Genomic DNA, 144,179 nt, shown 5'->3' with positions numbered 1-144,179 from the left:
GAAGGGCAGGGGGCAGGAAGCCATTGGCCAGCCAGGAGGTGAACAGAGGTGTGTGTGCCAGAAGGGGCTTGGCTCGGTAGGATGGATGAGGAGGAGGCTAAGACTGGCTTTCGCAAAGCTAAGTGCAAGGATCTGAGACATGACTGGTCGTACATATGTTGGCATGCTCGCGGGCGGAGTTGTTTGAAATGGAGCGTTGGTTCACAGGCTGCAAGGCCAGGCCTCCGTGGTGAGATTCTGCTCTTGGCCTCCCAGCAACAAGCCCCGACCCTACATCCAGGAATGCCTGGTGAGCCACCAGTATAGATCCCTCCTGAGATCTGATCCTCTTTCCCCACTTCCACTCATCACACTGCACACCCAGAATCACAGGCCTTCCACCTGGAGGTGCCAAGGCCGTTCTAATAAGGAGGCCTGTGGGATGCAGACCACTTGGTCTGTTAATGTCCCGTTCACAGCGATGTCTTTAGGGCTTTCAGTGCCCTAAAGCAGTGGAGGGCAAATCTCCTTCCTCCCTGCTGCAGCAACCTGAACAGCTCTGTAGTCGCTCTCATCACAGCTCCCGGAGTGGGCCTTGCTTCCTTTCCCTGGGCTACCAGTATTCTTCAAACAATTCACCTTGCCTCAGTGCAGGGGCCAGGCCTAGATGACTTACTGAGGTTCCTTCCAGTCCTACATTTCTACAATTCTCTTCCTCCACTGAAGCATGAGGGCCTCTGTAGCCCAGTATTGCTCTACCGCTCGCCTTGGTTCAGGGTGGGGTCTGTAGACCCTATCACAGAGAGGGAGGCTGATCTTGTAGCTAAAGAACTGGGCTGAGCTTTAGGAGCTGAGTTCAATCCTCAGCTCTGCCACAGACTCACTCTGTGCCTTGGAGGGTGGATGCTGCCCATGGGTCTCTCAGTGAAAGCCGGCCTGTGTTTAGGTACCTAAACAGGTACTGAGCTGGTTTATGGCAGGGTCTGAGCCTTTGGAAGTCAAGCCCCTGATCACTCTGGGCCTCAGTGCCTCATCTGTAAAATGGGGATAAGAATCCTTCTGTTTCCCACTTCTTCTCTCTTTGGCTGGTGGGCACTGGGGGGGGGGCAGGGACTGTCTCTCACTCTGGGGTTGTCCAGTGCAGTACGGCCCCGACCTCTGTTAACGCTGGTAGGTGCTACGGCAATGAAAGGCGCGGGCTGGAAAATCTCAGGGAGGCCTGTGCATGGTGATAAGACATGAACATCTGCAGGCCAAGGGAGAGGTTTTTAGAGTGAGCAACTGGCGATTGGGGCTGAGACTGGAAGTGGCCCCTCGCCCAGAGCACCAGGTGGTGTCAGTCTGTCACACGCCCACTGCTTGAAGTAAAACCCCTCTGCTACTGCCCCTGGAAACCCAGCTTGCTCCTCCCCTGCATCTGAAGGGAACCAGAGATGCCCCGTGTTCAATAGGGAGAACTGCGCACCCCTGGAAAGGGAGCGGACAAGAGAGCCCTTGCAGCCACGCGGGCAAATCTGCTCCTGGCAGAAGTGGGGATGATGCTAAACCAAATGGCAGGAACAGTCTGAAAGCTCCCCCTGCTGGGCGCATTAGGGAACTTCTGGCTGCCATCAATGGGAACCGAGGCCGATGCAGAGAGCATCCTTGGGATGGAGGCCAGCAGGACAGTGCGACAGGTCGGGGAACAGCTCGCAGCCACCTGAGGGCTGGTCCAGACTTGCTCGCTTGGGAGGGGGCCCACTGCCACGCAGGGGAGTGGAAGGAAGACAGGGGGCTTGGTGGGATAGTGAGGGGGCTGCTCTGCTAGGACAATGGCCGTCAAGGGAGGTGCAGAGAGTGGGAGGATCCAGATCCTGGTTCGTTATCCCAGCTAGCGAGGCTGAGTCCTTGGGCAAAAAAAAAAGCCTTCAGGGAGTCCAAGCGAGGCACTGACTTGTTCTGGCTCCTCGCCAGGCCCTGCCCCGCCAGGCCCCTCCTGCTCCATGTGCATTCAAGCCCCAGCGTGGGAGAACCCTTTCCAGGCTCATTCCAGCCTGGGATGCCCTGGGCCCAGCACAGATTGTGAATGTCTCTGAGATACCTGGGGCTTGAGGTTATTATCCCCTGTTGCGTCCCATTGTGCCGGCCTCTGGCCCTCTCCGACTGTCGTCCCTCTGTCTGTCCCTCCATCCCTGGCCTAGTAGCTGCTGCTCCACCTGGCTTGGCCGAGCTCATCGTCCGATGCTGCGGTGGCAAACGGAGGAACCAGAGCCCCTGCAGGCCGGAAAGGGCGGGGCGGCATTTTGGAGGGCGGTCCCCGTGCTGCGCGGCGTGCGGGATGATCCCATGTGATGTGACACACACAGAGTGTGCTTGAGTGAGATCAGGGTCCGGCGATGCCAAACGTGCCCAATTAAAGCGGCCCTCCACCGGGGCTGCCTGCGCCATTGCCCGGCCCAGCTCTGGACGTGCAGGTGCCTGCCTGCGCAAGGCCTGGGGGGAGGGAGGGGCTGGGGTGTGGGTGATAACAATGCGTGTTTGAGACAAATAGGAAGGAGGCCAGGGGACTGGCTGAGAGAAGGGGGGGGGTGTGAATGAGCACCCAGCGAGCGAGGGCTGGGGAGGACGTGAGAGGTGATGGGTCAGTGGGTGAGACAGTGCGATGCACTGACCCAACTGCAAGGGACCCGCCCTTTCAATACAGAGTTCTAAGGGCTGGATCCCAGCTGGCACCAGTCAGCTTAGCTCTGTCGACTCCTGCGGAGCCATGCCAATTTACCCCACCTCTGGTCCTCCCCGTTGCCACCCTGACCTTCTCCCTCATCCCTCAAGGAGGAGGGTTGCCCGGATACGCAAGACACTGCCATGCTGGAGCTGTACGGTTGCCAGCCCACCCCACTAGACTAGCAGTGAAGGAACGAGTGGCTGACTAGCCGCGAAAGAGGATGGGACGATGGGAAATGACAAGAACAACAAATAACTCACAACTGCCTGAGAACAGCCTCAGGGTGAAGCTTTAAGGTGAATCTTCCCAAGCAAGAGTCAAACCCCCAGAGCTCTCCTTCACCGCCTCGCATCAAAAGCGAGAGGAGACCGACAGGCACAGCCTGTTAACCCCTGTGGGCGCGCAGGTAAACCCAGCTCTGCAGCGCCCAGGAGTCATTGCCACCTGGCTGGTGTCTGGCCTGTGGGGAAGGTGAAAACCCAAACCAACCTATGGTAAAAGATTGTTACGGTTGCAAAGTCCAGCACTCAGATGTCAGGAAATGCCAAAAATCAGGTTGCTTGTGCAGGCATTAATCCAGCACCTTATGCGGCTGCATTATGAGACAGCCTTTAACTACGCGCTCACATCCCCCGCCCCCTCCCACCCCAAAATGGGTAATCTCACGCTGCTCTTACAATTCTGCACAGAAAGCAGCAGGCCAGACTCTAGGGGACAGAGTGAGAAACTGAGACCCATCTCTTGCCCAGTCCCACTGCCCCTCTAAGAGCTGACCTTGTAGTCTCCTTGGGTTACCCATAGCTCGCTTGAGAACTCACTTGAGAACAGCAGGAAAGAGGGGCAGGAGGCTGAGAGGCAGGGCAGCGAGGTGCCAAAGAGCAGGGATGCTTTGAGGCAGCTGGAAGGAGAGGGTGATCCAAGCAACAGATGCACTGGGAGCAGGGACCAAGGAGACATCAGAGCAAAAGTGCCACTATTGACACCACTTGGACCCTTTTATTGGGCAGGCTCAGCAGAGAGGCCAAAGACGGAACAGGGCATAAAGACCGAACTCCACAGCCAGACTTAGAACTGGCCTCTGCATGGAGTGTCGAGGCCTGTTGGGCCGAATTCATCTCTACATCTGGGATGAACTATGTGGGTGCATAGGGGGAGCACTGGCTTTTTGCTACCAAAGTATCTCTCTTTTGAGGCTGCCAGGCACCTGTGTGGCCCTCGGTCCCGATTACAGCAGTCCATGGGCTGCCTCAACTGGCATCTGGCTGCCAACAGCCCCTAGGGATTGCTCTGGCATCTGGGAATAACTGGGGCCCAGGAATGACTTGGCTGTGACCCCAGGAACACAGTGGCATACCGCCTGCTCCAGTGGTCCTGCATGGGGTGGTGAAGGCCAGCTACGCCAGCTCTCTGCATACCCTCCCTGACTCCTGTGCCATAGGAATTCCCCAGGGATCAGATCTGGCTGAGTGACCAGGGATTGGGGAGGAAGCCATCCCTGTGCTAAGGATAGAGGCTGTTGGTCTCCATGGCTGTCACATGCCACTCGCTGGCACTAAGTCCGCTTCCAGTCAAAGAAGAAATGGAAAATGCTCCATCGTCGGCGCACCATGGCGTCCAAAAGGGCAGAAAGGCACTTGGTTGCAGGCTCTCATGTTTCAGGTGTCAGACGGCGGCAGCACAAAGATAATCTGATCAGTGAGCAGAATCTTACACAGCGAAGAGAGACTTTGTCTCGCCCCAGACCGCGGTGCTGCTGCACGGGCAAAACCAAAAGGGGAGGCTTTGCAGATGGCTTTTTATTGCTTGCGAAACTCAGATCATGGTGCGGGGGACAAAGCCTTGCTTACTGTGAACATGCTGTTTATTGCATAATACATCAAGGCACCCACCTCCAGCACTGTGTGTAGAACCAGCCAGCAAACGCTGCTAATAGCGCAGCTAACAGCCAGCCTACGAACACAGCCTCTCACAGCTCCAATTCCCCTGCTGCTCGGGATCTGATAGAGGACGTGTCTAGAGCTACAGGTTCATTTCCTGTGACTGCCCTGCCAGGACAGACCATTTTATAAGTAAACCAATATCCACCCCAAAATAACCCTGCGTGCGTTGTGTCATCAGGGTAAGATTTCCGGTTGTTTCCAGTAAGGCATTAACTTAATGCATGAAATATGATTTCAGGCCTCAGTCACTGGTTGGATGCGGGGAGCGTGTGCGCGAGGCAGGAGCTGTGAGTGGAAAATCACTTCTGCTGGTGGCAGCACTTTTCTTTTCACTGGCGAAAGCTTATTAAAAAAGGGGGAAAAAATCTGAAATTGGACAATTAGCGCTACTAGGGCTGAGCTCTATTACATATTAGAACTGCCATGCTTGCCCCCTCCCCCAGAGTAGTGAAACACCCAGTACAGGCTGTGCTGAGTGCTGCACTCTATGTCAGGAGTTCTGTCCAGATCCCCACCAGAGTTTTGTCCAGGAGCCTGCCCGTTGATCAGGCTCATTTAATGCTTTAAAGAGAGATCGGGACTGGAGGGGCCAGGCCCAGCCACCATGAGGGCTCTTCTAAGAGTAATGATCCATTGAGCTTTGGCAATCTCCTATTCCCCTGCTACAGCCAGGAGACAGGGCTGCCTCCCCAGTCAAGTCAAGGACCAGAGTGTGATCAACCGCTACAGGAATGCACCTGGGGAAGGGAGGGTGCTCGGTGCCCACATAGGCACCATTGCACTACACTCTCATGCAAGCCACCCCAAAAGTGGGGGGAGGAACTGAGGCTGAGGTCTTGCCCTTCCTGGAAGAGCACGCAGCGCTGCCTTGGGTACGCTCCCCTTCCAGGCCGCCCCAGCACTGGCTTGGCTCTGAGTGAGCATCCAACCCTGTCATTGTCTGGCTGGAGAGCCACCCATTGTCCAAAGCCACATTGCGACTGAGTGCTTGGGCCTGTCTGATGAGGTCACCGGATCCTGGCGGGGCCCAGCTGGGAGCTTCTCCTTCACTGTAGTGAGCACGCCTGGCCTCCCTCAGAAACTGACAGGGAGAAACAGGCTGGGCCTGTGGGGGCGGAGCCAAAGACTGCCTGTCCGCCCATCCGGAAGAGGGGGGGGGGCGGGACAGGCAGTATAAAAGAGAGGCCCAGGAGCTCAGTTGGTAGCCAGCTCCTGGAGGGGAAGGATGTCACTCCTTGCCCTCCAGAGCTGCCTGTGGCCTGGTAACTGAGTGGCTGGGGAGCTGCTAAGAAGGAGGTGACTTGAAAGGGACTATTGGGCCCCAAACTGCTGCTGAAAGGGGGGCTGGGCTTTTTTGGGGGGGGGCAAGTGAGGGGTCCAGGGAACCTTAAAGGAGAGAGAGATGAGCAGTGATCTTATTCAGAGCAGTTGCGCAAAGGGGTTCTTAGACCCAGAGCCTTCAATGTGTTTAGGTATTTACTGATTTCTGCTGTGGGAGTTGGGCCTTTTTGAGGATCTGAGGATCAGAGCCTTTTCCCTGCAGTTTTCTCTTAGCCTTTGCATAGGGACTGCTTTTCAGAAGGGAAGGATACATTGCGTAAACCTCCAGCGTTTTCAGAATATTTTTTTTAATTGAAGGTGACACAGCAACTGAGCCAGCCAGATTCCAGTCCCACTAAGCCACCTTGGGGAATGCATTAATGGGCCATTGCTGGACTTCTCATGTGCCCCGAGGCTGATTGAGGCCCCCAGTGGAGCAGATCTGTGCTGTCAGTGCTGGTTGAATAACATCTTGAAAGTGCAATGAATCTGGCCACTCACCTTGCTTATTTCTGCAGCCCAGACTACTTTCCAGGGGGCCAGCACAGAGCTGTAGAGAGGGGCACTTTCTCCTCCTTATGGCCCTGCGCAGTCAAGACAGTCTAGGCCAGCGATTCCCAAACTGGTATACGTACCACCGGTGGTACACAGGCCACCTCCTAATGGAACACGTCCACCTGCTGCTGGGGGGGCTGGCCAGGAGCCGCTCCAGTGCCGGCCCCACCCTGAAGGAGCGTGGCGGCCTGACTGTTCTGCCCCCCTCCTCCCTGGACACAAAGCAGCTGACCAGGAACTGCTGCAGCGCCGGCCCCTCCCTCAAGCAGCATGGCGGTTGCTCTCCCCTCCTGGTCCTACCCCTTCCACCCACCTCTACACGTGGTGGCGTTTTGTCGGTGGTATGCAATGTGGTCGAGTTTGGGAACTGCTGGTCCAGACCAAGACAATCTAGCGTCCAAGAATGTGCCAGGAATTTACAAACATAACGCAATGCCCTGGGGTGGGTCTTTGCGGTCTCTGGCTTTACAACCATGAGTCCTTACTGTTGCTTGAGCTAAAAGACGCGGCGCTGTTACCGCAAAGCCTGTAACAGGCTCCTAACCCGCAATGTTGTCCAGCCACTGGAGGTAGGGGTGGGCCAGGGAGCCACATGTGGAAGTGTGGGTCAGACAAGCATAGAGCAAGAGAGATTCTTCACCCTGAAAAGCTTATTGCCTAAATTGGACCAACATACTGACAAAGGAGTAGCGGGGAGTGTGGCTGGGAAGGGAAGCAAGATACCCTTAGTTATTATTTCAGTTATTCCAAGCTGATTTTCCTTTCTGTGCCTATTGGAGGCAGTGTGTTCTAGTGGATAGCGCAGTGGACCAGGATTGAGAAGACCTAGGTTCTATTGCCACAGGCCTGTTGGGTGACCCTAGGCAAGTCACTGCACTACTCTGTGCCTCAGTTTCCCCATCTGTAAAAACCGGGATAATGCTGCTGCCCTCCTTTGTACAGCCCTTTGAGATCTACTGATGAAATGTACTAGGGATTATTATGTGATTATCTACCCTGGGCCACCTTATCTATCATCCCTTCAGCATGCTAGCCCCCTGCTGTACCCTTCTTTGCTTCAGCTTGTCCCTCACCCACTCCCATTTTCCTTGCCCTGCCCCTCTGCACTGTGACCCCCTGTGCCAATGCTTACGAGCTATAAATGCGGCCTGCAACTGACACCTAGTCAACAGAATCACTGGATGGTGAGGGATGTGAAAATACCAAGCGTTATCCCAAAATATAAAGCACCAGAGCAAAGACAGGTGCTGCCTTGGGCTTGACACCTGAATGTCTCTTTAGGGCAAGGTTGGTGTTACAGGGTGAGCTGGGCCTTTAAGGGGGTCGTGGCTCAGCTGCCTCTATGCCAGGCTGAGCCCACCTCCCAGGTAGAGGAGAGGAGTGGCATAGGGTCAGGTGGCTAAGACCAGACCTGCTGGGGAAATAAGAGTAGCCTGTAGCCTAGAGCAGTGTTCCTCAATGACCGGTCCATAGACTGGTGCTGGTCCCTGAGATCTCCCTGGCACAGCATACATCCGGCTTAGGAAGGCAGCAAGCTGATCCTTGGTATCAAAAAGGTTGAGGAACACTGGCCTAGAGTGAGTGTGTAGGAGACTCTGAGGAGAGCAGATCTTGGAGTTTGTGCCCTCTCCAGAGCAGGAGAGCTGGGAGTGTACAGGCAGAGACCCTGGGGAGAAGTGAGGGTAATTTTGTAGTATGAGGGCCAACAGCTTGGTCATTCAGGACCAGGTCCCTTATGGGTGGATGTGAGGTCCCCCATACTACCACTTAGTGAGGGGGTGCTGTCATCCAAGGGAACATGGTGAAGCTGAAGGGACTGACTAGAGCCCAGGAGAAGGGCAGTGTTAGAAGCTTTGTGTTTGCCTGGACTCCCTGGCTTATATCCTAAAAGAAGTGGATTTAGCTGACAGACTGAGTCACTGCAGTGACCTGACAGTGCTGGAAGCAGGTAGCAAGCAAATGACTTGAAACTAAGGGGAAACTGAGGCAGAGGCAGCCTCTGATGCTGGGTCTGGAGGGGTCTTGCTACAATCTGTCTTCACCCTCCCCACACAGATCTCTTCCCAGCCAATCTGAATGAGGGTGTGCTCAGCTGATTAGTAAAATCCTCATTGTCACTAGCTAGCCGGCTGCAGGCTGGGCGAAGGCTGCTTTGGTGTGTTTCAGGAGCAGGGGAGTGCTGGAGTGATCTCCCATCCCCCCTCTTCACATGCTGCACCAACCAGTTATAGAGACACAAGGAAAAATCAATACAGAATTACAAAAAAGCAGCAGCGAGGATCTTTTTATAGAACATTGTCCCACTTGCATCCTTCCTCCGCCCTGACCCAAAGAGACTGACCTCTGGTTAAATGAGTTGTGCCATCCCAGGGGAAGCATGCTTTAAAAAGCAATGGCAAAAGACCGGCAGGTAAGGCGCTGTGGGAGTGCTGGAAACACTAAAATATTCCACCCCGATTTTCTTCCCTTTCCCCTTCCTTCCTGGGGGCTTTGCCCACCTTTCCCATTCTAGCTCCAGTTCTGCCTGCCTTGCACACCACAACGTCCTGCTGAAATCGATGGGGAGCCAAATTCGGGCCCAAATGGTCATTGCTGCCTCCAGGGGGCTGTGAGGATGCTTGACAGGGCAGTATGCAAGCTTTGTGCCCCCTCTTCCTCCATTCTCATGGATTCCTGTGTGAGGAGAGAACGGGGGCTGGGGAACTCACACAAATTAGTACTGCCTGAATCTGCACTGGTTCCTGCATGCAACTCCTCTGGGTCACAGAATCCGCCCCCCTGAGGGGGCATTGCTGGGGGTGTCCTGGCAACGCATCTTCCAAGGAAGGCTAATGCCTCCTGGTGTCAGCAGCAATGCACAGGGGAGCCCAGAGTGGGTGCAGAGGTACAGGGCATCTGGCACATCCCAAAGAGCCATGGGCTTTCAAGGTTGAACTGGGTTCTGGGGAGGAGCGAGGAATGCAGGGCTGGATCCTTTTACTCCTTCCCTCCACTCTGCAGGCCAGCAGGGATGAGCAAAGGTGGCACGATGTAGCATAGAGACCTTGGCCTCTAAATCATTCAGGAAGCTCCGTGAAGGGAACCATGTGAGTCCTAGTCCCCTCAGTAGGGCACCTGGGGCGGCTGCAGTCAGGTGAATGCTGAGCAGCTCCCCTGAAGGCAGTTCGGCTTCACACAGGTGCCCCATCACAGAGGTGGGTGCTGCTCACCACACCTGTGTCCTGGACGCCATCTGGGCAGGGAGATGGGGGTAGACCGGGGGGATCTCAGAGAAGAGGGACAGCAGTGAGGCGGGATGGGGCGGAGCTGTGGGGCTGGAGACACAGAGCTTCCCTGATGGCTGGTAAAGGGAAGCCGGAGGCTGTACACATCCGACAATGCTGGGCCCCGGGAAGGTGGGAGAATTAGTGAGGTCCGAAGCCTGTGGCTTTTGGGGAGCGCTCTGATGAAGCAAGGGCTGGTCTGAGCATCCTTCTGGCTAGATCCAGCACTGAGCTTCAAACGCCATCTGCAGCCACAAGGGGACGCACAGTGGAGGAGCTGGTTGAGAAGCATGCAGATGGCAAAAGGAGAGGGGGCAAAAGAGGGCCCCCCCCACCCCCGCCCCCATGCCAATCAGAAGACTTGGATGGAGGGGAGAAGTGAAGGGGGAGGCCACTGGGGTGGGTGCAGTGGAGCAAGCGGCATTCTGTGTTGTCTACAACCTTAGATCCCTGTGGGGAGTATCTTGCAATGCTGAGTCTGAATCATTTCTATGGAAAGCCTCAGCAAACTGCACTTACCCAGTGTCCTATGGATTAAATAGACAATGGAGCGAGAGCAAAAATGTGCTGGCAGATCTAGGTCACCCAAGTTAGCAGCTAAATTAGCTTCATATTTAATTGCCTCATCCCCATCAGTGCACCTAAGCAAAGATGCTGGGATGTGAACATGTAAAGTTCGCTGCTCGTTAGAGAGGCTCTGCTACTGGTTGGAAGGCCAGGGACCATGTCTTACTATGTGAATGTGCAGCGCCTAGCACAATGAGGCCCTGATCCCGATCGGGCCTTTGGATGCTTTTTAATGTGTTAATTTTGTCACTATTGATTACTCACATATAGTTCTTACAGGGAGAGAATTTATCCTCTAAAACCTAAAGACAAACTGGCCCATTATGATAATGAAATCAGAGCACCTGTAGAAGAGCAAAATGACAACTACAAGAGGCCACACTCACACAGGGGGTCAAAGGAAGAACTGCATGGTATTATTTGGGAAGTAACAAAGTGATCAGGTTAATTACTGGCTGTATCATGATGAGATCTGTACACAAATGGGCAGTGTTAAGATTGCGTAGCTCTGGCATTTCCTGATGTTGGAGTGCTTAACTTTCTGACCTCGGAGCTCTCTTTATGTAGACTTTTGCAATGGGCCAGTATGTGTTAAATACATTAGTATTGTATCTGGCAATGATGGTATGAACTGTGGTTCCAAAGGAGAACACATACTTAGGTATTGTGAGATGGCGATAAGTTAATCACATTTAAAATGTATTTCCCCTGTTCAGTCTGATAACAAAGCTTTCCCATATAGCTGGGCCCTGGCAGGTGGACTTTTTATTAGGCTGCTGATATTAAGGATGAGAGAGGACGTACTTATCTTATAACCTCCAATTAGTCTCAATACTGAGGGTCAGATCCCCAACTGCTGTGAATCAGCATCGCTTCAGCAGAGGAACGGGATTGGTTTGCACCAGATGAGGATCCAGCCCTGTGCTGACTGACATTTCATCAACACCTACGAGAACTGTTTTTCTTACCCTCCGATCTGAACATTACAGGCTTCAGTGGAGTGAGCCTCACAACACCCCTGGGAAGTAGGATATGCTAGCATCCCCATTTCACAGAGGCGGAACTGAGACACTGAGGATATGCCTCAGATCTTCAAAGGTATTTAGGGGCCTAACTCTCATTGCAGAATATGGGACCAAGTGACTTGCCCAAGATCACACAGCCAGTCTGTGGTGAAACAGGGAATTGAACCAGGCCATTGCTCTCACTGGCCCAGCCTTCCTCTCCTTCTCTGTGGCTTACACCCCTTCAGGATGGGATTTCCCTTTGCTGCCCCTTCCGAACCCCCTTTTGGCCACCATTCTGCCTTCACACATACAACCTCCTTCACTAAGGCTATGTCTGCACTACAGCTTATGTTGGCAAAACTTATGTTGCTCAGGGGTGTGAATATTCCACCCCGAGTGACATCAGTTACACTGACATAAGCGCTCGCGTGCACAGCGCTGTCATCAGGAGAGCTTCTCCTGCCAATAGAGCTTATGCTGCTTGCAGGGGTGTTTTTTTAATGCTGACGGGAGAGCTCTCTCCTATCAGCATAGAGCATCTTCAACAGATGCGCTGCAGTGGTGCAGCTGTATCGGTACAGCTGCAGCGCTGCATGTATAGCCGTGGCCTGAATAAGGGCCCACCTACACAGTAGCTATAACTGTGGCACAGCTGGCTGTCTCCTGACTGTCATAGCCCAGTTTGGTTTTGCCCTTGGGGACAGGATCTAGTTGTCACCCCTGTGGTTAGGGCCCCATGCTGCACCCCTAAAACTACCAGGGCTGCAGCAGTTTCCTGCACATGATTTGGTTCTGCCTACCCAGGCCAAACCAGATCAATCAGTAACTGATCCCAGCTGTGGGGGACTCCTAGCAGGAACGGTATTTCACAGTGTGGGGGTGCCCCTCTTACGGGAGCGGTCATTACGCTGTACCCTTCCCCGGACAGGGTGGCATGCGGTGCTTACCGCCCCTGGGAAGCATCTCTGTTGCCCACTGGGTTCCACACAGGAGCCAGGTGATGAATGCCCCAGGAAAAGGCACCTTCTGAGGATCCTCACCTTGCTAGCTCTGAATAGGCCAGGAGGGGCAGAGGTGGGGGCAGGGACAGAAGGAAAGTAGGCAGGAGACATGATCAGATTATTGGCAGCGAGGATCTGAAGTGGAACTGGCAGAGAGTGTTTTGCAGAATGACTCAGTGTCACTGATAATGAAGCCCAGTGACCAGGGCAGAGCTATTTCAAGGAGACTCTGTTATAGCTCCAGTTTCCACTCAATAATGCAAGATGCGACAGTGCAAGCAATCATGTGGAGCAGGCCCTGGGAGGCATGCATGCGCTCTCGCTGACAATTTTAGTCGCACCAGAAGAAACCACAAGACTCCTCCAGCGAAGGGGGGCCACTTGCCACTGCAGCATCGTGTCATGACAGGTCACGATGCTGGGTCATTGAGTGATGATGCAGCAGCGGGACCGGTTGTCATAAAGGCATCATATTACCAACCAACATCAAGATGTTGTGACCACACAGCATCCCACTCTAACGATGAACCAGAGCTGAAAGGGATTCCGGGAAGTAGTAGGGCCTGGAGATCAAAGTGAGGGGCACACAGCTACTCGTGCAATTGCTCCAGTTTTTCATGTGAAGTTGTAACTGGGTGTGCAAGTGGCCAGGCAGCTGGGTAACCAGCCAAGCGTGTGCAGATTTGGCTGTGTGATTGCAGTAATTTTGCACACAGACTAGGCAGGCAGTGTAGGATGAGTAATTACATGCACCTAATCTTGAAAATCAGGCCTGTAATGTCTTGCCAGCCTCATTTGCAGGATGGCCCCATCAAAATCAGAACTGTTGGGAAAAAATCCAGACAGCTGGCAGCCCCACCGTGGTGGACAACGTTTGTAATAGATGTGGCAGTGTGTAATTGATTCCCCATCACTCCAAAGAAAGTATGTATTTTCCAGCTGCCGTTTCCTGTGCGGGCTGGGAACTGGGTACAGAGGTGATGGATGCAAGGGGAAGCAAAATATCTGCTGAGGCTTAGGGGTTATGGGAGCTGGGGTTTGCCCTTGCCCTCCTCCCCTGCATTTGTTTCTAAACTGGCTGGCCCGTACCCAGCAGATTTCCATTGTTTCATCTCTCTCATTCACCTGAATTGCCCCAGAAGGGAACTACAGGGAAGAGTCAAGCCACTTCGGGCTCAAGTGAGCAGCCATAGTAGTGTCTGCACAGCTGGTCTCTTGGGCAGAGACTGTGCTGCTGTGGACTTTTAAAATATGGATCTTCTGATTTCTAAAGTCAGTTTAAAATAAATGGTGGTGAAAGGTGCCGGGTGAACATCCCCGGAGACAGGTGCTCTTTGTCTGTCTCAGCGCTGGCTGCCCCCATGCTGCTCTACCCTCTCCAAGAGGAGCCACTGCTGTGGGGGAGAGGGGCACATTTTCTCCTGGCCTATTTGATCCTTGGCTGTCAACAAGGGAGCCAGCTGGGCCAGTGGGTTGGCTGCCCATTATGGATTAGGCCAAGACCATCAACACTTCATGTAGGCTGTTGAACAGCCAACAGATGGTAGTGAATTTTGGTCACTACCAATCTGGGCTAGGTGAAGGCTCTGTACCCTATTACCAATTCCCTGAATCATCCCGTGTGTGGGGGCGTGCATGTGAAACACGAAGCATATACTTGCCCTAGACTTTGTACACCATATTATCTGATCTGCCACCCACCCTTCAAGACAAAACCATCCCTCACCCATGAAAATGTCCTAAGATAGCCCCAGCAGGGGCAATGGGTCTAAGGAAGTGGGGGGGGGGGGCGTGTCTGGAAAACAATCATGATCTTTCTGATCTATAGAAGGCCTGTGCAGGACATCTGTAAAGCCCTACAGGGGGAAGAGCGATCAGTCGCTAGCATTGTGGATCCGGAGGAAGCGGATGGCCACAGTAGCCTGGCTTGTCTGCTGCTCTGAGCCTGGGGGAAGCATGTTGCTTTGTGTCTCCTCTTGGATCTCTGTCAAAGCAGCAGTCTCCAATACGGGCCCTTGTTCTCTGCCGAGCCCCTTGTAACAGCCTCTGTGTTCGGAAGGCATCTGAAATTCCTTGGCAACCAAGTGGCCCCTTGCCAGGTGCCCATTGTCAGGCGCTTGGCATGTTTGAATGGGCCGAACTGTGGAAAAATACGTCTCAAAGCCACATTCTTTCTGTGGAAAGTGGACATTGAAGATGCGCGTCTCCACTGCTGCCGGGGGGACTGACCGGGGGAGGCTAGACAACAAAAGTAGGAAGGCATTTGCTTCCTCGGGCAGATGTCACACCTGCACCACATTGGAAGTCAGAGCCCTGTAGGAGTAGCCAATGCTTGGGGAGGTCAGGCCAGATTAATTGCAGCTGGTGCAGGGAGGTGTAAATTACACCCTTCCTCAGCCAGTCTGACACCACTTGCCATTGGAGGACTCACCCCAAGGAGGGGCAGGAAGCACTACCCCTGTCCTATGTGGGGGATCTCCAGTGGTGGATGGCTGGACAACTATGGGACAATTCCTCCACAGGTTTTAATCAGTCTAACTCCATTACAGTCATTGGCTCTTGAGGATTTGGCCCTACAGCTGTCTTTTGGCTGCAGAGACTCTCTTTGCAGACTTTCCGGCATGCAGAAGCTGTGCCTGGTTTCACGTCAGCTCTCACTCCCATGAACCTGAGTTGGATCTGCTCGGTTGGTTAAATACAAAAGAAAAGGAATGTGAGAGTTTAAAGGAAAGTCTCATGTTCTCCATAGCTGCAAGGGCTTTGTGGGAAGTGTGTCCCCGCCTCCAGATATCAGGTTAATGATTTCTCCTACTCCTGTGATCCACCAAGTTGTCTCCAGTGTGTGACCAGCACATGGGCAGCCTCGGTGATGGGAAGGCCCCTCTGTAACAGTTTTTGTTTGCTTGTGTGGTATATCTTGTAAGAAGAAGCTGTGCATCTAAGAGAGAGTTGTTCTGGTGATACACACAGCTGCTAAAAATAAGTACACCAAACAAAATAAGTAATTCTCCAAGATCTAACTGCCTACATAGTCAAACAGACCTTGTAAGACTAGCTGTAATAGGCCCACCTGGTGTCGCCCAATAATGTTACACCTATCACCTGGTGCACACAGTCTCACGAGATGACAAGTCTTCCTCCTCAGTTCTAGCTCATCCAACTTGGACTGAGAGACAGTGAATCTTTCTGGCCACCTGCCAGATATGACAGAGCCTGACTGTGATGCTTGGAAGACTGGCACCTTCCACAACCAGCTGCAGTAGAAAAATCTTCACACACATCTGCCATGATGCTTCATTATTTTATTGAGCATCAGGGAAATGACGCCTGTAAAGCTGCTGAGATGGTCCCCGTAACCACTTGCTGGCTCTTGTTCCTGATGAAGGAGAACTCTTCATAGCAGGGTCTCCTGATATGGCCCTAGACCTGTGCACAAGGGAGCAGAAGGAATATGAGTGAAATGCAGCTCTAACCCTGGGGCACTTGGATGACCAGAGCAAATCCTCTGTTGCTTGGTGACATGGGTGGAGAAATCTGGCCAAATGGCCAATTCTGTGACTGCCCTGCAGAATTCTCCCTTGTGTGTTTGTGTGTGCGCACGTACTCTTTATCTCATTGGAAACAACAGCTCTTGAAGCATTCACTCAAAGCTGGCTTCAGATCTGAAGGCCCCGGGGAACCTTTTAGAAAGATCTTATGTCCAAAGGACATCTTAAAAGTGGTCTGAATGAAGGAGACAGGGTCATTGCCTCCAGGGATCCCTACAAACCAGAGCTTGGATTTTCTAGATCTCTTCAGTTTTGGGAGCTCTCTTTGATGCATTATAATCTAAATAGACAAGACAGGCAAAAGATGGGATGGGAAACAGAGGCAAAGTGGGTTGCTCAAGGTCATGGAGCAGGTCAGTGGTGGAGATGGGAATAGAATGCAGGGTTCCTGATACCCAGTCCCGTGCTCTATCCACTAGACCAGGCTTCAAAAAATTCCCAGTATAACGATTATCTTGAACATTACACATCCTCAGTGTAATGTTCAAGATAATCATCTTGCTTTGTGAACTCTGCCTTCCCTGCTGGCAAAGTTTCTCAGCGCCCTCCTTCAGAGTGTTTATTGCTGTCAATAAATTCTTGGCCCACGTCCTACCCCCAGCAAATTGCAGCCTCTCCTGCCCTCTCTCTCAATCCTTTGGCTCTGCAATGGAGATTTCAGGGACCTGTTGGTTTCACTGCAATCACAGTTCTCCAAGTCAGAGACTTCTGAGCCAGACAAGACCTGGCACTGTAATGAGAATGACAGAAGCCAAAAGGATCAGATGGCTTTAAAGCGAGAGGTGTAAATGCACCCCCCAAAGGACAATATGTCCTAGAGCCGCTCTGAATTCCAGTCCTATCACACCGTCTTTCTGTATCCTGAAGCCATGATATTACCGAGCTGCTCTGAATTCCAGAGCTATGACATTATTCAGCCGCTCCATGTCCCAGAGCCATGATATTACACAGCTCAAATGTGACTTGCATACTTGACGGAGTGCAATGGAAAATGCAGCATATCTGGCTCTGGCCGGTGTGTCTTCCATGGCATGTTTCGGAAACAGGAGAGAAAATGGTGTGGAGAGTGTGATGGTGAAAGAGTGAGAGGAGGGGAGTGGGAGGAATAGGGAGAGAAGTCAATAGAGGGAGGGAAGATGATGGACAGAGAGACAACTATAGGGATGCTGGAGTCCAACAGTCTCCCTGCTTGTTGCTTTTTGTCCTTTCATGCTAGGAAATGATCTGTCATGACATTTAGAGAGTAAAATACATGCTAAGGATGTTTTACTGCTTGGTTTTTCCCAGCAGAATCTGGAGAGTTTTAAGTCCCCACGAGTCAGCAAGTTGTTTGTTCCAACCATCTGTCCCATTTCCCTTAGCAACAATTTGTCCTTCTCTTTTCCTTGGTTAGACGTCTAAAGCAGAGTCTGACTGTTAAACCCTCTGTCACTTTTTTCTCTCCTACTCCTGCATTTGGCTGTCTCAGGACCCCTCTCATTTGTCACTGTCATACGGATTCTTTACATAGAAACATGACGTCCCTTCTTTCTATCTGTTGGACGTGCTGCCTATCCATTAACATTCTGGGGGCTGGGTTTTGATGGGCTACGTATATATTAAGATTCTAGGGGAGGGATTCATGTATAGTAAGGTTATACTAACTCATACATTGAATACTGCTCTTGATTGGCTAAGAATTGTGCACAACTGATTGTTTTTGTTATACCTTGTTTCCCCACCCTCTATTATGCCCAATTTATTTGTCTCATCATCCTGTCATGTCTTGTCTTTTTAGAATGCAAGCTCTTTGAGCAGGGGCTGTTTTCTGTATGTACAGCACCTAGCGTAAGTGGGCTATCACCTGGTTGGCCTCTAGCTGCAAGTGAAAGATAAATATTAAATAATAATTCTGGGTGCAAGATTTTGAGGGGATGCATATGTACTAATATTCCAGGGGGGTGCGGTTTGAATAGACTGCCTATGTACTAAGAAGCGGAATTGAACCAGAGACCTCCAGAGCTAAAAGCATGCGTGGCACCAGCTTGAGCTGATAAGCCAATGCTCTAGAACTGGGAGACCTGTAACATGCAGTCACCAGTGGCTTACATTAACCATCCAGGTCCCACCCTGTTTCTGACATGGCTAAGCAATCTGACTTCCAGCATTACTAATTCAAACTTACTCTATCTGCAATTACCTCCTGTCCTAGCACTAACATAGGGTACCCGACTGGGAGAGCCATCCATTGCACATGCATCTCATCTGCTTTCATTATTTTGTCTCCTTTTCTTATGCATCTGATTGCCTATAAAAATGCCCTTTCAGTAACTGCAGTAGGTTTGCTCTCATTTCAGCTGGCCCAGTGGGGCAAACAAGACCATAACAATACTGTCACTGCATCATGATACAAGGTGATGATGATTCACTGGAACATGATCATGTTGCATCATACAGCATGGCAACACCATGTGTCTGAACTCCCAGAAATGACTTGAGGACACATCTGTCATGAGTGGTACTTGCAAGACACGGGCTGCTCTGCACAAAATTGGGACAATCCCAATATGGATGGAACAGTGGCAGCCCTCCTTCCCTTGCTCTTTCTGAATAGACAGCTTTTATTGCCTAAAGATGATTCAGGATGCATGTATGTTGTGTGATCTCATTGCTGGTCCTGGGTCCTTATGGGAAAGGCATAGGAAATTCAATAGGGACTTGAGAACCTTTCTATTAAACCAACCTATGGAGTTTTAATAACAGAGATATAAGGCTCTCTAACAGCAACTCTCAACTTTAACCAAGATTCTGCTCCCACCCAGCTGGGACCACTACTCCCATTTAGCAATATTGGAAGGGCACAGCAGTCATGACCCCCTGACACCTAGTCTAAACCCCCTAGTGAAGCAGCCCTACTTATTAAATGCTATTGGATGGTGAAAAATGCAATTGAAAGTACATCTTCTCTATTCAATTGCAAAGCTCCCGTGGACTTTACCAAGCCAGCGCTGAGTACTCTTGAATGGTCCCAGAAAATTGATTGATGACTCTAACTCTTGTAAATGGCACCTTTCCCTAGGCCACTAATATTCAATTCCAGAGCCAAGTAATTCTTGATTTGAGAATATTTTGGTTTATTGCAACTGTTTCACTTTAAGCACTATATACAAATCTCTAGAAATTAATGCAAAAAACCTAAACAATCCCCTCACAGCTTCCAAGGAAGACTGGCAATGGGTTTAGCTGTAAGTAATCTCCCAATTTCACTGGCTATTGCTGATGCTTTTAGGCACACTCAGCTAAAGGCAAGAGGCTGATAAAGCATGCACAACAAGCCATCCTTTGTGGGGTGTGTGTAGTTTGTAATGTTGTTTGTGCATCACCCCATTACATTTCTGGGAAGTGTACTTGGCAGAACTGATGCTGCATGGTACAGAGGAATCACACACACTGTGCTCTCCCAAGTTGACTTTATATCTTATCACTCTTATTTTGTTGTTTCTCTTCATCCAAGATAACAGTAATTCAGACTGAACGTGTATGTATAATCTTTGTATACAGAAAAACAGAACTCTTGACTCTGTGAACCATCTCAAATACCATCTATATTTCCCAGAGCAAGAACCAAGAAAGGCAAAACATGGCTGACCTGTAAACTTTTCCCATGTGTGGTGACACCCATGAAAAAAGGTTAAAGAGCAATCAGAAACTGGCAGGTGACAAAGCCCTGCCCTCAGGAGCCCTGATCAGCCAATGACTCTTCTGATTATGTAAATTCTTTTGACTTAATATCTTTGCTAGAGTGTCTGGGTGGATTTGCTGCTGAATAAGCCTGAAAGGATTTTCTGGAGCTTTGAGGCTAGGCCAGTTCTGCTTGTGGAGTTATATTCATCCCACTTGCATAAAGCCATTGTTTAATTTCCTGATTCATTTCTGGCTATAACTGTTAACCCAAACAACACTTTATACCCTCAGTTACGTCTTCATCACTAAAGGGGGAGTTGTGTGTGTGTGTGTGGTGGAGGAAGTGAAGGACAACAAGAAGACATAGTAAATTGTTGACAGGAATAAAGCAGAGGAAGAAAATTGAGTGTTTCACTAGGAAGTTTGGCTGGCACTTTAATGAAGCCACAGGGTTTTTACAGTATCACCAACACCAAGCTTTAATAAAATCATGAGTCAGGTCTCCAAAATCATGGCCTTTTAAAAAACAATAAATAGTGGGTGCTTATTTGCCTTACGGTTCACAGTTTTAAGCTTTTCTCTGCAATCATGAGGGCTAGAAACTCCTTTTTTTTTTTTTAAATGAAACTGAGTGTCTCATGTAATCACATGGCTTTGGGGCTGGGGCAGTCTACACAGCAATTAAACACCTGCAGCTGGCCCAGGTCAGCTGACTCGGATTCATGGGGGTCAGGCTGCGGGGCTGTTCCATTGCTATGTAGACTTTCAGGCTCAGGCTGGAGCCTGAGCTCTGGAACCCTGAGTGGTGGGAGAATCCCAGAGGCCGGGCTCCAGCCCAAACCCAAACCTCCACACAGCAATTTTTAGCCCAGGAGCCTGACCCTTGTAAACCCAGTTGTGGCTATGCCACAGATCTTTTATTCCAGTGTAGATGTACCCCAAGAAATACACCGAATAGTGCTAGAGTTGACAACAGTGTTGTTAGCACAGACAAGAAACAATTAAATGAGATTTTACAAACAGATCATACTACCTATACTACTGAGGTACTTCTAGGACCCCCACCACCATAGCATCTGAGCAAGAATAGAGGAAAAGAGCTGTGTTCCTGTCAGTTGTCATTAATTACTTGTAGTCCATTATCACTGAAGGGTTCAAAATGTGATTGGGGGCTCATAGTGCTAGGTGTTGTACATACGCATTGTAATACCCAGTCCCTATCCTGAAGCATTTAAACTCTAAATAGACCAGGAAGAAAGAAGGTAGTAGTATCGCCATTTTGCAGATGGGGAAGTGAGACACAGTGAGATTAAGGGACTTGCCCAAGGTCACAGAGGGAGTCTGTTGCAGAATCAGGGCTTGAATGCAGATCGTCTGAAGCCCAGTCCAGTTCCTTAGCCACAAGATCAAACTTCCTCTAAGAAAGAAAGATCATCTTTCACTGAGGGTTAGACAAAATATGCTTTGCTCTGCTAAAACGACTTAGTGAGACTGAGACAACCCAGCAAAACTATGTTTAACATTCTTATTAAAGTGGGACTGATATTCCCCTGCAAGAAATAGCTGAGAAGTTACAGCGTCTGTGACGCTAGACGGCACTTTGGGGAAAACGCTGCCTGAATTTATAGTAAGTTTACAAGCTTTGGCTTCTTCATTTGTTTGGTACAAAGTTAGAAAACAGCTGAGAGATCCATTTGTGTATATAGAATTCTTAGTAGCAAGCATCGCCCTCAATTATCAAGTGCAGCCTATGGGAAAAATTGATCTTGGGCAAAAAAGTCTGGAGATGTTGAACAACTTTGAAAGCAGCAGACACAGCATGCAAAGATCTTACTGGCCTGCACCACTCTACACTTCCCAGGTGGGAGCTTTGAAGATTTCTTTCCTGAGGTGCAGGGCACTTCACACAAAGCATCACAAATAGTCAGCCAGCAATATCGGTGGGGAAACTATTTTGTGTCTGGAATCAGGTATTCACTGTAAAGCTACCACTCTGAAATTGCAGCAATGAGCATATTTACAGTATGAACATATAAAAGTGCATGCAAATATGATCCTCAAGAAGGGAGATGCTTCTATAGTCATCACCCAGACTTTGTTCTCACACAATGTGCCCTAGCGACATTAACAAGATAATATACCAAGCAGCCATAGTACCCGGTGCTGGATCACTTTCTACTTGCCATGTGAAAAAGGATGGTAGAGACAAAACTCCCCAGGTAGAGGACTTTATGTAATGAATGTGTCTTGTGAGTGTGCAGAGCTTCACTCTGATCAGATGTTAAGAGCAGAAAATGGGGGGTAACAATGTCTGTTTCTGAATACTTGTTCAAGAGTAAAAAAAAAATTTAAAAAAATTAAATTGCAACCCAGCTGTGTGGCTCTGAAAACCCACCCACAGCACAGCAGTTGGAAATCCCAGGGAATGCCACTGAATGGGTCAGCCACAGGTGGTAAATTTAATACTGTTTTGCATCAAAGGATAAAGGTAGAAATTGTGTGAGACTCTGGAACAGACTCTATCCCCTACCCTAACCCTGGAGCACAGGGGCCTGAAGAAAATTCCTGTGGTGCAGATGCAGTGTAGAGCTGATGTAAGGAGTTCCGCACTGCCCCCTTCACCAATCCCTGTGCAGGATGCATGCAGGAAGAGGAGAGTCTGTTTAGTGAATGCCATGACAGAGATTTGGGGTGCCTGGCACTGCAGATCAGCCTGCAGGCAGCTCCCCTGAGGCTGTTCTAATTTATGTTGGTTGAGTTAGGGACTCTGGAGAAGTCTAGAATCCTGACGGCATGAATCTGGTCCCCATGAGCTGCACCTTTTAGATGGCACAGTACAGAATCTCAGCCACTAAATTTAGACTGACCAAGATTTAATCAGAGGGACTAACTCAGGAGAACTGTGCTCCAAATGTGCCTCTGTTTAAATCAGTTTCTATTCCTTTAAACAAGCCCAAGCATAGAAAGGATCAGGGGCAGAACCAGCCCTTCAAAATTTCCATAAAGTTAGACTAGTGTATTTATGCATTAAGAAGGAGATTTTCAAAGGCACAGATGGGAGTGAGACGCCCAACTTCTATTGACTTTCAACAGGAGCTGAGTGCCTCTCTCCCCTAAGCATTACTGTACATCAGCAACTCAGGGGTCTGAAAAAGTGAAGGGACAATCTCCTATGACACAAAAAGTATGTGTGTGGAGAGTACACCCCTTACTCAGAAGTAGGTCAATAACCCATTTCTAATTGTTTTTCAGCATTCACAGAAGGAAATAAAATTCCTCAAATCGGATGTGTCACTGGCTTACCAGTAGGTGGTGCTGGATAGTAAATCTGAACGTTACCCTAGCATTAATGCATTAAAAGGATTATTCCATTTAGCCAATGAGCTACTTGTAACGCACAAGAAACGAAGACAAACATTCTCGTTAAAACAACCCTATACTATATCTAGGAAATTGTTAATCGTTTTCGGGTCCTGAATGAGGAACAGCTGCATCCCACTTTGGCCTAACAATTCTGCACCAAATAATGATATACCTACCTGCATAGAAAAATTCAACTGCTTATGAAACTACCTGTGTCTCACAATCCCACTCCCGATATCACGCAGCTTGTATCACAGTGCTGCACCAAATTCCTGTGTTGCTTTTCACAGAAAGCAATACTGCACTAAATTACCTGCGTGTATTCTTGCAAACAATGACACTGTTCTGAATCCCTTTATTCTTATGCCACACCTAAAACTTGTATCATCACTTTTGTATGCTACATGCATATTTTACCTGTTACTTATATAATACAAATAAGCTGTTTATAAAATACGAGGATTATTCTGGTACAGCACTTTAATGTGTATCAGTGCTTAGCACATTAAGGAGCAGGTTTCAGAGGTAAACAGGAAGGGTTATATGATTGGTAATAGCATAATAATGTTATTTAGATATGCTAGTACCAGGAAGAATCACAGATATGCACTAGCATAATGTGAAAGAACCATTTAACAGCCTAAAAGAATGTGTTGAGTAACGACACCTTTTTTTCTCAGGGTAGCATAAGTTGCTTAAGACGCAAGTGCTGCTAAAGGAATTCCTTCAGCTAAAGAGAAACTGAAGCCATAGACTTAGCACTGGTATCTTCCAGTGCTTCAGAAATTCTGATTCTGTCTGAAATGTCCACCTTTTGAAGAAAAATCTATGCAACATTTCTCTATTTTGGTGAAACCTCCAAATTGAATAGTCTGAGAACAATCAAAGAAAATTACATAGAAATAGAGAAGATGGGTTCGAGATATTTAGGACTTACTTTCCTCAAATAAAAAATTTAGTTAAAAGGGGAATATATGATATCCCTACCCCACTGATAACTTAGAGTTATTAAAAGGAATTAGTAAGGCTTTTTTTCCCAGCGTGCCTTTCTGCCTCTGGTCCTTTAAAACTGGCAAAGCCAAACCATGGCAGCTTTAAGAGGGGTATTTTACAGTTAATAGATGCAGCTTCTTCTCTTCTAGCTGATAGGTACCCGTTGTGTTCTCCTGACCACGCCAGTTTTCTCTTGTTACTCAGAGGCTAGTATATTTTCACAGGGAGCAAAGAAGATCCTTTATCGAGTAACAACTTAGTGGAAGTAAATGGGAAGTATGTAAAGGCTCATCTGAATTAGATGGCTAGTCAGATGGCGGTGACTGATAGACACTTTTTACCACCTGTGCCACCATAAAGTGGTCTCAAAGCAGCTGTAATGCCCATGTGGAGGAGTTACCCTGGCCTAGGGGGTTCCAGAGGCAGGTATAGAGCAGGTTTTATGTTCTCCCAAGGAACCTGCCAGGATAGGGGCATTCTAAGGTATGGTTGGCTCTCCCTGTGGTTCAGGTGCTGCAAGATCTCTAAGGGCCGCAGCAGCCACTTGGCACTAGGTACTGCACAGATACAAGGGTGAATCTGGCCGTAAGAGTTTGCAGAGTCTTAAGTGATGATACATGACTGGGAAGTTCTAAGCTCTACGATGAGGCGATTACATAAGAACTGCTGTAGAGCAAAATCATGAGACTTTACCAGGCCCAGACATTGTGGGTTAGAGTTCCTGTGACAGGCAGCCCTCTTCATTCTAGGAAAGCTCCTGATAGGATTTTTCTGAATAAATTTTCTCTGATTTTTATTTTATTGTCCATTGTGATGTTTAGTGATACCTGCAGTTTGAGTGCTAGGATAAAAGAAAGAATAACCTCACAGGCATTGTTAGATGGGAATGTTCTTCTCTCACTGATCAACCAATGATAGTAGTCATAACAGGGTGTGGATTGGGCAAAGCCAGCTAAGAAATGCACCAAATGCCACAAATGCACAGTTTGTCATGACTCATGAGTTTAAATGTTTCAGTTCCTTTTCTCCACTGTTTCAAACTGATTGTTGATGGTTTTTGTTTTCTTTCTGTAAGGTTCCCTGGATGATGTGGATCTCTCTTCCTACTCCAGAATCCCATTGACTTCAATTAGCATGCTTGTGTGAGTAAGGCCACCAGGACTTTGGCCCAAGAAATGAAGAAACTTGTTTTGTTTCTTCACTGATTAACCCCAGCTATGCACTGCTGGGACACCTAAAAGACCCCAGTGCCCTATCTGAACCTGGCTTTGGACAAGTGGGACCATATTCAGAAGTGACTTAAATGGTGGCATAAATTACACATCAGCAAGTGATAGTTAGTGGGTGTCATTTACCTGATGACGGGGCAAGAGGGTGGAGTTGTAGAAGGAAAAACGAGTAGGAGGATGTCAGATAATGCACCTCCCAATACACTCCAAATTAACTTGCAAATTCTAGTTATTTTCCTTTCTTGTTACATGCCATTATGGGGATGGAGTTGTAATTTGCACCACTTACTGATGGGTTTGCACCACCATTCCATTGCCCTGATGATTGCCCAGACCTGAATTCTTCTCCACTTGTTCTCAGGCTCTGAGGCTTGTAAATCAATATTCTTGCTACATATGATATGGAAGGGGATTCAGTTAAACTGGTCTGAAGTGGTTCTCTAGGACTTGGGGCTAGTCTACACTTAAAACTAACAGCTACACAGCTGTATCAGTATCCCTGTGCCACTGTAAGAGCACCTGTGTAGCCGTGTTATGTCGATGAGAGAAAGCTCTCCCACTGACATAATAAAACCACCTAAACGAGTGTAGTCCACACAAGACCTTAGAAAACATTCCATCTCTCCTACTCATGCAGTTGAATTAGGCCTTGTCTACAGTAGTACTTATGCTGGCAAAACTTTTGTTGCTCAGGGATGTGAAAAAACAGCCCCCTGAGTGACATAAGTTTTGCCAGCATAAGCTCTTGTGTAGGCAGTGCTGTGCTGGTGGGAGATGCTCTCCTGCTGACATAGCTACCGCTGTTCTTTAAGGTGGTTTTATTATGCTGGCAGGAGAGCTCTCTCCTGTCGACATAACGCGGCTACACAAGCGCTAATGCCACAAAATTTATGTTGCTCAGGGGAGTGTTTTTTTCACACCCCTGAGCAACAAAAGTTTTGCTGGCATAAGTGCTAGTGTAGACGTGGACTTTAATCTCCTTTATTAAAGCAATTTACTTTTTGCTTCTCTTCTAGCCTATAATTATTACCCCAATCACACCACCACCTGCTCTCGTGTGGATTAACCAAAAGAATTGGGGCTGATGTCTTGTGTGTAAAAGAAAAGATAAAGGGTGGTTCAAAGATGTGTCAGGGAAAGAGTAATGCACAAAGAGCCACAAAAGAGCTAAATTCACTTTTCATCATCTATAAATCGTGTGATAATTTCTGAAATAAAAATTGGTTTGTTTCACTACGTGTAACACATTCAGTGCTTTTGCTATGCTATGTATGACCCAGATCCTACAAACACTTCCACTTCACTGTAGTTCCAGTGAGTTCAATTATAGCTTTGGACAATCAGGGACAAAGGAGACTACTCCCATGAGTAAAGCTTGTGAGTTCAATGGGGCTATTCGCTTGTGATGGCCACTCACATGCGTAAAGTCACTTACATCCACAAATTTTTAGGATCTGCATCTGTGTATTTTGTGCGCCAATGCTGAACTGAAAGTGGTTGGTTTTCAAAATTCTAAAGAGAACAGCTACTCATTGTAGTATAGGGTGAGCAGATAGCAAATGTGAAAAATCGGGAGAGGGGGTGGGGGGCAATAGGCCTCAAAGACAAAGCCTCGAATATCAGGATTGTCCCTATAAAATCAGGACACCTGATCATCCTATTGTAGTATTAATAAAAATGAGCATTATTAAAAACTTATCAAAAGCTTGCCTCTATCCATTCCTACATTCTTGAGCTTCTGGGGGTCTGTGCCCACCAAATCTTTGCTGCTCTGCTTACAACCGGTTAGTGCTGCTGGAAGACCCTGTAATGCTGTACACTGGGTAAAATTATTATATATTCAGGGCCTGATTTTCATTTACACCAAAGCCACTTTACACTCCTCTGGCATGCTAAAGGGGCCTTAAAATGAGTATAGATGTAATTTATGCCCTCTGAAAGGCCCCTCCCTGGACACTGCCAGAGCAATCTAAGAAGTTTCAGCATAAACAAGAATAGGAATTGACTACATTACTCCACTATCTATAGAACTGGTAAAAATGCAAAATAATATTCAATAAATACATTATTTAATTAATATTCTACCAAGTCAAGTGGGAGAATGAGAATGGAATCATCTGTGTTTCATAGGCCCCTATGCTGTTAATATTTAAAGGAGATTCTTTAGGTCAAGTATGTACTTTTGGAGCAAGGTCATCACACCTAGGTTTGGTGTGGATGCTTATCTGAATCTTTTCAGACTGGAGAGCTGGTGCAAACAGGCTTTTGTTGGAGGCATTCAGCACTTCTGCTTCTGCCTGGAAAGTGGAAGCTGGAAGCAAAATGTGTCCTCACATTTCAGGAACTAAAAAGAGGCTGAGCTCGAGGCACTGGCTAAGTGCGTTGCCTTAGCCAAGTAAATTTTCTTTGCTGAATTCCCAGGCCGCCAAATGAGGATAATATGTACCTATTTACTGGCATGGGAGGATTATTTAGTTAATTCTACGCAGTACTCGGAGACATAGAGCATTATAGAAATCCTATTATTGTTGTAGAAATATCATTCTTGATTAAAGGAATGCCTGAAGACTCAATGGAACTGGTCAGTAGAGAGAGTGCTTTCCTGGATGGGGTTCATCCACCACTGGCTGCCTCTGCCCTGTTATTTCATGGGGAAACACTGATAGTGAGGTGGCTGGGACTGGCAGGCCTTGGCAACACTCTGGTCTTAGGCTAGGTCTACACTATAAACTTACATCGGTATAACTATATTGCTCAGAGGTGTGAAAAATCCACACACCCCTGAGCAATGCAGTTATACCAACCTTGGTGTAGACAGCGCTAGTCGCGGGAGGGCTCCTCCGATCAACGTAGCTACTGCCTCCGGCAGAGGTGGATTAACTGCACCAAGGGGAAATGCTCCCTTGTCTTCACGGAAGTGAAGTGCTGCGCTGCTATCGCTGCACTGGTGCCGCTGCACCACCATGGCCTCTGCGGTGTTTTAAGTGTAGACCTGCCCATAGGGTCAGGGTGGAGGAAGCAGGGTCGCAGAGCTGAGCTGTCATCACACCCCATTCTCTACACCTCCAACAGACAGGACCCCTGACCTGCTCACCTAGGGGAACAGGGCCCCTCTCTGAGCACCCCTAAGGGAGAGGAGCCGGGGCCTCCAAGCAGCCTCCAACCAACCCTCCCCGCGGGCGCTGCCTGTAGAACCGGGCCGCGCGCTCCGGCGCCAGGGGGCGCTGCAGGCCCCAGCCGTCGCCATGGTTACCGCTGGGTGCGTACTCGGGGTTTACGGAGCTGACGCAGTGGGCGGCCCGGCGGGCGGAGGCGCTGGGGGAGAATCGCGGGGGGGGGGGGGGGAGAGGCCGGGCCGGGGAACCCCGGGATGGCGGCGGCGGCGGCGGCGGCCCTGGCCCGGTGGCGGCGGCGGCGCAGGCGGCGGCAGAGAGGTGAAGGGCCGGGCCGGGCCGAGAGTCTCCCGATGGGGGAGGGGGGGTTAAGGGGCGCCCCCTGGGCGGAGGAACCACCCCCCTGGGCGGGGCGGGGCGGGGCTGGGGGGGGGGAGGTGCCCCCTGCCCTGGTGGTGAGTGGGCCAGGCCCCCCCCCGGGCATGGGAGCGAGGAGGGGGAAGGTGCCTCCTGCCCTGGTGAGGAGCCCGCAGCCCCTCTCCCTTGTCACGGGCGAGGTGGTGGCTGCCTTGGAGCTGAGGAAGGGGCGCTTCAGGAAGTGGGGTTGGGGGAGAGGGAGCGCAATGAGCCTTGGCTGCCCCATGGATGTTTGTTTGTTTGTGTTTTTTTCGTGTGGCTTGTGTCGGGGGAGTTACCCCCTGGGGGCACTTGAGAGAGGGGCATTGTGGGCTGGTGTTTAGGTCCTGGGGGCCTAGTTGCCTCCTGGGGTTGTGGCTTTGAAGGATGGTGTCTCTTGCTGAAGATTTGTATGTGCTCAGTTTACACTGGAGTTTGCTGAGTGCCTATTGCTGATGGGGTGGGGATCAACTTTGGAGGTAGCTCTTGCTGCTGCTGTGTGGGTGTTAAGGGAGGATATCCCCTCTTGGATTATTTTTGTTTTGTATATGGTGATTATTGGTTTCATACTGTTTTCTGTCCTGGTTTCTGGGGCTGTAGTTTTGTGTGTGAATTTTGGGGTCCATGCTTAGGAAATGCATTCTCTTTTTATTTGATATGTGGAAACCCCTTAGTTTCAGCAGATTGGGTTGGTCTTTCAGCATTGTAATTCCTCCTTTAATTTACAGGAAATATTTCTTTTTCCATAAGGCAATATCGGTTGAGTCCAAATTCAATGTGCCTCTTTAGTATTGTTATAATTATTACAGATTTTATTGTGATGGGTCTTGTATAGACTTATAGTATGAGACATCCCCTGCCCCAAAGAGCATACAATGTAAATAGACAAAAGACAGAAAGAGTGAAAGGCACAGAAAAGTAAAATGATTTGGTCATGGTGATGCAGCAGATCAGTGGCAGAGTCGGCATTATAATCCAAGTCATAGAATCATAGAAAATTAAAGATGGAAGGGACCTTAGGAGGTCATCTAGTCTAATCCTCTGCTCAAAGCAAGACTAACCCGAACTAAACCATCCCATCCAGGGCTTTGTCAAGCCAGGCCTTAAACACCTCTAAGAATGGAGATTCCACCACCCCCGTAGGTAATCCATTCCAGTGTTTCACCACCCTCCTAGTGAAAAAGTTTTTCCTAATATCCAACCTAGACCTCTCCCACTGCAACTTGAGACCATTACTCCTTATTCTGTAATCTGTCACCATTGAGAACAGCCTAGCTCCATCCTCCATGGAACCCCTCTTCAGGTAGTTGAAGACCGCTATCAAATTCACCCTCACTCTTCTCTTCTGCAGACTAAATAAGACCAGTTCCCTCAGCCTCTCCTCAGAAGTCATATGCTCCAGCCCCATAATTATTTATTTGCCCTCCACTGGATTCTCTCCAATTTGACAACATCCTTCCTGTAGTGGGGTCCTAAAACTGAACACAATACTCCAAATGTGGCCTCACCAGTGCTGAATAAAGGGGAATAATCACTTCCCTCGATCTGCTGGCAATGCTCCTACTAATGCAGCCCAATATGCCGTTAGCCTTCTTGGCAGCAAGGGCACACTGTTGACTCATATTCAGATTCTTTTCCACTGTAATTCCCAGGTCCTTTTCTGCAGAACTGCTGCTTAGCAGTCATCCCCAGTCTGTAGCAGTGCATGGAATTCTTTCATCCTAAGTGCAGGACTCTGCACTTTTCCTTGTTAAACCTCATCAGATTTCTTTTGGCCCAATCCTCCAATTTGTCTAGGTCACTCTGTATCCTATCCCTACCCTCCAGCATATCTACTACTCCCACCCATCTTAGTGTCATCCCCAAACTTGCTGAGTATGCAATCCACTCCATCCTCCTGATCATTAATGAATAAATTGAACAAAACCAACCCTTGGGGCACTCCATTTGTTACTGGCTGCCAATTAGTCATCGAGCCGTTGATCACTACCTGATGAGCCCAATGACCTAGCCAGTTTTCTATCCATCTTATAGTCTATTTCACTGTTTCTCAATTTCTTTCCACCCACGGAACTCTTGCGCGCCCATGCCATGCCCTTGGAACCCTTGCCCGACCATACCATGCCCTCGGAACCCTTGCCCACACATGACATACCATCCGCTGAAAAGTCAAGGAAATCTTCCTCTTTTCGGCGGCGCAGTATTTGCTTGATTCGGCGGCACGCTTTCAGGGCTGATTTTGGCAGCGCGCGAGCAGCTGATCGGCGGCACCAGATTTTTTTAACATTCGGCAGCACGGTATGTCTTCTTCGCGGAACCCTTCCACTCAGCCCACGGAACCCTAGGGTTCCGCGGAACACCATTTGAGAACCACTGGTCTATTTATCCAACCAACCCATACTTCTGTAACTTGCTGGGAAGAATACTGTGAGAAAACATATTAAAAGCTTTGCTAAAGTCAAGGTATATCACGTCCACTGCTTTCCCCACATCCACAGAGCCAGTCTGCTAGTCATTGGTGACCCAGTCCAGTGCTCTAACATGCTGTGTTTGTCTGGTATGGAATATTGTATATGAAGAGGAAGACTTACAGTCAGCATCAGAAGGTGTGTTTACACTGCAGTAAAAGACCAGCAGGATGGCCTCAGCTGGCCTGGGTCAGCTGTTTGTGGCTTGGGAGTCTCAGGCTGTGGGGCTATAAAATTGCAGTGTAGATATTTGGGCTTGGCCTGGGGGAGGCTGGGCTCTGAGCTCCTGAGAGGAGGAAGGATCTCAGAGGCCAGCCCAAGCCCAAATGTCTACACTGCTGTTCTTAGCCCTGCAGCACGAGCCTTGCAAGCCTAAGTCAGATGACCTAGGCTTTGCGACTCAGTGCCATGGGTTTTCTATTGCAGTGCAAACATACCCAAAGAATGTAAGGTCAAAAGGGACCATCTAATCTGACCTTCTGTTTATTACAGGTCAGTAAACATGTGTGACAGTCTGTACTCTTATGTTCATCCTTTTTACAAGACTATGATAAATTTTGTGCAAAGTATGGCTTGTGAGGTATCATTTGAAAACTCATAATCTGCTGAACATTATTGTCCTGGTAAAATGTGTGGCCACACTGTATGTAGAGAGTTATAAAATTCTGCTGTATAAGACACGTTCCATGTCTGGGGAAGCAACTTCAAATCAGTTCCCCAGAGACAAAAGGTTATCCAGCACCTCAACCAGGTGTCAGCATAATCAAATGGACTATCACCTGATTAAGTGGCCATTCTTTGGGAGAAAGAAGGTTGTGAGTGAGAAATTTACATCTTGGCAATGGAACAGCTGGGCAATGGAACTGCAATGGAACATCTGTGTAATCAGACTAGCTGTTACCTGAACCTCAGTTGTAGATTTTCAGAGGCTAAAGAACTCTCGTTGTTTCAGCTGTAGATGATTTTCAAAGAAAAAGGGAGCTATAAGAAAGGAGGACAGAGGCCCCAAAATATTCTTCCTTTCTCTCTATCCATGGCAACCATGACACCTGAGGAACGAAAAACCAGCTTTGAACTGATGGGGGGGACGGAATCTTGTCTGAAAGGAGTTTAGTTCAGACTGCTAAAGTGTGTGGTGAGAGAAATCTTTGCTTCGGATTCACTTAGCTTGATAAGTTAGGTATTAGTTTGCATTTTACCTTTTATTTCTTTGTAATCAATTCTGACTTTTATGACTCATTACTTGTAATCACTTAAAATCTATCTTTCTGTAGTTGATAAATAATAATAATTTGAGAACAGGATTTGTGCATATAATTTTCTATTAATAAAAATGACGGACTTTCTATGAACTTGTATTGTCCAGAAGAAAAGAGATGGGCAGTACAAGACGCAGATTTCTGGGCACATGTCTAGGATTGGGAAGTTGTTGGTGTCACTCTGCAGTGTAGTTCTTGGGTGGCTGGCTAAGCGCTCATACAGTAGAGCTGGCAGTAATTTATGTACTAGAGTCTGTGTTTGAGTAGGCCAGGAGTGGTTACTCTCACAGTGAAGCAGTGCAAAAGGCTCCCCAGGTTGGAGGATTGAGGGGACACAGCTGTTCAGCAGTCCAGATTGTACCCTGGGGAATGTCACAACATCCCCAAGCCCAATAACCAGCATTAGACTAAAGTATTACAGCCCTTGGGACTAAACTATTGTATGCCACAGGCAGAGAACAGGCGGAACTGAGGTGCACCATTATCCAAGGCCCCTGCAATGGCAGGGAATTGATTTAGTGAGATATAACTGGATGATCCTAGCAAGTGACCCCTGCCCCATACTGCGGTGGAAGTGTGTGTTTGACCATCAGTGCAAGCAGCACTAGCTCTACTCCTTAGTAGCATTAAATAACAGTGCCACTTTCTAAGACTGGAATAGGAGATTTTGAGGCTATATTTAGGAAGGAGATTTGATGCAGGGATTTTTTTCCTCTCTTCACTAGTCCAGGATCAGTATTTGGAAAAGTACTTGTACGAATCCTGCCAAAGTTTTTCTAGCCAGGGCAGGTCATGAGATCTGTCCTTAAAATCCACAACAGTGAAAATCAAGAGTGCTGTTTGCATGTAAAAGCACAGGCTGTACCACACTGGCAAGACCCATGCATCTTATAGTTTAGGGATGCCTAAACTTTGCTCAACCAAGGGCCATGCTGTGCCCTTCCAAGGAATGTGGGAACCATACTTAGCTGTCTCAGAAGAGATTGCAGTTACCACCTCTAAATACAGCTATGGTGCCTGTAGAAATTATGGCTCCCACTATGCAACTCTGTATCTAGAGTCAGATCAAGGTGGAGCACTGCGCACTAGTTCCTATAAGCACCATAGGCCTCTCCTCCATGCTGAAGCTGAGAGTAGATTTTGGGGTGTCTCTGAGGAGGACCAATGAAAAGGATTAAGAATCTTTATCCTAAAGAGCTGTAAGCCATCATATTAAATAGAAATGCTTCAAAGGAAAATATAAGCATCCTCCCAGGTAGAAAGGAGGTTGCATACTTGTCAGGAAAAGCCCCATGTAGCCAGCTAATGGTGTGAGGCTTTAATGGACTGGTGGTTGTTTTCAGGTATGTCAGGGAGGGTTTTGTAGCTCACGTTGGTGGCAGGGGGAAACATCAGTGTTTGTGTGGGCAGGATAAGCGGTAAGAGTTCTGAAATAGCAGTGACTGAAAGATAGTGAAATTGCAGGATGTGGTTACCAACTCCTGCATGTGGTTTCTGGAAAAACAACGATTTCATCTCTTGGTTTTCTGATACTGGTTTCTGCTGGGCCCTGTGTGTGTGTGTGGTGAAGAAGGGGTGTCTATGTTTATATGGAAGTGTTTGGGTGGGTGAGGGGGCCATCTCTTGAGAATTGGTGTTTGCTTTTCAATATGGAAAGCATCTTGCTGGCATAGGTTATCAATGGGGGTGGATGTCAGTCTTTTATGCCATAAAAATTGCATTGGACAACTAAAACCCCCTGATTAAACTATTCCTAAAACTATTAAGTGCTGTTCAACACATCTTTCATATAAGAGCAAAGTCTGAAACCCAACTATAACTGAAAACTACACAAAATGGGGCAAAACCCCAACAGAAAGCCACTCTATATCTGCTGTTCTGTGAGCAAATACTACATGTGCCCCAAACTAGGACTCTGTAGAACAGAACTGGGATATGTGCCCTCTTCTAATCTGCATGTAGAAAAACCCAACAACTAACTCATCTTCTGGTGCCATCACAACCAAGGTAATGTATACTCCCTCCACAAAAAAGTATGAAGAGACCAGAACTAGAAACTTGACAAAACACGTCCCACTTCTAGATGGCATCACTGATAGGCCTTACCAGTGCTGATCTTTAAGAGCAAAGGGAGCTAACAACTTCAACAAAAACGGAGTTTCATTCAAGTCACTGGACCGAGCATTGAGAAGACTGTCTACTACGTACTGGGAAAGAATAGATCAAAAGTCACAAAAACTAGATTGCTGTATATCTCCACAGAAGTTTCAACCAAGCAGCAGACCTTACCACACTGAAATACACAAAACTCAGAGATACTATTACCAAATATAGACTCGCTGCTGGTAAGCTAGAAGAAGGAACTGGGAGACACCAAGCACAGTGGAATCACAGAAAGGAACAATTGTGCAACCAGTAAGACAGAGGAGAGATTAAAACAGAGATATTTTCCACTCCAGGGTCTAGACTAGGAAGGACCGAGAAGAGCGATTTCTTGAAATGATCAGAAATAAAAGTCTCCTTTAAAAAAATAAGAAAAAATTGTATAACTAGGAGAAAAGAGATGCATGGCTGAGCAAGGTACATAACAATCTGTCACTGCATCAAAAATGGATGAAAGTGGACATGGTAATAACTTTCCCCCACACTCCCTTCAAAAAACCCTACTTGGGAAGGCTTGTCCTATGTAGATACTCAATGCACTGTACTGAGTGTAATAGCTGTTACTACCTCTCAATTTATACAATACTTGTATAAATTCTCTTGCCAATAAAGATTTTTAGATTTTATTTGTGTGTGTCTGCTCGTGGGGTTAGATGGGAGAGCTAATATTACATTCATTGTTGTCCCGGCCACCACAGGGAGGGTTCTGCTGTAGTAGTTTTCATATCACCCACTGATGTTATATGCATCTCTGAGGCTACGGCTACACTGACGGCAGCAAAGTCGCCGCCGTCAGATTGATTTCTCTGGATCAACTGAGCGGTCAGTGAAGACCTGCTCAGTTGATCCAGAAATCGACATACTAAGACCACTTTCACAAGTGGCATAGCACCATGTCCCCATCGGCACAGTGCAGTGAAGACGGCACGCAGAAGAGGAGCCCAGAAGTCGACAGGAGTTACGCAGGTTTTTTGCGTAGCTTGCGTAACTCCCGTCGACTGCCGCTGAATCCCGGAAGTAAGTGTAGACAGGGTCTGAGTGAATACTAAAGATATAAACTCGGAACCTCTAGCTGCCCTTTCTGATTAATCTAATTTGCTTGCACGTTTCTTGGCCCATAGCTTTCTGCTGTATGTACTCCTGTTTCTACAGCTGCCTGGATTCCCTGGGGGATCTGAGTGAACCAGCCACAGATTTTCATATAATCCCTGTGAGATTTAGATTGAGTGTTTGTATTTGTGATGTTAGAGTTAATCTTGAGAGGGCCAGTAGTCAATGGCTTTTTGCTTTGTTTAAAAACATCATTTGGGCTGAAATTTTTCATGTTTAGTCTCAGTCTAGAAGTGAGTTATTCTGGGAAGGGACTCTTAAAAGAGTTGGGGGTGGGAAACGTGTGGGGGTTTTGTAAGTTTTATTTTTAACCTGTAAATTAAGTTTTCATATGCTGGTTTTTGTAAATTATCAGAGCCCAATAAAAACAAAACAAAACAAAATAAAAAAGCTTTGCTTTAAAACCTCAGTCCTGGTATATGCTAGTGCCTTCCGAGCAAGAACTATTAAGTGGGATGTTTGAAGAAATATAAAAGTGCTAACAGTTGAAATAATAATTACATAATACCGAGCTCTTATATAATGCTTTTCATCAGTCGATCTCAAAGCACTTCACAATCTTTTTAAATATATTTTGTCTTCACAACACCACTGTGAGGCAGGAAAGTATTATCCCCATTGTTAAAGATGGGAACTGAGGGAGGCACTAAGGGAATTTCCCAGGGTTAAACAGGAAGTCTGTGATGCAGCAGAGAATTGAACCCCGGTCTCCCAAATCTTAGGCTAGTGCCCTGGACCACCTTTCGCCCTTGAAAGTGTTGACTCCAGTATGTACGGTACATTAGTTGCTTTAACTGCAGAGAGAGATGATAGGCTGTGAGGCTCCAAACATTTAAAGGTCTCGATATGATTCTACAGTCTGTCTTGCATTGTAGCACCAAATGCTTCTGTTCTGCTTTTCCTTGGGGTAAGGGGTTTCTAGAGCTATTTTTCTTATATAGCAACATTTTATATCCACTCTAGAAGGAGAACCTCTTCCTTTGGTGAGCTGACTGCACCTTGCTTTTCCTCTAATAAATCACCCTTTTTAACTTTTCAACTTGCCACCTGAGCAGCAGTTTATAAATTGTTAAAACTAATGGTCTCACTGAATCAGATAATGATCTAGCAGATGAATAAGTGCATCCTGAGTTGGATAAAGTATGGGAGCTGTGGGAAGTTGTGTTTAAAGAGACAGCAGATGAGATGCTTGAAAGAGTGGAACTGTTCTCATCCACTTTTGAAAGTAATGGGGCTTATCAGTACTTGGATGGGAGACCATAGAGAGGGAAAAATGTCTGTGAAAGTGCATTATGTGCCCCCCATTCTGAGCCAACAGGATTATCACAAACAGAAAAAGTAGATTACCTTTTAATTCTATGTCTGGATAGCTTTGGATGGAGATTCCTGCTGGAATGGATTCCTCACAAACAAAGCTAATCTTTTACTTGAAGTTGATTTACTTAGGTTCTCTTCTCCATTCTGCACTATCCACATTAGGCTTTGTAATTTTTATTTATTCCACCAGAATGCAGGTATATGGCATCGGGTTTTACTATTGTGGGAACGGTCGCAACTACTGTAGTTAAATCTGCCTTTGGTTTTAAATGTAACCTTTTCAGTTGTTCTTATCTTTCTGAAACTCTTATCTTTGGGGCTAAAATTTAACAAATTTGATCTTTGTCTAAAGGTGATTTTTCTTTTTTTGTTTTGTTTAGGAAAGTTTGAGCAAAAATAGTTCTCATGTTTTTGAGTAAGTAGAAAGTGAAAAATAATAATCGTCATCATCTCCTGTTTCCAACACCAAGGTTGGATAGGGCTGACTCCTGTCAGTTTCATGGCTTTGGCTGCCACCCCCCCCAAGTCTAGGCCCATTTTACAGATGGGGAACTGAGGAACAGAGGTCTTTCCCCCATGCCTTAAAGATTCTAAGGCCAGAAAGGACATTTGTGATCTTTTAGCCTGATCCCTATGCAACACAGGCCAGAGAACTTCCCGAAAATAATTCCTAGAGCAGATCTGTTAGAAGAACATTCCATCTTGATTTAAAAACTGTCAGTGATGGAGAATCCACCACGACCCTTGGTAAATTGTTTCAATGGTTAATTGCTATCACTGTTAAAAATGTACACCTTATTTCTAGTCTGAATTTGTCTAGCTTCAACTTCCATTGTGTTATATCTTTCTCTGCTAGATTGAAATGCCCTTTGTCACATTTGTTCCCTATTTAAATACTTATATACTGTAATCAGGTTACCCCTTTACCTTCTCTTTGTTAAGTGAAATAGATTGAACTCTTTGAGTCTATCACTATAAGGTGTGTTTTCTAATGTTTCAGTCATTCTTGTGGCTCTTCTCTGAACCTTCTCTATCTTAACATCCTTTGTGAATTGTGGGCACCAGCACTGGACACATTATTCCAACAGTAGTGGTACCAGTGCCAAATATAGAGATAAAAAATAACCTCTCTGCTCCTATTCTCCTACTTGAGAGTCCCGTGATTGCATTAACTCTTGGCCACAGCATCACACTGGGAGCTCATGTTCAGCTGATTATCCATCACCACCCCCAAATCTTTTTCAGAGTAACTGCTTCCCAGGATAAGAGTCCTCCATTGTGTAAGGATGGCCTACATTCTTTGTTCCTAGATACATAAATTTACATTTAACTATATTAAAATGCATATTGTTTCTTATGTCCAGTTTACCAAAGAATCCAGATCATTCTGTATGTGACTTGCCCTCTTCATTGTTTCCCACTTCCTAATTTTTGATCATCTGCAAACTTTATCAGTGATTTTAGGTTTTTTTCCAGGTCACTGATAAAAATGTTTAATAGCGTAAGGCCAAAAAACAATCCCTGTGGGATCCTATTGGGCATGCACCCACCTGCACAGTGACAGGTCCCTATTTTCAGTTACATTTTGATATCTATCACTTAGCTAGTTTTAAATCCATTTAATGTGTACCATGTTAATTTTATAGTCTAGTGTTTTAATCAAAATGTTGTGCCGTACCAAGACAAATGCCTTATAAAAGTCTACTATATATTATGTCAACACTATTACCTTTATCAACCAAATTCATAATATCAGTGAAAGGTATCAAGTTGGTTTGACCAGATCTATTTCCCATAAACCCACATTGATTTGCATTAATGACATTACCCTCCTTTAATTCTTTATTAATTGAATCCTGTATCAGCCACTCCATTATCTTGCCTGGGATCAATATCAGGCTGACAGACCTATAATTTCCTGGGTCATTTCTTACCTTTTTTAAAAATTGGCACAACACATTAATTTTCTTCCAATCTTCTGAAACTTCCCCAGTTTTCCAAGACTTATTGAAAATCAACATTAGTGAACCAATTAATGCCTCAGCCAGCTCTTTTAAAACTCTTGAATGCAAGTTATCTGGATCTGCTGAATTAAAAATGTCTAACTTTATTAGCTTCTGTTTAACATTCTCCAGATATATAAATGGAATGGAAAAAAGGTTTATCACCATATGATGAGACTATATCATCTCTGTTTTTACCCAAATACAGAACAGAAATATTTATTGATTATTTCTGCCTTTTCTGAATGATTATTGGTAATTCTGCCATTTTCCTCTAACAACTGATCAGTACCATTGTCAGGGTTCTTTTAGTTCCTAATATACCTTAAAAACACCTTTTTATTGTCTTTAACTCTCCTGACCATAGGCTTCTCCTTGTGTCCCTTATCCATTTTGTATAGTTCCTAACTTCTAATTTATATATATTAATTATTGTCAACTTCCCCTTTCTTCCATTTGTTTTATATATATATATATATTTATTATTGCCTTCACTTTCCCTCTAAATCAGGTTGGTGTTTTAACTGGTTTGACCTATTTCCTCAGTTGAGGGATTGTGACTTTTGGGGCATCTGGTAAGGTGTTCTTAAATGATTCCCAATTATCATTCACATTTTTCTGACTAAATTCATCCTCCTTGGTGATTTGGCTCTAGCTCTGAAGCCCACCCACCCTCCCTCCCTAGGCTTCGGTGCCCGAGCCTGAAAGTCACACAGCTATTTTTAGCAGCACAGTGCAACCCCATGAGCCCGAGTCTGTTGACGCAGGCTCTGAGATTCAGTAATGATCTTTCTTTCTTTCTTCCCTCCCTCCCTCCCTCTCTTCAGTGGCTTAGATCTCCCTTTCCCCAAAAAAGGATTTTTGGCTGGTTCTCCCTTCCTTCCTCCCATGGTGAATTTCTTCGTAAAAGTTCAAAGAAGGTTGGCATGCTTCAACTTTGTTTCCTTTCTCCCTTTGCAGCAAAAATCAGCAGGGAGAGCAGAGACTCTAGCCAGCAGATCTGCAGCAAAGGTTTGGAAGCTCAGTGATAGTGATTAGGAGGTCCTGGTTTATTGTTTTGTAGGCAATGCTTTTCTTCCTGCACACCTATCTCTGCAGCTATCTGTGTGGGTCTTTTGTAGAGGTGTGGTGGGAATACTTCTCTCCAGCCTCTCCATCAGACATCCTGTGGGTCTCTGATGGGGAGGCCTGGCCTTGGCCCCTTTACATTGCTTATGGATGTCTGTGGAACTGCAGGTACTGGTTCCCATACCCAGAAAGCTTAGTGTTGCTGAAGATCTTCATTCAGCAGTCAGCATGCTTTCTGTTGCTTCTTTAAAGCTTCTGCCAAGTGGATTCACTTAAAACTGCAGTCTCCCAGAAGCAGGAAGAGAACACTGTTTATGTGGAGCCAAATATGATCTAGAATTTAAAAAGTCAGTATTGTTTTAATCCTCATTCAAACCCCTTGCTTATTCCATTTCATGATCACATAACACTAGCCAAGTGTACTATTCAGCAAACAATAATAATGGAAAGGTCTGTGCTTCTATGCTGCTCTAGAACAACACTGAGAAGATGAATTCTCTATTGTTGATTTGTTTAAACTGCTCCTATTTCTACAGTCTTATGTACAGATCTGTGTTGCTGCATGTGTGGTATGTTTGGTAATTAGGTAATGAAAGCAGGACATATATGCAGAATGCTATTGTTAAGGTTACTGTGGGAACCTGAACTGAGCATTTCCTTATGTGTTTGCTCAGTTCAGAGCTCAGTATTGCGCTAGTGTGTATTTTTTATATTAATTCTCTAAAACGTTATTGTCTGAGTCATGTAGGTGTTCATAGAGCAGTTTCCATTAAATGTGAGATCCCAGTGCTGGATGCAGTTCCATTTCCTTGGTGGCTCTGCAACACTAAGAGTGTACTGTGCCTATGTATGTGTACCAGCTGAGAATGCTTTCGGAAGCAAGAGTGTCAGTCCTTTTAATGTGAACCTATGTCAGTTGTCCTCTCCTCAACACACACTATGTCAGTGCATCAGCACCTCTAGGGAAGAGTGAGCCCAGATGATTATTTTCATGAGTGTTTGCTCTCCCATTCTGGCTTGCAGGGTGGCTTATTTGATGCAGTTCAATGCCCTGTGACATGTAAGGGAAGGAGAACTGCTTGGAAGATCCAAACAGTGATTCTTTACTATGGTTGATTAGCTTGTCATTGCATCTCCTGCTCATTGAGAGTGTCACAGTATGAGAGAGGCACTCACTGAAATAGAAATTCACTGAATGAGAGCATAGCTTCGTCTCATGAAGTCACAATGAGGTGTGAGGAGACATCTAACCTGTCTTGCTGGTTATTGTGAGCATTTAGGTAACTTGTGAATATGTGAGACTCCCATAAATAAAGAGGTGCGCTGCTCAGTCCATATGACTGATTTTCTCTCTCTCCATCTACTCCACACTGTCGCTGGTCTGGGGTATGATTCTAGACTTGAATCAGAGAGGTTTCAGGTTCAAATTCTGGATGAGCCCCCTGAGTCAGTTCTTATTTTCTGCTAGGGATGGCAGAAGAACAAGTGAAACTCTGAATCAAATAGTTGGGGCAACTACAGTGCTTATAGTTAAACCAGGAGGTGGGGAGGAGAGTACCAAAGCAGTGCAATACCATATAGGTAGTAGTCTAGACATAAAAAGGATAATGAAAATGGCCACATAACTGTGGATGAAACTAGGAATGGTGATCCATTTCAAGAACCTTAGAAGCCAGTATGGCTGAGCTGGACTGTTGTGTTGTTTCACACCTGTCAGAGGATGAGGAGGGTGCATTCTTCTCTACGTGGTGGAATGAAGAGTAGAGTTGAAGTGATGCTGCAGCTTCTCACAGCACCACATATGTATACAGTGTATTTGCTGTTGCAGCATACATCACAGAGATGTTTTTTTAGCCACTGTCCAACATAACTTCCAGTTCAAGCATTTTAACTTTATCAGGTTTGAAAAGGCCTCATGATTTTCCCACAAGGTCCTCTGAAGTTCTGACAAAATTGGGTGCTGGATCTTCCCATTCTGCTAACTGCAAATGAACTGTGCTAACTCCTATTGTATGGAAGGTGAAACCACGTGGCTTCCAGGAGTGCAAAGGACACAAAACCAGCTATGGCTTACTTTAAGAAAAGCTCTTCTTACCTTGCCCTTTTTTGTCTTTCAGTCTACCTCCGCATGTGGCCCGTGTCAACACCCATCAAAAGGGACCCTCTGGAGCATTCTTATCAAAATCCAACATAGCTCTGTCACTTAACTTTCCTTTATGCATGGCTTCAAATTCAGCATTCATTTGTGGAGGCACTCATTTTTAAAGCCTTGCCTGCAGTTTGAAAAGTTCAGAGAGTAGAATCCTGCTTTGTCAAGTTGGGCCATTTCCTTGCTTGGTTCTTTAGCTAGTGATCACTTGGAACTTAGCATGAAGGGTGACTCTTCTCCTTCTTCCTATCCCTCCCAGCTCAGCAGCAGAGATGGCTCACCTAGAAGAAGACTACAGAAGTACGGAAGTGCTAAGTAAGAGGATTTCAGCCTGATTTGCTTGTTTTTCAGGGGAGGCTGACTGTTTCATCTCCTCTGCACTCTCCAATGATCTGGAAAATTGCAGAGAGTAACTGTGTAGGTGTGGGTATTTTGGGAGGGAGATTTCCAAAGTTGAAGAGCCTCTCCACTGGAGAGAGTGCTTATGGGTGGATACTGGAAAGAGGATAAAAAATGGACTTCACCCCCATTCCCCTCCAAAATATGAAATTTAAATCTCTGCTGTGGAACAAACCACATGCAAAGAATAGAATTTTTCTGCCTCAACCCTTAGGATCCACACAGGGGGATAAAGTATTTGAAGACACTGTTACACGATTCCCATCTCACAGGCCTCTAGCCTCCCCTTTTTCTTTGATTCAGAACTCTTCATTGAACCGTAACTCAGATGTCCTTCTTCATTCATCACCTCCCAGCTGGAGGGATTTATCTTCAAATCTGGAAGTTGCTAGCACTTCATTGGTCTTCATGTCCACTGTCTAAACACTGTTAGGTACTCCCTGCACTCACAAACTCTAAAATCTAGCGCTTCGATGTTATAGTGATTGGCATTATGGAAAATCCCAAGATAAACAGAACCAAATGGAATGATGTAGTGATGGAGAACTAAGCAGCTTTGGAAAAATGGACATTCCTATCACCAATATCTGCCTAACCCAAAACAAAATCTGTAAACAAAGGATGGCAGCCAAACTCCAATCATCTCAGCCTCCTTAACCTATCCGAGATGTAACCACTCTCTTAACTCACTATCACATTGCTTCTTATCATGCCTCAAAATATCTTCACTAGAATGACCTGCTCCCATATCTCAGAGGTCTTGAGTGATTCTGTCATCCACTCAGTCAAACTTGGCCTTTTAAATTGTGATAACCTCCCATATTACTCTGTTCTGTTTTGTTATAGCACTGTCACCATGGTATCTGGATATCTGTTACTGACCACTGTTGCATAAGGTGGGAGCGTCCTGTTGATACAGGGAAGATCTGTAAAGTTTGGATAGCCTCCACCTCAATAGAAGGGGGACTAATCTTCTAGTGAGACAAGCTAGTGGAGTAGTCGGGAGGGTGTTAAATTAATAACAAAAAGGGGAGGAAAAAAGAGGGAAGATGTGAGCATTCAGCACAAAATCAAGACGTTAAGAACAAAATTAATTCAGAAACCAAAGGACATGAAGAGAAGAAATTCTTTAATTGTCTGTAGGTACACCAACCACAGGAGTATAGGAAACAAACGAGGAATTGGAATTGCTTATTTATAAGCATAAATTTGATCTAGTTGCTATTACTGAAACCAGGTGGGATGGTTCCCATGATTGAAATGTTAAAATCAAGAGAGTTATAACTAGCAGTCCTAGAAATCTGTTTGCCATGAGAAAACTCAGAAAAACATGGAATTTGCAATTTTCCAGAGAATTTCTAGTTTTTTACATTTTGTGAAAAAATAAAAACATATACAGTACAAACATGTTTATCTGAGTCTTTATTATCCAGCTGTCCATATTAACGAAACTGGGGCTCGGGCTGTCAGCCTTGATTGGCGGGGTTCCCGCTGTCAGTCTGGGGTGGCTTCAGCTGAAGCCTGAGCCCCTCCGCCCAGGGCTGATAGTGGGAGCCCTGCTGCCTGGGTCTGAAGTTCTCCAGATTATCTGAATTTTTGATTATCCAATCTGGCCCCAGTCCCAATTAGATCAGATAAATGGGGTTCCACTGTATCATCTGATACATATATCTATTGTGGCTCAGGAAACTAAAGTTCAGAGTTTCATTTTAATTGTGGAAAAATGTGGATTTTTATGGGTTTTTTTAATCAGAGAATTTTGGGGTTTTTTAAATCACAGAAAACTAGGATCCCTGGTTATAAACTATGTAGGAAGGATTGAGTGGGCAAAGGAGAAAAGGGAGTGGCACTCAATGCCTGTTTCCAAGTTGCTGGTAACTCAGAAGAAAATTATCAGGAATGTTTTATGGATCAATGTTGTAACCCTTCTGTGCCTAGGGCAGCCACCTGAAAATGCCAAGGTCAGGGAAGGCTGTAAAAGGAGAGCAGATTCTCCCAGCACTGGTGGGTGACACTGAAGTCAGACTTCCCAACCAGCCACAAACAGTGCTTCTGATTCCCCACATTGATTATCAAGAAGCCAGTATACAAATACCAACAGCATCCTTTACTGCATTTCAGTCTCTGGCTCCCAGTCAGCCACTAGGTCCAGTAAAGAGACCAGTTATTTAAACTCTATGCTCTTTACTAAAAAGGTTTCTCCTGACCCCAAAGGGTCAGCCACAGTACCAGATCAATATAAGTTTAGATCTTACCCAAAATACCACGCTGCCAGCCAATCCTTTAGTAAATAAAACGAAAGGTTTATTATAAAAAGAAAGAAACAAACTATAAGAGAAATGTTAAAGGATTAAAGCAATCAGATACATACAAATGATTTGAAAGTCCAAGTTTTTATCAGGTTTCTAGAATAATTGTGGAGTTTGGAGGCTTGTATAGTCCCTCTAGTATACATCTAGTACCTGAATGGGTCTCAGTCCTTTTTTTCACAGCTTTAGTTGCAGATGACTTGATCCAGAGGTAGATAAGTGGCTGAAGGCTGAACCTGACTGAAGACAAAATGGATCCTGGGCACCTGCCTTTTATGATCTCTGGCCCTTGCCATGCTGCTTGTGGAATTTCACAGGAACCAAAATGGAGTCCAGAGTCACATGAGAAAGTCCTGGTGACTCATCAGGTATATCCCTGGCTTCTCCCCCTGGGTACCTTGCACCTGTGACTATCTTAATGGGCCATCAAGCAGGCTTTTGTTCTGCAGCCATCCTGTCTGGGGTGTGACCCAGACACAGCACAATTTGAAATACGGATATATCAAACATATCCATAACTTCCATTACACATATAACACATGAACATAAACATCATCATCTTACTTAGCACATTATAGCCTTTCTAACAGAACTTGACATGGCATATCTTACATGAATTACTATGATTTTGACATACTGATGTCAAACAATATACCAAATGTGTCCCCCCATCCAGCCACGTGACACCCCCAACCCGAGATTGGTGTAGAAGGGAGTAATCAGAGCTCCTGAATACACCTCAAGGGTCCTCCTTATCCAGCCAGTGTGACAAATGTCCTAACAGATAAAGCACAAGATGAGATATTAGTTGGTGTTTGCTACAGACCTCTAAATCACACTAGGGAACAAGATGACCAGCTGCTTATGTACCTATCTATAATGTGTAGGAAAAAAAGCTGCGTGATCATAGAGGACTTCAGTCTGAGTGACATATGCTGGAGGTCTCATGCTGCTGGTACTAAAACAACCTTGGGATTTCTAAATATTATAGATGGCAATTTCCTAACTTAAAAAACGTTGCACCCCACACATGGGAATTCTATATTACACCTTGTCTTGACAGATAAAGAGGAACCGATCATGATTGTCTTGACAGATAAAGAGGAACTAAAAATTAATGGTAATTTAGATACAAGTGTTCATGACTTGATCACATTTATAATATGCAAACAGAATGAAGTCCAGACCTGTGATATGTATACTTGGGCCTTTAAGAGGGCCAGTTTCACAAAGCTGAAAACAATTATGAGCCAGATCAGCTGGGAGGAAGAATTTAACCAGAAAAATGTGAATGATAGTTTGCAATTGTTTAAGAGCACTTTACTAGCTGCCCAAAAAGCCACAACCAAGGAAGAAAGTTTATATTGGTTTAAAAATCTGACCTGGTTTAGAGGGAAAGTAAAGGCAGCTATAAAATAAATGGAAAAAAGGAGAACTTGACAGTAATTAATATAAATCAGAAGCTAGGAATTGTAGAAAATTAATAAAGGAAGCTCAGGGGTACAAGGACAGATCTATGACAGCAGGGTTAAAGACAATGAAAAGGAGTTTTTAAAGTATGTTAGGAACAAAAAATATCTTAACAATTATATAGGTCCATTATTAGCTGATGGAGATGGTAGAATTATCAATAATAATGCAGAAGTGTTCAATAAATATTTCTGTTCTGTATCTTGGGGAAAAAACTGATGCTGTAGTCATATCATATAACACTCTTTCCATTCCACTAGTATCTCAGGAGGTTGTTAAAGAGCAGCTACTAAAGTTAGACATTTTTAAAACAGCAGGTCCAGATAACTTGCATCCAAAAGTTTAAAAGAGCTGGCTGAGGAGCTCGCTGGACCATTAATGTTGATTTTCTCTAAGTCTAGGAACACAGGGAAAGTTCTAGAAGACTGGAACAAAGCTAATGTTGAGCCAGTGTTTAAAAAAGGGTAAATGGGATGAGCTAGTTAATTATAGGTCTGTCAGTCTGATATTAATCCCCCTCGGCCTGTCAATCGCACCACAGTGTGTTTACCAAATGCATAGGGGTGATTGCCGCCTACCTCAGACTCAGAGGCATGCAGGTCTTCCCTTACCTGGATGATTGGCTCATCAGGGTTTGGTCGAAGATGCAAGTCCAGGACACCATCACGATTGTCTGATCCACCTGCCAAGCACTGGGCCTGCTCATAAACAAACAGAAGTCAACAATTCTTCCAGTTAAAAGGATAGAGTTATTGGGGCAGTCCTGGATTTTACCTAGGCCAGACCGCTCCTAGCAGAAGAAAAGTTCCCAGTAATGTTGGAGCTTATAGCTTGAATATCAGCCCACCCACTCACCATGGTGAGGATATGCTTCTGCCTGCTGGGTCACATGTCAATCTGTACTTACATGGTGCAGTACACCAGATTGCACCTCTGGCCTCTCCAAATATGGCTGACAACGGTGTATTCCCTGTCCAGGCATCTCCTGGATATGATACTCATGATTCCTCCACAAATACTTACCTCCCTGTCATGGTGGACAAAACTATAACACGTACTGACAGAGGTGCCTTTCAAGGTCTTGTGACCAATGTTATTGCTGGTTTCAAAGCCTCAGAGCTAGGATGGGGAACTTACCTCAGCACCCTCAAGACCCAGGGCACCTGGACCGTAAAAGATCTGGCATTACGTATTAATGTCAGGGAACTCAGGGCGATCCATCTAGCCTGCGTGGTGTTCCTGCCCCAACTTTTCAAAAAAGTAGTTTAGGTACTCATGGACAACACGGCCCCGATGTACTATATCAACAGGGAGGGATGGGCCCAGTCTCCAGACCTATGTTGGGAGGCCTTATGTTTATGGGACTTCTGTGTAAGTCACAACATACCGGGAAGTTCTGCTCTTGGCAGGGGCTTGATGATGGCTCACTGACCGATGCCTTTCTCCTACCTTGGACGGGTATCTCATGCACACCTTCCCACCAATACCATTTGATCCACAAGGTCCTCATAAAAGTGAAAAGAGACAGAGCACGGGTCATCCTGTTGGCCTCAGCGTAGCTGCGGTAACATTAGTTCAGGATGCTGCTTGAACCCACCCGTGGACACTCCTGTCGCAGCTGGACCTCCTCTCCCAGGATCATGGTTGTCTGCTCCATCCGGACCTGGCCTCCCTGCGCCTGATGCCATGGATGCTCCATGGCTAAAATGGAAAGAACAATCCTGCTCAGCCCAAATCCAGCAGATTATATTAGAGAGTAGAAAAACATCCTTCAGAATGCCCTACCTGGCAAAGTAGAGATGTTTCACCTGCTGAGCAGCAGATTGTGGTACTTCTCCAACTAAGACTCTTATTCAGCTGATCTTAAACTACTTGCTCCACTTGAAACAAGAAGGATTGGCTTTCACATTGATTAAGGTGCACCTAGCAGCCATTTCTGTTTTTCAGCCTCCAGTTTGGGGTAAAATGATCTCACACAAGATGATGGCCAGGTTCTTCAAGGGCCTGGAAAGGCTCTTCCCACCAGTACAGGACCCAACTCCCCAATGGGATCTGAATCTAGTCCTCTCCAGGATTACTGGGCCACCGTTTGAGCCCTTAGCTTCATGTTCCCTCATGCATCTGTCCTGGAAGGTGGCATTCCTGGTGACCATAACATCTGAAAGGCAGGTCTCAGAGATTACAGCCTTGACCTTAGAGCCTCCCTATACGATCTTCTATAAAGCCAAGGTTCAACTACACCTGCATCTGGCTTTTCTGCCGAAGGTGATTTCCCATTTCCATGTCAACCAGGACATTTTTCTAGTGATCTTCTTTCCAAAACCTTACAGTTCGAGTGAGGAGAGACACCTACACACTCTCGACATCAGGAGAACTCTAGCCTTCTACATTGAGAGAACTAAATCCATCCGTCGATCCATGGAGCTTTTCATTGCTATTGCCGATTGGATGAAGGGGTTACTGGTACCATCCCAACGAATCTCGGCATGGATCTCAGCTTGTATCCAGGCTTGTTACACACAGGCAGGAGTCACACCTCCAACATCCCTAACGGCCCACTCAACAAGGGCCCAGGCATCCTCAGCAGCCTTCCTAGCACATGTTCCAATGCAGGACATCTGTAGAGCTGCTACTTGGTCTTCAGTACATGTCTTCATTTCCCACTACGCTATCATGCAGCAGGCTCGGGACAATACTGGCTTTGGCAGAGCGGTGTTGCAGATATCACATCCATGAACTCTTGCCTGCCTCCAGGGATAGATACTGTTGGTAAGTCACCTGACTGGGAATGGACATGAGCAAGCACTTGAAGAAGAAAGAACGGTTACTCACCTTGTAACTGTTGTTCTTCGAGATGTGCTACTTATGTCCATTTCACACCCACCCTCCTTTCGCTCAGTTGGAGTTTTGGCAAGAAGGAACTGAGGGGAGGGCCGGCAGCACCCTATATGCAGGCATATACATGCGATGCTGCAAGCAGTGGTAGAGCCGGCCCTACGGCATACCGCTAAGGGAAAATATTTTTGGCATCCATGCATGTGGCACACGCATACTTAATTGGGAATGGACATGAGCAAAGCATTACGAAGAACAACAGTTACAAAGTAAGTAACCATTCTTTCCTCTGCTTCCCACCAACTCAAATAGGAATACATTTAATAATTATATAATAATTATGTAATAATATATATAGATAATAATTATAGTGCTTCAAATCAGTGGGTTCTCCCTTGGCAAATCCTGTGACTGCCATCTCCTCTATTGTCATCACCTTTGGTATATCCTCTTGCTCTCTTCCTTGCTGTCTTGCCTCTGTCTCTTCCAAATCTCCAGTATAATGGCCAGTATTTGGCTAGTTTCTCAGCACATTAAGAAACTGGTGATTATATATTCTGTACGTGTCAGATACCTTGCAGTTATATAGTGCTTTTAATTTTCAAAGCTCTTTAGAAACAACTGAAACACTTGCTTTACTCTGGTTTAAATAGTCTTATTGTCTGAACACAGTTAGCAAATTCTCTTTACTGCAAGGCTTTATTAATCAATAAAGTAGAATTTCACCAGTACTTCAGCAGCATCAAATAAGAGCAGGGGAAGATCCATATTGAGAAGAGATGTATTATTGGATGCATCACATGGTAATGAAAGCCCTTTGTTCTACCAAGCAACTTTCTCCCTTCATTTCATGCCTCTGTAATATCCCTGGATCAGCATTTACTGTCTATAACCCATTTCTATACTCTGAGCTTCTTGAGAGACATGAAAAAAGAGGGAGACATGATTTTCCTGGCCCTTATAGAACCAAACCCTCGTGAAGACTTCAGGGGCCTAAGCCTGATTTAACTGAGCTGGAAAAAGAGGGCCATTCAACAAGCGTAGCTGCATCTCAGATGCCTACAAAAGGTACAGGCCTGGAAGAGCGAGTGCTGTTTTACAGAAAGATGCCCGTCTGAACAGCTAGTTCATCATTCCCCTTGTTTTGCTGGGCTCCAGCCATCTACTGTTGGGAAGGTTTTTCACGTTGATCTGTCTGAGGCCCAGTCATGACTTTCTTTCCCCTATTTGGGGTAGGGATTGTAGAGAGCTAGGGAGGCATTTTCTGCAGGGAGAAGAGACATAGAATATTAGAGTTGGAAGGGACCTCAGGAGGTCATCTAGTCCAACCCCCTGCTCAAAGCAGGACTAACCTCAGCTAAATCATCCCAGCCAGGGCTTTGTCAAGCCGCAGCTTAAAAACCTCTAAAGATGGAGATTCCACCACCTCCCTAGGTAATCCATTCCAGTGCTTCACCACCCTCCTAGTGAAAAACTTTTTCTCTCTTTGAGTGATTGCTCATATGCATTCCACTGTAGGTGAGTGCGCGCCCCGTGCTCGAGTCTCCAGAAGCTTTTTTGCCCAAGCAACCCCTGCAGGGCCGGCTCTGGTGCCCCCTGGAATGCCGTGCTCATGCCGCGGTATATATGGTGCCACCGATCCTGCGGGCCCCCAGTTCCTTCTTTCCGCCCCCACTTCCTTCTTTCCGCCCACGACAGTAGCTGGAACGCTTGCCCCTTGCTATCACACAGCAAGTAGCAACCCCTGGCGGCATGTACTTACGTGGTGAGGCTGGCTCGCCTCAAACTCAGGCCTCTTCAAGGTTGGTTGGCCTCTGTATACGCCCTGGCCAGGCACTCTCTGAGAAAGGTAGTCACTGTTCTGGCCCAAATACTAGCGTCCCTCAATTGGTGGACAGACCCGAGGGAGGTATTGAGGGATGTCTCCTTTGCAGACTTGACACCCTCCATAACCCTGATCACGGATGCTTCGGATGTGGGTTGGGGGGGCCCACATGAGCAGCGACCTCAGCACACAAGGGCTTTGGTCGACAGGAACAGCGCCTCCATATCAACATGCGGGAGCTGTGGGCAGTCCGCCTGGCCTGCAAGGTGTTCCTGAGATTCCTGAGGGGCAAGGTGGTTCAGGTCATAACGGACAATACAGCAGCCATGTTTTATATAAACAAGCAGGGAGGAGCTCGCTCCTCAGCTCTTTGCCACGAGGCGGTATGACTTTGGGACCTTGCGGTGAGGCACAACTTCCACTTGTCTGCCTCTCACCTCCTGGGGATCAGGAACGACGAGGCAGATCACCTCAGCAGGTCGTTCTTACCCCGCCACAACTGGTCACTACACTGGGAGGTGACAACTTTTCTTTTCCGCAATTGGGGTGTTTCCCAACTGTACCTATTCGCGTCGGCATGGAACAAGAAGTGCCTGAAGTTCTGCTCACTCCGGGGTCGTGAGCCGGGCTCCATCTCTGACGCCTTCCTCATAACGTGGATGGGGCCCCTAATGTACGCGTTTTCCCCCCATCCCGCTGCTGCCCAAAGTACTCTTAAAAATCAAGAGAGACAAAGCAAACATCATCCTGATCACACCGGCTTGGCCGAGGCAGCACTGGTTCAGCCTGTTGCTGGACCTCTCCAGAGCCACGGCAATACCGCTTCCGAAACGCTACAACCTGCTCTCTCAGGACCAGGAGCACCTGCTGCACCCGGACCTGGACTCCCTCCACCTGACAGCATGGAGGCTCTGTGGTTGACGGAGGGAGAGAGAGCCTGTTCGGCGCAGGTCCAGCAAGTCTTGCTGGGAAGCAGAAAGCAGTCCACCCAGGTGGTGTACAGGACTAAATGGAAGCGTTTCACTGTTTGGACGGAGTCCTGGGGTGTCCTGCCAAGCTATTCGCCCATACAGGCGATTTTGGAGTACCTGCTCCATCTGAAGACACAGGGCCTGCGACTGGCCTCCCTGAGGGTACACCTAGCGGCCATTTTGGCCTTCCACAGACCGATGGAAGGAAGGTCGATCTTTTCACACCCTATGTCCCTTAGGTTCCTCAAAGGGGTAGAGAGGCTATATCCGCAGGTCCGTGACCCGGTGCCTCTCTGGGATCTGAACCTGGTCCTCGCCATGCTGACAGGACCACCCTTCGAGTCCATGGCTACGTGCCCGCTGCTCGTCCTCTCTTGGAAGGTATCCTTCCTAGTGGCCATTACATAAGAGATTGAGATAAGAGCATTGACCTCGGAGCCCCCCTACATGGTCTTCTATAAAGATAAAGTGCGGCTGAGACCCCACCCAGCCTTCCTACCCAAGGTGGTGTCTCAGTTTCACTACAACCAGGATATCTTCCGCCTCGTGTTCTTTCCTAAACCACACGGTTCAGAGGAGGAGCAAAGATGGCACTCGCTGGACGTCAGACGAGCCTTGGCATACTATATCGAGCAGACCAGGCCGTTCCGGAAGTCGTCACAGCTGTTTGTAGCAGTGGCAGAACGGATGAAAGGCTCACCTGTCTCCACCTAGTGCATCTCCACCTGGATCACCGTCTGCATACGGACCTGTTACGAGCAGGCGAAGATGCCACTCCCAGGACCTGTCACTGCGCACTCAACCAGAGCTCAGGCCTCATCCGCGGCCTTCCTGGAACAAGTGCCCCTACAGGACATCTGCAGAGCAGCGACCTGGTAATCGGTCCACACCTTCACGTCCCACTACGCCATCGTACAGCAGCCGTGCTGAGAAGGACTACTCGCCAGTGACTCCTACCCAGCTCCAAGGTATGGCTATTTAATCACCTATATTGGAATGCATATGAGCAATCACTCCAAGAGAGAAAACAAGGTTACTTACCAGTAACTGTTGTTCTTCGAGATGTGTTGCTCATATCCATTCCAAACCCGCTCTCCGTCCCCGCTGTCAGAGTCGGCAGAAAGAAGGGACTGGGGGCCCGCAGGGTCGGCAGCGCCATATATACTGCGACATGAGCGCAGCACTCCAGGGGGCGCCGGAGCCGGCCCTACGGGGGTTGCTAGGGCAAAAAAGCTTCCGGAGACTCGTGCACGGGGCGCGCACTCACCTGTATTGGAATGGATATGAGCAACACATCTCGAAGAACAACAGTTACTGGAAAGTAACCTTGTTTTCCTAATATCCAACCTAGACCTCCCCCACTGCAACTTGAGACCATTGCTCCTTGTTCTGTGATCTACTACCATTGAGAACAGCCTAGCTCCATCCTCCCTGGAACCCCGTTTCAGGTAGTTAAAGGCTGCTATCAAATCCCCCCTCACTCTTCTCTTCTGCAGACTAAATAAGCCTAGTTCCCTCAGTCTCTCCTCATAAGTCTTGTGCTCCAGCCCCCTAATCATTTTTGTTGCCCTCCGCTGGATTTTCTCCAACTTGTCCTCATCCTTTTTGTAGTGGGGGGCCCAAAACTGGACACAATACTTCAAATGCGGCCTGACCAGTGCCAAATAGAGGGGAATAATCACTTCCCTCAATCTGCTGGCAACATCATGTGGCCTGCTGCAAAAAGAAGTGTCTTGGCAGTGGGGTAACAGTGTGGTGCGTAGACCTGTGAAGTGTATCCTCATAGGACAATGTACTAGTATATCTGCAGAGCCTGCATGTTTCCTGGGGATATCTGCATGTAACTGCATGGGCTTGCATGCAGGTGTTCATGTATATGTCAGTAGGTGTGTGCCTTTGGAGATGTGCATATGTATAGGTGGGTGCATGTGAGTGGTAACTTGCATGGAGGTAGGTGGGGTAGCTGTGTGCCTGTGTACTTGCTGGCATACTAGTGTGAAGGTGTATTAGCAGGTGTGTGGACAGGACTGTGTGCTTGCATGTTAGTAGGAGTGGTCTGTGTGCATGTTCTTGCATGGAAGTCACCTAAGTTTCCAGTGTATGTTTGTATGCCCGTATGCCCATGTGCTTTTGTCAAGTGAAGGTGTGCATGTGCATGGTATGTGTATATCTATCTGAGAAGTGTTGTCTCACTTAACAGGGTTGTTTCCTCTGTTACACCAAGAAAGCAGGGGAAGCTAATTTTGTCTCTCTTCTCGTCTGTTTATATGGTGTGTTTGGAAGTGTATGTGCTGTCACAAGTTTATATAGATTCCTTGGGCGCTGAACTCTTGGCCTAGTTAGAAGCAGTCTAGCTTTTGTGTTGGTTTCAACCTCTGAGGCAAGTCATATATCTGATCTTTATCCTTTGAGACATGCTGCACTCACTTTGTGATGAATTACTCTGACCAAAGCCCCCTAAGGCATGTATTGACACACTAGTATAATTCCCCTTAAGCCAGGTGCAGAGAGTGGTAAGCAGCAGAAGGAATGCAGCCCATCATGCTGTGCTGTGCTTTGTTCTCATGCCAGGGCTTTCCCATCACCAGTTGCCACTTTGTTCACCTGCAGCTATATTCTTCCCGGACCAATGATTTGAGGAGTTACTGTAAGTGCAAGGGAGGGTTAACAGGTGTCTCAGCCTACTGTAGAATCGTGAAGCACTATAGCAGACTGAGTACAGTGAGAAGCTTGTTAGAAATAGATTGGCAGAAGAGGCTGCCAGCAACCAAAGCACAAAGAGGAAATGACTCTTTGCAGGGCTTAAATTCTTGATGCAGCAGGACCAGGCCTTCATGCAATGGGCAGAACGAGATGCTGGTGAGGGCTAAGCATTATTTTGTACTGTGAGACTATAGCATAGCTGTAGGGAGACTATAGATAAGGCTGAGATAGCACTTCCATTTTAAACCGTTGTTTTTAGTATCTTACAACTTTCAAAAAATACCTTCTGAGTTGAAAATCTGTGTGCTTTGCCTTAGACCGGAGCAGATTGACTTGTTTGGGGAGAATTGGATAAATTCTGTTAGACCATTTTTCTAATATTAAAGTATACATATAGCAGTATATATTAGATTAGATGTCAGAATAATTAGCTAGACTCTTCTACCATGGACAGTGATGATTTTATTAACTCTTTTAGCTAAATAAGATTGGGCTTAGTAAATAGGTGGGATAACTCCAAGAGAAATGGGGAGTCCATGGAACACTCAGTATCCGTCATGTTCTGTCTTCAAAGCACTGTACAGAAAGGAACAAATCACTCTGTTAATCCTCACAACATCCCTTATGCAGCAGGTAAGTCGGTATCTTTTGTACAGCAAACTGCAGCTGCTACTTTGCTCCCCTCAGAATCTCCTGCTGCTGTTCCAGTTGTTTTTCTCTCCTTTTTTCCTTATAATTTAAATAAGCATAAAAATGACTTGAAAGCAATGCAATGGCTGAGTTTATAATTGGACAAAAGACAAGAAGCCATAACCCTGCTCCCCCCTTCTATGGGTGCATAAGAAACAGGGGCTTTAGTGAGGGGTCATACTACTGTGCAGTGTGGTGTGTAGTTTGGAAAGTAATTCAGCCTAGCAGAATAGGAAGAAACTTCACTTTGTTTCAATAGTTCTAAATGCAGATACTGAGTATTTTGTATTATTGCTCAATTATCGTGTGGGCATAAAAGGGATCCTCTTGAACACAAATGCAGAAGAGGGCAGACTTAAGGTAAATGGGTGAGTTTCACTCTGCATTACCTGACTTAGACAACTAAAAATCTCATTTAGTGTTGATTTAACATGTGCTTTTGCTTTGCCTATGGTTGCACTGTAAGTTAGCTGGTGCAGTGCCAAAGCTCTCCCTTTGCTGACTGGCATGGGAAACCACAGCTCTTCAGGCTTTGTTCTAAACCACAAGGACTAAACACTCCTTAAGAATGAGTCTGTACCAAGTGTTTAATTTGAACTTAGTTCTTTTTACTGACATAGTTTCACTAATACGGTTCACTTAGCACTGATGTTTGAGGAAGTAAATCTGCTGGGTGGGTAAAGGGAGTAAACGCTGTGTTCCCCTCACACACCCTCCTCTGATCCCATTTTGGATCACCTCCAGCTTGCTGAGGTTTCTGGGCTGAAACTTCTGTGTTGACAGTGGGGGAGGGGGATGCCAAATTGATCCTCCTCTGTTTCTGAAAATGCAGGTCTTCAGGTTAGGGCCAGAGGATATGATGTTGGAACCTCTTGTGTGTTAACGCTGAAGAAGCACAAGGTCCGGCTCCCAGAAGGTGTTACTATGTCTGGGTTTTTTTCTTGTGTTTGTCTTATGATGAACTGGCAGAGTTTGCTCAGCTGCCTTGCACCTGACTGCTGATTATTTGCAGAGGGATTTTCATGGAGTTTGTATTTCACAATAGAGGCTTTTGTTTAAACTCTCTCGATTTTTGGAAATGCGGAGTGGCAGAGGCAAAATTTGGGGGGGAGGGTGGGATGGGGCAAGGCAAAGGCAAGAAGGTATATTTGATATATCCAAGACTCAATCACCTTTCCAGGACTATGTAACTGTTGCTTCCAGAGGTAGAGAGAATGTTATTCCTACCCCTTCGCTCTGAAGCTCACTCATGATATTCCATGCAGCACCTGAAATCACAGGTGCATGGCTGTTGAGGTTTACTTAACTGCCCCTGCTGTTGGAAAAGGGGTTCAGAGGCTGGAAGCAGTTCTGTCTTAATTGGCCCTTTCCAAGGACCTAATGAGAAGTTTTGCCCAGGTGGGACTTTTTCAGGAATTCTGGGAGAAGGGGTTAATTTTTGGTCTGGATGGGGATCTGGGGAAGGGTTGGATTTTTCTTCCAGCTAGGAATAGATCAGGGAGGGAATGAAGGAGCTAAATTTTTCCTGTGACTGGGGATGAGACGGGGATATTGAAGAGACTTTATTCCTGATGTATTCTCCTCAAGGCTATGAAGCACTCCGTGTTATTCCTCAGTGCTACAGAGAGTTAATCACAAAGCGGACAATGAGTTTTAGGAGTCCAGCCAGTTGCTGTTTTATGGACTCCGTAGTTCAATTGCTCCTTTTGTGTGGAGGGAGTGGCAGAAGACAGAGCATGTCCTCAGGACTAGAACACATACACAGCTCTTTATTCCAGGGAGCAGCTGAGCTTGTGGCAGAGCTAGTATCCCATCTTCCACACCAAGGATAGGCCTGGTGTTGTTTCCTTCATTTAATTCTGTCTTTTGACCTTCATTTCACCTTTCTAGAATGAATTGCCCAGAGTGAATCTGAAGGGTTTTCCTGAATCCGTTTCCTCCATCCTCACTGGAGCAGGGAACACGTACTGTCAGGCACTCCCATTTGCTGTTCCCATTGCACTGTCTTATAGTACACTGTTCAGGAAGACACCTGGCAAATGCTGCTCTCCCCTGGCAGGGCCCCAGCAAACTGGACTTTGCACACTGGAAGCCTTAGTGTGCCTGACTTCTTGTGGAGGTGATCAGGTGACTTGGTGTAAGCAAGTTTTCCTTATTTATAATGATTTGTGTGATGTGAGGTTTTTGTGTATCCCCTAGCAAAGGGATTGAATTATATGATTGAGCCCGAATTGGAATCCTAGAGCTGGATTGAACTCTTTCTTGGAGTTGTAGAGGAAATGGCAAGAGAGACTAGGGAGTAATTCTAATAGATTTTTAAGTCCTCTTCAGATGGGGAGGGACTGCTGGCCTGGACCGTTTCAGATCTGCATTTACAAAGGGATCAAGGAAGAATCCAGGAGTTGCCTTATAAAGGGCCTTGACCTGAGACTGAAGTAACCTTTTGGCCTTCATCCTTTTTCAGTATAGCTGTAATTAGTCACTCGAGTGCACACATTGCAGGAAGAATGCTACAGTGTCCCATGAAGTTTTACCTCATATATCCCACGCATATGAACGAGCTTTTTAGCTTTTTAGCCACACATTCAGTATGTGACTTTGCTCTGCACTCTGATGCCTTTTTACAATGGCAAAATTAGGACCTGTAACTCCCCACTGGTGGTAGAACAAGTGGAAACTATAGCATAGACAGGGCAATGACACTTTGTTGTCAAACCCTGCCTTGAGTAGGTTTAGAATTCAGATGATAGGAGCCTTTTCTGAATGTATAGCTACAATCAGTGCAGCTTAGTCCACTGGGAATTACAGGTCCCATTTCTGCTAGTGAGGATGCAACCTGAGTGTGATACTTAGTACTTGTAAACGTGCTCAGCTGTGAGGTCCCGCTTCTCATTTTATTGAAGGGGAACTGTTGCCACATCAAGCCTGTCTAGCTCAGTGTCCCCAGGATATATAGGTCCCAAGCTAATTTGAATTGTTAGTAGGAGTTATATGTCATGGTTAGCTCAGGCATGGAAAACTCCACTCGTTGAGACTCAGTAGGAATGTTTTCTGTTTCCTAAACTATCACATTTTCTGCAGAATTTCACTTTTCATTTAAATAACTACGGTCCTAGCCCACATAGTTGTGAAGAAAACCTGCCAAAAGTGGCCCAATTCAGGGTTTTCTTAGTCTGCAGGCAGGCACTGTACTCCTTCTTTGCAGCTTCTGTGATGAGATCAGTCACCTAGGCAATATAAGATCAGAGAGAGAGAGATTTCAGCCTACTTTTTCAAAAATGTTCACTTATTTTGTTCACCTCAGTTTTTGTTGAGACTCCTGAGACCTGGTTTTTAAAGTTTCTGAAATTGCACACCCAATAACTGAGGCAACCCAATTTAGTGGACATTTTTGAAAATTTGGCCTTGACTCATAATAATCTCAGTACATCAGAGTTGCTTTTCTTTTGCTTTCTTCACAGGTGGCTAATGCAGTGTTCATTCCACTTTGCCACCCGCTGCTGGCTGGGTAATGGAATGCCAAGTGTTATTCTGGTGACTTGAAGGCATATGCTTGCAGCAGGCAGGGGAGTTAAGATGGCAGACTCCTGCTGTACTAGCTCTATATCTCTTTACTCTCTAGCTTCTTTCCATATGGTCTTTTGTGTGATATTTTGTTTTTGGGCTGCTTGACTCAACACAGCCTGGCTATCCCAATTCCCTTTTCTCTGTCTGGGTCTGAAGATAAGTATTTGTGGTGTGTTTCAGAGGCTTGGATTACTCCCACCAGCACCTCCGCCAGCACATCTTTTCACCCTTGAAAGTGGCTTTTCATTTCTCATGTCTTGCATAGTCCCTCTTACTTGTCTCCTCTCTGGCCTGCTGGGGTGGAGTAGCTGTTCGAATTGCAGCTCAAGATCTTTCCATGGAAAGGAAGTGAGGCTGTTCTTGAAGTATCCTCTTTAGGTATTTCTCCCTTTCCTCCTGCCTGACAGCTGGAATATTTTTCAAGTTTCAGTGATGCCAGGAGAGATCATTGGACTGTTGATGAATTATTGATAACTTCATTGTGCTGGTAATTTTGTTTTCTCTCACACCATAATGATCTTTCTGGCCTGTTAGCAAGACTCTCTCCTCAATCAAAACAGGATCCTACGTGCTTATTCCTGCTCTTCTGCTGCATGCTATGAGCTGAACTGCGATTGAGTGAAGGAACACAAAAGAGAAAGAAAGTAACTTGTGGGCATTCGTTTTATCCACCTTCAAGGAAGCTGAGACTTACAAAGTGTTGGACAGGACATTTTGCTCAAAAAGCTAAATACTGTAGCAGACTTCACTATGTTCTCAGCATATTTACTGTTGTTCTTTCCCTCCAAGGAGTAGAAACAAAGAGAGTGAGCATAAACAGATAAAAATAAAATGTTTTTTAAAAGCATCATATAATTGACCTGTGGAACATACTGCCACAAGATATTATGGAGGCAAAAAAAATCCAAAGGTCTTGTGTGGATGTTTGACAATGTATACTAAAGGGGAGTGATTTCTAAAGCACATCAACATGTTATGTACTAACTGGTCCATGTAGACCCAGCTAGCATGAACTCAAAAGTTCTCTACTGTGCATTAAAATAGTGCTGTTTCAATATTATTGCAGTAATCCACCCTTTGGTGACAAAGGCATAGATAACTGCACAGTTAGGTTCATTTTAGAGGTTTTATGCCCTTCATCTCAAACATCTAAAATTGGGTACCAGATGAGCTGCACTATTGACCTGTTCTGGTCTGGTAATAATTTTCGTCACACCCTACTTGCTCCTGGGTAAGATCTTGCTTCCTTTTCACTTGCTATGCACTGGCCCAAAACTGATGTCTTCTGGATGGAGCTCCTAACTAAACTATCTCAAGGCTTAGTCAGCAGGGGTGGTTGTTGAAGCAGATACCAAGTTCCCATTTCCCACACACCGCTTCCTCTCTTCGGTGAGCTCAACTGCTTTTGTTAAGAATAATGGCTTTGTCTCATTCACATGCTCTTCTTTGCTTTAGTAACTGTGGTTCTGATTTTTATTCTGAATAGTTTCATGCTGCTTTTTTGTACTTCCTACCATAGACTCATTGCAGCCTGTAACACTCGGATTAGTGGAGTCCTGCTATGTGTGACTGTGTACCATTAGTTTGTGGAGCAGGAATTCCCTAATCTGCTTTTCCTTCCCTAGAAGTTGGTCTCTTGTTGCTGATCACAGATACTTTGTAATTTGTACTCTGCCAGTTTAGAAACATGACCATACAGAATTAGTGCGATCTAAGGGATTAAGATCAGGGTTGCAAGTCAGTATATGATTGTGTGTTCTGATCCTGGTTCTTCCACTAAGGTTTTGGGCAAATATTTTATCCTCTGTCTTTGTTCCTTCCATAGTTAACGTCTGCACAACTGCTTGAACCTACCGAGTGCTATATTGCTAAGTATTCTTATTTCCATAATTGGGGCTACAGCTCTCCTTTTCCTCTCCTTGACTTATGCATGAGGTTTTCTTATGCCTCACCTCCTCTCATCTCATTCTTGCTTCTCTTTACTGACTGGGTTCAGGCACTGAGCTGAAGCAATGCCACCCCTGCAGTGACATGCCATCCTGACCCTACTCTTGAGTGCTCAGTGATTCCTTGTTTTCTCATGCCTGCAACTGCTGGAGAAAAGTCTGGAAATGAGGGGGAGGGGTTGCAGCAAGGAGGAAAATATTTTTGCCTCCATAAAGCATCAAGGCAACCAGCTGGGACATTCCATCAAGATTTTGAATGATTATACACCCAACTGTACAATTCACTGAGAAACATACACTCCCTGGAACTGTGTTCTGGTCCCCACAGGCCCCTTTGTGTAACTGTCTCTTCTGGAGCCTGATTAGTTAAATCAGCAGAAAATCACTTTAAATATAATGGCCCTTTTAGAGGATTGTGGAATGTTGGAGCTGGAGGGTTCCATGGCAGCTGAGGGTTGCAGAAGAAAAGCAATAATGTGTAAACTGTAATGAAGAGGGTCAGATGGCCAGTTGGGGGCATAGCTAAGAAGGGGGAAATCTAAAGAGAGACCAGAGGGGCATGACCCAGGAAGTGCATGAGAAACTGGAGGCCCTGGGCTAAGAGACAGAGGAACACGTGACTGAGGCATCCCCAAGAGTCTTCCAGAGATGATGGGATTTACTGCTCCAGTCCCAGAGGTCTGTAGTAATATGAAGATTTAATCCAGGAATGAAGCGTTAATATATCTATCTATATCTGAATCATCCTCCCACGTCCCAGTCCCTTGGCTTCTTCCAAAATATTGAAGACAGTGGGGGGTGGGGGAGGTGGAAGGTGAGAGGAACAATGGGACAGGAGCAGTATGAGCTCAATATAAAGACTCCAGTGACCTCCTGGGGAAGGGAAAGATACTGGGGAACCATGGGATTAGTGGTGGGAGCTAGGGGAGGGTGTGGCTGTGACAGAAGAGATAACGAGGTTTGGGAGAATATCCCATCAGGCACAGCAGAGATGATCACTGGGCTCATAGCTAGAAAATTAGAGGATAAGAGAGTTTAAATAGATCTTTTAAAATTGGGTTATCTAATTAAATCATTATTGGTCTTAAAACTGCATCCCATTGTCTGCCATCATCTCTCCTCAGGGATCAGGGAGAAGGGATATCGGTGGTGGTAAGAAGCACTTTCTGTGCAATCGGAGGATGAGGCACAGGTCAGAGGCCTGTTACATAGGTTTGTGCGGATGATATATGTATGCAGATGATGTGCTGTATGTGTGTGCAGAATGTACTGTGTGATGTGTGTGGGCGTTGTGGAGGAGGGGTGTGTGCTGGGTGTTCAGAAGTGTAGTGATTGGAGGATCTGTGTGTGAAGAGAACGGCTCTTAGTCTGGGTTGCCAGAGGCTGTAGATGAAGTTTAAATGTGACACAAGCTCACAGAAATCCTGGGCTTGATTTACCTTTCACTTGAGGGAGATGAGGATCAGCTTTCTGCTTTCTCTTCCCTAATCCACACATCTTCAAAACTCACGTGCAAGGAGAATCCTGCCTTTGCTGCCCCCATCCATAGCAGGTGCTTCTCCAGCTACCTGCCAGGAGCATAGTGAGATTTATAAGGATGATAGCCTCTTACCCTGCTGCTTATGCCATTAGAGAAGGGCTACGAATAGGAGCTCCTGGGAGAAGGAGAGGCATATAGTTCCTGTGCCCCCATCAGCATAGGGTGATGATATGGCTTCTCCTTTTCATCTGTGCCTATCTGGAACAGAGTTCAACTGGCAGGATTTGACTCTGCTTCTGTGAAAATGCAGAGTGCAGGAGTAGCATCAGCATCAGTAGCATATGCACAGTCCACTTAAGGGAGGGGAAGGAAAGGGAGACTGACAGAGCAAGGGGAACCTGCACCAGTTGTGTAGTCAGCGTTAGCAGTAATTTGGGTTTCAAGTAATGATCTCTTGTTTTCTAGGCCTTCACCAAGTGGGGTTTGCTGTGGAGACAGTGGGCTCAGTCCCAGCAGGGGGGCAGCACCCTGCACTTTTCGTTAGCTGACTGAAGGAGCAGTGTTGACCCAGGCTACAGAAAGAGCTGTCTGCAGCTGGATGGAGTGTTTCGGCTACACCAGAACATTTTAAGGGCTGCTAGAAAATAAAAGGAGAGAACTGGGTGGGGACCTGTAAACCAGTGCTGACAAGGGGAGCATCGGAAGACGTGAAGATTGAAAAGGAAGGAGGGGAAAAAGAGAGTGGCTGCAACAATGGAAGAATCTGTTGGAGGAGGAAGAGAAATGCATGAAATGGAAAGGATGGGGAAAACGAGCGAAGGCAGGCTTGTTGAGGTGGTGGTGGATGGAAGTGTTTTGTGCATAGGTGAGTGCAATTTCTAGCTGATGTTGGTATGTGTGTACTGTGTGTAGGGGAGATGTGTGTTTACTGTGGAGTGCAATTTTTAGTGCTTGTGCATGTATGGGAGGTGCCCTATGTGTAGGTAAGTGCAGGTTTTAGAGGGTCTATGTGAGGTGACTGGGATTCTAGGTTGTCATACTGCAGCGCTGAGCCCTGGAGAGTGTTATTTATAGCAGCAGCTGCTGAGGCAGGAAAAGTTTGCTCAAGCTGTCATTTGTGTGAGCTGGAGAGCGAGAGTCTCTCTCCCTCCCTCCCTCTCTTGCTTTCATCTGATTTTCACTGTAATTAGTGAGCTTTCCATGGGCGAGGTCAGGGGCTGGCATCTTCGTTTGGAAAGACAACATTCTTCATGCAGGAATGAGAAGAGTTGTCCCTCCAGGAAGTTTTAGCTGTATCTCCTGCAGTATTTTGAGAGACTGTTCTGCACCCAGATTCTGAGGTATAATTTGTAGGGACGGGGCATTGCTACAGACCCTGCTTAAGTTCCAGCTATAAAACCCCATTTTCTAGGGTCCACTAACCTAAATATTTCCTTTGGGCTTAGATGTGACAGCAAAATTTGTTTGTCGAATGAGAAGTTAAAATAATTCTGTCCATTTTAGTGTTCCATGCGTGAGAACAACCTGTTTACTGATATAAAGCCATTCTGTGCTCATTTTCTTCTAGAATCTGCTTCCTCTTTAAAACAGAAAATGATCCTGTTGAACATATAAAAAGGACCGAGCAATAGCTGGAAAGGGCCATGGCTCAGGTCCAATATACACCACTGCACACATGTATTTCTACAGTTTGGCAGGTGATGTAAGTTTTCCCCTTCTGGATATACCACTATTGAGTAAGGAAAGAAAATATCAAGTTGGGGCTGCATCGCAATTGTGCTGCAGGCAGTTTGCAAAAATGGGGCAGTTCTTGTGTTTTCTGTTACATTTTGTGTATCTCAGAAAGTACAAGAGCACTTGCGTAAATGGATAGGGTCATAGAGTTTAAAGCCAGAAGGGACCACAAGATCATCCAGTCTGACCTCCTGCGTACCACAGGCCAACCAACACTTGCTCATTAAACCCAACAACCAAAATTAGAACAAAGGATTACAGCCTCCAGGAGACTAAACTATTATGTGCCATGGATTGAGAATAAGAGGGACCGAGTTACACCAATGCCCAAGGCCCTTGCAATGCTAGGGAATTGATTAAGTGAGATCTATATACCCAGATAATCCTGGCAAGTGACCCTCATTCCATGCTACAGAGGAAGATGAAAAAACCCCAAGGTCACTTCCAATCTGAGCTGGGGGAAAATTCCTTCCCAACCCCCATGCATGGTGATCAGTTAAACCCTGAGCATGTAAGCAAAAACCAGCCAGCTAAGCATGTGAGAGAAAGAGAGAGAATACAAAGTGCCACCTCAGAGCACTGTCCCACCCCATCCAGAGGCCCATCTCCAGCCGTGGTCATCTCTGATGCTTCAGAGGAAGGAGAACAATCCCCTCCTCCCCCCCAGAATACACTGGGGAAAATCTCTTCTTGACCTGTTCAGGTGACCAGTTGAAACCTTGAAGCATGGGCTTTAGGAACGTAAGACTCAAATTGGAAGGGTTCCCCCAAGGCTGCTGAGCTCTGCCCCCACCATCACAAGCGACCCCGCCATGTAATCCTGCTCACAGATTTGTCCATCTCTTTCATAAAACTAATTAAATTGTGCACACCTACGGAGAGGCTGTTCCAGAACCTCACTCTTCTGATGGTTAGAAACCTTCAAATTTCTGGACTGTATTTGTTCAGGGGCAGTTTATATCCATTGTTCTTGTGCCAATATTGGCCTTGTGGCACTTCATGGAAACATTGGTACAGATGCAAACACTCGTACTTATTCATTGTTGTGCACAAGTCCTTCACTAGACAGAGCTCCTGGTACTTTGGCATTTGATCACTGCTTCCTTAATGCACTAGAGAAGCTAGGTGACAGCCCCTATTTCAGAGACTGATGATAAGATGGCAGCTAGGGTCAATGGAATGTATTCCTACTCTGAAATGTGCCTCTATAATAATATGTAACTGTCCTAGGTACATCCTTAGTAGATAATTGGAGAGAATTACAAGAGCGCTTTCAAAAAGAAAAAGATTAAGGGAGTTGGAGGGATCGATTTATGAGGAAAGGTTTTAAAAGCTAAATATGTATTAGCTTCGCTAAAAGACAATGGTGAGGGGAAGGGATGCAACTCTCTTCAAGTGTCTGATATAAAAATTAAGAGGGAGAGGAAGTGTTTAGGGTTGTCTATAGGAAAATAACGGGCTAAAATTGAGCAAAGGACAATTTATGTTGAGTATTAGGAAACATTTCTTAATGATGAGAGAGTGGACTGGAAGAGCCTCCTAAAGAAGTAGTGAAAGCTTGATTGTTTGTCATTTAAAACACAGACTAGAGAGAGATCCCAAACTCAGATCCCATGGGAATCTTGGTGCTTTCAGGACATAATAAATAGACTAGTATACTATAGGTAGGTTTGACAGAATTTGATTTGTATTTTAATTTTGACAGATAATATCAATGTTTATTTTAAGCATTTTTAATTTTTGTCTACTTAAATTTTCATAGTTATGCAAAATTATGGGTTTTAGGCATTTTTATTTTTTTTAAATGATTACAGTTGTGGGATAATATGGGGGGATGTCAGACTATTATTTAAAGAAGTAGACATTGAGATTCAAAAATTTAAAATCTTTGTAACAATTCAAACACAAGTTGTCAATATCACATGTAAAAAAATACAAAGTAAATATCCTTAAATCAAACTCATACACAACATGTTTCTTACACTGCTTATCTGTAGATTTTGATTATTATCCATGGAAATAATTTTTTGTTGGTTTGTGTGTGTATGGTGAAGTTGACATTTACTGACATTTACCAATAAAAAAGTAATCCTTCCAAGCCTAACTACAGGTGACAATGTTGCATTTGCCCTGGAGTATATGGACTAGAAACCAGATGACCTTAATAGGTCTTTTCTTTGTCTAATTTCTAGAAGTCCAGGATGCATGTTCCTCCTTTCCAAAGTAGATAACATGAAATAAAGCAACCAGTCTCCATAAGATTCAGTTGGTTTGAGAGATCAGCAGATGACACATTCAGTTCAAATATAAAGTAATGTTGAAAACAATGAATCAATGTAGGGATCAGGCATTAAATTATAAATGTTACTATCAGGCCAACATATATTGATCAGAATAGGATTATAGGGAAATCTTGAACCTGGGAGCCCAGTGCTCAGCTAAAGTAAATAAGCATAAAAGCAGAGCCACAATAAATCTTATAATGGTGTCTGAAGCCACTTTCCAAGATAGTTACAGCCTAACAGTGTTGTAACACAGTTTGCATCCACATTTAATACAGTTAAAAATCGTGTTATGGAAATGTGCTGTCACGCTGTCTGGAGTAGCTCATAATCGCGAGTGCCTACCTCAGGGCACACACACCAGTCTGGTGGTATTTTCTATAATTAGATTTCACCAACCCAGTATCAAATGTGAATTCCTGGATTTCTATAGCAGTCTTTCCTTGGAGTCACAAACAGTCCCCGTAAGCTCTCTAGTCTACCTTGCCAACCAGCAAACTGGACATAGTGATAAATGGTCACTTACACCAAAAATCACAAAATATTCAGGTTGCTCTCAGTTTCAAGAGAGCAGTCACTCACCCCAGATCAGTTTGTACCTTAGATCTCACACCAAAGACAACCCCTGTAACCAATCCTGTAATAAACTAACTAAAGTTTAAATAAATTGGGAAAAAGAAGTGAGAGTTATTTACAGGTTAAAGCAAACAAGCATATACACACAAATGAGTTGCTGTTTATGGTTCCTAAAGATGACAGAGTAATGATGATGTAGTCAGCTGTCAATTCAAAATGTCTTTCAGGTAACCCCTGGGGATCTCTGCCTTAGTTTAGAATCTCTGGCCCTGTGTGAGTTCAAATAGCGAAGAGATGAAAAATTGTCTTCTGATTTTGTTTTATCTTTTACATTTAGCCTTCCAGTTAATGCGATCAGCTCCCTTGCACATAGCATTTAGATGGTGCAATAGGCCCTTTCACCAGTCCTTTGAATCGTGTTCCTTAATGGCCTGTTTAATCTTGATAGACCTTCTTAATGGGCAGGGGGAATGGAAGAATGGTTCCCATGCCTGGATTCACAAGTTCAGAGCAAACATTTTCAAAGTTATAAAGCAAGACTTACATATTTCCTTATGGCATGGAATACAGACATTAGAAGTGCGAAGTGCAGGCAGCAATTTATAAGCATTTCATAGACTCTAAACCAGTGGTCTCCAAGGAGGTGCACTGGGGCCGAGGCCAGCCCTCATGAGGAACAAGGAAGGGAGCACCACCCAGCCCCATTCTGCCCCTAGCTCTGCTCCTGTCACGGCCTCAGCTCCACCTCCAGACCCAATGTAGTTCTGGTCCTGGTCATGGCTCTGCTCCTGGCTGCGGCCTCTGCTGCAGCTCCAGTCCCAGCTCCTGTCCACCATTCTGGCCCTAAGTTCGGACTGCTTCTCCAGCCCTGACTCCAGGCTGCGGCTCTACTCCCGAATGCAGCTCCAGCCCTGGTTCCCGGCCACAGTTCCACTCCCAACCATGGCTCCAGTCCCGCTCCCAGCCCTGGCTGCCAACAGCGGCTCTCGGGGGGCGGGACAGAAAAAGTTTGGGGAGCACTGGTCCAAACACTAAATACATTCTTCTAAGAATAATATCTATTTTAAACAAAACTAACGTACAGGTGAGCTTGTTTGGTTTCCAGTTATGAGTTTGTCAGTTCTTATTTAATGCCTATGGCCTTGGCCAGAGCTGGCACCTGGTTTACTACTTAAAGCAGGGGTGGGGAACGTCCGGCCCGCGGGCCGTTCAAAATCATTTGGTCTGGCCCTGGTGGTGGTGGGGAATTCGGCGTGAATTTGGCAGCGGGGGGGGGGGGGAATTCGGCAGCGGTGCGGTTTTGCGGCAGGGTTCCGTGGGGGGGGGGGGGGGGGGGGGCAGTGCCCGCCGCTGAAACCCTGCCGCCGTTTGCCCCTTTTCGGCGGCGGGGGGGAATTCGGCGGCAGCGTGGTTTCACGACGGTGGCGAGGAATTCGGCGGCGGACACTCAGGCCACCATCAGAAAAAAGGTTCCCCACCCCTGACTTAAAGGATTAGTCTATAGTAGTTCTCAATGTTTTTGGCCTATGACCAACCAAATGACTGAAAAATCATCTAGTGACACCTCATATTCCACAGTCGGTTGGGAGTGCAAAGGATTTAGGTCATAGGATAAGTTTTCAACCATTTTGTGGGTTGTGGATCAAAATATGTGGGTCCACAGAAGGCTGGACTGGATGACTTCTGGTTGCCTTTTAGCCTTACATTTCTGTGGTTCCGTCATAACTCACAAGATGCAAATCCCGCTGGCATGAAACAAGGAAACAAGGCCACAGCTATGTGGAGAACAAGTTGTCATGCTCTGTTCTTGAAGACTATTTTTGAGCATGGCTGTAGTAGCAAGGTTCCATACCTGCTGGTGGCACAACCTTCCCTACAGGGAGTATTAGTCATAATTGGGATATACCAATTATGTGTTCTAATTGTTATTTAATTTTTTGCCTTAAAATATGCTCCTCTTTGGTTTTATTTCCTAAGAGGTGACTGATCTGATGACTCTTCCAACTTTGCCAGTATTATAGTAAGAAAATAGCCCATTTAAAGTACATAAAGTAGTGTAATTGGCACTCAAATATTCTCTTTCATAAGAATCATTTCCCACTGTAGCCTGCCCTGGCAGACATCACCCAGCACTTGTTTTTCTTACTATAGACAAGTTGAAAGTTGTATGGTTTACAAGCATGAATTAGTACATTTTGAGTATACCCTTAGGATATTACAACAAAACTACAAACTACCATCTCCAGTGCATGTGTCATGATAAAATTTACAACCTTTAGGCTAATGCCTTTGTAGCGTACATGCCCGGGTTGACTTTCTGAGGTAGTGAATACTTAGACCTCCCATTGACTTCAGTTGGATTTGTGTATGCTCAGTCTATGTGAAAATCAGGTCCGTGCTGCACTTGCAAATTCTTACAAATGTCGCACCCTCAATCTTATTTCTTGGCTCATCACCCGCTCTCTAACCTGCTCACAGTGAGGATTCATCAGGCACCACTATCCCTAGAAACTGCCTGTTAGCTCATGGCAGGTTGTAGGACTCTGGAGAAGTCTGAGAGAAGCAGTGTAATGTCTATTTGAAATATAAGATTAGTGTCATTTTTAACACAGATTTCTGCAACTACTCGGACAGTATTTTAGCTCAAGTTTGGAATCAACAGAAAGCTCAGATTCTGGTCTTCGTAAGCACCAAATGTGAGTGGTTGCAGACATATTGGCAATGACACAACACTTGTGTGTTGTTTTTAACCAAATTAATGTCAGTGGACTATGATCATCTTCTAAATGCAATGGTTAGTCTTAAGCATATCCAAGGCAGCATTATCTGTTGGTTTCATCAAAGTCATTCCTTGGTGAGTAATACCTGGAGATGTTTTGTGTTCAAATGCTCTAGTAAATATGAAACTCCGGGATCAATCTGGCCTATTGAAATTAAAGGCAAAAGTCCCAATATTTTAGTGGCGGCAGGACTGGGCCCACTGTCAGCAGTTCCATTTCAAAAACTTCCTCCTTACTGGACCTGGGAAGCCAGTCTAGGACTTAGAAACCTGATTCTCCCTGGTTCTTCACTCTCGGTGATCATTAGTGAGCATATTCTGACTAGTTTGTCACAAACCGTGAGTGATGTGCTGTCAATATTTTAACAGGGGGGAGGAGGGCTCCCTCCTTCATAAATGTCTTTCTTGGTTCTGTGATAAATCCTTGCACTGGGTGTGCCCACTCACAGAAGGGAGGGTGAGGGACTGAGGAATCTATTCATTTGTTTCCACATTTAGACAAAAATGCTTTCTCATAGCCACAGTTGAGAAATGTTTTGTTGCATAGGGGCCATGTGGTGCATTCTGCTATGAATATGAATCCTGAGAATAAATCCGTTCGATCAGGGATAGTTTAGCAGAATCCAGGGGATGGGAGGTGCCTCCAGAGATAGAGAAATCATTCCAACTTCTTTTTAATGTGGTTAATTCCCTCCTCCAGCCTTTCACTGCTCATTGGAAAGCTCTGGGAAGGAAGAGCAATATTTCAATTAGCAAAAGTGCAGTTAGCTAGGGAATTGACTTTCTCCATTTAGGACTTCCTCTGATCCCTGCGCCAAAACCACCATAAGTTGTAAAATAGTCTCAGCGTTTTTGCAGAAATGAAACAGTTGCTGCAAAATACATATTGAGCAAACATCTTAGCAGCTCAAATGTTGCTGCATATTGGTCTCAAGGGATTACAAAAAGAGTCCTTCAAAGAACATAATAAACTTGGCAAAGAACACCTTCATGCCTTTTCACATAGACTGAGCATACACAAATCCAACTGAAGTCAATGGGAGGTCTAAGTAAACTGACAAGCTAGCTCTACAAAAGCCAGCAGGGCACTATGTCGGTAAGGTGATACTGTGACTGTATGAGGCGGTCATTGGATATCACCTTTGATACTATGGGTATTGCCTCATCCCATCCTACGGAAAGAAGGTTGCCAGCTTTCATAATATTTTGTTCATGGGGTCATGTTATTAGGTGAGAATCTCAGGAGTTTTTTTTAATGAAAGTTGAGTTTCTAGCCTTCCTGGTTGAAGAAAATATGTGAGTCCTAAAGGCTCAAAACCCAGAAGACAAATAAAAAGAATCTCAAATTTACTATTCTCTCTTCGAGTGATTGCTCATATGCATTCCAATTTAGGTGTGTGCGCGCCCCGTGCACAGATTCCCGGAACCTTTTTCCCTTAGCCTGCCTGCAGGGCCAGCTCAGGCGCCCCCTGGAGTGCCGCGCTTATGTCGCGGTATAAAGGGCACTGCTGGCCCCACGGGTCCCCAGTTCCTTCTTTCCACCTCTGACGGTTGCTGGAACTTCTGCCCTTGCTATTGCAAGCAGCAGTCCTTAGCCTTCTTACTATAGTCTAGCTTCTAGCTTCAGCTCGTTATTGTTATTCAGATTTAGTTGAATCGTCGACAGTTCATTACTGTCAATTGCCCGTAAGGGTTCTTCGCTGAGAACCATGCCGGGCTCGGCTGGTTTCAAGAGCTGTTCCATCTGCTCCAAGCAATTTGCGGTGAGTGACCCTCATGACCGCTGCCTCCGGTGCCTCGGAGAGCAGCACCGCAAAGAGAAATGCAAGATCTGCAAGTCCTTCAAGCCCTGCACCCAGAAGGAAAGGGAAGCCAGGCTGAAGGTCTTGCTCATGGAGTCGGCGCTCCATCCGGCCTCAGAACCATCAAGGTCACCGGCACTGAACGGACGCTCGGTGCAGAGCACACTGCCGGCACCGACAGCGGCACCGAAGCCTTCGGTGCTGAAGAAAGCGAAGCGGTCCGGCACCGCCTCCATGGACTCCTCCCTGCGACCACAGAAGCAGGGAGAAGCTCAGGAGACACCCCAGCCACGTGCCGTGGAGGTTCCTCCAGCACCGGTGTCTCCTCGCAGGGAGCCTCCCCCGACTCCTGGAAGTAGGGGAGTGCCCTTGCAAGGGCCGTCGACGCCGGAGGCGTTCGTCGCGGCAAAGGCTCTCTTAGCTTTGCCCACGCCTCCGTCCCCCCCTCGGCCGAGGGGCGCGGGACTAGCATCTCAGGGCAAACCCGCGCTGGGTAGCCCCGGTGGGTGGAGGAAACATCACTCCACATCCTCACCCAGACGGCCACGGAGGGTGGAGAGTGCATCCCCTCCGAGCTCCGACTCCAAGTCGTCGAGCGCCTCGGCACCGCGGCAGCGGGGGCGGTCAGGAGGCACCAAGAGCCGGCGCAGAAGCGTTAGCGCGGACTCTGACACCACCCACAGCTCGGGCTCGAGCTCTCCGGTGCGGGGCAGGTCATGGCACCGCTCTTCGAGCAACACTCGGGCGGCACCAAGTAAGGTCCAACCTGAGGGCCCCTTAACCCCGGCTGCAACGGCACCGTCTCCTCCGGCACCGACTGCGGCTCAGACCATGCCGGCACCGGTTGTGATGCCAGCCTTGTCAGCGGCGTCATACGTCTCCTTGCCGTGGTCCGCCTTAATGGGCCAGTCCACGGTACCTCCAGGGCTGCCGGTACTGGGGTGTGCGGTACCACCGGCACCAGCGTACCCACCGGCACCGATGTATGCGGCTCAGCCGTCGATGGCACTGCCCTACGCGGCACCGGGTAAACCAGTGCGCTCCCGTTCCGCTTCGACGGCACGCAGCAGAAGGAGCTGTCACTCCCGGTCCCGTAGTGGGAAGCGCCGCCTCAAACGGTCGGGTCGCCGACGCAGGAGGTCCACCAGCTCCTCCAGCCGATCCTCCTCGAGGGGACATCATAGACGTCGGCACCGGTCCTACTCCTCGTCCCAGAGCTGTTCCCCACCGAAAGGTCGCAAGAGTCGGTCTGGGGGCTCAAGTCATAAGAGACAACACGGGGACACCCAGCAGCCACCTATGCCAGGGTGGCCGCAGGGGCCATGGAAGTGGCCATATTGGGGACCTTGGTCCGCTCAGCCTGGTCAGGTTGCTGAGTCACTCCATTCTGGGGTGGTACAGCCCCCACCTCCCCCGACGCAACTGCCCCCTCAACTCCCCTCTGACAGGGAGTCAGACCCGGAGGAGGGCCCCTCCACAGGGCCTGTCCCCCTGTCCTCCTCTTCATCTCCGGATGAGGGGACGTCCAGGGACCACAGGGCGCCCCTGTTCAATTTTCGGGCGCATCAAGACCTCCTTAAGCGGGTAGCCTCTAATTTGGGGATACCGCTTAAGGAGATGTCAGAGGAGGATGACCCCCTCTTTGGGCCTTCGGGCTCCTCAGGCCCCTCTCGAGTGGCCCTCCCGGTCCATGAGAGGGTTATGAAAATTGTAAAGGCCCTTTGGCAAACGCCTTCCTCTGTTCCCCCAACATCAAAGGGAACAGAAAGGAAATACTATGTGCCGAAGGAAAACTTTGAGTTCCTGTATAACCATCCCCTCCCAGGAACTCTAGTTGTGGATGCGGCAAATCAAAGAGATCGCCAGGGGGGTCAAGGTAGTACCCCCAAGGATAAGGAGGGGAAGATGTTAGATCTCTTTGGCCGCAAGGTTCATTCCACGGCGGCTTTGCAACTAAGAGTGGCGAACCATCAGGCCCTCTTAGGGAAATATAATCAGAACCTCTGGGGGTCAATGCTGACCTGGCCACACTGGCTCAGGAAGGGGAGATGGTGGCCCAAGCAGCCCTGCAATCCGCCAGCGATGCGGCAGATACCGCAGGCAGGGCAATGGCCTCTGCCATAGTAATGCGCCGATGTTCCTGGCTGCAGGCATCAGGGTTGTCGGTTGAGGTCCAGCAAGCTATCCAGGACCTCCCCTTTGAGGGTTCCACCCTTTTCTCAGAAAGGACGGATGATAAACTACACGCCCTTAAGGATTCGAGGGCTACCCTGAGGTCGCTAGGGTTATACACCCCTCAGGCATCGAGACGCCAGTCTCGCCCACAGCCGCAAAGGCAGCCACTTCCCCCGCCAAGACAAGCCCCCAGGGCTGCTCAGCAGAGACGGGGGCGGGAGTGCTTCAGGGGCCCTAACCGCCGTGGTTGGCAGGGCTCTTCTGCGCGGGCGCAGCATGGCGCAAAAACTGGGAGTGGCAACGGTAATAAACGTTTCTGACGGCGACTGTGAGGGTGGCGCTCTTTCTTTTCCCCGGGAGCTCGACCCACCCTTTCGAAATAGGCTTCGGCCTTACTACCAGGCTTGGGAATCGATTACTATGGACCGTTGGGTCCTAGGGGTGGTCCTCAGGGGTTACGCCCTTCAGCTTACGGCCCATCCCCCGGACTCCCCTCCCATTCTATCCCCTATGAGGGACCCCGCGCATAAGCAGCTACTCATTCAGGAGGCACATTCACTCCTGAGCCTCGGTGCAATTGAGGAGGTCCCGGAGACGGAAAAAGGAAAGGGATTTTATTCCAGATATTTCCTGATCCCCAAGGCCAAGGGCGGCCTAAGACTGATCCTGGACCTCCGCCGTCTGAATAGATATATCAGACGTATCAAATTTCGTATGGTTTCCCTAGCCTCCATAATTCCGGCATTAGACCCAGGGGATTGGTACGCGGCCCTTGATCTAAAGGACACCTATTTTCATATCTCCATTTTGCCAAGGCATAGGAGATTCTTGAGATTCATGATAGAGGGAGGTCACTATCAATTTGCGGCCCTCCCGTTTGGCCTGTCATCAGCCCCGAGGGTTTTCACAAAGTGTATGGCTGTAGTGGCGGCCTACTTACGCCGTAGGGGAGTTCAGCTCTTCCCATACCTGAATGACTGGCTCATTAAGGGCAGATCCAGGTCTCAAGTGCAAGACAGCCTGGAGTTGGTCTGTGCCACATACACCAGACTGGGGCTTGTCATTAATGAACAAAAGTCCACTCTTACCCCGGTACAGCGCATTGACTTTATTGGGGCTACGCTTGATGCGGTTCAGGCTAGAGCCTTCCTGCCACGATCGCGTTTCGAGGCAATGGGTTCCATTATTGCAGAGTTGCATAGGTCCCCCATGACGACAGCTAGGCGCTGCCTACAACTGTTGGGATATATGGCAGCCTCCACCTATGTGGTGAGGCTAGCTCGCCTCAAACTCAGACCCTTACAGGTCTGGTTAGCTTCGGTCTATGTTCCCTCTACTCATGTACTGACCAAGGTGGTCACGATTCCCCCACAGGTGCTGTCCTCCCTTCGTTGGTGGATGATCCCGAGGTAGGTGCTCAAAGGAGTCCCATTCAGAGATCTGGCTCCATCAGTATCCCTTATCACGGATGCCTCGGATGTGGGATGGGGAGCCCACATCAGCGGCAATCTGGGCACCCAAGGGTTATGGTCACCGATGGAGAGATCCCTACACATCAACGTCCGCGAGCTCAGGGCGGTCCGTTTGGCCTGCAAAACTTTCCTCAGATTCCTGAAGGGCAGGGCGGTACGGGTCCTCACAGACAATACGGCAGCCATGTTCTATATGAACAGGCAGGGGGGAGCGCGTTCCTCGGCCCTGTGCCAGGAAGCCACGCGTCTCTGGGAATTTGCAGTGAGGCACGACTTTCATTTGTTTGCCTATCACCTCCCGGGGAACAGGAACGACGAGGCGGACCGCCTCAGTCGGTCGTTCTCACCCAGGCACGAGTGGTCGCTGCACCAGGAGGTGGCAGCTTTAATCTTCCGAAAGTGGGGAGTTCCCCAACTGGACCTGTTCGCATTGTCGCGGAACAAGAAGTGCCCCATTTACTGCTCACTTCGAGGTCGAGAGTCAGGCTCCCTTTCCGACGCGTTCCTAGTGGAATGGGGAGGGGCCCTGATGTATGCATTTCCCCCCATTCCGCTCCTCCCTCAGGTCCTTCTCAAGATCAAGAGGGACAAAGCGGATGTCATATTGATTGCCCCAGCGTGGCTGAGACAGTACTGGTACAGTACACTGCTCCACCTATCTATCGCCACACCGATTACACTCCCCAGGCGATACGACCTGCTCTCCCAGGACCAGGGGCGCCTTCTGCACCCGGACCTGGATTCCCTCCATCTAACAGCCTGGAGACTCTCTGGCTGACAGAAAGTGAAAGGGCTTGTTCTTTACAGGTCCAGCAGATTCTGCTTGGTAGCAGAAAACCCTCCACACAGGTTACATACCGAGCTAAGTGGAGGTGCTTTACGGGTTGGGCAGAAGCTAGGAGTATCGCACCAGCCTGCTCACCTATACAGGTGATCCTGGAGTACCTCCTATACCTTAAAACCCAGGGCTTAGCCCTGGCATCCCTGAAGGTTCACCTGGCAGCTATTTCAGCTTTTCACCAGCCGCTGCAAGGGAGGTCACTGTTTTCCCACCCCATGTCGGTTAGATTTCTAAAAGGGGTGGAGAGGATGTTTCCTCAGGTCCAAGATCCAATCCCCCCTGGGATTTAAACCTGGTCCTCACCATGCTGACAGGACCTCCCTTTGAACCCATGGCCACGTGCTCCCTGTTACTCCTCTCCTGGAAGGTAGCATTCCTGGTGGCCATCACTTCCGCCAGAAGGGTCTCTGAGATAAGAGCTCTAACTTCGGAGCCCTATACGGTCTTTTACAAGGATAAGTTTAGGTTGAGGCCCCACCCAGCCTTCCTTCCTAAGGTGGTGTCCCAATTCCACTGTAACCAAGACATTTTCCTCCCTGTGTTCTTCCCAAAACCCCACGGGTCAGAAGAGGAACGGAGATGGCATTCGCTGGATGTCAGGAGGGCCCTGGCACACTACCTGGAGAGGACCAGACCCTTTCGTAAATCGTCACAGCTGTTCGTAGCTGTGGCAGACAGGATGAAGGGCTCTCCCATCTCCGCCCAGCGGATCTCTTCTTGGATCACGTCTTGCATTAAGGCGTGTTACGAGCAGGCGAAAGTGCCTTTACTAGGAATGATGACGGCACATTCGACTAGGGCTCAGGCCTCTTCGGCAGCCTTCTGAGAGAACGTGCCACTGCAGGACATCTGCAGGGCTGCCACCTGGTCATCAGTTCACACTTTTACGACCCATTATGCCATTGTTCAACAGGCTAGAGACGACGCAGCTGTTGGCAGAGCCGTATTGAGTAGAGTTGCTCGTCAGTGACTCCTACCCGCCTCCATGGGTATGGCTACTCAATCACCTAAATTGGAATGCATATGAGCAATCACTCGAAGAGAGAAAACAAGGTTACTTACCAGTAACTGTTGTTCTTTGAGATGTGTTGCTCATATCCATTCCAAACCCGCCCCCCGTCCCCGCTGTCGGAATCGGCAGAAAGAAGGGACTGGGGACCCGCGGGGCCAGCAGTGCCCTTTATACCGCGACATAAGCATGGCACTCCAGGGGGCGCCTGAGCTGGCCCTGCGGGCAGGCTAAGGGAAAAAGGTTCCGGGAATCTGTGCACGGGGCGCGCACGCACCTAAATTGGAATGGATATGAGCAACACATCTCGAAGAACAACAGTTACTGGTAAGTAACCTTGTTTTCCTAAAAGCTCATGATTTTAGCCTGTTTCATGATTTTTTGAGGCCTAATTCATAGTTGTTGTCTGTTTGGGGTGGGTAATATTGTTGCCTAGGAGAGGTTGATACAGTGATAGTTAGGCCCTATATAGGATACTAAATGTAGTGCTATGAGCATTGTCCTACAGGAAAATAATTGTTGTGTGGTAGAGAGCGAAGATGATACCACTTCTGATTAATCTAATGTAGAGAAAAGTTTTAGAGAGTTGGGTTTATTCTCATGAGGAAAAGGGGGCCTTGTAGAGGATCTGATGGAAACTTTCAAAATTCCAAAAGGGGTCAATAAAGTCAATAAAGATAGTGTTGCTGGAGCATTCAGCTTTGTAGAAGATGTCACCTCAACTTGAGGAAATAGGGGACTCGGGATTTCTCACTAACGGGAAAGAAGTGTATGGAGTAAGGGACCATAGTGATGATTTAAGTGTGGAACACAGAAGTGCTCAAAAGACATCTTGATTAGTGTCTTGCAGCATGATGAGCCCTGGGAAAGGGACCTTGTGAGAAAGCAGAAGGCAGGAATAAGATAAATTGGAGATGTCATCAGATCTCATAAATTAAGCGGTGTTGGGCCTGGAGACAAATATTTGTTCCTTGGAGGTCAATTTGGATTCCAAAATTTAGTTTGGGTATCTGTGTCATTAGGTAGTGATGCTGCACTAGACATAACCACATTACTATAATGTCATTGCTAAATTAGATTGGATTGTGGTGTAATGGCTTTATCTTGGGCCACATAAGTCTGAAATTTGCCAACCCTAGAAACCCTGACTTTAAGAGGCTTCTTGAATCTTTTCTCCTCTCCACTAGGGAACAGAGGCCTGGTCTATATCCAAAACTTAGAATCATAGAATTGTAGGACTGAAAGGGACCTTGAGAGGTCATCTAGTCCAGTCCCCTGCACTTATGGCAGAACTAAGTAATATCTAGACCATCCCTGACAGGTGTTTGTCTAACCTGCTCTTAAAAATCTCCAGTGATGGAAATTCCACAACCTCCCTAGGCAATTTATTCCAGTGCTCACCACACTGAAAGTTAGGAAGTTTTTCCTAATGTCCAACTTAAACCACCCTTGCTGCAATTTAAGCCTGTTGCTTCTTGTCCTATCCTCAGAGGTTAAGGAGAACAATTTTTCTCCCTCCTCCTTGTAGCAATCTTTTATGTACTTGAAAACTGTTATCATGTGCCTTCTCAGTCTTCTCTTCTCCAGATTAAACAAACCCAGTTTTTTCAATCTTCCCTCATAGGTCATGTTTCCTAGACCTTCAGTCATTTATGTTGCTCTTTTCTGGACTTTTTTCCAATTTGTCCACATCTTTCATGAAACGTGGCACCCAGAAGTGGACACGATATGCCAGAGCCTAATCAGTGCAGAGTAGAGTGGAAGAATTACTTCTCTTATCTTGCTTACAATACTCCTGCTAATACATCTCAGAACAATGTTTTCTCTTTTTTTGTTGTTGTTGCAATGGTGTTACACTGTTGACTCATATTTAGCTTGTGATACTCTATGACCCCCAGATCTCTTTCTGCAGTATTTATGTCCCATTTTGTATGTGTGCAACAGATTGTTCCTTCCTAAGTGGAGTACTTTGCATTTGTCCTTATTGAATTTCATCCTATTTACTTTAGACCATTTCTCCAATTTGTCCAGATCATTTTAAATTGTAATCCTATTCTCCAAAGCACTTGCAACCCCTCCCAGCTTGGTATCTTAGATCGACCTAGTTACATTACTCAGGGCTGTGAAAAATTTCACTCCCTGAGCACCATAGTTAGGTTGACCTAACCCCTGGTGTAGATGCAGCAAGGTCTACAGAAGAATTCTTCTCTCAGAGAGGTGGGTTACCTACATCAACAGAAAACCCTTTCTGTTGGTTTAGGAAGTGTCTATACTACCATGCTACAGCAGCACAGCTGCCGTAGCAACTGTAATGTAGACATACTCTGTCTCTTTTGTATGTGCCTCATTTCATTTTCCCTCTCTTGTCTCCCAGCATAAAGAAACTGGAGAAGTATAAGGGAGAACCTTTAAAATCAGGTGTGAAGTTGGAACCTCTGATAAATTCCAAGATTAAAGTCCCCACCGATTTCCCCATTACTCCCCACTCTATATTGAGCAACCCATGGCTTTGTTTTTTGGGAGCTTTAGATCTATAAAATGAGGTAGGTTTTTTTTATTCCTAATAACTGTTTACCTCGGTAACAGGCCTATTCACCAAACACTCCACCAGCCCTCTTGTGGGAAGCAAAGTGGTTCTCCCTGCAGTTGCTGTGGGCTTCTATCAAGAGGAATATACTCGTTCACCAGTAAAACATGGCCCTGCCCTCCTAGAGTGTCAAGGGAATTCAGTCTCCTTGTTCGTTCAGCCTTGAGCTTCTCTCCCACGCTGCTTCCGGAGTGGGACCCCATCTCTGTTTTGGAGAAACATTCTGCTTCTGAGATGAGATGGGAATTCAGTTTCCTGTTATTCTGGGGTTCATCCCTGCACCCTGTTCCACCAACTCTTTGGAGCACCACGAATGTTTGCGTTTGTCATGGACAAATTGTGCAGGGGAATGATGTGGGAATGCAGCCTTGCTGTTCACTTCACACTGGCATGCCTTCAGAGTACACACTGTGAGCCTCGCACAAGATTCAGTGGGAGGAGATGTTTCATTGTAAGTGTGCAGCCAAAGGCAAGAAAGCACCTCCCCACCAACCTTAAGACATTTCCTAAAGATGAAATCACATCCTCCCCAATGGAAATACAATTCGCAGATTGTGAGGATCCAGACTCTAAAGCAGAAAGACTTCCATTTAGGGGCTTTAAAAATAACTGACTGAAGACTGATCACGTTTTGTACAAGTTCTAATTGCTGATTTCCGCTGAAGTCGATTACAAATATGTCCATGTAGTCTGATGTACTCGGAGGAATAGGGAGGGGCTCTGTGTGAGGCATTCGTGGTGACACAGCCTGTGTGTTGTGGGGAATGTACCTTATCTGGCACACTTGCAGGGTCCAGGGGAGCGTAGGCCCCATGAGAACACTCGGTTTGGTGATGTTGGAAAGCTATTCAATGATGGTGTGGCTTGTTGGGATGTGAGGTAGTGGGCTGTAATCCACTGGATGCTCAGGGTACAGTGAGAGTGTGGTGAAGGGTGCTTATTGGGATGTGGCTTGTGGGCACCTGAGATTGACTTGCTTGGCTGCTTTCGACTGCTGGTACACTTTTAATTAATTTCTTCAGTACAATGCAACTTTTTTGGCATTTCTATGGAATGCACAATCAACCTCAACAGGATTAACAGAGTTAAAACATTTCAAAAGAGAAATAAAAGAGTACAGGCAAGGGACGATATTATTCCACTTGAGCGGTAAAGAGATGCAAGATGCTGAAGAGAAGATCCTATACCAGCAGTGGCCAGACTGTATGGCAGGATAAAGAAGAGTCCAGAACTAGATGAGGGGAGGAGGCAGAGACAAGATCTTTAAGGTTGCAGGCAGAGGAGATGAAGGCTGGATGAGGATTTCAGGACACAACTGTCCTCTCTCTTTTGCATTTTCCATTAAACTCTGCAAGCCCCTTCTGGAGTTGAGGCAGGGGCTGGGGAGATGGGTTGGCAGTTGACAGCAAGGGCGTTACACGTGTGTCACATGGATGAGGTAGGTAAGGGATGGTCTGCAGTGCCTGTGTTATGTCACACTCAGCCTGCTATCTGATGCATGGAAAGAAATGGCGAATGCATCAGGACAGCAGATCCACTAAATCTCAGGGCCTCTCTACAGACATTCCTTAGCAAGACTTTCTTCCAAGCATGCCTGTTTGAGCCTTTAGATACCATTGGTGCTACAGGGCTGGCTTGAGGGCCTCCTGCTTCTGTTTCCCAGGTGAAGGTAGATGATACAGGAGGTTAAGTGGAGAACAGATAGCAGGTAGGCAGTTCCAGGACTATACAGGTGTTGCCCATGAGAATGTGTCTGTGTGGATTGGTGGGGGGGCGGGGGGAGTTTCAGATGAGGGATTACTGTAGGCTGGTGCATCAGAGACTGGGGGTACAGGTTTTGTGCCTTGGGTGTCTGAATATGATGGTATGAGTGTTCTAGCTCATTCCTCTGTGGATTTGGGTAGTGGGGATGGGGTGATTCTGTCTCGGTTTGTCAGGGACTGGGTGGATGCAGGTGGTGCCTCATGTTTGATGAGATGAGATGTGTAAACATGTGGGTGTGTTCAGCTCATGTATTTACTTGTAAATCTTCTTCTGTGGTTAATGTCAGACACAGCAGCATGTTGGATTAAACTAAATCTAGGTTTAGCTAGAATCTTGTCTTGCTGTAGCATGTCTCTCTCTCTTGCTCTTTTCTCTAAGCCTTCACCCCACAGATAGATTTCTCTACCCCTCCCCCACATCCTGCCATACTCTGGAGAGCATGTCACAGGGAATTAAAGGCTGAAAAGGCCTGGCAGAGGCTGCTGCTTTTGAACAGTCCCTCATCTCTCTGACCAGAAGGGTGGCCCCTCCTGGCTGCCCTTTTCATGTCCTGTCCAATTCCCCTCCTCCCCCCGCATTCAGCGAATGCCAGCGGATAGAGCAGTGTCTCAGAGCCTTTCCGATCTTTGCTCCAGCAGCGCTGTCTCTGATGCCATCCACTACAGGGAAGGGGGGTTCCTGCCCACAGCTAAGCTCCAGGACATTCTCAAAGGATTGCTGCAGCAAGCTCAGTCTCGTCTGTTTCCCTGTGGCAGAGGGGAGGAGGGTTCTGTGCTGCTGCACTTGCTGGCTGAGAGCTCCCTCCTTTCTCCATCTCTCTGTGTGTTTCTCTCCCCATGACTCTGACAGCATCTCATGCTCTCGCTTTCAATCCTTCTTCCCACAATTCACACACAGTCTCCTCAGAACAGGGATGATGTCACTTCCTTCTAGAGTGTGTCGGGGATGTGGAGGGGGGGAGTCACGACCCCCCGGCTCATTCGCTCCGAGCAGCCCCAGTTGATTAAATGAGGTTGCTGTCTTGGAGGGAGGGAAGTGCTCTGAAGATGATGCCTGGCTTTGTTGGCAGACAGGCATCAAGCCATCCTTTCGTCTTCTGATTGGGATTTTCAATGGCTGCATGAAGAGTTTGCTGTTTCCTCCTTCACTCGTGATGTCTGTCTCCGTGGACACGCACTTTCCCTGAAACACCCTCTTGGGAGAGAAGAATGTGCTTCTGCTGGACCACATGCCATGTAAGCGTTTCCGATTCCCATAGATCTCACTCTGACCTGAGGGGTCAGGGTCCTGGGGCTCCTTGCACTTGTGCATGCATGTGCTTTCCCCTTAAGCAGGGCTCAGGGTACCAGGGCTTCTCACACTCGGTGCTTTCTCAATCTCTAACCCAGGTTTCAAACTCCTGGGTTTCCTTGTATCTGAAGTGCTCTTGCACGTTGTAACCTGGGGTGCAAAGTCTGGGGCTCCGTGCACTCAGAGCAGTCTCCAAACCACTGTTTTAAGGTCCCAGGGCTCATTTGCACTCAGTTCTCTGACTTTCCTCCTCCCCCCATTAGGTTCATGTCTTCAGGTCTCCTCAAATTTAACTGTTTGGCTGCATCCCAGGGTTCCAGATACTAGGACTCCTCACCCTGAGAGCATTATTTCTATCTTGCTGTAATTCAGGGATGATAGTAAAAAGCCTTCTCTCACTCATCTCTCTTGCTGTCTCTAACACAGGGGGCAAGCCCCCAGACTTCCTGGTTTAGAATTCATACAGACAATCATTAGGAATGAATTGTACTCCGTCTACCCCTGGTTTCCACATTGTTGTGTGTAGGGTGTTTGGTAAGCAGAGGAGTAGCAGTGTCAGTTCCACAGTATTTATCATGTTCAATAATAAATGTCCAGATACCCCATTCCAACCCCACCTGTGGCTTTTCATCAGGAATCTACCATATGGCTCACTTTTTCTGCAAGGTAGCACTGCTTGATTTGGTAGTAAGCAGGAAAGTCTGCAAAGTACAACTACCTGCACTGCTAGGGGTAGAAAAATGGTGGAAAATACATTAACAGGGCACACTAGTAAGCCGGGGAATGCTAGGATTGTCTGCATGGATAAAGAGCAGTTACTTATAGGTAGGGAAAGGCTGGGAGTTACCACATTGTTCATTGGCAAAGAGCAATAGTATGTAAGAGCAGGGTGAAAAGTATCTATGTGTTTATTGATTTAGGGTGGCAGTATTCAAGGTAAAGATGGAAAGTACCACCATGTGCCAGTGGTAAATGGTGGGGTTATTCATGATAAGGCTAGAAAATATTGCCATATGGCCAATAGACTGAGCAGTTTGAAATGTACTAAGTGTGCGCTAGGGAAGTGTGAATCCAAATGGTGTGTAGTTATTTTGTATTTTTTTTTTGTTCTGTTGAGCATGGAATACAGTGTTGCCTTTACTGAAGTGAGTAACATGCTGGAAGTGTGTCAGCATGTTAATTGTGGAATTTCCTGAAAAGTGTTAGAGGTGTGTGTAGTCACTTGCTGCTGTGTGACAACATGTGTAGGAGAGTAAATCTGATTGGACCAGATTGACAGCAGTTGATAGTGGACATGGGACAACAAATACTGCCCAGTTCTGGGGTGATCTGCCGTTCTAGTGTATAGATTAGAGAGCAGAAACATAATTGACAGCTACAAGATGCTGGCTCCTGTGACCTGTTGTAATGTCAAATGTTCTAATAATGCAGCTATGGGGTGCTGTGAGGGCAGCTCATGGAGCCTGTCCTAAACTGCAAATGTTTTTGTGGTTTGAAGATTCTAGTTAGTTTAAATGTGATTGATCACTCATCAGGTCATGTTACCCAGAGTGTTTGAACTGGGAATTTGAGATCTAATATGAAAAAGTTATGATGAGTTTTGAGTTAGGAATGGGACATGACTAATTAGTGAAGTAGTTTGTCCCCTCCTGAAATCCTGATGCAAATCCTGATTATATCACAACTAATAGAAATTAGATGTTTCCATTTTTACCTCTGTGGACACTTGGCTAGATTATCCTGCTTGCCAGTACTTCAGAGAGACAGTACTGGACTAGCATGATTGCTGTCGTTTGGGATGGAGGTGCATTGGCAGCAGTGCATGGGTGTGAAGGAGTAGGATTAGAATAGCAGGAGATGGCTGCAGGTTAAAATTGAGGTGCATTGGCAGAGCTATGTGGAGGCCCCAGAACTAGAAGCGCAGAGGGTGGTTGTTCAGGACTGAGGTGCATAGGCTGAGCTGCATGGTAGCCCAAACTCTGTAGCAGCATAGGAAGCTGCAGGTCAGACTTGAAGTGCTGTGATGGATCTGTGAAGGAGAGACTGGAATTCCAGGGGATAATGTAACATCACCATTGATGTACATCGGTAGAGTACAGTGGGTTGCTGGTAGAAGCCAGAAGTGCAATAGCCTGAGATGCTGCAGGTCTGGATAGAAATACATTAACGAAGCCTTGCAGAGGTCTTATAGCTGGTGTTTCAGGTCACTATGGAGGTGCATCATCAGACTGAAATAGCAGGGGGTGCTGCAGTGCAGGATTGGCAGAGCTGCATAAGGGGGGAAAGTTGGACTAAAAAAGCAGGGGAGTTGCTGTAGAGCAGGAATGAGGTGCTTTGGCAGAGCTGCGTATGGGGGGAGGCTTTGTAGGGCCTCTGAGCACTGTTGCCAGTGCTAATTGTCTCCTCTTTTAAGGATCATCAGCTTGAAAAACTAATAAATAAAAAAGAGAGAAAGGGAGAGAAGCAATGGTCCCTTAGATCTCCAGTGATTTAATACATATAGGAGACAAAATGAGGGCAGAGCTAAAGGGGACTGCTAAAGAGTCTGCAGTCAGTACTGAGATCTTCTTGGTCACTGCTTTCTCAGCTTTGGCACACCATGGAGTCTGTAGGGTGCACACCCCCAAGAGATGGGAAGGAGGAGATGTACAGCTCTCTCAGTGGTGTGTGAGGCTCATCACTGACATGGTTGTGTGAGGGCCAAATGTTAATGGATGCTTTGGAGTAGCTGGCTGGCTGAGCGGATGGTGTTGTGGGGAAGCTTTTGAGAGAAGAACCTGGTGGCAGTTGTGTGGCAGAACACGGTAATAGGGAGCTGTACAGAACTTAGGCAGGTGCAGCCTGTTATAGGTGCCCAGCAAGGATTACTTACAAACACAGCTTTGAAACAGGATTCCAACTGATCGTGTAAGCTAGTGTTCGGATGAGTGTTAATTACATTCAGCATGAGTTACACACTCGTTTAAGCTAATGCTTCCCACGATCTTTGCACTGTCTCTCTCTCCCTGCCTTCCCACCTGGAGTTTGGTATGCCCACTCCTCTTTGCCTGTTGGGGATGGATGGATGGATGGAGATATGATGCTGTCATGGGTGTGGGATGGAGAGGACTCTCAGTCAGGATCCTCTCCTTGACATGTGGTGGATGGAGAGATTTAAAGTCAGCCACGGGGTGGATTGAGGGACTGCAGGGGACCTGCATCCTTTATTCCTGCGTTTCTGTTTCAGGAGATGAGCATCTTGCCTGCTGAGCCTCCTCAGACCTGCCAGCCATGCCAGGGATTGTGGTATTCCGCCGTCGCTGGTCTGTGGGCAGCGATGACCTCGTTTTGCCAGCCATCTTCCTCTTCCTCCTTCACACCACCTGGTAAGTGAAGAGCGCAGATGCTCAGGGAAGGCTGCTCTGCACCTACTCATGACTTCCTTTTGCTACCCTCATCTCCAGTGGCTGTATAGCGCAGAAAGGTTGTATTGGACACTTATGACTGGCACCAATTGTTCTGAACCTCTTGCTTTCCCCATTCCTTGGATCAGTGCTATTCAGAGCTCCTGTTCCAGTTTCACAGGGGAAACCTCTGTTAGAAGCCTGGTATCTGTAACTCCCTGATACATTCCCACCCTTTATCCTGCGTGGTCTATTGAAATTTGGGGGTGTGCTTCCTATAAGGGGCCCAGAGGACAGTGATTTGAGTGCGTTGCCTCTGGTGTGCCCGTGGGATATCTGAGAACTGCCAGATAGACACAGGTTACCAAGGTGGTCAGATCTGGACAGCGTATCTCCGAGCAGCTGGGAAAGAGAATTCAAGTCCAAATTAATATATAGATCATTTGCAGGTGAGCGGGAGAACTAGCAGGAAATGTACAGGCCATCTCAGGTTCCTTCTTTGATCCCTAAGGATAAAAGGCCTGGCTGTGAGGAGACTCTAGCTAAGGGAATATTATGAGAGGCTGGGCTGCTTTGCTTAGTGTTGCCACAGGTAAATAGTTGGCTTGTGCATGGCAGGTTTGTGATCCTTTCCGTGGTGCTCTTCGGGCTGGCGTACAATCCCAACGAGACCTGTTCCCTTAACCTGGTGGACCACGGCAGAGGCTACCTGGGCATCCTGCTCAGCTGCATGATCGCAGAAGTGGCAATCATCTGGCTCAGCATGCGTGGCAGCATCCTGTACACAGAGCCCCGGGACTCGATGCAGTATGTGCTCTATGTCAGACTGGGTAAGAGGCAGCAGCATAGGGCCTTCTAACTACTTACCCTCCAGGCTGCCATCTGTCACTCTCAGAAGACTCTTCCTCCCCACACCCTGACAAAGACACAGCCCCTAACAGATATCTGGATAGCCACTCTTCTGTGACATGCACATGAATAGCTATGTAGCTCCTCTGGAATGGGTACACAGCCCCCTGCCCTCCCATACATACCTTCACCCACTACCCAAAACACCCTCCCAGCAACCTTTCATTGTACACCCCATCCCTACAATTAATACTCATCTTTCCCCCTGCAATACAATTGTAAACCCACCTTGTGACATGTTTGCACCTCTGCCCCCTCCTTCTTCCCAAGTTTTCCCATGACACAAGTATGTGCCTCGGTAAAACACGAGCATGCCCATCCCAAGGCACGCACTCGCCCTTCCCTGTCACACATGTACACCCAAGCCTTCACCCACCTACCTTTAGACACCATGTGTAGGCCACCTCTCAATACACCTACCCATCCAGCAGTATGCGTGTAGATAACCACCTCCATGTAGATAACTATATATAGTGGGTGCCCACAGGCCTCCCCTCCTCCTGAGACATGCGTACGGATCTCTTTTCCTCCTAAGACCTTTCCTCCTGTCACACCCATTCTGATCTCCTCAGAGTCATAAAAGAAATGGGAATAGACACTGGTCTCTTGTGCAGGGTTTCTCACTCCATCCTTCCATTCATCCCCACAGTATGGAAATGTATTTAGGCCCCCACATCTTCTCTCTGGGGGAAGTATTTTTATGAAAGCCTGGTGGGGAAATCTTTTGGATAGATAGGGAGTCGTGCCTATTTTAAACATGAGGGCAGGGCTGCCTGTTGCCTGTTCTTGTTTTGATGGCTTCTTTCCACTTAGAATTTATCAAAAGCCCAGCATCCTCTCTTGAACGCTCTGCCCATACAGGAGACAGTTCTATCTTTGCTGAGTGCTAAGTGCAAACCATTAATAAGCAAAGCAAACAAATCTTCCTCTCTCCATTTCTCCCAGACACTGTGGAGTCTCCCAAGGGAAAGGAGTGGAGCCTCCCTGTTTTGAGACACGCTGTATTAAATCCAGATACAGTGGAAGGGGCAGGAAAAGGGAGAAACCAAGTGAGAGATCTTCCCCTCCCACTCAGTGCCCTGCGAGGTCATCAATCCCTGTAATACCATGTCTGCACTGGACTTTACCCATGTTAGGGAATCATATTGAAAATGAGCCTTGGGCCTTGTCTGTGCTTTATTCCCCACATTTCTCACTGTTGCTACTATGATTTCATCAGTTTCTCTGGTGTTAGCAGTGCCGGTGTTACCGCTAGTGTAGTCAAGGCCTCTGTGGCTGCTGGATAAGCACATGTCATTAGACCAGCTCTGAGCTCCTGGAAATCTTGTCTGTGCTAACCCTCTCACTGGTGGAGCTGACATGATGATAGCAAGGATAGGAATTTGGGGGGGAAGAACCAGTGTACAAAGGCCTAGTGCACAGTTTTAAACATGCTGCTGATTGGCTGAACAGCATGTATGCCTGAACTGTATTTAAACCAGGCTCAGTAAGATGCTGCAAACCTATGGTTGACAGGGCCACAGAGATGAGAGGAGTGTTAGTGCCTGACAGGTCTGCAGTTGATTGAAGAAACAGCAGAACAATGTCTTGGGTGGGTGCCTGTCTCAGCTGAGGGAAACAACTCCAATGGCTGAGATGTACCAGCTAGTGAGAGAAGTAGTACCCAAAGCGCTCAAGACAGAGAGGGTTCTGGCCTGAGAGAAGTGGCAGCATGTGACTAGAACAGATCTTGAGTCTGCCAGAGCATCCCCTGCCTCCTGGAACTGCTAGAGTTGGGGGATATAATCCCTGCCCCAAGTCTGGCAGAGCCCAAGAGTGATAAGCACTCCACATTCTCTCTCAAGTCTGCCAAAGCCAGACCAGAACAATCTGAATGTTACACCATAAGTTTGCTAGAGCCAATGGGAAATTAATCCCTCTTTGTATGCCCCTTGCAGAACCTGCTGGAAGCAGAAGGGATTATCTATGTCTTGAGACTGCCAGGCTTAGAAGATTAACATCCTCTGTTCCCATTCACATGCTTTGAGTTTGTTAGGTGGTCCAGTGGCTAGGATGCTAGACTGGATTTTGAAAGACCTGGCTTCAGTTCTCTTCTGTGCCACACAGACTTCCCATGTGACCTTGGGCAAGTCACTTAGTTTCTCTGTGCCTCAGTTCCATACCTGTAAAAAGGGGATAATAGCATTTCCTTATGCCACAGTATTGTAGTGAGGATAAATACACTGAGGATTGTGAGGCACTCAAATACTGTGGTAATGGGGGCCAGATTAGTACCTAAAATAGACAAATTCCCTTCCATACACTCCCAGATTTGCCAGAATGTACAAGGTGGGATTAATTCCACATACACAAACCCTTCTAAATTTGTTTGAAGAAATTAACCTCTCCCTTCCGAATCAGGCAGGAGGTGTATCATGGTGAGGCAGATGCATGGTTACACCATAGCCTCTAATACATAAAAGAATCTGTGTGCATTGTAGTGGGGGTGCGGGAAACACTTAGGTGGGGTATCACTGTGTGTCTGAATCATGCCCGTGATGCCATCTTTGGAGTTGCAGTTGTGTGTATGTGCAGTCAGGGTGTAACATAGGGTTAGGGGCTGTTGAGCAGCTAGTGGGTGATCTCCGTCCTCATTCCTTGAGGATCAATCCCTAAAGCATTGTGGCCAAAACTGTGAGGTAATTCATTTTGTGCTGCGCTCCTGCTAGAGACCAATGCCTGTCCTAGTGGGATAATGAGCCAGTCACTGGTTAAGAGTTCATTCAGCATTAGGAACTGGGATTTCTCTTTTGGTGTGAGGCTGCTGATATGAGATACAGATGGGACTGACCGAGATGGGGCTAGGAGGATGTCCATCTTTCTGGCATCCTGTGTGTGGGATGGGGAGAAGCAGTGTTTAACTATTTGAAAGATGCTGCTATTGTGCTCTTGTTTCCTATTGTTTCAGCCATCCTGGTGATCGAGTTTGTGTATGCTATTGTGGGTATCGTATGGTTAACGCAATACTACTCCTCCTGCAATGACCTCACTGCCAAGAGTGTCACCTTGGGTATGTATTGGGGAGTCCTGCATGTAGTGCTTGGTTAGTCCATCTGTGTGCTCCTGTGCCTGTGGGGGGGTGCGTGTAGGGTGTACAGAGTAACTCCCTGGTTGGAGAGTTACTCCATACATGGGGAGGTACCCTTGGGAACAGTTTGAAGTACAGTAGCTGTGAATGTGCTTTCTGTCTGGATATGTTACCACGCAAAGTAGGTGTTGTATTTGTATAGTTGAGCTGTCTTCAGAGGGACAGGAATCCAAGTTCCCAGCATTGGGGCTGGTGGATTAATCTGAAGGACCCTGTCTTCTACAATTTGTTCTGCAGAGACTTCACTAGTTACCCAGATTTTCTTTCAGAATCTCAGCTAGTCTTAATGGGGTCCTGACACAAACCCTGGAATTTTTCTAGGTATTGAACAGCTATTTAGGTATCCTCCTCTGCGTGGGTAAATTCTGAGCAAGAGTTCTGAGGCTGAGAACCCAGCCGTGATCCAAGACCTTCCCAAAGGTCTGCAAGAGTGATGCAGGTTAATGCCATATCTTTGCTCTCTTTGCAGAAGTGGAGAGATGAGCTGGTGTGCACACAAGAGATTAGGATGGATGAGCCATTTCTGTGGCTCAAGAACAGAGCCCCTGACTTTTCCCCTGTTCTCTCTCTGCAGGAATGGTCGTCTGCAACTGGGTCGTCATTCTGAGTGTCTGCATCACTGTCCTATGTGTCTTTGACCCGACAGGACGGACCTTTGTTAAACTGCGAGCCACAAAGAGGAGACAGCGCAACCTGAGGACATACAACCTGCGGTAAAGAAGCAGGGCGCGGCTGTTCAGAAAGAGGAAGTCTGGAAGCACATGTTGATCTATCCAACTCTTGGCACTTCCTCGTGCTACCTCAGGGTGCTCTCCACTGCAGTCATCATTTCATTTATCTGTTGAGCGTTGTTTCAAAAGAATACAGTTCAGATGCTCCTGTATATTCATGCTGTGCAGCACATGTACATGAGTGTATGTGTCTGAAGTGAGAGGTCTGACTGGACCCCACTTAAGCCAGGGGTTTTGGTGACCCCAAGTGCTGCAGTGCATTATATCCTATACTTCCATTTCATTCGGCTAAATTCAGTGCCTTGCAGGTTGATGAGTTCCTGAGTGAAGTGGGTTTCTGCCCATGAAAACTTATGCCCAGATACATTTGTTAGTCTTTAAGGTGCCACCGAACTCTTGCTGATATCCTATACCGTTCATCCTTTTGCATGGCTGTTTGCCCTTCTCCAGTGCTGCAGCACTGATGCTGTAGTTAAGGTTGAGACAACATCTTCATTTCAAGCCCCTTTCATTGCTGACTGTCTTTTTTCAAAATAGTCCCCTATTGCATGTTTTATCTCAGCCCAGAAGCAATTACTTTAGTGTTGGTAGTTAGACATTATAATTTAGAAACCGTTGTGTCATTTGTGAGTAACCCAAAATAGAGATTTCTATTTTTCATCTATTAAGACATATTTTTTAATGCTGGACAGCACAAACTGGCTTTGTTTTCACCTGCAGTCTTGACAGGTATATAGCCTTTGGTGAGGAATGTGGTTTTGCCAGTTGAGGATATTTGCTTTTCATGTGCAAACGTGTGGCCATTTGAAAATTGCCTGCAAGTCATGTATTTCAAATAAAAAATATACAGTGATGTATGGTGCTCCAAACATTTGCACCAACTGTGACTTGAAATGGGATCATTTAAATGCTGTTCATGTTTTGGGAAAGACCCTTGGACTGTTAAGGAGCCATACAGCAAGCTCATGTACCTTTTAAAGAGCTTAGGTTTTTTTCTACCCCTCCTTACCATTCCTCCTGAGAGAGAGAAACTGAGAACCTGCAGTGTGAGGGGTTCCTTTTGCCTGAGATCTTAAAACCCACTGTTCTGTGGATATTAAAGAGCTTAGGTACTATCTGTTAGGGTAGGGCTTTGTTCTTAACCAAATGTCTTCTTCCCATATTGTTATGCAGTGTGCTAGTGCCGGCTGTTTACAGCCTTCCACCCAAGAAATGGCTGCATTTCAGTGGTGATTGGTGTATATAACTAGAGATCTTCTGGGATATAATGTTATATGGAAATATAAAGTGCTATGATGTATGTATTATTTACAATACCCCCAAAAGGTTATTTTTAAATCATCTTCTGGTCTTGCACCCTAATCCTGCAAGATGCTGGGTATTGTCACTTCCCATTGAGAACAAAGGGAGTCGAGGACAGTCTGTGCCTTGCAGGATCAAGCCCTTAGTCCTCAATGGCAAGTGCCTGTAACATGTAGGAATCAATGTGAACTTTGTAAATGCATTTAAAACTTGGGCTGTACTTTCACTATCTTAACTCATAACAGAACCTATCCAGATGACACATTTCCTCTGAATTTGTTTGTCACATTTAGGACAGTTCATTTTTGATGTCTTTCTTTTTGTGTTACTTGGCTGTTGTTATTAGACTCTATGTTGTGTTACATGACTGTTTCCCTCTGTCAGTGGCATTATGATGTGTGGGGTTTTTCATGCTCACATAACTCAAAAATAGTTCAACTGATTATGCTCAGACTTTCCTGACAAATTCACCTTTGGGCTAAGACTAAACACTTGACAGTTCAGCTTGTGCCCCCTCCGTCCCCCCGGCCCTGCTGTTAGAGTAGTTGTGAAGTTGTTGACATTGACAGAGGAGGTAAAAATTCTGCCACCTGGGTTTCTTAGCATTTCAAGGAGCTTATGATAATCTCTAGCTCAGTTACAATACAGTGCTCCATTTTAAAACAACTGTATTCTTGTTCCTCTTTTGGAATCTTAGCAGCTGATTTAGGCTGATTTTTAAACCCTTTCAGGCACAATAAGTTGAATTGCTTGACTGGGTCCCATGCTCCCTTTGGAGGCACCCCACTTACCAAAGTCTTTTTCCAGAAGCAACCCACTGTACTCAAGAGCTTTTCCAGCAGGATCCTGTGCCTGGAGAACAGGGTTGAGGTGACCTATTTCTAATCACACTGAAGCACATTAAATCTTACTGGTACCAACAGAATAAGTATTCATTTGGGGATATCAAGGGATGATCCCTATAGTAAAAGACTTTTAGCAGAGAATCAAAGACACCACCGTTCCCATCCTTAAAGTGAGATGAATTGCAGTTTGCTTGATCTAATCCTCTTTGCTTTGCATGTGCCTCAGTCAAAAACAGGGAAGGACCGTCCACAAATGTAGTTCCCAATGGCCAGTGGCATTTGGGCTTGACTTGAGTTCCTCTGTGGTGTATTGTAAAATCCAGTATTTAAGGGGTCAGTTTGTTCCAGAGAGCTAAAAGTTCTCTCCTTCTGAATGGCGGTAAACCCTAGGGAAGACCTCTCACCTACAACAGTTACCTCTAGGTACCCCTCCAAGCTCCAAAGAATCAGGCATTCTTGGACATTCGGCTTCTAGTAGATCATGGCATATTAATGTGCTGATTACAGCCATCCTAATTAGAAAAGAGCATCATGTATGTGAGCACTGAGGCTTAGGACTGACCAGACAGGTCAGAACTTTCATGAATATCTCCGCCTCCCTCCCTCCCTCCCAACACACACACATGCACTCTACTAGCTATTAATCAATCATATATGGAATGCTGTCTCATGAACCATCTCCCCTGCTTTGTGTATGTTTGTCTATAGACAGCCATATTCTCATTTCCACTAAGGCCCCTTTGTACAGTCAGAGCAGTGTATAGGGGCCTTAGTGGAAATGAGAATTTGGCCCTGTATGTATATTATCCTTGACAGTACATATTCTTAATGTTTTGTATACTAGGTCCTAGTGTTTGTCTCTCTGTGTTCTTGTTGCTGTCATCTTCACTCCAAACCATCTGCTATGCAACTGCTTTTCCTTTGTGCATATGCATTCTTTGTTTCCCTGACGTAGGCACCGCCTTGAGGAGGGACAAGCCAGCAGCTGGACTCGCCGGCTTAAAGTTTTTCTTTGCTGCACGCGGACAAAGGACTCTCAGTCAGTAAGTACCAAATAGATCTGCATCAGAGGGCAAACTCCAGGCCCAGACAGCCTTGTCCTGGGCTTTTCCGAGCATAGTACTGTGGGAGTCCCCAAGACTGAGCATGTAAGTGTCTTAGTGGTTTCAACAGGGGGTGCTCTCACCTGGTTGGGATTTAGGTGCACTAAGTGCAGTGGGAGAGGAGTACAGTGGAAATGCCTCTCTAGGAGCAAAAAAATGAGCTGCTTTCAGAATAGGTGGGTGCAAAGGCTTGCAGTATAGTGGGTCCCCTCATCCTCCTTTGAGTAACAGGTTTTCTAAAGTAGACTGGCTGATCGTCAGGAATACAAATGTTAAGAGAATCCTAGAGGATAGGTTTGAAAGGTGATTACTGAACCCAACCCCTGTACTGCACAGGAAACACTATATATATCTGCTGTAACCATGTCCAGAGACGCAAGTCCCCAGAGAGGATGATGGTCTCTTGAAGGTGGATAGTGTTTTACACATCTGACCCTGGAAATTATAGAGCCAGAGAACTAGGATTAATAAAAGGGGGCTTCCTTTTACAGTATTATTTAGTACAGATGTGTTCCATCTGAATGTCACTATGGTAATGTCCAGTTGTTGCCTATAATCTCTTACGCTGGGTGTGGGTGAGCCATCCCTCAATTCCATGACCAACAGCCAGGGAAATGTTAACGGAGCGCCTAAATGAGTATAATATGAGAGGGAGAACCCTGCACAATTGAGCTGGGGTAAATCGTGTCTATCTGACCTGCTGGGATTCTTTGCAAGGGTTAACTGAGAAGTAGCTAAGGTGGAAACGCTTGATATAGTTCATTTAGATTTTGAAAAGATCTTTGAAGAAATTCCCTCACAAAAGGCTACATATAAGGAAGTTTAGTAGTTCCTAGGGACACTGTCAACTTTAAGATCACACTTCTGCCTTAAGCTTTTTTACCTGCTGTTTTTACATGTATCACCTAAATTCAGGTAAATGAAAATTAGAGAAAACATATTTTAATTGTGTTTACTTTTTGCATTTGATGAAATTTTGTGTACAGGCAGCTTCACTGTTTCTTCTTTATTAACACTTACTTCAGTCACTCATTTTTCCCTGTTTGTGAGAGCCTTTCAAAAGGGAGAGAGAGGGGGATCTTTTAATAATAAAAAAAAAAAGGTAAAATGCAAAACCACCAAAATTGGCAGGCATTCTCCTATGGGCAGTTAGGGTGCCTGAAACTACTGCTAAATGCAATGACTCAGTGTCAAATTAAGTGTCCCCGTGAAGTCTTGTCATGGCTTACAAAGTGAGATAGGAGACCAAGGGTAGGAGACAATGACCAATTCTCTGTGTGGAAAATTTAATACTGTAAATCAGAGGTTTTCAATCTTTTTTCACTTGTGGATCCCTACAAAATTTTGAATGCAGGTGCAGATCCCTTTGGAAATCTTAGACATAATCTGAAGACCTCCAGGGGTCTGTGGATCACAGGTTGATAACCACTTCTATGGTAGGGACAACCTTTTGCAAACCCCTTAGATGTAGTCTGCAGACCCTCAGGGATCTGTGGACCACAGGTTGGAAACCACTGCTGTAGATAGTTTCCTCACAGATCTGGCTTAAAGGCTTAATCCTGCTCCCATTGAAGTCAGTGGAAGCTTTCTTATTGAATTCAGTGGGACCAGATTCCTGCACTAGATCTGATGTTCACTGTATTTATTAATGACCTGCTGGAGAGGTGAATAGTAAGATAGCAAATTTTGCTGAGGACCCAGTAATAATTAGGTTAATCAAAACTATGGAACATTTGTCAGAACTCCTGAAGGACCAGACAAAATAAGGGAATTGTAACCGATGGCAGATGAAAGTCATTGAAGATAAGGGCAAGTTAATACACATTGGAATGAACAATTTAAATTACTTGCACACACTGATGGACTCTAAATTGCCCATAACCTCTCAGGAAAAGATCTAGGAGTTATCGAGGACAACTCAGCAAAGATGTCAATGCACAGCAGTGGCCAAAAATCAGAAAAGATTTTTGGCTGCAGTAGAAGGGAATAGAGAACGATAAAGAAAAACTCTGAGGGCATTCTATAAATCAATGGTACATCTGCACTAATTACAGCTTACAATTTTGGTCTCCTTCTCTCAGAAAAAAAGACACCAGAAAGATGCAGAGAAGGGTACTGAGAGAAATGTGGGGTTGTCGATGAAAGACTGGGATTCTGTAGCCTGGAAAGGAGATGGGTCAAAGTAGTGGATGGATCCTATTTGTAAATTAAAGATTAAAGGGAAGGCTTTGTAAGACAGTGTGTAATTAACCTGGGGATGTTGTTACTGAGTCGCAAATGGCTTAGTGAGAGTCACCAAAGGATCAGGCACTTATCCCAGTTGTTGAAATCCCCCAATAGACTGGCACAATTGGCCACGTTGATTACATGCCCCTGCAGTACTGGATATAATGCCATGCAAATGTGATCACACTTCCTGGGAACTTTCTAGTCCTAAATCGGTGCCTGACTGACAGTAACTGTCCTATCCAATGTAGCCATTTTCCACAGGTCAATTGTTACAGCTGCTTGGGAAAATCCATCTAGAGAAAACAAACATTTTGTTTCGGGTCAGACGGCTCCAAATCTAAACGTCATTTGGGTCATTTGTTACACTGTGTCTGCCTGAGTTGTCATGGGGCCTCATTGGAGTTTTAGTTTGGGTGCCTGCATATCCCAGATACATCACAGTGGCTTAGTCAGAAGGGAAACTGTGGTGCATCCTGGAAGATGTAGTGCCATCAAGGAGTCCAGCCCATAGGGAAGAATGGGACATGAGGCACACAAACTACAACTCCCATGAGGCACTGTGTGGATCATGTAGACCCAGTTTAATATCTAAATGACGCAAAATAAAATGTTCTGATTGAGGAATGTCAAAATTTTTTGTTTTGATATTTCTGAATCAAACTTTTTTTGGTACCTTTATGCAGTAAGTTTCAGTGGCCTGATTCAGGATGAAAACAAACATAAAAATAGCAAAATTTCCTGTGAGATGGAAGTTCTGTTCTTCCGTCAGCTCTAGCAATTGCCAGTCTTATCTGCATGGAGATAAGAGCTTTCATCTTTGGGATTTAGTGTTGCAATATTGGAGCCAGCTCCCCACAGAGGGGAGAAAGGTCATCTTCCTCATTCTGAAGCCTGTCCCATGCCTCAAGGAAAACTTGTTTTCCTCCATATGTGGTTATTATCTAGACCTACAAGCGGAGTGTCACCCAGTGGATATCACCCTGAACTACTTGGACAGAGATGGTTATTGTGATATTGGGGAGTGATCAGTGCAACAATGAGTCTATTAGTGTTGGTCTTGCTCTCTGCAGGTCCTGCCCAAACACCCCACACTGACTCTCTAGCCATTTCAGAGGTCTTGTATTTACTCAAGGAGTAAGAATTGAGCTTTCACCCTGGCCTCTCCATCTTGACAAAAGGTCTAGGAAATCTCACCAGTTCCCCTGGTCTTATGGGAGTTTCCCCTCTTCTCCTTTAAGGCCTTTTGCATTTCCCATATTCCACTGGTTCAGGAACTGGGATAGGTACCCAGAAGGCAAGGCTGATATAATGCTGCAGTAGTGTGCTAGGTTTGATGCAGGTCAAAACTGCATTTAAAACAATACAGCTAGTATGGAAATTGTGCATCGTTGGCACTTGGAGTTCCATTGGTTCAGTCACTGATGATTGAGTTCCCTCGTGCAGACTCTGCCAGAGATGGAGGAAAATAATCTCGCACCCCAGAAATCTGCCCTTCGTAGTCTGCCAGAGGTGGCAGCATTTACCTCTGGAAAAGAAGAATTTCCAAACAGTGGGCAGGACAGGGAAGGGAGACCATGTTCTCCAAACCAGACTCTCCTTTCAAGCACATGCTCCAGTCAAGTAGTTCCATGTCTAATGACTGCATGTTCGCACATGCAGACCAATTGCACACAAAATCACAGTTGTAAATATAGATGCTGGGTGAAGGTCCCTTTGAAAGTATTGGCCGACAGTTCAGGGTAAAGACTGTGACAAATCTCCAGGGAAGGATAAGTGATGGGAAGAACCAAAATAATGGCTAGATATGTGCTACAGTCCTGGCTGAGCTCCCCTTTGTGATTGGACGCCAAGCTGCTATATTGGACCAAACCTCTGGATCCCATTGTTTTTAAGCCTGCTGGGTCTGAGCAGTATCCAGATACTCTCTTACTCTGGCCTCTCCTGGGGTAGAGATTCTCAGTCTAGTACCCCTCCTTTGGAAATGGGACTCTGCAGCACAACTGCCTTCGGCCAGTGCTGACCCCCCAAGTCTCTCCAACAGCATAAGCGCGCTCTCCCTAGATCTCCACCCTCTTGGGTACTCAGGTTAGCAGTTTAACTCTTTGGGGACTATGTGACAGCTAAACAAAAAACTCATAGACTTTGCAAAGGAACTTCTAAATCGTACTCACTTTTCTCATAGAGTTACACAGGAGTTACCAATCTAAGCAAGAATAAAACCTGCTTGCAAGACCATCAGTCTGCCCCTTGCATCTTGGGCAGTTTCCTTCAGCGACTCGGGATCCTCTTGCATGCCGTCCTCCTGCTCAGTCCTCTCTTCTTTGCAGTGCTCTGCCCTTTTGTCAGCTTTTAATAGTTCTAAAATCCTTTGTTCCAGTTTCCCACTGTGTCAATGCAGGGAGTGGGCCTCAGCATAGTCTGAGGTAGACTTATAGGGCTTGCCATCCGTATTGTCCCCATGTATATTGGGTGACTGAGATTATCCATAGCCATTGTCTTTCTTCCTGCAGATTGAGTTAATTTATTGAAACCATGTAACAAACATGATGGCAATCAGATAATAGTCATAAAAATAATACAGCTATCTCCTCCTTTCTTCACAGTATGACTGGGACAGAGGGGTTTGGAAGACTGTCTGGCTTCAACATAGTAGAGATGACCATAGGACTCTGAGCTAGAGAATGATGGGGTCAGCGAGTAGGGGAAATATGGAGGATTTTCTTACTAAAATGAATTGCTCAAATTAAATCAGTGTTAAAGAAGAAGGCTGGCCTTCAGGTTAAGGCACTGAACTAGGACTTAGGTTCAGTTCCTAGCATACTCTCTTTGTGCCATAGTTCCTCATCTGTAAAATGGGGATAAGAATACTTCCTTTCTCTCTCCTTATGTCTGGTTTGATTGTAGGGACTGTCTCTTAATATTCATACATACAGAACTCAGCACAGTGTAGCTCTGATCTCAAATGAGGCCTTTAAATGCTATTATAATATAAATAATACATAATAATAATAATTAGACCAGAGACTTTTTCCCATGAGGTCCCTTGGGAATGTTTTCAAAAGAGCACTCTGAGAATGACGCCATCGCTGCCATACTGATTCCCACTCACTCTCTTTCCCTCTTGCTTCTTTCCCCAAAACTCCTCTTCCTTAACCTTCCCTTCTCTCTGGATTTCACAGGATGCATACTCTGAAATTGCCTACCTTTTTGCTGAGTTTTTCCGAGACCTTGACATTGTCCCATCTGACATCATTGCGGGCCTGGTCCTCCTGCGTCAGCGGCAGAGGGCAAAGCGCAATGCGGTGCTGGATGAGGTGAGCTCATGGAATGTGTCCAGATTGTGCTGTCCCAGTTGGAGCTCTGACTGCATGTATCGCACTTATTTCCACCTGGCCTGTATTTTACCTGCTACTTTTACCTGCCTCAGTGTGTGAGAGCCCCATGTCTCTGCCCACTTTGTTTCTGTTGTATGATGGGCTACCAGTTACTGGATTCTGAATTAAAAATAATAATACTTAGTTCCTCTGTAACAACTTTATCTGAGACTCCCAAAGTGCTTTACAGACAGGGATCTGTCCTGGGTCTGGTTCTATTCAATATGTCCTTAGATGATTTAGATAATGGCAGAGAGAGTACATTTATAAATTTTGTAGACAGTACCAAGCTGGGAGGGGTTGCAAGCACGTTGAAGGACAGGATTAGAATTGAAAATTATCTTGACAAACTGGAGATATGGTCTGAAATAAATAAGATGAAATTCAATAAAGACAAATGCAAAGTACTACACTTAGGAAGGCATAATCAATTGCACAAATACAAAATGGGAAATGACTATCTAGGAAGGAGTACTGTAGAAAAAGATGTGTGGTTTATAGTGGATCACAAACTAAATGTGAGCCAACAATATAATAATGTTTCAAAAAAAGCAAACATCATTCTGGTATGTATTAGCAGGAGCATTGTAAGCAAGACCTGAGAAGTAATTCTTCCACTCTACTTAGCACTGATAAGGCCTCAACTGGAGTACTGGGCCCAGTTCTGGGCAAAACACTTTAGGAAAGATGGGAACAAATTGAAGAAGTCCAGAGGAGAGCAACAAAAATGATTTAAAATCTAGAAAACATGACCTACAAAAAAGATTGAAAAAAATGGTTTGTTTCGTCTGGAGAAGAGAAGAGTGAGGAGGGACATGATAACAATTTTTAAGTATTTAAAAGGTTGTTATAAAAAGGAGGGTGATAAATTGTTCTCCTTAACAACTGAGGACAGGACAAGAAGTAATGGGCTCAACTTGCATCAAGGAAGATTTAGATAAGACATTAGGAAACACTTCCTAATAGTTAAGCTCTGGAACTAATTACCTAGGGACCTTGTGGAATCTCTGTCATTTTTAAGAACAGGTTGGACAAACACCTGTCAGAGACGGTCTAGATAATTCTTAGTCCTGCCTCAGTGCAGGAGACTGGAGTAGATGACCTATTAAGGTCCCTTCTGGTCCTACATTTCTCTGTTTCTATTAAGGAATTAAACCTCTTAACCCCTTTCTTTTTGTAGGCAGGTGATATATGCAGAATTAGTTTCCTACCCCAGGGTGGTACATTATAACTATTTAACAATGCACATCAAGATTATACTCCTTTCTATGCTTTTGTGTAAAGAAGACTCCTGTATCTAGCCAAAACTGCAGGGGGAATTTTAGGGAGAATTATTGCACCCAGGGAGTTACTGAAATTGGACTTGGCTGATTGACACCCCTGCAGAAAAATGCCATTGGAGGAAAGTGGTTAGGGATCCCAGTTTTCAAGGCTGTAGTGCTAGTAATGAGTGAGATTCAAAATCAGGGGAATAGAGATCAGACTGGGTGGGAATTGAAACAAAAATAAGCTCAGAAAGCTGAGCAGATGGTAGGGAAAAATCTCATCATCTGCGAGTTGTGTTGGCACAGAACAATGGGAACTTGCCTTTCCTTATGCATAGCCATTGTATCTTTGTGGATAGAGGGAACTCACCCATACGTGTGTGATTTACAGGCAAACAATGACATCTTGGCCTTTCTGTCTGGGATGCCAGTGACCAGGAACACCAAGTACCTGGATCTGAAAAACTCGGTAAGTCACCATTCCATGAACTCACCTGCTCTGTGCAGAGCTGTAAAACAAACAGAAAACACTGTCTTCTCATAGCTCATTTCCCTTTCTCTCACCCTCTCAACTGGTGTTTGCTCTTTCATTTATTTCTTTGTTTGTCTCACATAATCAAGGAAATTAAAGATGAAAAAGACCTGTTAGATGATGAAGACAACAGTGCTTAGCTCTCGCACGGGTCTTTCAAAGCTTTCTAAAGCATTATCCTCACCACGTCCCTATGAAGTAGGTAGTATTATCCCACATGGAGGAGACAGAGCAATTTAAGTAACTTGTCCAAGGGCACAGATGTGGAGTCAGTGACACAGGCAAGGTTTTAATACAGGGTATTCATATGGAAGTGCTGCCAGCATAGATCAGTGTTCCATCTTGATCCAAGCAAAAGGCCACCTACATCAAGATGAAGCATTGCATGCAACCAGTAGTCTCTGCAGGTTGCAGTTTTTTATTGTAAGTGAAGACAGCTCAAAGCTGCTCCATTTTGTGCAAATTCAGTTTAGCTTTTGGTCTCCCGGCATGTTGTCTTTGCAGCCCTTGACAGGGCACATGCTGGTCATCTCCCCATGATTAGGGGATCATGTTGCAAAAGAGCTGGGGTAGATGACCCAATGCAAGTTTCTTCCGATCAACTGATTCTGTTATTAACTTGTTTGTGGCTCTATTCTGCTCCACTGTGTTCCACTTTGTCTTCAGACTGCCTCTCATTCTAGACAGGTGGGGGATTGCTTCTTTGTCTCCTTTCATAGACAAGGTTTATGGGACTTGGAGTAGCACTAGGATCTTCTCAGTGTAATAGAGCTAAGACCGCTGTGGGATGGGTTCCCTTGCAAAGGTGTGATAGTTTGCTGATGTACAGCAGGAATATCTTTAGATCTAATTCTTAACTTTATTAAACATTTATGGGTGAGAGACTCAGCTGGTGTTAATTGGTGTAGCTTGGTTGATTTACTCCAGCGGAGGATCTGGCCCAGGATAGCCAACATGTCCTCCACAAGGCAACTGATGATGCACTCAGAGCTCTAGCTGCTCTGGTGGTGGGGAGGGGGAGGGCTGACATAATATGCTGAGATCAAGAGGAAGCAAGGATGCACATTTCTAACATGCAGTTGAGAGTTCTTGGTGGGGAGAATGCTGAAGAAGGGAGTCAAGGTGAGGTGAGCACTACCAAAGAGAATATGAATTAATCTCTGTTGTCTCTTTCAGCAAGAGATGCTGCGGTACAAAGAGGTCTGTTATTATATGCTGTTTGCCCTGGCTGCCTATGGCTGGCCCATGTACCTGATGAGGAAGCCCACCTGTGGACTCTGTCGCTTGGCCAGATCCTGCTCGTGAGTGGCCGTCCCTGCCTCTCCAGCTGCCTTCACTTTCTTTCTCTCTCCCCATTTTGCTTCCTTTCTCCCCATATCATTTTTTCCTTCTGTCTTCCTTTTCTTCCATTTTTCTCCTTTTCTTTATCTACTTCCCCTTTCCATTTCTCTTCTCCATTTCCTGTCTTCTTCTCACTTTCCTTATTTCTTCCCCATTCTTTCTTCTCGGTCCCTTACTCCCTACTGCTCATCTGTCCTCCCTATGAAATAATCCAGACTGTGTGTCTGCATGTCCTCTTTGACATGCCAAAGACCTTGCCAGACCTGTGTGCTTCATACAGCCAGCATGGGGAATTGATTAAGACTATATTCATTGAGTCAGAATTGCCATCTCGCAGTGTTGGGAAGCACAGAAATGCAAGGAGCTGACCTTTAGCATCAATGAGACTTGGCTGGGATCTCTGGTCATTGCTTTCTGGAATTTATTTTTGATGCCAGGAGTAGCGTGGTCACCTCCAGTTAACAGTACTGCAGGTAACTAGCAGTGAGGTGGCACTTTCATTTTAAACATTTCATGTTTTCAGCTGCTTGGAACTTTCTCAGTCCATTTACTTTGTGGCTGAGCTGCTCATGTGTAGTCTTAGTCCAGAAGCTGTTTGGATTTTAGGAACGTTTTTACTAAGAGTCTGTCCACTTTTGAGTCATTTGTGTATAAGGTGTTGGAAAAGACATTTTTCAAGTGTTAAAAAACAAACAAACAAATTAGCTGTCCTTTTGATGGTTAGGAACTCCAGAATGGCGTTGTTTTTTATGGACTAAGACCTGAATGAGGGATGGCCTCTTTGTCTGTTAGAAGCCATTTGGGATTGCAGTAACAAAGGTATAGATAGCATCCCTCCAGTGTTCAGTTCTGTGGAGGGTTCAGAGATCCCAGTCACATTGAGTCTTCCGTCATTAGTTGCACTGTTGCTCCCCCTGGTGTCCACAAGCAACATTCCCCCATGGTGATTTTAAACGGTGTTACTGGAAAAGAGGGTGTGTCTACTCTGGGGAAAACTAAGCATTTTTCTGCATGGGTGCAGCTCCCCCTGGCCTATCGATAGCAGAAGCTGTAGTACAGGTAGGACATGGGCATTTTTACCCTCGCCATGCCATCTAAACCTACTCAGCTCATAGTTAGGTGATGCTTGTGCCTTGTCTGTGCTACAGCTTCATGGCACCAGTGCATAAAAACAATGATATGAGGCAAGGCTAGAGAGTCGCATGCAGATGCTCTCCAGACCACATATTATCTCCCTTTGTTTCCCCTTCTTGGCTCAGTGCCTCCCCTACTTCCCTACCTCTCTTCCCAAAGCCCCACTTCTCCCCACCTTTCCTTTTTCCTCAGAGTCATTCTTTACCTCTGCAGATGTTGCTGTCTTTGCCCCGCCCGGCCACGCTATGCCCCTAGTGTCACCATCGAGGAGGATAACTGCTGCGGCTGCAATGCCATCGCCATCCGTCGCCACTTCCTGGATGAGAATATGACCTCAGTGGACATTGTCTACACCTCCTGTCATGATGCCGTAAGAAGACTCTTTGGCCCCTGTTATACTTGGGACACGTTCCCCAGACACTGCCCCATGAGAGTTATGTGCTCTCTAGCATGGTTGGGAGGACTCTAAGCCATTCCCCCAACACTGGAGCTCCCCCTCTGGATTAACCGCACCACTTGTATACAAGTCTTTATGTTACTGCTGATCTTGAACCATCCAGAGGGGAGCCATGTCATGCAGGTGGTCTACTTCACCCTAGCTGGGAGGGTGGTGGGGGGAGTCACAGTTAGGTGGGCTGAATGTTTTAACAGAGTAGTGCATTTTCCCCAGGTCTATGAAACTCCCTTCTATGTGGCTGTGGACCATGAGAAGAAGAAGGTGGTCATCAGTATCCGAGGAACTCTGTCTCCAAAGGTACGTGTGCTCTGTGATGGAGTCCTCTGGTGCTCATCCTCACCAGCATGCACCATATTACATGTAGTCCTTGGGAATTTCTTCAGGTATACGCAGAGACCTCATTTCACACTCTTGCTGTCTCTCTGTCTCTCACTCTCTGAATGGTGTTGGATTCTCTCCCTCCAGGATGCCCTAACTGACTTGACAGGGGATGCAGAGCGCCTCCCAGTTGAGGGTCACCATGGAACCTGGCTGGGACACAAGGTACTCAGGAAACCCGTCTTATTTGGCTTTCTAACTTGACAGTGTAATCCCAACCCTCTCCCCCAAAATGTTGCAAGATTCATTAATTCTTTGAGAGCCTTGGATATATAATGGCAAAGTGGAGGTATTAAAACACCCAAAACCTTCTGAGATTAGTAGGCCATTAATCAAAGAAAAGAAAGATGCACAATTAATAAAAATTACACAGTAATAAAAAGAATCTGTTAGGTGTAAAACAAAATCACTGACATAGCAAATTCTGAAAAAGTCAATCAAAAGAAAAAGGAATTTATCCCTGACAAAGTGTAACAGTCTCAGTGACACTCACCCACACCAGAGCCTCGTCTCTGTTGAGAAAACTTGCGTTGATGTAACAAAATTGATGCAGCATGTCTATATTAGAGATCTGGCCTGGTGTAACTAAATCAATTCAGTTAGTATAGAAAACACCTTAGGCCCCAAAACTGCAAAGTGCTCAATTTAAAACGTGCTTAATTTGAAGTACATGAGTATCTTAGTCAAAAGGACTAATCTCACGCTTAAAGTTAAGCACATGCTTAAGTCCTTGGCTGGATAGAGGCCTAAGATCCTGATCCTGGATGCCTTGCTCATGAAAGTAGTTCTTATTCACATGTGTACTGCAATTTTGGTCACTGGGATTACATGTTTGGTTAAGGCTTACATCTGTGTATAGACTTGCAGAATGGGGCCATATTGTTGAAACCTAGGGTTGCATTTTTGTTCTTGTAAATGTGAATGCTATGTTTTATGCTTCTAACTTAACAAACATTAATCAGCATAATAAAATAGTATTCAGAAATAAATGAGATAATGTTTTTGTCATATAATGGACATTCAGAAGTTTAAAGTCTATGCTGCTTGTTTCATTTACCAAATATTATGCTTAAAGAGTTAGTGCTCATGTCTCGTTGTTGAACTAATGCATTTTGTTCAAAATTATGTAGCATAATAATTGTAAACAATTTTTATAAAATAAAAAGGTAAAATTAAATCCAAATGAAAATTACATTAATAAACCAAAAATGTAAGTTACAAGTATCTATTACTAGCTATTGAGCAAATCTAAAATACATGTTAGAGGTAAAGATTTTCTCTTTACTGATCTTTTTAGAATATTTGCATTATTAAGTCTGATTTTAGTCCATATTTTATCAGATCATTCCTTTTTTTCTTCCTGTGTTTTTGTTTGGACTTTTTAATAAAATTTCCTTTTCTATTCTTTGATAAATGGTGTGGCAACTTCAAATATAACTTAAAGAAGTTACTTAAAGAAGAACTTAAAGAAGTTTGTTTTTTATTTTATAAAATCAAATTATAATTATAAATTAGTTTGGATGATATTTTTCATCTCTTAGATATCACCTACTAATAAATAGCAAAGACAAATACAGCTATATTTTAAAATACTATTATTAATATGAATTACTAGATAATTAAGTGCTATTGGCTCTCAAGGAAGACTAAAAAATACAATATTTAGTATATCGATATATTTTTAATATAGTGCACAAAAATCAACAGTGAATATGAAAATAAATGAGGTATATGGTAATGTGGGACTTCCATAAGCTGCTTTGTTTTCTTGTGTTGATTACTTTTTCACGTACACACAAACAGAATAACCCACCTCCACTTGCTGAGCTAGTCCAATGTTCTGTTTCATGTACAATTGATCATGTGATCTACAACTGAAAACTCTTGACAGGTTTGTACTGAGCTCCCCACCGATGTATTGCAACTACAAGAGGAAGGGAGTGGTTGGTTGAGTCACATCTGTTGTCATAGTTACATTAGTTAAGAATGACCTGAGCTATTGCTGGGGCTTTGACTATATCTATACTCAAGGTTAGTTGGTTATCATCACAAAAGTAGGGTAAAATCACAAATCTATGGGAAACATAATTGCAAAAACGTCATAGGATCACATTATTTTAAGCAAAATGCCCCTAAAACTCAATCTAGTTGTAGTCGTGTCTGTCCCAGGATATTAGACAGACAAGATGGGTGAGATAATACCTTTTATTGGACCAACTTCTGTTGGTGATAGAGACAAGCTATCGAGCCACAGAAGAGCTCTGTGTGGCTTGAAAACTTGTCTCTCTCACCAACAGAAGTTGGTCCAAGAAAAAATATTACATCATCCACCTTGTCTGTCTTAAAACTCAGGTTATTCTTCCATAGTCCAGTGCAGTGAACATATCTAGAGCCAAATTGCTAAAGAAAAAATAAAATAATAAGGTAATGGAGGAATCTTCCCTGGTAGCACGCTAGCCAGGGTGAAAGAGACCATGACCGGTAACAAAAAGCCTTAAAAGTTATGGCCATGACAAACATCATGCTGTTTTAACTATACTGTAACAGCTAGATACAACACTTCCTATTAACAATTAATTACAACCTACCTTCTTCCAGTAGAGCCTAAGTATGGATCTTCACAGTGATTTATGTATGTGGAAAATGTGAAGCAGTTTTGAGCTACAGGAATCCAAAGTAATGTTATATTCCCCAGATTTAAAAAAGGAGTCCTTTTAACTCCTTAAAACTACAGAACAGTACAGATTATTTTCTTGAAATTTCCCCCAAAATCTCCTCTCTGCCCCCTACTGTTGATGTGCCAGTTTTTAAATTAGGCCCAGCTTTTGATTCCTTTATAATTTAGGGAATAATATCCCAGTTTCATAGAAAAACTTAATTACTGCCCTAACGACAATGATGAAGCTATGATGATGGTTCCATAATATTAAAATTACTGTGTGTGTATTAGAGTATCAGTATCAAGAATATATCTATAAGTCTGACTAATTCAACCCATTAGTAACATATCATCATGGATTCAGATCAAGATTTTCAAAAATAGGAGCCTAAATCCATGTTAGGCACTTAAATAAGTGACTGATTTTCAGGAGTTCCCATTGAAGTCAAAGATGAACAGGGATTGTTCCTAAATGAGGCTGAAGTTGAAGAGCTATCAGAAGGCCTAGAACAGAGACTTAAATGATCCTGTCAGTTACTTTTTGATGATGATAATAGCATCAGAGATATCTCATTTGCAGGTTCACAAGCTCATCAGAGTTCTGCTATTCCCCTTCAATTGTCAGTTTTATTTAATTCAGTGGCTCATTTGATCTTGAAGAATTTGAAGAAACCCAAGTTGCAGTACTTTTTTGCGATGAGCATGAATCCCTTATATATTAATCAACAACACTTGACAATGTTCACTTTTTACTTTAGAACTATTTAAGTTATTTCAGTCCATCCATTCCCGTTTCCTATCACATTCTTCACCTTTAGACAAGTTGAGTCAGGTGATTCATTGTAATGGGGTCTCTCTCGGGGTGGAGGAGCCTTGTGGTAGAGAAGCCTGGGCCCGCCCACTCCAAGGAGCTCTGACTCAGGGCCCTAGGAAGGTCAGCAGTGTTTGGCTTCCGGGGGATGCCCTCTGAGCTACCTTCCTGAGGTTGCTTCCTACCACTGCTTCTGGTCTCAGATAAAAGAAAAAAAGAAGGAAACCAAAATCTGCTGGCCCTGGCTGGGCTCTGCATAATCTTGTCTGCTGGAAGGCTTCCAGGTTTACAGTCCTCCCCAGCCTCTCCCTTTTGAGTTGGGTTGCTTCCTGTCTCCATTTGGAGCATGCTCTGCAGCATTAGAGGGGTGGGGCTATCTGGGCTCAGTATAATCATTTAACAGTTCAGTGTTTGTATCCCCCCCTCAGGCCATGGCTTGGGGCATCCAGGGTTTCGCTTGCGTCCCCTCCATTCCATGAAAAAAAGTCTGTGTTTTTGTTTTCCATGCACCACCTGGAAGTTATATAGCTTCAGAGAGAGATACCACTGCATAATGCCTGAGTGATGGTCCTTCATTGAATTCAGCCAGCGAAGTGGTGCATGGTCAGTCACGAGGAGGGAAGGGTTGCCCCCACAAGTAGTATCGTAGGGCATCAACGTCCCACTTCACAGCCAGGGCCTTCTTCTCAATGGTTGATTAGGCTACTTCCCGCAGAAACAACTTCTGGCTAAGATAGAGAACAGGATGTTCCTCTCCTTTGAATTCCTGTGACAATACTCCCCACATCGGAGGCATCTGTTTGAAGAATGGAGGGCCTTGTAAAGTCGGGGTGGAATAGTACTGGTTCCTGGGACAGTTGATTTCATAGTGTCCTGAATGCCTCATCACAACTTATGTTTATTGGACCTTTTTGGGGGCGGCATCTTTTACCAGGTCCGTCAGAGGGGCTGCAAGGGTGGAGAAGTTTGGGATAAATCGTTTATAGTACCCTGCCAACTCCAAGAACTGCCGAAATTGCCTCTTTATGAAAGGGACTGGACAGTCCACTAGGGCTTGGACCTTATCCACCAAAGATCGTAGCCAATCTCATCCCATGTCATATGCTAGGTGTGACTTCTTGAGTGGCCATTCGACACTTGGCCGGATTAGCTGTCAAACCTGCCCCCCTGAGGTCCTGTAACACTGCTGTCAGGTGCTTTATATGTTCAGTCCAGTTTTCACTGTAAATTACAATATCCTCACTGTAGACGACCGCGTACACTCCATGCTGTCATAACATTTGGTCCATCAGCTGCTGGAAAGTGGTGGCATCCCCATGAAGCCTGAAGGACATGGTTTTAAACTGGTACAGCCCCCACGGTGTGGAGAAAGCGGTTTTTTCTTTAGCCTCAGGTTTCAAGGGGATTTTCCAGTATCCCTTCATCAGGTTGAGGGTGGATAGGAACTTGATGACACCCAGTCTTTCCAGCAGTTCATCAATCCGAAGCATGGGGTATATATCAAATTTGAAATGACATTTACCTTCCAGAAGTCCGTACAGAACCGTGCTGACCCATCTGATTTGGGCACAGGTACAATGAGCTCCTCCACTTGTGTGATTCTTCAACAACCTCCAATCCTATCATGGCCTGGAGTTCCCACTGAACCATCTCCCACATCTTTCACAGGAGTGGCCATAGACTCTCGCATGCCTTACTCCCTGGTTCGGTGTCTTTGTGGTGGATCATCAGGTGGATCCGCCCGGGTTCTGTTGAAAACACCTTGAAGAATTATTCAACAAGCTGTCATATTTGTCACTTTTGTTTGGGCTGCAGACCTTTTACTACAAGTACCATCATGTCGTTCTGTGTTGTCGTGGCCTGCAGTCCAAGCTCTGCGCTTGGAGGAAATGGGGTGAAGAGGAGGCCTTCTTGCCCCTTCAAGTCCTTCAATAGGTTGACGTGATATACCTGGGTAGACTTCCTTTTCCTGGACTGCTGGATCTCATAATCGACCTCCCTTACCCTTTTCACCATCTTGAAGGGGCCTTGCCATCAAGCAAGGACTCTGAGGTTGGTAGCAGTAGTAATACTCAGTCTCTGGGCTGGAACTTCCTCAGGCAGGCCCCTTTGCTATAGGTTTGTTCCTGGGTGTGTTGCACCCTCTGTAGATTTTCTCTCGTGGACTCCCCCAGGGTCTTCAGTTTCTCCTATAGCTGTATCACATATTTTACTACATTGCTCATCCTGGTGTTTTGTTCTTCCTACGCTTCTTGGAGGAAATCCAGGATTCCTCTTGGCTGTCTCCCATACAATAGTTCACCTGGGGAGAACCCCGTGGATGCTTGCAGTATCTCATGGATGGTGAATAAGAGAGGGGGGATCAGGTGGGCCGAGTGTCGGGGTTTGATAGTTGCAAACTTTTTCAGCATGTTCTGTGATGATTTGTTAAACTACTCAACTAACCCATCAGTTTGGGGGTGGTACACTGAGGTCCTTAAGGATTTGACCTTCAGCAGGTCACATAGTTCTTTCATCAATTGTGAGGTAAAATTTGTCCCTTGGTCCATCAGTATTTCCTTTGGGATCCCCATCCATGCAAATATTTTTATGAGTTTGCTAGCAACGGCAGCCGCTGTTGCGGACTGTAGGGGAAAGGCCTCAGGCTGTCTGGTAGTGTAGTCTAAGATCACTAATATGTATTTGTGCCCAGTGGCAGATTTCTTTAATGGGCCCACCATGTCTATGCCAATTTGTTCAAAAGATATCCCCACCTAGGGGGCCTTTAGGACCTTCTTTGGATTTGTGCACTGGCATAGCCAGATAGACACAATAGTCTCGCACCTCAGGGTGGACACCCAGCCTGTAGAACCTCAGAACCCAGAACCTATAGAACTGTCAAGCGTCTTCTCCCTCCCCAAATGGCCTCCACATGGGACAGTATGGGCCAATCGTAGAACCCCTAACAGTACTTCTTTGTCACTAGAAGTTGCATCTTTACTTCCCCTTATCTTAGGATCCTTCATTGCCCTGTATGCGCTCCCCCCAATCAGTTTAAAAAGGAAATACTGTTTCAGCAGTTTGGGGTCCAGTACCTTACTGTCTGCCTGGGCGAGCTATTAATATACTTAGCTTAGAGTGGGTTTATTTGTTTGTTCTTCCATTAAGTCCCCTCCACAGGACATCAGGTCAGGTTGACAGGTGGCGAGGAAGCCCCTGTGGCTGTTCTTGGATCCAGTTGAAGGGCCGCCTCCTTGAGTGGATGATCCTTCCCCTGGACTTCATCTTCCTGGGAGTCACCTTCTCTCACTGACTCCTCCTCAGCCACTGCTGCCGTCTCCCGCCACCCCACATCCCCCAGCTCTGGCTCCACTTTCATCAGGGAAGGGTCCCGCCATCCCTTGACAATTTCCTTGAAGTATTTCCAGTCTTGCTCAAGTGTGACCAGCTAGGCAAGGTCTGGTGCCACTCCAGCTCAAAAAGTTTCTGTATGTTCTTGCACAGTCAGTCATATTTCTCTTGTGGGGTAGGGCCATCCATCCTTATGTATACACTGGAGGCATATTAGGTCTCCAGTTTTATCCTTGGCCACTACCAGCTTCTCCCAGACTAAGGTCCGGCTGCAGCCTTAGTCTATCAGCCCTTGTACAGCTATCCCATTCACTTGTACTGGGACCAACATCTTCCGAAGACTCCTCTTTCACGCCCTGTTCTTGGCTGTCCAAGCCTGCCCATGATTGCATTCCATGAAGGGGCAGTCCTTTCTGAAATGCCCTTGTTGGTCACACACAAAGCAGCTGTCAGTGGGAGTAGTTGGTTTCCAGGCCCATTCTCCCAAGGGAGGGAGAGTCCCCCTAATAACCCACCCCAGTTACCTTTCTTGGTGTTCAGGTGTTGATGCTCTGTGAGGATCAGGGATGAACCAACCTGACTTTTGGTGTTCCCGCCTCTGGTCCAAGGGACATCAGGTAGCTTTCTGCCAATGGTACTGCCTCTGGCAGCATCTCTGGCCAATGTCTGACCACCCATTCACATCCTTCCAATGGCAGGAATTGGATGAATTGCTCCACAACTATCTTCTCTGCCACCCAGATCCTGGTACATCCCTTTGGTTGGAGCCACTGCCAGCAGTTCCCCGACAGGCTCTGAGCAACTGCTCACGGCCATGCGCCAGGGGGGAACTTTTCAAGGCGGAAGCATTGTTGGTATGTTTCAGATGATACATTGAAGGTGTTCAGGATGGCTGCTTTGACGTGCACATAGTCCAGTCCTATCACCTCATAGAGATCCTGATAGGCAGTCTGGGCCAGACCAGTCAAGTAAGGAGCCAGTAGGGTGGCCAAGTTCTCTCTGGACCTTCAGGCCACAACTACTCAAAGGTGACCAGGAATGCTTCGGTGTCATATGGGGGCCCCATTTTGGTCAGCTTCATAGGTAGACTTCTGTTGGCATTTCCTCCTCCCATGGGTAGGCCTGAGGTTGCCCCTAGTGCTTGTAGGAGTATCACCACCTAATGGAAGAGTTGCTATTGTTGGGCTGCCATCTCCCTAATCAGCTGCTGTTGCTTGTCAGCTTGCTGCTGCTGGTTTTCCAGAACCCATTTTTGCAGCTTCTCAGTATCCATCTGGGTTTTGTTTGTTTGGATAGGGCCTACTGTCAGGCCTGGGACCCTAGACTGTCCTGATTCTCCACCAATGTAATGGGGCCCTCTGGGGGCTGAGGATCCTAGTGGTTAGTGTCTGCTCATTGCAGGGGCAGTGATAGGGAACCCTGGGCCCACCCACTCCACCAGGCTCCCATCCAGGGCCGTAGGAAGGTCAGCAGCATTTGGCCTTCGGAGGAGGGCCCTCTTAGCTACCTTCCCTGTGTCACTTCTTTCCACTGCTTCTGATCTCAGATAAAAAACAAACAAAGAAGGAAACCAAATCTTGCCAGCCCCAGCTGGGATCTGCATACAGTCTTGTCCCCATTGGGAGGCTTTTCCCCAGTTCCTTTTGGCAGGAACCTCCTGGGTGGGTCTGCACTCTTCTCCAGCCGCTCCCTTCTGAGCTGGGTTGCTCCCTTTTTAACCCTGTCTCCCTGTTCCCAGGTTGGAGGGGTGGGGCTAGCTGGGCCCATTATAGTCCTTTAACCCCTTCCATCCCAGTGTGCAGTTTGTATACCCCATCACATTCATACATTGGTGTTTGTTGATCACTGAACACTAATTATCTGTTGCAGTATGGATACAAATACTACAGATAGAATGAGAAACAACCATGAAGTGAATTGAACACTGTGTAGACTGAAGGCAGACAAATAAGATGAGCTGGCCAGCTTTCTGTAGAACCATGTTATCAGGTCCCCTGCTACCTTCCAGAAGTTTCTAAATTCTACCCAACCGAAGTCCCCATAAGAGCTCACAACTACAAACCCACTCCGATGTCTTCAGTATCCAATAATAGTTGATTCCACGCAATAGCTACTTCCCTTTCCATTCACTAGTGGCCCCACCCATTCCTCTTCCCATCTAGGCTTCCAGACAGTTCTCTCACTCTCTGTTGCCAGTAGGCATAACAAGAACCTTGATGTTCTCATTATTTGCTCGTTAGAATAGTTAACATTTTCATTCACAGATTGAAATTAGAAAGTATAATGGTTAAGGTACTAGGACTCAGGAGATCCAGGTTCAGTTCCTTGTTCTGCCATAGACTTCCTGTGTGACTGTAATTACCAAAGATAGATAGACAGACAGATAGCCTGACTGCCTGCCTAATGTTCCAAATGTCAGAGAGCTTTCAAAAACATGTGTTCATACTTCAAAATGACAGCAGGCCCTAGTCCTGATTGGAGCCTCTGTATGCAACCATGATATAAATACTTCTACTACTTTATAGTGGTTCACAACCTTGCTAACTAGACAGATACCTGCTGCTACCCCAATTAATTCCTCTCCAAATGAAATGAAACGCTGAGTCAGTACCTTCCACCCTTGGGTGAAGTCCAGAGCCTTAGCCAGAAAGCCCACTAGCCCTTTTCAGTAATTTGCTGGCTTCTGTGTGTTGAGACTTTGCTGATATGCTAATGCTCACATTTTGCTCTCTGTTCCTTGGTGTCTGCCCTCAGGGAATGGTGTTGTCTGCTGAGTACATCAAGAAGAAATTGGAGCAGGAGATGGTGCTTTCTCAAGCCTTTGGACGTGACTTGGTGAGTCCTTGCTTTCTTGTGTTCCTTGTAGAGTGCTTAGGAGATAGGATTCCCATCTGCCATTGGTATTCTGCCTCCATCCACACTTCCCTGAAACAGCTGTACTAGAATTGGTCCAATGCTCAAAGCTTTCTTTCGATTCCTGCTGATCCCAGCCACCAGAGCACCAACTTATTACCTGTTGCTCCAGTGCCTTGTTCCTCCAGGGTCTCCGTTTTGAAGAGTTCTCCACACCAGTCCTGCAGGGCTCCCGAGCTAGTTCTTGAGGCAAGGCTAAAAACAGGAAGTCAGGCTGGCGTTGCAAAAAACAAAACAAAACACTTCATCCCATTGTAACACTGAGCAGAGGAACATCTCATAAGAGTATATTTTAGTGCCCATGGAATCCATTAGGTTAGGGGAAGGCTACTGGACAGGTATGCCCACTTGCATTCATCTGAACAGCTCAAATATGTACTTTTTGCATGAGCTGATCTCCCTGTATCATGAAGAGAACCACACCACAACTCCAGCATGCTAACCTCCAAAGTGAATATAAATTATGCTACACTAACAGAATGATTAACTCTTAGCTAAGGGACCGCTTCTCTGGACTGTCAGATTCCCTAATATGGGAAGATTGCCCTGTTCTCATGCCCAAAGAATGCCTTAGTTTGAAGACGGACTATTGGGATTTAGCAAGCCATCTAGAAACCAAGAAGAAGCGAAAGAAGGAAAAGAGGGATCAAGGAAGGATGGCAGACTGCAGGATTTGGTAGCCAAATGCCCCAATGAGATGTCCACCTTGTAATGTCTAGTAAACGGGTAGAGGGATGCACAGGTCTCTACTCTGATGATTTCTTAATATGATGCCCTATTCCTTTCATTCCAGAAAGTGGAAATTGGCTTTGTTGAATAAACTCTTACTCATGGAGAGAGGGGCATTTTCCTGCTGTCCTGTAGACCTCAATAATTGCTGCCAGGATTTGCAAGAATATAATGCTGTTTGAAGCTCTGCTACCATAATTCTCTCCTGCACATAGTACACACAAAATCTTGTCAGTGTTCCTTTCTAAATAATACTTGATCACCCATCTCACATCAAGGCAATTTAATTTGACTTCCTTATAGTAAGATAGTTTTAAATGTGTTGGGTCCAATTTTCAACAGGTGTAATTTGGTGTCGCTCTGTAGGGTGTGGCCCAGGTGAAGATAAGGAGATGTCTTCATTAATATGATATGTAGAAGCAACTTTGTGAAACAGTCAAGTGCCATCTAAAGGACAACTTTACCAGGAAGAAGCTGAAGAAATGGTTCTTTCATGGACAAAGCATTCGTTTCACTTACCCTCCTCATAGATATGATGGCCACTTCAGAATGCTACTTTAACTGATAAGTGAAACAACAGAATGGTAGATGGTGCTTCTACTGGTTCCATTTTGTTTCTTAGTACCAGATTTGATTTCCCATCTTAATTGGAGGGAAAAGTTTGGCCTGTGACTTGGTAAACCTGGAGTTCTGAGGAGGTGATGGTAGACTCTCCTTTCTTCTAGATAGCTTAGGGTCCCTTAGTGCTGCTGTTGGTCATGTAAAGAACTGAGACTCAGAGCTCTGATAAAGCCAACAAAGCTTTTTATTAGTAAACTTTGTGGTTCAGGCCAGGCCTAGAGCTCCAACTTGCGAATATACACCAAATGCAGTAGTAAAGCTTAGAAGTGGATTTTTTGTGATTGCAGGAGTAAATCTGCTGGGATCAATATCTAATCACTGAGTTCCAAGCCATTATTTGGGATTTCTTAGTTTTTGGCATCTGATTGGACCTTTAGTGGGAGGTGGAATTCAGGGGAGCAAACTGACGTTTCTAGGAGCCAGGAGAACTAAGGCCTGTGGGGCCAGACTTTGGTGTTCTCAGAATTACTCTGGCTCCCTGAGCCAGGAGAGGGAAAGGAAGAAAGGCCCACATCAGGGGATCAGACTGCTAAATTGAGAATGCATCGATTTTTTTCCATGCCTTCCTCTCCCAGTGACTGCAACAAGAAAAGTCCAACAAGGCAAACAAATTGATCTGTGAAGTTCCTCATACCAGAAGATGAACTGAAGGACGTTGTCTGTTCATTTCCCATTCTCCTTGGGCACAGTCTGTTGACTCAGATGTTTGGCCTGAATGTTGTGTTTGTTTTGTACTTAGATGGCTAAAACCAGCATCTTCCACTTTTCCACTCTCTGTTCTCGGGTGAGAGATCCAAATTCTTCCTGGTCATTTATGTAAGCTGCTGCTGCATAATTGTCATTCTAAACCTGGATGACGCCAAGAGGGGAACTAGACATTTCATGGCCTTCCTGGTCACCCTCAGTTCCAGCCAATTTATATTCATCCTCCTTTCCAGGGTAGACCATTTTTCCCTGGCAAGTGTGCAACCCATTGGGAGCGCCCCAGTCTATTAGACATGCATCCATGGTTATTCTTGCCACACACATCTCTAAGGTTCCCCTCTGAAAAGGTTTCTGGAACTAGTCCATCTTGTCCTGAAAATTATTCATTTGAGTTGCCTTCGTGAATGGTTGGGGATGAGGTTACCCAGCATTCTGTCTCCAGGCTGATGGGTTCCTGGATATGAGACAGATTCACAGGTAGTAACAAAACTGTCCTATTCCCATCCGTCAGATGGGGCAGAGGTGGGCCCCACTAAGTTAGTCATGTGACTCTTAGGACTGAATGAATTCCACTTTCATTTCAGAAGAAGGGTCCTTCTGGGGAAGGGATAGGATTTGTTTGGTGGAACTGTTGTTACATAGCCTAGACTGAATCAGCATGGACTCTGAATTCCACTCACACTCCAGGTGTCATCCTGCCAGGCCATAATTAGTTTCTGTTGGTGGAAGGAGGGAGGTTATGGAGCACTAGTGCATTGGAAAGAGTCAGCTTTTGCTTATCTGGGGGAGCATTGTAGAAAGATGTTCATATTCTTCCAGTATCTCAGCTGGTCTTTGTTTTGCAGGGCAGAGGAACAAAACACTATGGGCTGATTGTGGTGGGCCATTCCCTAGGGGCAGGCACAGCTGCCATTCTGTCCTTCCTGCTGCGTCCGCAGTACCCATCACTGAAGTGCTATGCCTATTCTCCCCCTGGTGGGCTGCTGAGGTATGTGTTGAAAGATGAGACCTGATTGGGGGATTGCAACTGATCATTATTGTGTATTATTAGTACTATGATATCACCCAAGGCCCCAGTCAGCATCAGGCCCCCATTGTGCTTGGTGCTGTACTGAAAAATAACAAGAGACAGTCCTTGCCCTAAAAAACTTACAGCCATTGGGGGGCAATATGCTATAGAAGCTGATGTTGCTGTTGGTTAGGTCCAACAGGCCTGGTACTGTCTATCTTGGTTTTGGATCTTGATTATGATGCCAAGTGGACAGTTGTCCCAGATACTCATTAAATCTGTGAAGTCACATGGCACAGGAGTCCCCTGGCTAATACTGTAGCTTCATCTTGTTTACAGTGGTAAGTGCAAGCAGACCCTGGCAGTCCAGTGTCCCTTCCCACATCCTCCACTGCATACTATGTGATTCATGGTGCCATGCCCCTCTGTCCATTGCAGATAGATATACAGTGGGTGACATATATTAACCAAAAAAAAAAAATCATGCATTTTGACCATAGTGGAGAGGGGTTGGGTCCCTTGATCAGTCACGACTCACCGCAGGGGGTATTTACAGCAGCCAGAGAGAATTGCCTATCACAGTAGTTCCTGCAAGAAGGGAGGGGGTGTCCCTGTAGTACCCAGAGGGGGTTTCCCATTATGGTAATCACTGTGGGCATTGCCCTTCAAGATAATTACCATGATAGGAGTCTCCACAGTAACTGTTGGACAGAGAGTCCTCTGCAGTGACGGTCAAAGGAATTACTTCCCAGGACAATCACTGAGTGAATTCTGTAGCTTATCTATTTGAATTTCCTCTGGCAGAAACTCTTAGGCTGTTGTATACACAGCCATGGCTAGAGTGTGCTGTTAAACCCCAGAGTATCTGATACCTCTGGAGAGTGCCTCTATTTAGCTTGTTTCTGATCTTCATTGCACTTTAACGTGGTTTGCAGAGTCATCCGTAGACCCTCTCATTTGACTTCTGTCAGTAGTGATGGCCTCGCTATTGTCATTCTGTCTGTGATTGATTCAGAGAGAAGTCAATGAAGGTGTAAATCTGCATAATGAACAGCGATCTGGGAGCCTTAGCTCACTCTTACCTTGGGCTTGTGGGGCTGGGGTGGTGCAGAAAGTGGTGTTCTGAGTCCCACAAGCACCATGTAATGGTAGTCTCAGAAGGGCATGGGAAATCCTGTCCTTCCTACCTCTTCAAGTGTCTTGGCCATCTGAAGACTATGGGAGATTCAATTTGAGGCATAATGTTTGAGCACTTCCTTTCCCAAGTGTATGCAAGGGCTAATAGCACCTGGGGCACAGGGAGTGTATTTCAAGTCTTGCGTCTGCAGAGCAAGAAACCCAGATGCTGACAGGAACAGAAATTGTAGCCTGTGCAATACCACAATCCCCCAAATTCAGCCTCTTGGACATGAGACTCCTCAGAGGCCAAGAGCAGTTTGGCCATGGAGTGCAGTTCTCTGCCAGTGAAATCCTACATGTTCTTCTTGGATCCTGTTTCTCTTCCAGTGAGGATGCCATGGAGTACTCGAAAGAGTTTGTGACTGCAGTCGTGCTTGGCAAAGATCTAGTCCCCAGGCAAGTTGCAATGTCTCTGAAGTCCTCACTTCATTATCCACATGTTCTATGCCAAAGGGTGTCTTTCCTGTCTGAACCCCCCATTCCCCGATCATATCTATCTCTAGTTTCCTCATTTACGTCTTACTTGTCCCTCTCTTCCTAGTTACCTGTATTGCTGTATCTTTTACCTGGACACCTTTATTGGTGTATCACACACCTGTGTATTGTCATATCTTTCCCCTCTTTCCTCAGTTGTCTGTATGAGTGAAAAGGTGAATATCATGACTCCACAATTCCGTCCACTGTGGCATCTGATATATCTGTGCCATCTCCCTGGTATCTGTATTGTGTCATCTCACACCTGTGTGCTGTCTCCTAGGTTACTTGTGTCATCTCACACCTGTGGACCCTCTCCCTGATTACCTATATAGTTGGACATCTCACACCTTTTTATAATTTGGAGATGTGTGGCCTAATGGCTAGGGCATTAGACTAGGAGCCAGCATACCTGGGTTCTATTCCCAGTTCTACTATCGACTCACAGTGTGACCTTGGGCAAGTTGTGTCATTTCTCTCTGATCTGCCCATCTTTGAAATGGGAATAATGATACTGACCCACTTTTATAAAGTGCTTTAAGATCTCTGGAGGAAAAGCACTCAGAAGTGCTAAGTATTATTAATGGTAACCTGTATGATGACATTTCCTACCTGTGCATTGTCTCTCTGATGATCTATATGGTGGTGTCTTACACTGCGGTATCGTCTCCTTGACATACCTGTTTTGTACTCTTCTATTTCTGAACCATTTTCCTGGTTCCTTGTATTGTGACGTCACATCCGTGTACTGTCTACCTATCTCATGCCATCTCACACCTGTGTCCATCTCCTTGCTTATCTGTATTGTCACATCTCATACCTGTACACTATCTCATCTCTGTACAGTTTATCTGTGGCTTCTTACGCTTGGTTACCTCTATTATGTAATCTCACACCTTTGTGATGTTTCTTCGGTCATCTGTATTGTGGCACATCCCACACCTTTGTACCATCTCTTGTATTGTGTTATCTTACTCTCCTGTTCTGTCAGTCCCACCTCTGCTTGGCACCTGTGTTGTGATGCTTACCTCTTAGTAGTCACCTGTGCAGTGGTAGCTAACACCCTTTCTCTCTCTCTCTTCCAGGATTGGTCTCTCACAGCTAGAAGGATTTCGCCGGCAGCTTCTTGATGTTCTCCAGAGAAGTAACAAACCAAAGGTAAGAAGATTCAAATCCACTTGGAATGAAGAGCCTTGAAAGTTACTCACGTACAAACGCCAGACCAAATGAATAGGTGGTGTCCTGAGCTGAGTCTGTTTGAGGTCTCACACTCCAATTCAAGCTCTACCTGGCCTTTAATGAGCAATAGCTGTAATGGACTAAGTAATGGAGCGGGTGTGGAGTTTTATACCCAAGACTTCATGGTGTCTATCCAGTTGTGCAGGTTTGGGTTAAGTGGATTATATTAATCCTTTAAAAATGGAGGATTTATATGTGTACTATGTCATAAAGATTAATTTCCAGCAGATTGGGAAATGTCATCATTCGAAGGCAGCGGTGCCCAACCTTATTACACAGGAGGGCCACATAAACTATAAGCAAAACCTTGTGTGGGCCAAATAAATTGTACATATTTTAAGAAGATTTAAAATCAAATGTTTTGACTTATATTTTAAGTTCACCTTGTTTCATATGTATTTAGATAGGTTGTTTTTATGTACAGTATTGTCTACTTACACATTTGTGTAAACTAAAATTATGTAAACTTGATGACAAACCGCTAATAAATCGGCCATTTAGTATATCATGTTGAAGCAGGCTGCAGGCCTTATGAAATGATTTGGTGGGCTGTGTATGGCCCGCGGGCTGTAGGTTTGGCACCCCTGTTCTAAGGGATAACAGAAGCCTTATTAACACTAGTAGCAGTTTTAATATCAAGGATTTTAAAGATGACCTGCAAAGGGGGAAAAAGGGCTTTGTGTCTTTTTGTGTGGTTGTGTAGAGTGACATGCTTGAAAAGGGGCTTTTTTTTTTTTTGGTTGGGTTGTTTGTTCTTCTGCTTGTTTTTTACCTTGGAAATTCAGCTCTTGTCTTGGAGTATTCTGTGGGTATGTGAAACTGTTAGGATTATGATCTCTCTAGGACCAGGGAAGCGAAACCCTGGTTAACTGAGAGGGGAAGAGGTTTTTATGCAGATTCTTTAGAACTTTGTTTTCTTTCATTTGTCGCTAATGTCTGCTTAACTCAAATGCCTAATAAATAGGTCTGAGAAAAGATATCTTTGTAAAAGATTCACCATACCTGGCCCTCCAATGCAGGGCTGATAATACTTCCACACCATGTCTCTGGCTCCTCAAAGGAAACCTTCAGCAAAAACAGGAAAGACAAGACTTTGCTATTTCTAAGGTAAAAGCAAGCAGGAAAAAAATAATTTTGGGGTGGTAGGAACCTTTGAACTTTCCTTTGTTTCCTGATTAAGCAAATAAGGACATAAGCCCAATTTTTTTGTTTTTGGGACACTTTTAAGGCGTTGTGTATCCTATTTAACCAAACCCAGAAACAGTCTAGTGTGAAGTGACTCTAGGAATGTGACACTATGTGCCCCCTTCTCCCTTGGCTTTTTATCCTGTCCTTTTTTCTCATCTCCACACTGTCCCTTTCTGTATTTTGGCATCACAGTCCATTGCATCACCTCATTCTCCTTTCTCTCTTCTTGGACAGTGGCGAATCATCGTGGGTGCCACAAAGTGCATACCCAAGTCAGAGCTCCCTGAAGAGACTGAAGGGAATTCAGTGACCAGTAACCGCCTCTGGACTCACCCCAGTGACCTAACTATTGCCCTGTCTGCCAGTACACCACTCTATCCACCTGGCCGCATCATCCACGTGGTGCACAATCACCCTGCCGAGCAGTGCTGGTAAGTACAGCTGGAATGACATCTATGCTGCAAGCCAGTGACCAGGCTGGAGGGCACATTTCAGTTTTGGAAACGGATCCAGGGGGATAGCCTTCAGGAAAGCCACAGCATTCTTTGGCAGCTTTCTTTGTCTGTTGGGAGGTGTTTAGCACCATCCTGTGGTGGTAGTGTCTGTCCTGGGGAGGAGGTAGAACGAGATTGGTTAGTGTTGGTCTTGGGAGCAGTGGCGCAGTGTGTGTAACTCAATGTCACTTCTATTTTACTGCTCCATCCTATTCTCTTTTTCTCTGTTTCTGGCCCCCACTGTGTCTCCTTTTCACATTCCTTCCCTCCTTCCCCCTCTCTGACTTACATGCTCTCCCATGTCTCCATCTCTCCCTCTCTTTTGATCCCTGTCTTCTCTTCCAGTTGCTGTGAACAAGAGGATCCCACTTACTTTGCAATTTGGGGCGACAATAAAGCCTTTAATGAAGTGATCATCTCCCCAGCAATGCTGCATGAACACCTCCCCTATGTGGTCATGGAGGGGCTCAACAAGGTGATGCTGAGTGTCTGAGTCTCTGGTATCAGGAGAGGCGGGGGAGACTCAGCATGGCAATATAGCTTTTAAGTCTCAGACTTGGTGGAGCGGGGCAAGAGATGGGGAAATTCAGCGAGGGCGTAAGCTGCGGAAGTGCCCACTCAGCACCAAACAAAAGCTACACACTCGCTGGAGAGTTGAAAAGTCATGTGCTGGAGCCTGGTTTTATTAACTCTTATACATAGTAGTGTATTCCAGTAGCACTTAGAGTCTCCAACCAAGATTGGTGCCCGTTGTACTAGGCGTTGTACATAGAAAGAGCCAGTCCCTGCTCTATAGAATTTACAGTCTAAATGCACAACATGGTCAAAGGCTGGGAGGGGAAACTGAGGCATAGAGAGGGCAAATCTGGCCCAAGGTCACATAATTTATTCATATCAGAGCTGGAAATAGAACTTGGGTCTTCCAGTTCAGTGCCCTATCCACTAGACCATGCTGCATTTCCAAAACAACATGCTGTGACCCCCAGCCTCTTAGTCTTGTCTGCTCCTTGGTTCCTTCCTTCAGGACCGACCCATCCCAGACCCTGCCTCCCTCTGCCAAAGGGCTGCTCCTGTATTCATGGTTAATCTAATAAGCCACAATTTCCCCAGTGGGCCAGCAGTGATTAACTTGGAGATCCCTGGCACCTTCAAACATGCTGAGTTGTCTGGCACCTGCAAACATGCTGGAGCCTCAACAGAATCTTTCCACCATGCTACAGGGGCAATATTAGGCATCCTCATGTCATACAGTAGGAAGTGTCTCAAGTTCTTGGGACTGCTTCTACAACCCATTTTTAAGGCACCAAGTTGCAGAATGGATCCATGGTAAACAAATACTTACACTGAACTACAGTTCCTAGTCATGAAGCACTGCCACATAGGTTTAACAAGGTCTCCTTGGCCCTGCTGATCGTTGGGCTACCACAGGCAGGGTCCCTAGACGTTCCCCTCTGCTGGGTTCCAGCGATATATTCTGACAGTGTGACTTTAGTGTCAATATTTCTATAATATCAGGTTGTGTGATCCTAGGTATGATCCTCACTTTTGAGATCCTTCTAGGCTTGCAAAGACTGTTGATAAGAAGCAAATCAGGGATAAGTTTGCCTGTCTGGGAGAAGTTCAGAGGTCAGAACAGAAACTGTAATTGACAAAGCTGATCACATTTTCAATAGGTCTTGGAGAACTACAACAAGGGCAAAACTGCCTTGCTTTCTGCAGCCAAAGTGATGGTGAGTCCAACAGAAGTGGATCTCAATCCAGAACTGATCTTCCAGAATCAGCCCCTGCCCAGTGGACCCTCTGTACAGATTGGGATTGGAGCCATAACAGTGGACAGAAGGAACAGCAGCGTCAAGTAAGGATGTGCCTCTAATTTCCTTGAAAGCTTTATCCAAGGCCTGTGAAAGGGTTATTGTCTCCAAGAGGGTCCCTGATCACTGTCAAGCTGTTCTCTGGTAACTCAAGATTGTGAGTACCAACCCCAGGATAGACTGTTAAGGAGCAGGCGCAAACCCCAAATTGGTTGTGAGTTCTATACTTAGATTTCACCAAGCAGTTATCAAGTGTGAACTCCTCAAGCACTATAACAGCTTTAACATGGAGTCACAGACAGTCCCCTTGCGTATTCTGATCTATTTTAGCACCAAGGTAAGCTTACCTTTGATAGATGGTCCCTTACCCCAAAGATTACAGTGATATTCAGGTTACTCCTAGTCCCAAAGGACCAGTCACTTATCCCAGGTCTATTCATCTTATATTTCACATCAAAGACAACACTTGTAGCCAGTCCTATAATGAACTATCTGAAGATTTTTTAATTAAGAAAAGGAAATAGAGTTATTTACAAGGTTAAAGTAGGTAAACATATATACACACAAATGAGTTATAGTCTTACATTTCAAAAAGTAATAGAAACTTCTATAATAAGCAAGCTCTGTGTATCCTGTAGGGCTAACCCAGGCCAGGCACTGCAGATCTTTTGCTTGTGCTTAGTAATCCTTGGCCCTTTGAGTCCAAGCAGCATAAAAGATAGTTTCTCCCTGTTAGGGCCTTCTATTTCTTCCCCACTTCTGCTTCACGTTGTAAGTTTAGCTATTGGGAGGAATTCAGCTGCATGTCTTCTCTTTATGGTTGGGGGATTGTGAGGAGGAGGAAGCAATCAACAAAGTCTTTTCTCCTCTGATGTTCTACAGTAGTTGTCTGGTGTTGATGGGCCTTCTTTTGTTGGGCAGGAGATAACACCTCCTATGGCAAACTAATATTTCCCATTTGTTAATGCCTTTCTCCTGTCTGTTGATTTACAGTTATAGAGCAAACACTTTTATAGTTATAGAGCAAACACTTAAATATTAACTTATAACATGGGATACGGATGTTGTAAGTGAGATTAATGCATGCAGCAATTTACAAGCATTCCATTAAGTTTAAACACTAAGCACATTTTTATAACTCTAATACCTATTTTAACAATACTAACTCACAGATGAACCAGCTATGTATTTGTCAATGTTCAGTTGAGATCTAGGGGCTTTGGCATGAGCTGACATCTGGTCTGCCAGCATCACAATCACCCTTTGAAAACTGTGACTGGCCCATGCATGAAGTGTAGATTCAGTGACTGCTCAAATGGGATTTTTTCCTAGGAAATAAAGAAGACCATATCATGCTAAAAGTTATTTCATGTCTTTATAACTGATTTAGGAGTCCACTGATGCAGCAAATGGAAACTGTGACAGGGTCTCTGGGGTACAACGTGGGCTGTGGGACCGCTGAGCCCTTCAAATACACCAACCTGGGCCGCCTCTCACACTGTGGTGCTGATGTCAAGCTACAAATCTCTGATAGGCACTGCACTTACACAGACATTCACAGGCAGAGACACACCCAGCTGAGTTATATGAATGATTTCCCAGTCACTCATGAACCATTAATAGAGAGGCTCCATCCGATCCCCTCCCCCCCCCTCCCCCCCCCCCCAGCTCCAGCCCTACACCCCAGGACTGTACCATCTTACACTGCTCAGGGCTCCCTTGGGCAGTGTAGGTTCATTTAAGTAGTTCTCTCTGACAAAAGTAGTGGATGTGCAACAGTCCTTTTTAACCTGAGCTGAGATTTCCCAAACACTTCAACCAAAACACATTGTTTTAGATAAAATATAAAACAGATTTCTTAACTACAGAAAGATAGATTTCAAGTGATTATAAGTGGTAGGCATAAAGGTCAGAGGTAGTTACCTTAAGAAAATAAAAAGTAAACATGCATTCTAAATCCTAAACTTTTAGTCTAAGCAAGAGCTGAGTCAAACAATGTCTTACCCTGACAGATGATACAAGCAGGTTACAGTTCCTCAATACACAGGCTGGGACTACCTTCCAGCCTGCGACCACTCTTCTCCAGTTCAAAGTCTTTGTCTTCCAGATATTCTTCTAGGTGTTGTTTTGCCTCCTCCTAGCTGCTAGAAAGATCCTTGCTGTGATGTGGGGGTCAGGCACTCTCCTCCCCTCCCCCCCACCATTGCCTACATGCTGTCTCTGAAAAGTCTCTGGATGGCCATTGGGAGAGTGGATTCCCTTTAATGGGCCATCAGCATATGTCTGGCTTGTCCTTTGTTGCAATTGAAAGGTTGGCTGTGGGCATCTCCCAATTTCACAGAATATTTCAGTAACACATATTGCAGTACTTAGGAGCTTCACATACAATGTAGTACATACAATCTAACAGAATATTAATGTTCAGCAGATCAAGACTTTTCAGATGATACCTCACAAGACATGCATTCTACAAAACATATAATAATCATACCATAGTGGTGATCATAGGGGTTCCAGGGTGCTACTTTTGAGGTACAGAGTGTCACAGAACCTAATGATGAAAGGACATGGACACTTCCCTTCTTATTCCAGGACAAGGGGGGGGGGGGGTTCCCTTGGCACAAGGCTGGCATTCAGTGGTGAAGCAAAGCTTGCATCCCTGCAGTGTAAGATTTCCATTTTCCAGAACCCTGTGATTATGATGGTGTTGGTGGTAATAGATACTATCTGAGGCTGTCAGGGGGAGCTCAGTGCTACTTTTTTTTGTGGAGCTCCTCGTGTAAAATGTATCCCAAAATGATTTACAGACTAAATAATGTTATTACAGAAAATTGCAGGGGAAGAGAGAAGTACAGAGGCAAAGGCAAGGGCAAGGGGGGAAGATACGTTCCCAGCTGAGATGTGAAGTGGAGAGACTGTAAGGCAAAGGAATACAGGAAGGCTGGCAGGAGCTGCTGAGGAGAAGGCTGTCATAATCAAGGAGGCCAGATTTGTGAAGGAGCAGAGAGCAGACTGGATCAGAGGGGTTGGGAAGGGAGTAGGCAGCGACTGTGACGCTGGCTGGACCCAGACCATGGAGAGTTATAAAAACAAGGAAAGTAATTCTCAGTCAGAACCAGAAGTGAATGGGGAGCCAGTGGAATTGTGTAGGGGAAAGGGAATAAGTATGGTTGCACTCCTTTGTAAGTGTGTGAAGATTGGGGGTACCTGCCCTGCTGGGGTTGTGGCAGAGCTGGGACTGGGGAGGCCACAGAACGAGAGTTGCAGTAGTCAGGAGGAGAGGACATGGAGGAGGCTTGCAGAAGACGTGAAGTTGAGGGAGTGACTTATGGACATTGTTGCATTGGTGATAGGCCAGTTTGCAGACAGGATAGATGGAGGAGGAGGACAGTTCAAGGACAGGTGTAATACCAAAACTATCGACAGTTGTAGCAAATGGGGGTGAAGGAGGGAGGTAGAACAGATGGAGCTGTGCTTGAAGGGGCTACTTCTACCCATGAAAAGGACTTCTGTTTTTGAGATTTCAGATAAAGGAAGCTGAGAGGAAGCCATGCACTTATCTGGCCAAAACAGACAGGGAGACCAAACACAACGGGGTCATTAAAGATATTGAGATCTGTGCAGTTAAGTACCCCTGAGATAAAACTGAGTAGTATCTCAAGTTAAAGAAAAAGATGAGATGAGAAAGGAGGAGAAGACCGGAAACAGAGGGATTCTAGGCACTGAGCAGGAGCTGTCACCAGAGACAGGGTGAGAGGCTAGGCAGGAGCAGAACCATGACTAGAGCTACTAGAGGAGGAAGCAATCCACATTAGTGAAGGCTGCAGTGAGGTCAAAAAGATGGAGGTAGAAAGAGCAAGCAGAGAGGAGGAAGAGGGTATTGACTACCCAGAGGGGCTTCCATGTTCTAGCCAGAGAAGATTCTAGAGTGGAATAATGTAAGAGTATTCTTGTTTTGGAGGTGAGGGAAGGGGCGAGGAGGTTACTTTCTCAAGCATTGTGCTGTGAAAGGGAGGGTCAGAGATACTGCTTATTGCCCTATATCGGGGAAAGGATTCTAGGAGGGGATGGACAGCGATACACTTTTGGAAGATCCCAAAGAAGGAGGGGTTTGTAACACAGTCATACCTGATCTGGGATTGGAGCCTGCTGCTACTTCAGTTTCCGTCATTGCCATCCAGGAGAGAGGCTCTTCAGGGAGCTAGGTAGAGGAGGAGGGTTACATTTGTGGCGGGCGAGAGCTTTAACTGACAGTGTTCAGAAGTAGGAGATGCAGAGTGAGATGCTGTCTGCCAACGTGTATGTGGTCGTGCTGGGCCCAGAGGTGATATCTGAGGTGTGCTCGGAAAGCAGAGTAATCTCGGTGATGAGAGATGGTGTCTGGGGCTTCCTCATTGACACAGGGATTAGCTGGTATCAGTGAGGCTGCAGAGGCCTGCAGCTAACTCATGTTTCTGTTTTCTCTTTGCAGGAGCAAGTCACATTCTGAAATCAGCTTGGAGGGGTTTTACGAGACCAAGCTCCTTTCTCCTATGCTGAAGGACCCTGTGGAGCTGCTGCTTCTGGATACCAAGGAGCGCTTGTCTGTGGAGCTGCAGGACCGTCGCGCTCCTCTCGCTACCATGGAGAGTCTGTCCGACAATGAGTCCATCTACAGCTTTGAGTCGAGGCGCTCCTCTGGCTTCCGGAGCATCCGCGGGTCACCCAGCCTCCATGTCGTCATGGAAAAGGACGAGACGCATTGTTTTTATATAGACCCCATTATCCCTGAGGAGAACCCCTCCCTCAGCTCGCGGACAGAGCTGCTTGGTGCGGACAGCCTCTCCAAACACTCCCAGGAGACCCAGCCCCCTGAGGCCCTGCACAGCAGTGGTGGCACCACCCCCCAGCGATGCTGCAGCGAGGAAGGGGCTGGTAGCGAGGGGGACCGTGTTGCCTTCACCTCTCGGGAGGAACTGTCCCTCCAGAATGGACGGCTTACTGACGTGCCCAGTCCACAAGTGCTGGAGTTTGCTGAATTTATAGACAGCCTCTTTAACCTGGACAGCAAAAGCAGCTCTTTCCAGGACCTCTACTGCATGATGGTATCTGACAGCTCCAGTGACTTTGCTGAGATGCCCAAGTCAGTCAGTGATCAGGAGATCCTGCTGAGAGCACAGTATGAGCCCAATCTAGTTCCCAAACCTCCTAGGTTGTTTGCTGGCTCAGCAGATCCCTCTTCCGGCATCTCAGTCTCGCCCTCCTTCCCTCTGAGTTCGTCTGGAGAACTTATGGACATCACTCCCACAGGCATGAGCAGCCAGGAATGCCTGGCCACTGACAAAATCTGGACTTCCACTCCAGCTGGTCATGTGACCAGCCCTGCCAAGCAGGAGGACCTCATGATTTCAGCCCTCTAGTGCAGGAGTGGAGGGGTGAGGCTCCAAGATCCAATCCCATGAGCTGAATGCTGGGATAACACTTTGAGGAGCTGGTCATTGGGCAGTTTGGAAGTGGGGGAGACACCTGAGAATGTTCCTTCTGGGGTGCCGTGTTGGTGGCATACTGACATCAGGGGGATGGATTCCGTACCTTGGGTCATATGCTTAAATTTGGGAGAAGATGCACTGCTTTTCAAAGCCTGCTACACTAAGAGGGTCTCATCAGTGGAGTTAGATGTTTTTGTTTCCCTACCTCAGCCTACTGGATTAAATCAGGGAGCAGATTCCCTGCCTCGGGGCATCTGCTGAGGCACAGAGCTCAGATTTCCTGCTCCAGGGAGTCTGCTGGAGTCAGGAGTTGGATTCCCTGAGGTTAGAGGACTGGATTAACAGAAGTGATGGTCGGATCACCTCCCGTTGTTATTTAAGTGGTGTCAATAGCAAACAGATTGTGACTTTGGGCCCAATTGCACTAACACGTCATGTCTGACCCAAGCACCAATTCGTCACCCTTTCATGGTGTTTGTTTTTATAAGACACTTTCTCCCGTTTTAAAGCCATTGGGGCTGTATTCCCAGGGAATGCAGCCACCCTCTCCCTGACCAGGCGCAGCGAGAATCAGGCTGGCACTGTGTGTTTTCGCTCCCCTGATTACCTCTGTGTTTAGTGACTACCAGGCTTCTTCTGAGAAGAAAGGAAATCCATGTACTAGAGAGCCGAAAGCCACTGCTGCATCTGTCCTCCACCAGAGGGGTGGGGAAGGTCTCTTGGGTCTCGCCTTCATCACGTCACAGCGCCCTGGACCACTCTGAACTGGTGACGTTCCCACCACAGACTGCCAGGATTTTCATCTCAGCACTGCATGGATGGATTGGTTTAAACTAACTTTCGGCATTTAAAAGGCTTGCCAGTGCCCAACATCATCCTCCAGGTCCCTGTGGTGCCGGGGAGCCGCCTTGGGCCTTTTCCTGGTCATCAACCCACCTTCCTCGCAGACCAATGCTGGTCTCTGCCGTCGGAGTTCAGGGAAAAGATGAACTTTTACCGAGTGTTGAAATTTCATGTATGTTTACAGAGCTGCTAAGCTTTTCAGAAGGTATTCATTACGCAAATAAGGAAACTTTCCTTGAGAAGAAGAATGTTCTCTCTCCCCTTCCCTTGCTGTTCCCTCAGTTTGGGGGTAGAGGGGAGAGTGGGGTGGGCAGGAGGTGCTGTTAATGCAAATCCTTGTTTCAAAGTGGAGGCCCTTTGATCCAAGCCCAGGGGGAAGCTGCATGCATCCCTCCCAACAGGGGTTCATCCGCTTCACCCTGCTGCACGACAGCTCGTTAAAAAGCCCCAATATATTGTCAACAAAACTGTGTCTGAGTCACCAGTTCTGTCTCTCTCAATTCCAGTGCCCAAGGTAGCTTGCTGGCTCTACTGAATGAATGAAAGGGATTTTCCGATGATGAAAGCAGGAGGGAGACTAACTGCCTAGGAAGCTAAACATATTGTGAGGTACAAGAATCCGAAACTGGAGAAAGACTTGATATCAGAATGCAGCAGAAGCAATCTGTGTCTCTGCAGCTCTGCCCTCCTTCACCGGAAAAGAAACTCCTGTTTGAGTCAGCTGTAAAATGCCCCCATCTTACAGGATCCCTTAGCTGTGCACTTCCCAGTACGGTGAGAATTCCTTGCTTCTGATAGGTTAGCCCCATTACACAACGGGAATCAATGGGTCTGATTCACCATTACGGTACATCTTTGTTGATGGTTGTTTGTCCTAGATGCTGTACAAACACCAAACAAAAAAAAATGGTGTAAAATGTCACCAAATCAGAATAGTAACATTTTAACTCTCACTCAGTATGGCAATGTTGAATTGGCTCCTATGTGTCTAGTGTGACAATATCATGTAGGGTAGATTCCCCAATCGCCACCATGAAGTGCTTGGTCATTGGGAGTGCAGAAGTTTCCATTTATAAATACTAAAACAAAACCTTTTAACTGTCCCAGTAGTCTAGATACCAAATGTGACCTTTCTTAAAACTCCTGCAGTCAGAGGGAAGAATGTCCTTCAGATTCTAAATATCTTTTATTTTAATCTTTTTGTTGCTGAGCAACTAAGTTCCTTTAAAAAAAAAAAAAAAAAAAAAAAAAAATTAGGCCCTACCGAAAAGAGCAGTGTAGTGTGTTTCCCTTGCTGGCTCTACAGCAGCAGTTAACCAGCACTGTGCTGACAACATGAGTGGTTCTGGCTCCCATACAAGAACAGCTGTGTTAATACCTTCCTCCAATGGAAGCGCAGGGCAAGAACGCATGGTGAGGAATTAAAAGGTGACTTTCAGGACAGCATTACACTAAGCAGTAGAGTTTTGAATAACAAGAGGAGTTTGCAGCGTTTAGGGAGTGGGACTAGCAGGCTAGGCTCTCCACCTGCGGCAGTCTGCTGACGGTGCTGCAGTGGGGACAGGGTGACACCCTGCCTCAAGCAGTCTGCTAGCCTTGCAGAAAGGGAGCATGTTCCTGCCTCGCTTAGTAGGCTGAGTTTGGGTAGTAATAAATAATACTTAGCACTTATCTAGCGCTTTAGACCTTCAAAGCACTTTACAAACATTAATGAAGGAATCGTCTCAACCCCTAGTAGTTAGGTATGTACCTACTGTATTAGGAGATTGGGTTGCTGCTTGCCTCGGAGAATCTGCTGAGGCTACGTGGAGGCGGTTCCCAATTTTGGGAGATTAGGGGGTCAGACTCACAGAAGTTAGGGGGTCAGATAGCCTCCCTGTTAGTAAAGGTTAGTTAACATTTAAGTAGTTTCACTAGTGGCCAGATTATGACTAATGGGTCACACTATTGCACTAAAATGTTACGTCTGATCTGGGCACCACTTTGTTGCTGTTGTATATTTTAAGACTGTCTACCTTTTCAAGACCATTGGATTACAGAGAATATAGAAGCCCTCTCCCTGTCCAGTGGTAGCAGGAATGAGCCGGCAGGGTGCGTTCTTGCATTCAGTTTATGTGCTTTCTGATTATGAGGCTTCTACCAAGAAGTTGGAAATGTGCAGCCTCCAGTGTCCCAGGGCTGCTGCTGACCAAAGAAGAGGGGAGTAGAGCTGCGAGTGTCCAATTAGCAAAGTTTCCCACTATAGTATCTATGGGCTTCCCTCTTGTAGCCATTTTTCATTGTCCCCTCCTCAGAAATCAGGACTCTTTGCACAGAGTAAACCATGCTCTCTGCACCAGCATTGCCCAAACACACCTTAAATTTCCCTCTTGAAATGACTGATGCATATCTTCATCCTATTGTCTTATGCATTATAGGGAGCATTTTCAAAATGCAACCTCTCATTGCACCCCAAAATAACATATCTGATGTTAGTCAGTGCCTCTGCCTTTCCTCTGATATGTTTTCTGAGATAACTATTCCTAGCACTTAAGGTTCCTTAACTGCTTGGCTGTTACCTTCCAGCTCCTGTGCAGTCACCTTGTGCCTTTAATGTTTGGATGGTCCATTGAAATGTCAATGGGACATCATGATGTGACTGGGGCAGTACTGGAGGGGGCAGCCTGATGTACCTGGCGCATTAGACAGTGGCTAAGCAGTTGAGTTTGTGTGAGTTCTTGGGGCACAGTCTCACCTTCCATCCCACTCAGGGGCGATTGGTACTGGAGTACTGTTCCAGTGAAGGCACCCAATTGCTGGAGCTCAGAGGCTGGGTTTTGTGCACCTTAAAAATTAAAACGTAGTAAGTGAAACCCTATACACCAATGCAGCTTTGCCAAAGAGTCCTACAAAGAACCCACCCCAATTAGGCACTTTGTGGTTAGCTGAATAATAATGAGAGAGTACTTGCATAGTACTTTTTGTCTTCAATTATAATCTTCTGTTATAGCAGACTGTGATGGACTGTAACCTTGAAACCTTGGAACATGCAGGGACAACACGAGAGGCTTTAAACCATTGTAACAGCACAGGTTTAACTCCCAGCCCTCCTAGGTCAAAGAGAGATGGTCTCTAATCCTGTCTCTGAAAGTAGTGAGGATCATGAAGGACCACCTGTACTTGTGTTTTTCAAACACAGACATATTTCTGGGCTGTCCTCTGAGCATTTGGGACCTTATACAAATCCCATTGAAGTTAATGGAGAGATGTGTGATGGCCCTTTCATAAATTATTTTATTGTTTGTATTGTGGTAGCACCTAGGAACCCCAGGCCTAGACCAGGACCTCGTGTTACGTGCTGCACAAACACAGAACAGATAGACAGTCCTGCCCCCAAAGAACTGACAATTTCTCCACTACCTTTCCTTAGATCTGCACTTTCAGTTTGGGACCATCTCCTGCTGCTGCTGCTACCATTTTCCTTTCCTCTCTGCTAAGCTGGTGTGTGCCCCCACCCCTCTCACACAGTTAGGAACCCTCTTCTCTCTTTTCTTGATGCTCCAGATGGTGAGGTTACTCTGTCAAGAAGATGGTGCCCCAATCCACATCTTGTTTGGCACCAGTTGCAGAATTGTATCCCACCTCCCCAATACTGACTCCATCCACCCAACTCACCATTACCTAGGATTCCTGACTGTTGTCCATCCTTTGCCATCTTGAAAGGTGTTGAGTTCCCTCAGTTCCTATTGGCTTCTATGGAAGTTCAGGGTGCTTAGCACTTCATAGGAAATACTCAGGACTTTGCGGCATTTAGCCTTAGGTGCTTACTCCACCTTCTGATGTATGATTTATGTGTAAATTTGCCACTGTAGTAGTTTTTCTCTTAATTTTATTCAGACATAGTAGTAGTTAATATAAAACACTATATTCTTTCCTGAGCTCTAAAATCACAAATATGGTCTAGCGTGTAGACCTACAAATCATAGCAGTGTACGCCTCTGTGTTCTATCTTTATGCCTATAGGATACTACTAAGTATTTTCATTATAATAGCACCTAAAGGACCCAATCAGGAATTGGATATTAAATTCAAATATTTAATTTGTACACAAAGAAAGGAGTATGAAATGCAACCAATAAACAAAAAAGCTATGAGAAAGAAGGAAACTATTAAACATAGATTCATAGATTCCAAGACCAGAAGGGACTATTGTGATCATCTAGTCTTAAGTCCTGTATAACACAGGTCATAAACCTTCCCTAAAATAATTCCTAGACTATATCATTTAGAAAAACATCCAATCTTGATTTAAAAATTGTTAGTAATGGAGAATCCACCAGAACCCTTGGTAAATTCTGCCAATGATTAATTACTCTCACTGTTAAAATTTACTTCTTATTTCCAGTCTTAATTTGTCTCATTTCAACTTCCAGCCATCCTATCGTGTTGTTCCTTTCAGTACTAGATAGAAGAGCCCATTAAATATTTGTTCCTCATGTAGATATTTACAGACTTTAATCAAGTCGCCTCTTAACCTTCTCTTTGTTAAACTAAATACATTGGGCTCTTTGCGTCTGTCACTGTAAGTCATATTTTCTAATCCTTTAATCATTCTCATGGCTCTTCTCTGAACCCTCTCCAGTTTATCAATATCCTTCCTGAATTGTGGGCACCAGAACTAGACACAGTATTCCAGCAGTGGTAACACCAGTGCCAAATATAGGTGTAAAGTAACCTCTCTGCTCCTACTCGAGATTCTCCTCTTTATGCATCCCAGGATCACATTAGCTGTGTTGGCTACAGCATCACACTGGGAGCTCCTAAATTCCAATCTAAATTTGTTTTGGGTCATTCAGTGTTGCCACTTTGCTGCTTGCCCCTTTTCCAGATCATTGACCCATATATTACACAGCACTGGTTCTACTATGAAATCTGGCGAGCATCCCACTGCTAAAAAGGCAGAATAACAAATATCACCAAGCCTATGCAAAATGTGTGTATTTTCCTCTCCAGATTTTACTTGCAGAACAAGCAGGTCTATAAATTCAGTGTGGCAGTTTGGAACATCCTGGACTGCTCAGTTCCAGGCTATCTACCATTCTTCTGCTTGTGTATATGCACACACACACACTTGCAAGTACCTTGTGTACTTTTAAACGCCATCAGCTACAGCTATGTCCTGACTTTACCAGTATGCTGGAGGGCATACTTAATGTTTAATTTCCCATGGTGATGAACAGTGCTTTCTTGGGGTAGATGCCTTGGAAACTCTCCCCTTCTGGTGCTTCGCTAGAACCTGGTCTTCATTGTGCTAAGTAACGCAAGGATACTTACATTTAACCAAAAGACTAAAGATTTATCCCTTCTCCCCCACTACACAACATACGGACAGTCTGGCTGCAGAAACTTTCGTATTTTGTGGCAAGGACAGTGGCTTTTAATCTACCCATTCTGGTTACAGTAGTTCTGTATGATTTGTATGTTCTGTAGATAGCACATAGATGTTAATACTTTCCTGATAAGGTGATTAAGTCAATAAAAAGCCATAATACCTGCTGGCAAGACATTCTAAGCTAACCTATTGCCCACAGCAAACCCTTCCTAGTTCTGCCTTTTATCTAAAAGTCAATCCAGCCTTCCTCCAATTTGCAGAGTTAATTATTTTCTTTTTTTCTTTCTGTGGAACAGTTTGTCTCAGATTCCTTCTTCCTAAGATCCCTCCACAGTGCCACCAGTTTGTCATTGACATCTGCTATCTGAATCCACCCAAACTGAAGCTGGATTTTTGCTAAGAGGGTTATTGTTTCATTATGTTGCCACTGACCCTTGTTTCTCTTCATTTTTTCAGAGCGAAAGGACAATCCTCCCGAACCCTCTTGTTTCATTTTAAAGTGATATTGGGAATAAATGACTGTTAGCTAAGTGTTCCCTTTCTATAGTTCCTTAGCAACAAAAGTTACTAGTCATAATAATAGAGGGAAGTAGAAGAGAAATGGATTAAATGGATAATGTATTACGTCTGAGGACTCAGTGTAAAAGAAAAACTCAACATGGAACAAACAGGGATGCTATTATTATGAATATGACTAGTGTGGTAAACCCTGTACAAAATGATACATTACATGAACTAGTAAACAAGGAAACAGGATAAATAGATTTAACACTGTGGCAGCCCGCCCAGAGCAAGGCATCGTGTGCAGCGAGCTCAGCATTGGTCCTTTAATAGCTAATTAAAATTAAACTCAAAATTTGGCTGTCTGCTCCTTTAAACTTGTAAACAAACAGAAAACATAACCACTTGGTTGCAGCGTGTAAATGAAAGTCCTGACACAGCCCAGGATTCTAGGTTAGGACTGAGGAAGTCCTCTCTTGGCTCAGCTCCACCCAGCACTCCTCCTGGGATGAAGCAGGCAAGCCTTCTTAATTTGTGCTCTCCTGATTAGTTAGTGTCTCTTTCCAGACCTTCTAGGCTCATGGAGGACTAAGTCTTGGTGGTATCAAAGCCTGAGTGGGTTTGTCTTAGGTAGGGGGGTGTCAGGGTGCTGACACTTCTCAGGGAGCAGGGAAGGCATGATCAAGCATTGTCACAAACAGCAAATAGTCCTTATCCTCACTGAGAGATCACGCAAACACATACTCATTCCTCACTAGCAGTGCGCACAACCCCTCTTATGCTGTCTGAATGAATGATCTAGAAATCCATTGATCATTTTTCTTAGACCTTCTCTCCTCTGGTCTTCTATATGAGAGATTATCCCCCTCTTGGTAGCCTCCAGCAGGACTGGCACAACCAGGAATTCTGCTTTTCCTTTTCAGTGTCTATTATGTAATTTAAGGTCTCCATATAGTCCCACCACAACCACTTTTGAGATGGAGCAACTGACGTTCTTTTGTTAACATCCAGATTCCAATTGCCCTTGCAGTCAACTGTGAAACTAAACTAACAGATGTCAGAGCCACATCTCTTGTCCCTGGGTTTCCTCCAGTGTTGTCCCCGATGGTACAAGGTTACATTCCATCACATGAGCTGTGACCAATGAAACCTCACCGTCCTGTGAGTATTATCCCCATTTTATAGATGGGGAAAGCAAGGAAGAGAGGTTGTCACTTGCCCAAGGTCACACAGTGAGTCCCTATTAGATATGGGATTACAATTTGGGAGTTTCTGGCTCCCAAGCCTGTGCTTGAGTCACTAGATCATGCTACACTCACAGAAAAGTTTGTAAAGAATGTGTGAAATGGATTGATCAGTGTTCTTTTCCTTCAACCCCAACCCTGTTGGAGTATGTCTCCTATGTGCTAGCTATATTCCCTTCCCACCTACCAGAATCTCTTCTTATGATAGAGGCCACTGCTGGCACCTCCTTTCCCCTCACAATGGGAAGTTGTGATACAGCAGCGATCATCCTATGGGGCTATGGGTTCCTGTTTGCTTTGATCCGTGTTTTACACCCGTGCTCTAAGAGGCGAGGGCTTCATTGCCAAGTAAGATGGTAGGAAACCATATCACCGTGGTGGGCAAAGACGGAAACCCAAACCTTAGTGACTATAAATCCTGTGTAACTGGAATTCTGATGAGTTCTCCCCACATCAGGAGACTAGTTGTTGGGCTCTCAGCTCCCTCAATGAGGTGAGTGTGCCAGAGGCAGTATGATGCCTTGTTTCTTCTGTTCCCATCTTCCACTGTAGTGGGTTTCTGCTTCAGCATCTCCCTGCCAAATTCATGCTCTGTGCTTCGCTCAGAGCCATCTCACTCTGTGCCCTGAGCAGGAGGAGAGGGGATGAGCATGCTGCTGGCCAGTGTTGTGGCTCTTTAAAGGCATGTACACTGGGAATTCAAAACAAAATCAGGAAGAGAGCAAATCAAGTTCCCAGACATATGATTTTTGTCATAGGAAATGGCAGTCCCAGGAGACATCAGGAAATATACAAACTTGTCTTCAAGCACTTTGCTGTCTCCATTAATATTGTTTTCATTGCTTCTGTGCTTGGATTCATTTCTCTGTTGTGCCTTTGTTTTCTATTGGTTTGCAATGCAAGGATCGTGTTTGGGACAGGACACCTGGCCTGCTAGCTTCCTTTCCACACGTGCACAGACCGATATAGTGCTCCTACCTGGAAGTGGGGAAGGAAGGGAGATGACAGGTGGGGACTGGCCCAGCATCACTCTGGCTGCCAGTCTCTGTTTTCCCATCTTGGTTAGTCCATGCCAGGTTTCCACACAGTCCCCTGCTCCCTCAGGTTGTCTTAAAGTGCCAGTAGCAAAGCCTGACTGATCTGAAGCAGGTATCCTCATACCCACGCAAGCACAGAAGTCACCCTACTGGGTTGATCTAGTCTGGTATCTTGTCTTGGGCAAGGGCAGGTTCCTGCTGTACCATCGGAAAGTGACTCCCAACATGCACTGTGTCTAACCAGTCATGCAGTTCTGTATTTGTCCCCTGCCAGTAATCAGAAGATTTAGTCATAATAAGCAAAACTGCCCGTTTTAACTCTGGCTCTGTTCTGCAAGGTTTCACGATGAAAGGAACTTACTATGTCTAAACTGTCATTGTATGTACGGTGTAACTAACTGCACTTAGACTGTGGCTCTCCAACAGTGATCTTCCACAGCCAGACTCTGACATTAGTGGGGTAGGATTTCTGCTCCTCTCAGCCTTGTGTTTGAATCCCCTGCCAACAAGGCCATGCCTTGTTTTGCTTTTCCCTTACCTAGGAGGGTTCTGCCCAGCCATTATGTTCATGAGATAGGGAGACGGTTATTTTGCCACTAGTTTAACTGATTTTGCAAAAATAAATACAATGCAGTGCAGGCAAAATATCCATTGATATTGATTGGAGCTCCACTTCTCTGCCGTTCGTCATAGTCCTAGTGAAATTCTGATGTTCCAAAGTGGGGGATCTGGTACATGGGCATTACTGGAGGGGCAATTTTCACCCCCAAGTAGCATGTATGTTACTCAGCATTCAGACTGGTTTATCGGCAGTTGCCTGCATGGTCTCTCTTATCTGAATGCACGCTTTGCACGCTTTGCATCACTCCCATGCGCCCTATCACGTCTCAATGCCCATATCAGCATGTCTGAGGTGCCTGTCTTGTGGAGAAGTGAGCTCATCTGTGACCACAGTACCCTGGAGGTCTCTGCTCCAAGCTCTCCCCACCGAGCTGCTGTAGTCAGAGGTAGAGGCAACTTCAAAGCAAGAGCCTCAAGCTCTCATTCCAATGACAGACTCTATTGATAAATCCAGGGTATGGTTTACTGGTGGTGAGACTCATCTCACTGTCTGCGTGTTCAGAATGGTGGCCATCAGGAGAAGGGATGCAGCTACCTGTATGACCCTTTCAATTACCTGGCCTTTTGCAGGACTCTTGTGACAATAGCTGCCTGCCTAGCCTCCCAAATATGCTGCTGTGCATATGCAGATGGCAAGAACAGAGGAGCCCAGATGAAGATCTCTATGCCCAAGTCTGCTCCCTTTCCTTGTTGCATGCCCCTGGGGGTGCGGCACAGTTACATGGACTCAGTGTTACAGAATACCCAGCTTTGTTCTAATGGGGTCTTTGGGACCTCGCACTTGGGAAGGGCTGTACCAAATGATTGTTGCTATTGAGAAAAGTTTGTGTACAGAAGATCACTCTCTTTGCCCATTCCCCTCCCCTTCAACAGAAATCAAGGCCCTTCTGTATAGGAAAGCCCCACTGCCTGCTTCTTTCACCCTTTTTCACGTCTTGTGCTAGGGCAAATTGGACCAGGGCAATTTCTAGCAAACTCCTTCACCCCACCTGCCTGTTTACAGTTTAGAGTCTTTGCATTATTGGGGAGAAGGCAACCCCCTTCTACTCAGCCCTGAGCTGCTCCAACTCCCTCTCCTGGGGCTTAGAGAGCCTTCATATGCAACCACTGGGGAAGCAGCAAAGGAGTTCATATTCTCACACTTGCTCAAGAGGTCACTGCCCTTCCCAGGAATGCTGCCTGCTGGATCCCTGCTCCAAATTGCCCCAGCATGAAGGCTATAAGGAAATTCAAGCACTCTTTATGTGCCATTCTCACGTGACTTTTTTGTACCTATGTATGAAAGATCTAAACTAATATTGCTGTAAAGGAAGATACAAATTAATATAGCATATTATATAAAGATATATGTATATAAAGGTTTCTGTATATTGTACAGAGTTGTGTATAAAATGGATGTAGAAGTATGGCTGGTGCATGTGACTCCCCGAAGCTTGGCCTGGAGAGTGATAGATGCATGTAGTTTGACTGATATGATGTCCTGAAGGACTGTGAGGAAGGATGAGAGTTGGGAGAAAATGACCCATGAAACAACCAGATACTGCTTCATTATTAAGGCTGGCTGGGGGGATTTCTATGGAGAGTGTGATAAAGTTAGGCCAGAGGGCCTCAAAAGGGCATACCAGGGCCAGTATGTAAGCCCAAGAATGCCAAAAGCCCTTTTTCCTGCAAGCAGAGGAGAGATGATTGCAGGGCAATTAGAGACACCTGAACCCAATGAAGGGCTAGTCCAGGTGTACTTAAACCCTGCCTTCACTAAAGGGGGCGAAAGCACAGGAGAAGGAAGCTGCCAGAAGGCTTGTGGCAGCTGGAGGAGAAACTTCCCCCAGGCTAGGAGCTGGTGCTTCTCTGCAGCCAGAGAAGGAGACAACTCTTGGCCCCAGCCGGCAGGAGGGAGCCACAGTAAGGTATCCCCCGGCCCTGGGGGCACGCTGAGGGGAAAGGACAAAAGACTTGTTCAGCCTGGGGAGACGGGGTAACCGGTGACTCCCTGGCCCACTACAAGGGGTAGAGGCGTGAGACCCACAAGGGTGAAGGTGGCTGTTTGCCACAAGAGACATTCAGATGTTGCTGAGATCATCTCCCTGGGCTATGTAACATGTATTTCCCCTCCATAGATCCCTGGGTTCTGTATCTCTCTCCCATAGAGCTTCAGAGCTGGCATCTCCTCTTCTCCTTGGAGATCCCTGGGGCCTGTATTTCCCTTCCTCTTCCCTGCCCCCCTCTGACCTCTAAGCCTTGTATCTCTCCCTGAAAATCCCAGCCTCTCTATATCTCTGGGCAGCTCAACAGGGATCATAAAGGGGAATCCTAACTGATAGAGAGAGGAAACTCCATGAGCAAAAAAGTAGACAATGCAACCTAATTTTCTTTTTCCTAATGAGGAGTTGACTGAGAATTTGAGGGTTACAGGGCAGTTTGGTGTTAGAGACTATCAGCTATCTGAAATCAACATACTGAGAAATGGGGTAAACATGAACAGGGGCAGTCGATTACAAGAAACAACTCTTTTAGGGGAAAGTGAGTGCAGTGGAAGAAACTATGAAAATACACAGTGTGGAAGAATGCTGGAAAGACATCATCAGAAAAGGGCCATAATCCTTCTGCAAAAGAAACATGCAAGGAAGAAGTGGTGACCACTGTAGCTTTGCAGAGATCTGAGGGTAAAATCTCTTCAAGGTAAAGGATTTATCTTAATCTGTGCCTGTAAAGCCATTTGTGAATGTAAATTGCTGCTTGCATTATTTTTTATGAATAATAGTAAACCTATCCTGGAAATGGAAAAGGAGCAAGGGAACTGGACAAGAATACACAGGTAAGGAGAATATGAGGAGCAAACAGAATGAGATCGTGCTGCACTAAGGGGAACAGCAGCATGAACAGCTGTTAGAAAAATCTGGGCAGAGGGAAAGAGTTCTAGAAAGAAAATAGCCCTATTAACACCCCCCCCTCCATCTGGGAGTTAGACTAGGTGACCTGTTCCCTTTTAACCCTATGGTTCTATGATAATCAAGTGGAATAGTTCTCTGAATATTATGGCTATTACCAGGTGAAACCCAATGCTGTTGGGGAATTAATAACAACTCTTAAAATGGCTGAGCTATTGAATGTCTAACAAAAAAAGGAAAGAAGGTGTTATCCCCATATATATTTAATAATCCATAAATAGGAACAAATAACTGTAAATATAGTTACTGGTGAGGGAAAATTTGAATATTCAAAAAGCAGCCATTCTGGATGTTAAACATCTTATAGTGTTAAGAGAACTAGCTAATGAAGCACTGACAATTTTTTGAAAAATCATGGAGTACTGTGCAGGTACAAAAAATATGGAGAAGAAAATGTGATGACAGATCTTCAAAAAAGTAAAAAATGGATGATCCTGGCAATTACCATCCAGTAAGTAATTTCTGTTCCTAAACAAATAATGGAAGAGACCCTGAGAGCAAATCTGTAAGGATTATCTAGAAGATGATGGTATGGACTGAATACAGGGCAAATTGCACCAAACAAACTTGATGATTGCTCATCAGATTCCAAAATTGGCAAAGTAATAACTGGTGTGGTTGCATTGTACTTAGGACCTTTTCCTAAATCATTGGAGACAGTATCTTACAAACTCTTTCTTGAAAAAATCATTCAGAGGATCTTGGTATGAGCAATGTCAAGCCTGTAAGTAGGCGAGAGCTGTTATAAATGGTCGTGTCAAGTGGGGAGAAAAGTGCTAATGTGATGCTCAAAGAACCATTGGTTAGGCCCAGTTTTATTTATATCTCATTGATCTGGGCAGAAGGGATTTGCATGTTGTTTTAAACTGATGGCATGTGAGAAAAGCAGATTAATAATTCATGAAGTCTCTTCCAACCCAGTTATGTAGTGTTACATTGATCTGGGTGGCTTGTAGAATGAAAGGGATGCCCAGTGCCACACCACTGGAGTAATATCTGTTGAGTAAAGTTATCCTCTCCTGCAGCAGGTGGCACTGTCCCCTTTGCGCTCAACCCTCTGCTCTTACTGCAGAAATCACCTCTCCTTAGAGAGGTTTCAGGCTCCCTGCTGCTCTGAGCCAACAGCTGAGTGAGCTTGATGGGGGGGGGGAGGGGGCATGTCTGTGGGAAAGCTCTCTAGCTGCTTGCTGAGATCATTCCCTGGCTAGGCCCCTGATGCAGCTAAGGCAATGACTGTTTAGCAACTAGAAGAACTAGCTGATCAGTAACAAGTGAAGGAATGGGATCTCCTCCGCAAGAGCAGGTGCCATTTTGGTAGTCTTGCAAATTCATTCCTAACTGGCACCAGCTAGGTATATTGCGGCCCTGAGAAGGGCCTGGGACTTCTGTGTGGCAGGAGCCATGAAGAAATACTCTAGTCCCAGAGCTTCATTGGGCAGTGGCTGCTCCTCTGTGCCCTTTCACTGGAAATGCCATTTCCTGGGCGGGGTCGGTATTGCAGGTAGACAGTAACAATGGCAGTGACTAATACTTAGCGATTGGCACTTTCTGTCTTTCGACATTAATCTGCTCCAGTGTCCTACCCTGAGCCCATGTTCAAAGGCCCATGCTCAGACCTCCCCAAAGTACTTATGCCCACGGGCGACCCCCAAACTGCTGCTCATGCATCTCTGTCCCGTAACCAATGCACACAGACAATGCACACTTCCATGCAGCCCGGCACTGCTGGTCGTGCTCTACTTCCTTTATTTCTTTTAAATCAATGGTGCCATTTTTGCCATCTCAGGGACAGACCTTTGTGGTTAATGAATAACCAATGGGAGATTTATCCGTGCAGTTCCCTTGCTGAGAAGAGATAACAGAATAAGCCCAGCTCTGCTTCCGTCTCAGTGAGCCTGTGGGCATGGGGTCTCAGGGAGGGGAGCTCAGACCTAGCCAGTGAGGAGTCCCTACACCGAGGGACTTTCACTCCCAGCACTTGGGAGGTCCAGATCAAAACAGACCACCCCCATGGAAGGACCCTCTGCTTGGGCAGACCTGACTCTGCCTGCCTGTCCTGTCTGTACTAGTGTACGTTAGCCTGCGTGCTGATTCAGGTGTGGATTACTGAAAGGCTTACCTGTGGGCATGTGTTTTCAGATGGCACGTGCACATGTGCCCTTCCATCACTTGTGCATACAGATGCTGATA

At 46.0% G+C, this 144,179-nt stretch overlaps 1 protein-coding gene and 1 long non-coding RNA gene across 2 annotated transcripts; both read left to right on the top strand.

Moving 5' to 3' along the window:
• The first annotated feature begins 5,835 nt into the window (after positions 1 to 5,835).
• On the top strand, positions 5,836 to 6,558 carry LOC137148581 (uncharacterized). Its single transcript, XR_010918535.1, has 2 exons — positions 5,836 to 5,919; positions 6,262 to 6,558. It is a non-coding gene; the product is annotated as an uncharacterized lncRNA (long non-coding RNA).
• Positions 6,559 to 28,520: 21,962 nt separating this feature from the next.
• Positions 28,521 to 129,355, top strand: DAGLA (diacylglycerol lipase alpha). The gene is made up of 20 exons (XM_067541463.1): positions 28,521 to 28,566; positions 85,911 to 86,049; positions 86,686 to 86,897; positions 89,924 to 90,025; positions 90,678 to 90,816; positions 93,937 to 94,024; positions 99,493 to 99,627; positions 101,344 to 101,421; positions 102,661 to 102,785; positions 104,173 to 104,329; positions 104,630 to 104,713; positions 104,882 to 104,959; positions 114,349 to 114,429; positions 117,408 to 117,550; positions 119,078 to 119,146; positions 120,310 to 120,382; positions 121,886 to 122,082; positions 122,491 to 122,620; positions 123,819 to 124,000; positions 128,428 to 129,355. Exons 2-20 carry the CDS (start codon positions 85,955 to 85,957, stop codon positions 129,353 to 129,355), a joined length of 3,096 nt encoding a protein of 1,031 aa, XP_067397564.1. The 5' UTR covers positions 28,521 to 28,566; positions 85,911 to 85,954.
• The last annotated feature ends 14,824 nt before the right edge of the window (positions 129,356 to 144,179 follow it).

The sequence above is a fragment of the Emydura macquarii genome, unplaced genomic scaffold (genome assembly GCF_026122565.2).
Source record: "Emydura macquarii macquarii isolate MOO-44397 ecotype Brisbane River unplaced genomic scaffold, CSIRO-AGI_Emac_v2 contig_670, whole genome shotgun sequence".
Taxonomy (NCBI): Eukaryota; Metazoa; Chordata; order Testudines; family Chelidae; genus Emydura; species Emydura macquarii.
The sequence above is the reverse complement of the archived record's forward strand: the minus strand, read 5'-3'. Positions and strand labels throughout refer to the sequence as shown.

What these genes read in the sequence shown, in the direction of transcription:
- DAGLA (XM_067541463.1), top strand. Translation starts at nt 85,955, where the DNA reads ATGCCAGGGATTGTGGTATTCCGCCGTCGCTGGTCTGTGGGCAGCGAT. An exon ending in CGCTTGGCCAGATCCTGCTC is followed by an intron (nt 102,786 to 104,172) that starts GTGAGTGGCCGT and finishes TTACCTCTGCAG; the next exon opens with ATGTTGCTGTCTTTGCCCCG. An exon ending in GAGGAACTCTGTCTCCAAAG is followed by an intron (nt 104,714 to 104,881) that starts GTACGTGTGCTC and finishes CTCTCCCTCCAG; the next exon opens with GATGCCCTAACTGACTTGAC.